This window comes from Pristiophorus japonicus, chromosome 17 (genome assembly GCF_044704955.1).
Source record: "Pristiophorus japonicus isolate sPriJap1 chromosome 17, sPriJap1.hap1, whole genome shotgun sequence".
In the NCBI taxonomy this organism is placed as follows: domain Eukaryota; kingdom Metazoa; phylum Chordata; class Chondrichthyes; family Pristiophoridae; genus Pristiophorus; species Pristiophorus japonicus.
The window spans coordinates 51,809,458-51,952,550 of NC_091993.1; the positions used below are offsets into that span (position 1 = coordinate 51,809,458).

Below are 143,093 nucleotides of genomic sequence, written 5' to 3' on the forward strand. Positions count from 1 at the left end.
CGACCTGGACCTCACTGACATCACTCTTCGCTGCTGCTGCCCTCCTGCACCAGCTCGTGCTGTACCTTGTCGTGGCATGCCTCCACACTACTTCTTTTATGGCCCCTCACACCCTCCCTCCCACACACTCACACACCCATACACCCTCCCTCCCACTCACACACACACCCCATCCCTCCCACTCACACACACACACATCCACACCCCCTCCCTCCCACTCACACACACACCCACACACCCTCCCTCCCACTCTCACACACACACACACCCTCTTTCCCACTCACACGCCCTCCCTCCCACACACACTTAGTAAGAGGAGTGGGGCCCATTAGGGACAAAAAGCAGGCTTGCGCATGGAGGCAGAGGGCATGGCTGAGGTACTAAATGAGTACTTTGCATCTGTCTTTACCAAGGAAGGGGAGGCTGCCAAAGTCATAGTGAAAGAGGAGGTAGCTGAGATATTGTACAGGATAAAAATTGATAAAGAGGAGGTACTATAAAGACTGGCTGTACTAAAAGTAGATAAGACTCCAGGACCGGATGGGATGCAACCTAGGCTGCTGAGGGAAATAAAGGTGGAAATTGCAGAAGCATATTATTTCAATCCTCCTTGGATACGAGGGTGGTGCCAGGGGACCAGGGGAAAAATTGCAAATGTTACAGCCTTGTTCAAAAGTGTGTAAGGATCACACTTGATCAGCTCCGCTGGGCGGGCCACATTGTCTGCGTGCCAGACACGAGACTCCCAATGCAAGCGCTCTACTCGGAACTCCTTCACGGCAAACGAGCCAAAGGTGGGCAGAGGAAACGTTACAAGGACACCCTCAAAGCCTCCCTGATAAAGTGCACCATCCCCACTGACAGCTGGGAGTCCCTGACCAAAGACCGCCCTAAGTGGAGGAAGTGCATCCGGGAGGGCGCTGATCACCTCGAGTCTCATTGCCGAGAGCATGCAGAAATCAAGCGCAGGCAACGGAAAGAGCGTGCGGCAAACCTGTCCCACCCTCCCTTACCCTCAATGACTATCTGTCCCACCTATGACAGAGACTGTGGTTCTCGTATTGGACTGTTCAGCCACCTAATGACTCATTTTAAGAGTGGAAGCAAGTCTTCCTCGATTCCAAGGGACTGCCTATGATGATGATGTAAGGATAAACCCAGCAAGTGCAGGCCAGTCAGCTTTACCTCGGTAGTGGGAAAGCTGTTAAATTATAATCCGGGACAAAATTAACAGTCACTTGGACAAGCATGGATTAATTAAGGGAAGCCAGCATGGATTTATTAAAGGCAAAATCGTGTTGAACTAACTTGATTGAATTTTTTGATGAGGTAACAGAAAGGGTTTATGAGGGCAGTGCGGTTGATGTAGTGTGCATGAACTTCAAAAAGGCATTTGATAAAGTACCTGCAAAGTTGATGCCCATGGGATAAAAGGATCAGTGGCAGCACGGATATGAAATTGGCCTTAGTGATGGGAAACAGAGAGTAGTGGTGAACGGTTGTTTTCCAGACTGGAGGAAGGGGATACAGTCCTCTTCCCAGGGATCGGTACTAGGACCACTGCTTTTTTTGATAGAAATTAATGATTTCTACTTGAGTGTACAGGGCACTATTTCAAAACTTGCAGATGACACAAAACTTGAAAGTATAGCGAGCAGTGAGGGATAGACTTCAACAGGACGTAGACAGGCTGGTGGAATGGGTGGAAATGAGGTAGATGAAATTTAATGCAGAAAAGTGCTAATTGATAGATGTTGGTAGAGAGAACAAGGAGGCAATATAAACGAAAAGTTGCAGTTCTAAAGCGGGTGCATGAACAGAGAGACCTGGGGATATATGAGCAGAAATATTTGAAGGTGGAAAAGCAGGTTGAGAAAGTGGTTAAAAAAGCTTGTGTGATGTAGGGCTTTATAAATAGAGGCATAGAGTAAAAAAGCAAGGAAGTTATGATGAACCTTTATAAAACATTGGTTCGGGCAAAACTGGTGTATTGTGTCCAATTCTGGGCAGGGCATTTTGGAAGGATGTGAAGGCTTTAGAGAAAGTGCAGAAAAGATTTACAAGAATGGTTCCAGGAATGAGGGACTTCAGTTACGTGGATGGACTAAAGAAGCTGGGGTTGTTCTCCTTCCAGCAGAGAAAATTGAGGGATTTGATAGAGGTGCTCAAAATCATGAGGGCTCTAGATAAGAGTAGATAGAGAAACTGTTCACATTACTGGAAGGGTTGAGAACCTGAGAACTCAGATGTAAGGTGATTGTGAGCTCCAATCAGCTCAGCTGGGCAGGTCATATAGCTCGCATGCCAGACACAAGACTCCCAAAGCAAGTGCTTTATGCGGAGCTCCTTCACGGCAAACAAGCCAAAGGTTGGCAGCGGAAACGTTACAAGGACACCCTCAAAGCCTCCCTGATAAAGTGCGATATCCCCACTGACACCTGGGAATTCCTGGCCAAAGATCGCCCTAAGTGGAGAAAGTGCATCTCGAGTCTCAACGCCGAGAGCATGCAGAAATCAAGCGCAGGCAGCGGAAAGAGCGTGCGGCAAAACAGTCCCACCCAGCCCTTCCCTCAACGACTATCTGCCCTATCTGTGACAGAGTCTGTGGCTCTAGTATTGGACTGTTCAGCCACCAAAGAACTCACTTCAGGAGTGGAAGCAAGTCATCCTCAATTCCAAGGGACCCCTATGACTGACGGGATTGTCAGAAGATCCAAAGGTGACATGAAGGAAACAAAATGATGCAGCGAGTGGTTAGGATCTGGAATGCACTGCCTGAGAGGGTAGTGGAGGTAGATTCAATCGCAGCTTTCAAAAGGGAATTGGATAAGTACCTATCTGTGAGTCCGCAGCTATGAGAGTTTTGAATTATCGCAGCTTGTACAATCTGGGAGTCATATGTGTTGTCCGGATTTAGACGGTCAGTCTATCAACTCAGATTTTTGTTTCATTTATTTCAGGAGGAAACCTGTCAGAAGAGGAGGTAGGACATGCTCTTTAATGCATAATTTGGTAAAATAACTCAGAAAAGTGTTAATGTTCAATTTGTAACCAATTGTTTGATATTTTCAGGATCAGTGATGACGGTAATGTCCTGACATTAGCAGATGCCGCCCTGGCGATCGAAAAATTTGACAGTCCTTTACTGTTCAGTGTGGAAAGAAATGATGGACACCATTAATCCTGGTAAAACTCAGAGAAAAATGATATAGATGCACAGGAGAAAGTATCCAAAAGATTTACAAGAGTTATACCAGAACTGCAGGAGTACAACCAACAGGTAAGTCTGAACCGTCTTTATCTCATTGAATCTTATAAGATTCTGAGGGAGGGCTGACAGGGTAAATTCTGAGAGGCTGTTTCTCCTCGTTAGAGAGTCTAGAACTAGGGATCATAGTTTCAGGATAAGGGGTCTGCCATTTAAGACTGAGATGAGGAGGAATTGCTTCACTCAGAGGGTTGTGAATTTTTGGAAATCTCTGCCCAAAGAGCTGTGGATGCTGACTCGATGAGTATTTTCAAGGCTGAGATAGGTAGATTTTTGGACTCCAAAGGAATCAAGCGATATTTGGATCGGGTGGGAAAGTGCAGTTTAGGTTGAAGATCAGGCCTGATCTCATTGGATGGCGGAGCAGGCGCGAGGGACTGAATAGCCTACTCCCACTTCTAATTCTTATGTTCATATGTTCACAGAACAGCAACATTTTTCTCTAGAAAAGAGAAGCCTGAACGGTGATAGAGGTCTTTAAAATTATGAAAGGATTCAATAGGGGAGATGTGGTGAAGTTGTTTCCACTTATGCTGTGGGGAGTCCAAAGCTAGGGGCCATAAATATAAGATAGTCACTAATAAATCACACAGGGAATTCAGGATGAATCTCTTTAGTTAAGAAAGTGGTTAGAATATGGAACTCGCTACCACATGAGTAGTTGAGGGGGATAGTATAGAAGCATTTAAAGGAGAGCTAGATGCGCAGCACGGGCCAGCCCACACTGCGATATGTGTGCGCTTTAGGTCCATGCAGCAGAGCAGGTCTCCAGTCGTCCTGGTTAACCATTGCCAGTGGATAAAGGCTGAGCTCTGTCAAGCCCATGTGGTGGCTAATGTGCACAGACAGGAAGCAGAGAGTTGGGATAAACGGGTCCTTTTCAGAATGGCAGGCAGCGACTAGTGGGGTGCCGCAGGGCTCAGTGCTGGGACCCCAGCTATTTACAATAAAATCAATGATTTAGATGAAGGAATTGAGTGTAATAGCTCCAAGTTTGCAGATGACACAAAGCTGGGTGGCGGTGTGAGCTGTGAGGAGGATGCTAAGGAGGGTGACTTGGACAGGTTGGGTGAGTGGGCAAACGCATGGCAGATGCAGTATAATGTGGATAAATGTGAGGTTATCCACTTTGGTGGCAAAATCACAAAGGCAGAATATTATCTGAATGGTGGCAGATTAGGAAAAGGGGAGGTGCAACAAGACCTGGGTGTCATGGTTCATCAGTCATTGAAAGTTGGCATGCAGGTACAGCAGGCGGTGAAGAAGGCAAATGGCATGTTGGTCTTCATAGCTAATGGATTTGAGTATAGGAGCAGGGAGGTCTTACTGCAGTTGTACAGGGCCTTAGTGAGGCCTCACTTGGAATATTGTGATCAGTTTTGGTCTCGTAATCTGAGTAAGGACGTTCTTGTTATTGAGGGACTGCAGCGAAGGTTCACCAGACTGATTCCAGGGATGGCAGGACTGACATATAAGAGACTGGATCAACTGGGCCTTTATTGACTGGAGTTTAGAAGGATGAGAGGAGATCTCATAGAAACATATAAAATTCTGACAGGACTGGACAGGTTAGATGCAGGAAGAATGTTCCCGATGTTGGGGAAGTCCAGAACAAGGGGACACAGTCTAAGGATAAGGGGCAGGCCATTTAGGACTGAGATGAGGAGAAACTTCTTCACTCAGAGAGTTGTTAACCTGTGGAATTCCCTGCCGCAGAGAGTTGTTGATGCCAGTTCATTGGATATATTCAAGAGGGAGTTAGAAATGGCCCTTGTGGCTAAAGGGATCGAGGGGTATGGAGAGAAAGCAGGAAAGGGGTACTCAGGGTATGATCAGCCATGATCTTATTGAGTGGTGGTGCAGGCTCGAAAGGCCTAATGACCTACTGCTGCACCTATTTTCGATGTTTCTCCAAGGCAATGAGGGATGGGCAATAAATGCTGGCCTTGCCAGCGGCGCCCACATCCTAGGAATGAATATAAAAAAACATAAGGTGAACTTAACGATAAATTGTGAGGGAACGTTTACCTCACGCTGCACTGTGGGCTGCTGAACCTGTCCTTTGCCAGGCTGTCCGCCACGAGCGAATCTCAGCAACTCTGGCGCTCGGAGCAAGACCCGCCCACACCACCACGACGAGGCTCGCGCATGCGCAGCAAGACAGGTGCGCTGGAGAGCTGCGCAGGCATCGAGAGCGCTGTGTTGCATTGTGGGCGGACGCCATTTTGAGGTAAGGAGAGAAACAGATTCCCCAATACCCGGAGAGTGAGAGTGTGTGAGAGAGAGAGAGTGTCCCCAATACCCGGGGAGTGAGACGCGCTGTGTTGCATTGTGGGCGGACGCCATTTTGAGGTAAGGAGAGAAACAGAGTTCCCAATACCCAGAGCTTGAGAGTGTGAGAGAGAGAGAATGTCCCCAATACCCGGGGAGTGAGAGAGAGTGTCCCTAATACCCGGGGAGTGGTAGCGTGTCCCCAATACCCGGGAGTGGTAGCGTGTCCCCAATACCCGGGGAGTGAGACAGAGTGTCCCTAATACCCGGGAAGTAAGAGAGAGTGTCCCCAATACCCGGGGAGTGGTAGCGTGTCCCCAATACCCGGGGAGTGAGAGAGAGTGTCCCTAATACCCGGGGAGTGGTAGCGTGTCCCCAATACCCGGGGAGTGAGACAGAGTGTCCCTAATACCCGGGAAGTAAGAGAGAGTGTCCCCAATACCCGGGGAGTGGTAGCGTGTCCCCAATACCCGGGGAGTGAGAGAGAGTGTCCCTAATACCCGGGGAGTGGTAGCGTGTCCCCAATACCCGGGGAGTGAGACAGAGTGTCCCTAATACCCGGGAAGTAAGAGAGAGTGTCCCCAATACCCGGGGAGTGAGACAAAGTGTCCCTAATACCCGGGAAGTAAGAGAGAGTGTGCCCAATACCCGGGGAGTGGTAGCGTGTCCCCAATGTCCGGGGAGTGGTAGCGTGTCCCCAATACCCGGGGAGTGAGACAAAGTGTCCCTAATACCCGGGAAGTAAGAGAGAGTGTGCCCAATGTCCGGGGAGTGGTAGCGTGTCCCCAATACCCGGGGAGTGGTAGCGTGTCCCCAATACCCGGGGAGTGGTAGCGCGTCCCCAATACCCGGGGAGTGGTAGCGTGTCCCCAATACCCGGGGAGTGGTAGCGTGTCCCCAATGCCCGGGGAGTGGTAGCGTGTCCCCAATACCCGGGGAGTGGTAGCATGTCCCCAATACCCGGGGAGTGGTAGCGTGTCCCCAATACCCGGGGAGTGGTGGCGTGTCCCCAATACCCGGGGAGTGGTGACGTGTCCCCAATACCCGTGGAGTGGGAGCGTGGCGCAATTAAGGAACAGTGGAGGACTTTTAAGGAGCTCTTTCATAGTGCTCAACAAAAATATATTCCAGTGAAAAAGAAGGGCGGTAAGAGAAGGGAAAACCAGCCGTGGATAACCAAGGAAATAAAGGAGAGTATCAAATTAAAAACCAATGCGTATAAGGTGGCCAAGGTTAGTGGGAAACTAGAAGATTGGGAAAATTTTAAATGACAGCAAAGAAAGCAATAAAGAAAGGAAAGATAGATTACGAAAGTAAGCTTGCGCAAAACATAAAAACAGATAGTAAAAGCTTTTACCGATATATTAAAAGGAAAAGAGTGACTAAAGTAAATGTTGGTCCCTTAGAAGATGAGAAGGGGGATTTAATGGAAATGTGGAAATGGCTGAGACCTTAAACAATTATTTTGCTTCGGTCTTCACAGTGGAAGACACAAAAACCATGCCAAAAATTGCTGGTCACGGGAATGTGGGATGGGAGGACCTTGAGACAATCACTATCACTAGGGGGGTAGTGCTGGAATGGCTAATGGATTTCAAGGTAGAAAAGTCCCCTGGTCCTGATGAAATGCATCCCAGGGTGTTAAAAGAGATGGCGGAAGTTATAGCAGATGCATTAGTTATAATCTACCAAAATTCTCTGAACTCTGGGGAGGTATCATCGGATTGGAAAGCAGCTAATGTAACACCTCTGTTTAAAAAAGGGGGCAGATAAAAGGCAGGTAACTATAGGCCGGTTAGTTTAACATCTGTAGTGGGAAAATGCTTGAAGCTATCATTAAGGAAGAAATAGCGGCACATCTAGCTAGGAATAGTGCAATCAAGCAGACGCATCATGGATTCATGAAGGGGAAATCATGTTTAACTAATTTACTGGAATTTTTTGAGGATATAATGAGCATGTTGGATAGAGGTGTACCAATGGATGTGGTGTATTTAGATTTCCAAAAGGCATTCGATAAGATGCCACACAAAAGGTTACTGCAGAAGATTAAGGTACGCGGAGTCAGAGGAAATGTATTAGCATGGATCGAGAATTGGCTGGCGAACAGAAAGCAGAGAGTCGGGATAAATGGGTCCTTTTCGGGTTGGAAATCGGTGGTTTGTGGTGTGCCACAGGGATCGGTGTTGGGACCACAACTGTTTACAATATACATAGATGACTTGGAAGAGGGGACAGAGTGTACTGTAACAAAATTTGCAGATGACACAAAGATTAGTGGGAAAGCGGGTTGTGTAGAGAACACAGAGGCTGCAAAGAGATTTAGATAGGTTAAGCGAATGGGCTAAGGTTTGGCAGATGGAATACAATGTCGGAAAATGTGAGGTCATTCACCTTGGGGGGGGGGGGGGGGGTGGGAAAACAATAAAAGGGAATATTATTTGAATGGGGAGAAATTACTACATGCTGCGGTGCAGAGGGACTTGGGGGGTCCTTGTGCATGAATCCCAAAAAGTTAGTTTGCAGGTGCAGCAGGTAATCAGGAACGCAAATGGAATGTTGGCCTTCATTGCGAGAAGGTTGGAGTACAAAAGCAGGGAAGTCCTGCTGCAACTGTACAGGGTATTGGTGAGGACGCACCTGGAGTACTGCGTGCAGTATTGGTCATCTTACTTAAGGAAGGATATACTAGCTTTGGACGGGGTACAGAGATGATTCACTAGGCTGATTCCGGAGATGAGGGGGTTACCTTATAGAAACATAGAAAATAGGTGCAGGAGTAAGCCATTCGGCCCTTCTAGCCTGCACCGCCATTCAATGACTTCATGGCTGAACCTGCAACTTCAGTATCCCATTCCTGCTTTCTCGCCATACCCCTTGATCCCCCTAGTAGTAAGGACTACATCTAACTCCTTTTTGAATATATTTAGTGAATTGGCCTCAACAACTTTCTGTGGTGGGGAATTCCACAGGTTCACCACTCTCTGGGTGAAGAAGTTTCTCCTCATCTCGGTCCTAAATGGCTTACCACTTAACCTTAGACTGTGACCCCTGGTTCTGGACTTCCCCAACATTGGGAACATTTTTCCTGCATCTAACCTGTCTAAACCTGTCAGAATTTTAAACGTTTCTATGAGATCCCCTCTCATTCTTCTGAACTCCAGTGAATACAAGCCCAGTTGATCCAGTCTTTCTTGATGTGTCAGTCCCGCCATCCCAGGAATCAGTCTGGTGAACCTTTGCTGCACTCACTCAATAGCAAGAATGTCCTTCCTCAAGTTTGGAGACCAAAACTGTACACAATGCTCCAGGTGTGGCCCCACCAAGGCCCTGCACAACTGTAGTAACACCTCCCTGCCCTTGTATTCAAATCCCCTCGCTACGAAGGCCAACATGCCATTTGCTTTCCTAACTGCCTGCTGTACCTGCATGCCAACCTTCAATGACTGATGTATCATGACACCCAGGTCTCGTTGCACCTCCCCTTTTCTAATCTTGTCACCGTTCAGATAATAGTCTGTCTCTCTGTTTTTACCACCAAAGTGGATAAACCTCACATTTATCCACATTATACTTCATCTGCCATGCATTTGCCCACTCACCTAACCTCTCCAAGTCACTCTGCAGCCCCATAGCATCCTCCTTGCAGCTCACACTGCCACCCAACTTAGTGTCATCCGCAAATTTGGAGATACTACATTTAATCCCCTCGTCTAAATCCTTAATGTACAATGTAAACAGCTGGGGCCCCAGCACAGAACCTTGCGGCACCCCACTAGTCACTGCCTGCCATTCTGAAAAGTACCCATTTACTCCTACTCTTTGTTCCTGTCTGCCAACCAGTTCTCAATCCACGTCAGCACACTACCCCCCCAATCCCATGTGCTTTAACTTTGCACATTAATCTCTTGTGTGGGACCTTGTTGAAAGCCTTCTGAAAGTCCAAATACACCACATCAACTGATTCTCCCTTGTCCACTCTTTTGGAAACATCCTCAAAAAATTCCGTAATACAATTGGGGAGGGCCAACAGAGGAAATGGAATACACAATAAATGATAGGTTACTGAGAAGTGTAGAGGAACAAAGGGACCATGGAGTGCAGGTCCACAGATCCCTGAAGATAGTAGGACAGGTAGATGAGGTGGTTAGGAAGGCATGCAGAATGCTTGCCTTCATTAGCCAAGGTACACAATACAAGAGCAGGGAAGTTATGCTTGAACAGTATTAATACACTAGTTAGACCACAGCTAGAGTACTGCGTGCAGTTCTGGTCACGACGTTACAGGAACTATGTGATTGCACTAGAGCGGGTACAGAGGAGATTTACGAGGAGATCCTCTCGGAATGAGTGATCACAGTATGGTTGAATTTGTAATACAGATTGAGGGTGAGGAAATTGTGTCAGAAACGAGCGTACTGTGCTTAAACAAAGGGGACTACAGTGGGATGAGGGCATAGTTGGCTTAAGTAGACTGGAAACAAAGACTAAACGGTGGTACAATTGAGGAACAGTGGAGGACTTTTAAGGAGCTCTTTCATAGTGTGCAACAAAAATATATTCCAGTGAAACAGAAGGGCTGTAAGAGAAGGGATAACCAGCCGTGGATAACCAAGGAAATAAAGGAGAGTATCAAAGACCAATGCATATAAGGTGGCCAAGGTTAGTAGGAAACGAGAGGATTGGGAAAATTTTAAGCAACAGCAAAGAATGACTAAAAAATCAATAAAGAAAGGGAAGATAGATTATGAAGGTATACTTGCGCAAAACATAAAAACAGATATTAAAAGATATATAAAACGGAAAAGAGTGACTAAAGTAAATGTTGGTCCGTTAGAAGATGAGAAGGGGGATTTAATAATGGGAAATGTTAAAATGGCTGAGACCTTAAACAATTATTTTGCTTCGGTCTTCACAGTGGAAGACACAAAAACCATGCCAAAAATTGCAGGCCACAGGAATGTGGGAAGGGAGGACCTTGAGACAATCACTATCACTAGGGGGGTAGTGCTGGACAGGCTAATGGGACTCAAGGTAGACAAGTCCCCTGGTCCTGATGAAATGCATCCCAGGGTATTAAAAGAGATGGCGGAAGTTATAGCAGATTCATTAGTTATAATCTACCAAATTCTCTGGACTCTGGGGAGGTACCAGCGGATTGGAAAGCAGCTAATGTAACGCCTCTGTTTAAAAAAGGGGGCAGGCAAAAGGCAGGTAACTATAGGCCAGTTAGTTTAACATCTGTAGTGGGGAAAATGCTTGAAACTATCATTTAAGGAAGAAATAGCGGGACATCTAGATAGGAATAGTGCAATCAAGCAGACACAGCATGGATTCATGAAGGGGAAATCATGTTTAACTAATTTACTGGAATTCTTTGAGGATATAACGAGCATGGTGGATAGAGGTGTACTGATGGATGTGGTGTATTTAGATTTTCAAAAGGCATTTGATAAGGTGCCACACAAAAGGTTACTGCAGAAGATAGAGGTACGTGGCGTGACAGGAAATGTATTAGCATGGATAGAGAATTAGCTGGCGAACAGAAAGCAGAGAGTCGGGATAAATAGGTCCTTTTCGGGTTGGAAATCGGCGGTTAGTGGTGTGCCACAGGGATCGGTTCTGGGACCACAACTGTTTACAATATACATCGATGACATGGAAGAGGGGACAGAGTGTAGTGCAACAAAATTTGAAGATGACACAAAGATTAGTGGGAAAGCGGGTTGTGTAGAGGACACAGAGAGGCTGCAAAGAGATTTAGATAGGTTAAGCTGTTAGCGTTAGTGTTTTCTTAGAAGAATCACTCAACACTCAGGGTCGGTTCCAATGCTGAAGCAGCTTTTATTACGCTCAGCGGGAAGGAAAAACTCAGGACCGTATCCAGGTTTCTCTTCACAGAACAAAGAGTTACATGTACCTTTATATGTTTCACAACAGTTACAAAACAGTTTACTGCAGTTACACAGCCCATCACGGCTGGACACAAGCCAATCACAACGATTATAGATTACATATAGGTTCTTTAACCCAATAGAATTCTCCTAATATCCAGGGAACCATATGTTCGGTTATTGTCAGCTTGGGCTGATCGATGGCTTTATAGGTTCTCTCCCTAGTTCTTTCATCTGGGAGAAATAATTGGTATATAGCCTTGTTTACAGCAAATGGTTTCCCTCTTATCTTTCTTCCTGAAATAATTGGTTTCATGGCCTTGTTCACAGGAGATGGTTTCCTTCTTATCTCTGTCTTCCCAGGCATTCCTACAGTGGGCCTCACAGGGTTATTGCTCGGTCAGTGAACGTTCAACAGTTCACAGTTTGACTACCTGATTTCCCATAATGCCTGGGCAGCCATTTTATGTGTGTGTCCATTTAAGCTTATGTGAGTTTTAAATATCCAGCAGGTGCCTAATGCCTAAGTCTATATATATTTCTACTCTCTACAACAATTCCCCCCTTTCGGTAAAGGGACTAGTCCTAGTCCCCTTTTAACCGACCGTACTGCCTTTATCTGATATTTGTGCACTGCCCGGTACTCCTTGCCTCAACGTGCTGGCCAGTCACGCGGTTTCAGGAGTCCCGGTTGCTTAGATCAAATTAACAAAGGCTAGCTCCTCCCGTCCCCTTATCAAACAGGCTTGTTTAATATCCAGGGAACGGTGATTGGTCCGTTTCCGCCGTTTGTGGCGCCTGCATACCTGGCAGGCCATCACGCCCCATGTTATTGCTAAGATTAATTGTATTCCGACCAGTGTGTGTGAAATAATTCGAATCCATGGGTGGATGTTCACATTTATTCCCCAGTCCCAGACCTTTCTCCACCAACTCTGACTTTGTCTACCTCGGTATCTTCTTTGATTTTAGTTTGTAGCTGGTGATAGAGTTTTACAGATTGACCCACTCTGAGCCTCAACTCCCGTAATACTTCGGTTAGATGTGGGATAGGGACCTGCTCTGGCTCGTCATAATCCTGCAAATGATCATGGAGCTGATCAGTTACTTCAATAACTTCGGACTTCCGGCGCCTAACCTGGGTGATATGCGCTTGCCCGATCGCGACAGGTCGTAGTGGTGTAAAGCAAAAGTTTGGCTGCGGTATAGGGCACTGCAGGTCATTATACTGGTATGAACGCTCAGTAGTAGAGACGCAGTATCTTCCCCTCCCTCCGTAGCCTGCCCTCGCGAAGTGCATGTGTGCGGGCACTATTTCTAGTACACACCCGTTGGTTCGGTTAAACCCGCACTCGTCTAGTTCCCCTCGGCCCACCGGGTGAGGGCATACTGTGATTTCCCCCCTTTGCTTGCAATCTGCTAGGGAAATCCCAGTAAGTATGTTGTTTCGACGAACGGCAGAGGTGGTGGTTAGGTAGTAGCGTATGGAGACATTTTCCCGTATTACTCCGATATTCTCTAGTTGGTATAAGGGGAACGGCCCTGAGTCCGGCGTTGCTATGGGGATCAACAGGACTATCCCTATCCCGGTAGTCCTACCCATCTGGCAATTTGGAATTGCGGGGTATACTCGGGTCAGTCCCTTCAGAGTCCAATTATCCAGTGTCCCCCTTTGGTTCGCCAACTGAGCCAAATGTGAACTGTCTATCCAATCGGGTACTTCCCCGCGTTGGATCTGGTCGAGGTTGTGGCGGATCTGTCCCACCATCCACAGACCATAAGCATGACAGAGTTGCCCCTGTCTTTGCTTTATTGTATCTTCTTGTTCTCTATCAATGAGGTGATTGATGGTTTTGGCGTGAGCTTCCAGGACTGAGATGCCATCCAACTGGATTTCGGCACCCTCCTTTCCTAGGTTGGCCTGGTCTTCCTGGTTTTGCTCCACCCTCTCCAATAACCCCTTCATCACCCCTTTAAGCTGTTCTACCCTCTCATTTAGCCCTTGTATGTCTATCGAGTTCACTACGGAGGTTCCTGTATTGAAAACGGTAGCAACATCATTTACTATTTCCCTCTTCACCCTGGGTGCTAACCCCTGTCCCCGGAACTTACTGGCACCCATGGCATCGGCAGCCTGCTGCATTACGACTTTACTTAATACATTGTACATCTTCCTTGACTGTTCGGTACAATATTCCGGCATCTGGATGCCTGAAATATTGATCAGAACAGGCACAATTTCATGTTTAACATTATCATACAATAATTCCCCTTCGTTGTACATTGCAATCCCATTTTCTGGTCCCTTAGTAGTTATGGGACAAGGCAGTTCTTCGGGCAATGTAGTGATTCTTATGGGGCGCGGTGTCGGAGGGGGTGAGAAACATACATACAATTATATTGCAGCCGCCCCCGCCTCCTCGTAATACCCACACAGCCCCATTCCCTTCTTGCGGATGACTGATTGCTGGGATTGTCCCGGAGGCGCGCAAATTATGCCGAAAGTACATTCATCAGGCCCTTTGACATCCCTCCGTTTAATGCATCTGCTCCTTATACCCGTGGAGCACTGTACACCATACTCTTATTCTTATTAGGATTCTTATTAGGATTCACTTGTAACCATGCATTAAAATAAGTCCTGTCCTTGCTCCAGTCCTTGGCTGCTGGGATGCACATTCCGTCCGTTAAATTAAACAAGACTCCATAGTTCATATAGTTGTTTATTTCCAGCGTGCTCTGCTGTCCGTCGGTGTTGCCCAGGGTACGTGCATGTCGCAGGGCTATCCATATTACGAGTAGCGCCTTTCGTATTCCCATTCCGGTAAGTATTATCTGTAATTTTAAACAGACGGCCTGGTCGTCACCAGGGGTTAAGTTTTTTTGCTCTACGAGTGTCCCTGTCACCCTGCAAAATCAGAAGGACAAGGTTATAATCGAACCATTTCGAGCTGAATCTGTAGGGCGTGCGCCCGTGTCTTTACCCACTTAAATATTACCCAAACTCCTATTATGACCAAGGCCAAAGCTATTCCTCCAAACATCGCTGTCTGCTTTACCGTTAGGTTGGGTTTGTGGACTACACCTACCCACCGTGGGGTACATTGGCTCTATTGCCAGAGGTGATGGTGCTATGGCTGCGCACTGCACTATCCGTCTAGTCCCGTTATCTCTTCCAGCCTGTTTATCTTAGCTTTTAACTCTTCAATTTGTTTTATTGAATATCTATTTCTTTATTGTATCAGGCAAGTATTATTACATAAGCTAGTTCTGTTTTTATTTTTGTTTCCTCTGTTAGGTGAGTCTTTTTTTTCCCTATTAAGAAATCCAAATTAATAATGTTCAGTATAAAACGGCTGTCAATGGAAAGGGTTAACTCCTTTCCAGGTTTGTAAGAAGACCTGATGTCATTACGTGACTTCACGTAATCATCTGAAAAAAAAAGTCTTTGTGCCTTCAAAACTGGCTTCGAAATTAGGAATCCGTTAAACAGCATAAATCATTAGAGTAAACTCCAATGTTTTCTTAACTTCTAATTCAAGTACTTGCCAAAGAATTTTTTTTTTAAATTGTTTTAAAACAAGACCACACATACAATAGCAATTTTGTTTACTGAAATTCAATTCTGTTTTTTTTTTATTTCTCTCTTTCTCCTCGTTATCTTCAAAACCCTCCTGCTTGTTTAGACTGTTCAGGACATTTTGGAAATCTTTTCAAACTGCATTGAAACTTTTTCATAATTGAAAATTCGAATCCATGTAGAGTGTTTTTTTACTTATTCCAAATTTTTTTTTCTCTTCTAATTAAACCAATATCTTTTTCACAGCAAACATCAACTAGTATTTAGTAAGTTATGTCTTTTTCCATTTAGTCTGTTACATCTTTTTTTTTCTTTCTTCAAATTAGGTTTTGTATTTTACACGGAGGGTTCGTAACTCCATAAAGTTGTTAATTTAAAATCATTTGTTTACTTTCAAAGTGGCGTCTTTATCTTTTTCTTTTTCTCCATAACTGGAATGGAGTCCAGCTTTTGAGTGCTGCCTTTCGTTATCTCAAAATGCTCCAGTTTCAAAGTCGTTACTAAAGCTTGCTGTTTTTTAACATTTTCCAAAAGTTCCTTTTACACCTTCTCAGATAGCTCGCCACTTGCCCAGGAGTTTGACCTGATCAGATTTAATTTAATCTTTCTCTTTTTTTTTTTAAATCCACCTCAGTATTTCCTGTGCCTTCTCTGAATATCTCAAAATCCCAATTCAAACGTTGTAATTTCAATCTTTATTTAAAACTTTTTTTTTAGAAGCTCTTTTTTTTTAAAGCATTCTTTATCTCATTCCGAGACTAAATTTATGTCTTTCAACCCAATCAATCATTGCATGTTTTCTTTCGGCAAGTAAGTGAGCATGTCAAATAAATATTTTGCTCAACAAACCTATTCTTTATTTGTTTATTTTCCTAGCTCCGTAACTTATCATCCGAATAAATCCACACCTGCGTTTCTAACTTAAATGTCTTAAAACTTCCCACATACAGGACAACATTACAAAGGGTTTAAAAAAAGACTTTCACTCTGTTTCTAAAATAAACAGACACTTGCATTCCTCTTCCAACCAGGCTTTCGGAACATGAAAACATAAAAAATTCATTCTGCAGTCAAAAATCACACAGACACTTCTCACTCAACGATCAGACATTTACAACAGTCTCTCTTCTTGTTTTGGCCGGCTCTATTTTTGGATCCATGACCTTTCAGGGAATTCGTAGTTTTATCTAAATAATTCCTCACATAACTAATTCCTGAGGATTCCACCCTGCTTTAATCATTTTTTCAATTAGCTTCTTTTGTTTTTCCGCCAGGTGGCGGGTAAGCGACCCTTCTGGTCCCCACTCGAGTTTACTTGTTTTCATGGCCATTCCTGGGTAGGACTACTACCGTTAGGAATCTACTCTCAGAGGTCCGCTTTCTTTCTAGCGCGACTTGTAGTAAACTGTCTCTTGGCTACTGTCAGGTCACAAGTTCTGCTGTTGCACAAACTTATACAATTCTTAAAAACGCGTTTAAAAGCAATTCCCGCAGTGCTCTACGTATCCTTAACGACTACCTACCACCGCTCAGCCTGTTGGTCCGACCCTGTTCACAGGTTTGGATTCCGTTAGCCGCTGTACACCGCTTGGTTCTATCCCGGGGTATTTCAAATTACACTACTGAGTCCGGAAGATGTCTCTCGGTATCACGATCCCACGGTCTAAGTGTGTTCCCTACGCCTACTTGGTTCCTGGCCGTCACGTGGGACAAAAGTCCTCTTAATTCAGGCTCAGGCTAGGCGTTTGAGATATTAGACCGTCTCCTCATGTCGATCAACCAGCTTCCACCTTCCGCACCCTTTATACTTAAAAATTGTTTTTTATACTCACCCGGGTTTTTTTTTCCCAAGGGCGTCCAGCGACTCCGGGAAATCCCGTCGACTACGCCATTGTTAGCGTTAGTGTTTTCTTAGAAGAATCACTCAACACTCAGGGTCGGTTCCAATGCTGAAGCAGCTTTTATTACGCTCAGCGGGAAGGAAAAACTCAGGACCGTATCCAGGTTTCTCTTCACAGAACAAAGAGTTACATGTACCTTTATATGTTTCACAACAGTTACAAAACAGTTTACTGCAGTTACACAGCCCATCACGGCTGGACACAAGCCAATCACAACGATTATAGATTACATATAGGTTCTTTAACCCAATAGAATTCTCCTAATATCCAGGGAACCATATGTTCGGTTATTGTCAGCTTGGGCTGATCGATGGCTTTATAGGTTCTCTCCCTAGTTCTTTCATCTGGGAGAAATAATTGGTATATAGCCTTGTTTACAGCAAATGGTTTCCCTCTTATCTTTCTTCCTGAAATAATTGGTTTCATGGCCTTGTTCACAGGAGATGGTTTCCTTCTTATCTCTGTCTTCCCAGGCATTCCTACAGTGGGCCTCACAGGGTTATTGCTCGGTCAGTGAACGTTCAACAGTTCACAGTTTGACTACCTGATTTCCCATAATGCCTGGGCAGCCATTTTATGTGTGTGTCCATTTAAGCTTATGTGAGTTTTAAATATCCAGCAGGTGCCTAATGCCTAAGTCTATATATATTTCTACTCTCTACAACAAAGCGAATGGGCTAAGGTTTAGCAGATGGAATACAATGTCGGAAAGTGTGAGGTCATCCACCTTGGGAGGATAAACAGTAAAAGGGAATATTATTTGAATGGGGAGAAATTACAACACGCTGCGGTGCAGAGGGACCTGGAGGTCCTTGTGCATGAAACTCTTTTTGGAGTTCACCTGCAAAAACATAAAACATTAAACGGTGCCACGCGACCTGGGTGACACTCCAGACATTTACAAGGCCCTTTTTTTTCCCCCTTTTTTTTGGGGGGGGGCACTAAAATCACAATTTTCCCCAGTGCCCCCTATAAAAGGGAAGGAGGACACTAAAAGCACCGGCAATTAAAACAAATTAAACTTAAAAACGTAAAATCAAATTAAAATTTGGTTGCCGGGCGTGATGATGCACTCCAGTCCCTCCGGTGCCCACCTCTTGCGGAAGGCCGCGAGCGTACCGGTGGACACCGCGTGCTCCATCTCCAAGGACACCCTAGACCGGATGTAAGAGCGGAAGAGAGGCAGGCAGTCAGGTTGAATGACCCCCTCGACCGCCCGCTGCCTGCATCGCAAAAAGTTAGTTTGCAGGTGCAGCAGGTAATCAGGAAGGCGAATGGAATGTTGGCCTTCGTTGCGAGAGGGATGGAGTACAAAAGCAGGGAGGTCCTGCTGCAACTGTATAGGGTATTGGTGAGGCCGCACCTGGAGTACTGCGTGCAGTTTTGGTCACCTTACTTAAGGAAGGATATACTAGCTTTGGAGGGGGTACAGAGACGATTCACTAGGCTGATTCCGGAAATGAGGGGGTTACCTTATGATAGATTGAGTAGACTGGGTCTTTACTCGTTGGAGTTCAGAAGGATGAGGGGTAATCTTATAAAAACATTTAAAATCATGAAAGGGATAGACAAGATAGAGGCAGAGAGGTTGTTTCCACTGGTCGGGGAGACTAGAACTAGGGGGCACAGCCTCAAAATACGGGGGAGCCAATTTAAAACCGAGTTGAGAAGGAATTTCTTCTCCCAGAGGGTTGTGAATCTGTGGAATTCTCTGCCCAAGGAAGCAGTTGAGGCTAGCTCATTGAATGTGTTCAAGTCACAGATAGATAGATTTTTAACCAATAAGGGAATTAAGGGTTACGGGGAGAGGGCGGGTAAGTGGAGCTGAGTCCACGGCCAGATCAGCCATGATCTTACTGAATGGCGGAGCAGGCTCGAGGGGCTAGATGGCCTACTCCTGTTCCTAATTCTTATGTTTTTATGTTCTTATGTTGCCTGGACTGAAAAATTTTAGCTATGAGGAAAGATTGGATAGGCTCGGCTTGTGTTCTTTGGAACAGAGGAGGCTGAGGAGAGACTTTATTGAGGTGTATAAAATTAAAAGGGGCCTAAGGTGGATAGAAAGGACCTATTGCCCTTAACAGAGGGGTCAACAACCAGGGGGCAGAGATGTCAAGTAATGGCGGAAGTTTAGAGGGGATTGGAGGGGAAATATTTTCACCTCGAGGGTAGTGGGGGTCTGGAACTCACTGGTAGAAGCAGGAACCCTCATCACATTTAAAAAGTACTTGGATGTGCACTTGAAGTGCCGTAACCTACAGGGCTTCGGACCAAGAGCTGGAAAGTGGGATTAGGCTGGATAACTCTCTTTCGGACACGATGGGCCGATTGACCTCCTGCTGTGCTGTAAATCTCTATGATTCCGTTATAATTTAGTATTCAGTGATTCAGCCATGCTGAAGTCCAGTGATACATTGAGCTTCCTGTACAACTTCTGTGACTAACTCCGATATTAATGATTTATTATTCACATGGCTCGGAAACTGCATCTATAACTATCTATTATGATCTTATAGTCAAATGTCTCCTCTGACTTTTGATGGCTAGAAGGCTTGCGATGTGAACCCTGGTCTTGGACGGGTGCCGTGGATGTTATCGGTTATTTATGGTGGATTTATTTTTTGAAGGGGTAGCTTACATGCGAGCATTTACAGTCCCATCAGGTTGGTAGCTTTCCTGATAGTTGGAAATGGAAGATCTATCAAAATAAAATAAAAAAATGATACACAATGGTGTCAGATCTGCTCAGTTGCGCTGACCCAGATGCCTCAAATGAAATGGATAGCGGCTGAAAATGTCATTAATACTCCAATACCAGACAGTTCCGGTTCTCCTGCCCAGCTATTCCAGAAGACAAACACTAGATTTTGACTTCAGTAATGAATCCTGGGTTTTGTCCACACTGTATGATTGCAGCATTACCTTGCCACAGCTACACTGGCTCAAGACTTCTTGGGGTGCACAAGCCCAGATCTTCAATGGGGTCCGGTGGTGGGTGGGAGGAATGTGCAGGGGAAAGAAACAGGCATATTTATCACAATAGACCAGCGCCTGATCCTGTCTCAGCAACATCTCAAAGTGCTTTACATACAACAAACTACTTTGAAAATGTCCACACACGAGACTAACCTTTTCGTTCTTATTCACATTTTACTTCAATTATCGAAGTTAAAAAATTATATCGGGGCGGATTTCCGGCTCCTCTCCCTTCCGTTTTTTGCCACGGAGCAGCAACGGTGAGGTTTTCTGGGCAGGTGGTCAGCCTCCAGCGCCCCACGGCGATCCTCGGGTCCGGTTTAGCGGCGCTGCCGCGGAGCAGCACCGCCCGGTGTGCAAAGCCCCTGGTTGCGACACCGGCTCGAGTTTGCCCAACCCGTCCGCCCCGAAGCGCACTCCACACTGACCACCTGGGAAATCAGCCAATCCAACGATGCCAACAGCGGAGAGGTAGGTAACAGACTCCTAAGGTAAGTGTGATTGATTTGTCTTTTAATTTGTTTTGCAGTGAGTGTTGTGGGGGCGTGGGTAATCCTTTGGGAATGTTTTTGTGGGCTTTTTTTAGTTTCCCCCCACCACTCTGGTGTGTCTCAGACCGTTCTATTATGATGATAGATTGAGAAGACTGGGTCTTTACTCGTAGTTCAGAAGGACGAGGGGTGATCTTACAGAAACATTTAAAATAATGAAAGGGATAGACAAGGTAGAGGCAGAGAGGTTGTTTCCACTGGTCGGGGAGACTGGAACTCGGGGGCACAGCCTCAAAATACGTGGGAGCCAATTTAAAACCGAGTTGAGAAGGAATTTCTTCTCCCAGAGGGTTGTGAATCTGTGGAATTCTCTGCCCAGGGAAGCAGTTGAGGCTAGCTCATTAAATGTATTCAAATCACAGATAGATAGATTTTTAACCAATAAGGGAATTAAGAGTTATGAGGAGCGGGCGGGTAAGTGGAGCTGAGTCCACGGCCAGATCAGCCATGATCTTGTTGAGTGGCGGAGCAGGCTCGAGGGGCGAGATGGCCTACTCCTGTTCCTAATTCTTATGTTCTTAATTGTCCCCAATACCCGGGGAGCGAGAGTGAGAGAGATTCCCACAATAACCGGGGAGCGAGAGTGAGAGAGTGTCCCCAATACCCAGGGAGCTGGAACGCGGGGAGAGGGAGCGTGTCCCCAATACCCGGGTAGCGAGTGAGAGCGTGTCCCCAATGCCCGGGGAGTGAGAGCGTGTCCCCAATGCCCGGGGAGTGAGAGCGTGTCCCCAATGCCCGGGGAGTGAGAGCGTGTCCCCAATGCCCGGGGAGTGAGAGCGTGTCCCCAATGCCCGGGGAGTGAGAGCGTGTCCCCAATGCCCGGGGAGTGAGAGCGTGTCCCCAATGCCCGGCGAGTGAGAGCGTGTCCCCAATGCCCGGGGAGTGAGAGCGTGTCCCCAATGCCCGGGGAGTGAGAGCGTGTCCCCAATGCCCGGGGAGTGAGAGCGTGTCCCCAATGCCCGGGGAGTGAGAGCGTGTCCCCAATGCCCGGGGAGTGAGGGCGTGTCCCCAATGCCCGGGGAGTGAGGGCGTGTCCCCAATGCCCGGGGAGTGAGGGCGTGTCCCCAATGCCCGGGGAGTGAGGGCGTGTCCCCAATGCCCGGGGAGTGAGGGCGTGTCCCCAATGCCCGGGGAGTGAGGGCGTGTCCCCAATGCCCGGGGAGTGAGGGCGTGTCCCCAATGCCCGGGGAGTGAGGGCGTGTCCCCAATGCCCGGGGAGTGAGGGCGTGTCCCCAATGCCCGGGGAGTGAGGGCGTGTCCCCAATGCCCGGGGAGTGAGGGCGTGTCCCCAATGCCCGGGGAGTGAGGGCGTGTCCCCAATGCCCGGGGAGTGAGGGCGTGTCCCCAATGCCCGGGGAGTGAGGGCGTGTCCCCAATGCCCGGGGAGTGAGGGCGTGTCCCCAATGCCCGGGGAGTGAGGGCGTGTCCCCAATGCCCGGGGAGTGAGGGCGTGTCCCCAATGCCCGGGGAGTGAGGGCGTGTCCCCAATGCCCGGGGAGTGAGGGCGTGTCCCCAATGCCCGGGGAGTGAGGGCGTGTCCCCAATGCCCGGGGAGTGAGGGCGTGTCCCCAATGCCCGGGGAGTGAGGGCGTGTCCCCAATGCCCGGGGAGTGAGGGCGTGTCCCCAATGCCCGGGGAGTGAGGGCGTGTCCCCAATGCCCGGGGCGTGAGGGCGTGTCCCCAATGCCCGGGGCGTGAGGGCGTGTCCCCAATGCCCGGGGCGTGAGGGCGTGTCCCCAATGCCCGGGGCGTGAGGGCGTGTCCCCAATGCCCGGGGCGTGAGGGCGTGTCCCCAATGCCCGGGGCGTGAGGGCGTGTCCCCAATGCCCGGGGCGTGAGGGCGTGTCCCCAATGCCCGGGGCGTGAGGGCGTGTCCCCAATGCCCGGGGCGTGAGGGCGTGTCCCCAATGCCCGGGGAGGGAGGGCGTGTGCGTCCCCAATGGGCGGGGAGCGAGAGCGAGAGCGTCCCCAATGGGCGGGGAGCGAGAGCGAGAGCGTCCCCAATGGGCGGGGAGCGAGAGCGAGGGCGTCCCCGATGCGCGGGGGGCGAGAGCGTCCCCGATGCGCGGGGGGCGAGAGCGTCCCCGATGCGCGGGGGGCGAGAGCGTCCCCGATGCGCGGGGGGCGAGAGCGAGAGCGTCCCCGATGGGCCGAGAGCGAGAGCGTCCCCGATGGGCGGGGAGCGAGAGCGAGAGCGTCCCCGATGGGCGGGGAGCGAGAGCGAGAGCGTCCCCGATGGGCGGGGAGCGAGAGCGAGAGCGTCCCCAATGGGCGGGGAGCGAGAGCGAGAGCGTCCCCAATGCGCGCGGAGCGAGAGCGTCCCCAATGCGCGGGGGGCGAGTGCGAGAGCGTCCCCAATGCGCGGGGGGCGAGAGCGAGAGCGTCCCCAATGCGCGGGGGGCGAGAGCGAGAGCGTCCCCAATGCGCGGGGAGCGAGAGCGTCCCCAATGCGCGGGGAGCGAGAGCGTCCCCAATGGGCGGGGAGCGAGAGCGAGAGCGTCCCCAATGGGCGGGGAGCGAGAGCGAGAGCGTCCCCAATGGGCGGGGAGCGAGAGCGAGAGCGTCCCCAATGGGCGGGGAGCGAGAGCGTCCCCAATGGGCGGGGAGCGAGAGCGTCCCCAATGGGCGGGGAGCGAGAGCGAGAGCGTCCCCAATGGGCCGAGAGCGAGAGCGTCCCCAATGGGCGCGGAGCGAGAGCGAGAGCGTCCCCAATGCGCGCGGAGCGAGAGCGTCCCCAAGCGTCCCCAATGCGCGCGGAGCGAGAGCGTCCCCAATGCGCGGGGGGCGAGAGCGAGAGCGTCCCCAATGCGCGGGGGGCGAGAGCGAGAGCGTCCCCAATGCGCGGGGGGCGAGAGCGTCCCCAATGCGCGGGGGGCGAGAGCGAGAGCGTCCCCAATGCGCGGGGAGCGAGAGCGTCCCCAATGGGCGGGGAGCGAGAGCGAGAGCGTCCCCAATGGGCGGGGAGCGAGAGCGTCCCCAATGGGCGGGGAGCGAGAGCGAGAGCGTCCCCAATGCGCGCGGAGCGAGAGCGTCCCCAATGCGCGCGGAGCGAGAGCGCCCCCAATGCGCGTGGAGCGAGAGCGCCCCCAATGCGCGCGGAGCGAGAGCGTCCCCAATGCGCGGGGAGCGAGAGCGTCCCCAGTACGCGGGGGGCGAGAGCGAGAGCGTCCCCAATACGCGGGGGGCGAGAGCGAGAGCGTCCCCAATACGCGGGGGGCGAGAGCGAGAGCGTCCCCAATGCGCGGGGAGCGAGAGCGTCCCCAATACGCGGAGAGCGAGAGCGTCCCCAATACGCGGGGGGCGAGAGCGAGAGCGTCCCCGCAATGCGCGGGGAGCGAGTGCGTCCCCAATGCGCGGGGAGCGAGAGCGTCCCCAATGCGCGGGGAGCGAGAGCGTCCCCAATGCGCGGGGAGCGCGAGCGTCCCCAGTACGCGGGGGGCGAGAGCGAGAGCGTCCCCAGTACGCGGGGGGCGAGAGCGAGAGCGTCCCCAATACGCGGGGGGCGAGAGCGAGAGCGTCCCCAATGCGCGGGGAGCGAGAGCGTCCCCAATACGCGGGGGGCGAGAGCGAGAGCGTCCCCGCAATGCGCGGGGAGCGAGAGCGTCCCCAATACGCGGGGAGCGAGAGCGTCCCCAATGCGCGGGGAGCGCGAGCGTCCCCAATGCGCGGGGAGCGCGAGCGTCCCCAATGCGCGGGGAGCGAGAGCGTCCCCAATGCGCGGGGGGCGAGAGCGAGAGCGTCCCCAATGCGCGGGGGGCGAGAGCGAGAGCGTCCCCGCAATGCGCGGGGAGCGAGAGCGTCCCCAATGCGCGGGGAGCGAGAGCGTCCCCAATACGCGGGGGGCGAGAGCGAGAGCGTCCCCAATACGCGGGGGGCGAGAGCGAGAGCGTCCCCGCAATGCGCGGGGAGCGAGAGCGTCCCCAATACGCGGGGAGCGAGAGCGTCCCCAATGCGCGGGGAGCGCGAGCGTCCCCAATGCGCGGGGGGCGAGAGCGAGAGCGTCCCCAATGCGCGGGGGGCGAGAGCGAGAGCGTCCCCAATGCGCGGGGAGCGAGAGCGTCCCCAATGCGCGGGGAGCGAGAGCGTCCCCAATGCGCGGGGAGCGAGAGCGTCCCCAATGGGCCGAGAGCGAGAGCGTCCCCAATGGGCGGGGAGCGAGAGCGAGAGCGTCCCCAATGGGCGGGGAGCGAGAGCGTCCCCAATGGGCGGGGAGCGAGAGCGTCCCCAATGGGCGGGGAGCGAGAGCGAGAGCGTCCCCAATGCGCGGGGAGCGAGAGCGTCCCCAATGCGCGGGGAGCGCGAGCGTCCCCAATGCGCGGGGAGCGCGAGCGAGAGCGTCCCCAATGCGCGGGGAGCGAGAGCGTCCCCAATGCGCGGGGGGCGAGAGCGTCCCCAATGCGCGGGGGGCGAGAGCGAGAGCGTCCCCAATGCGCGGGGAGCGAGAGCGTCCCCAATGCGCGGGGGGCGAGAGCGAGAGCGTCCCCAATGCGCGGGGGGCGAGAGCGAGAGCGTCCCCAATGCGCGGGGAGCGCGAGCGAGAGAGACTGTCACTGTTGATACTGGATTCTTTTCCCTTCAATCTGTTTCAGCGATTTCACTGACTCACGAACACTTTTAGTCTTTGCAACACAAGACCTTTGTTAGAGAATCTCCGGCCGGGACCTGTTAAGATAAAGGGAACATCCTCAATTTGAGCCTGTCCACCTCTCTCTTGACAAGTCTCGTTGCTGTGCGAAACCACAGCAGTTCTACTTTTTCAAAACAGAACACATTTGATTCGCACTAAATTCATCCAATCACTTTCTGCTTCCCCCAGAATTCATCCAATGGCAGGCCGACAGGTCCCCCAGACAGGGCGGGCACTAGGCCTAGCTTGTTTACAGTTTCGGGGCTAGTATTTCCCTATTTTATGGCTTGTTATAGCGTCTGACTCATACCTGACTTCGCTTTTCGCGTAACTCGTGTTTGACCACAACTCTGAGTAACCCCTTTTTGTGTCAACATTGCAAATATCTCAGCTTGACATTTTCTTTTAGCCATTTTCCCATGATCCTTTTCAACTGACACATTCACAACGCTTCTATTCACATTCTCATTCCCCCCTTTTATCATTCCATGATAACCCTGGTGATTATTCCAGGAGTATCGCATTCAGCTGTTCGCATTCTTGTTTCTCATACTCTTCTTATCCTCGAGTAAACTTTTAGTCTGTTGAACCAGATTCCGGGAGCTCGTGACTGTAAGAGTTTGCTCCAATTTTACCATCATTACTTTACAACAGACATTAAAGCAACCAATAATCAGACAACAGGTAAATATTATCATAACGAGAATAACTGCTCCAGGCATTAAATAAGATCCTCCAAATAACCAATCCAACCAACTATTTCCTTTCTCTGGGCCCTGCCTAAACTCATCCAGCTGCTTTTTTATGGCATCAATGGCTTGGGTGATATTGTATGATTCATCCGTGACATGTGTTATACATTTGTCCCCTATAATTGTGCACACTCTTTGTTGGGCCAGCTGATAATCCACGGCATAGCGGGTGTGCTGCGTATACAATCTTAGTTCAGACAGCTCTCTGTTGATGGCATCCAGTCCCTTCGACGTGCTATTTCCCAAAATGGTCAATCCGCAAATAAGGTAGTTCCTATTTTTGGCACTAATTACCCCCGCTGATCCCCCTTCAGATAGGGCCCCGAGGAACCCGTAGCTGAGTGATGATCCCAGCTTGATAGGATCCTCCCAATCGGCACAGAACTCCTTGCTGATGGCCCGTGTTACTATCCTTCTCTGGGTATGCCGCTTTTATATTCGCCCATTTGTCCCTCACAGGGTGCGTCCGAGGTATCTGCCGTATATAAGTCGCGGGGGGTCCACCCAGGGGTAGCCACGAACAGGGCCTCTACTGATTGGGCTAGTGGGTAACACACAGTTCGATTGCCATGCAATCGGGTATGGGTCTGATAAAATAAGTTATCCTGTAGCCCTTCTACTGCTAGGATAGCACAAGATAGCACAATTATACCTGCTAGCTTACACATGCTTAAATAATTTTAGACGATACTACACATTAATTAACAATAAGATAAGGATAGATAAGAAAACAGCTAAGTCTGCTTGTTCCTTTCTCCTGCCGTGTTCTTGGCGTTTTTCTTCCTGCCCCAAGGATGTGGTTTATTCAGCTATGGAGGAGAGGAAGTCTGGAACAGAAACAAGGGTTAGGACAACCAGTGAGATAGGCTCATTATGAAGTAATAAGTTTACAGTGGTGCAGGTGAACCCAGGCACTTCTCCCTTCAACCTTAGCTGCGGTGGGGGTAGTGAGTAACACCTGAAAGGGCCCCTCCCATCGTGGCTCTAGTCCTTTTCGAATCCATTTCTTAATCAGGATATACTTCCCTGGTGCCACGAGGGACGATTCGGGTAAAACTAGGAGGTCAAGGTGAGCCTCTCGAACCTGGTTGTGAGCTAGTCGCAGAGCCTGAGTCAGAGAAAGAACATAGGTGGTCATCAGTCGAGCTGGAATACCATATCTAGGAACAATTTCCCTCATTAACACCTTAACAACAGTTTGAGCCTTATTGTCCAGGGTAGGGTAGGCTTCAATCCATCTGCTAAACACATCTACGATTACTAACACATATTTGTAACACTGAACTTTTTGCAACTCAATGTAGTCCAATTGCAATGTCTCAAAGGGACATTCTGGTAGGGGCGTCTTACCCCAATCACAGGGGACTCCCTTCCCTGGATTATGTTGCTGGCAAACCAGGCAACAACGACTGATGTTCTGGGCGAGAGCCTGGAGTCTACTGGAAGCAATACGGTGGAGGAGGATTTCCTGGAGTGCAGAAGGGATGGTTTTCTGGACCAATATGTCGAGGAACCAACTAGGGGGGAGGCCATCTTAGACTGGGTGCTGTGTAAGGAGAGAGGATTAATTAGCAATCTCATTGTGCGAGGCCCCTTGGGGAAGAGTGACCATAATATGGTGGAATTCTGCATTAGGATGGAGAATGAAACCGTTAATTCAGAGACCATGGTCCAGAACTTAAAGAAGGGTAACTTTGAAGGTATGAGGCGTGAATTGGCCAGGATAGATTGGCGAATGATACTTAAGGGGTTGACTGTGGATGGGCAATGGCAGACATTTAGAGACCACATGGATGAACGACAACAATTGTACATTCCTGTCTGGCGTAAAAATAAAAAAGGGAAGGTGGCTCAACCGTGGCTATCAAGGGAAATCAGGGATAGTATTAAAGCCAAGGAAGTGGCATACAAATTGGCCAGAAATAGCAGCGAACCCGGGGACTGGGAGAAATTTAGAACTCAGCAGAGGAGGACAAAGGGTTTGATTAGGGCAGGGAAAATGGAGTACGAGAAGAAGCTTGCAGGGAACATTAAGGCGGATTGCAAAAGTTTCTATAGATATGTAAAGAGAAAAAGGTTAGTAAAGACAAACGTAGGTCCCCTGCAGTCAGAATCAGGGGAAGTCATAACGGGGAACAAAGAAATGGCAGACCAATTGAACAAGTACTTTGGTTCGGTATTCACTAAGGAGGACACCAACAACCTTCCAGATAGAAAAGGGGTCAGAGGGTCTAGTAAGGAGGAGGAACTGAGGGAAATCCTTATTAGTCGGGAAATTGTGTTGGGGAAATTGATGGGATTGAAGGCCGATAAATCCCCAGGGCCTGATGGACTGCATCCCAGAGTACTTAAAGAGGTGGCCTTGGAAATAGCGGATGCATTGACAGTCATTTTCCAACATTCCATTGACTCTGGATCAGTTCCTATGGAGTGGAGGGTAGCCAATGTAACCCCACTTTTTAAAAAAAGGAGAGAGAGAAAACGGGGAATTATAGACCGGTCAGCCTGACCTCAGTAGTGGGTAAAATGATGGAATCAATTATTAAGGATGTCATAGCAGTGCATTTGGAAAATGGTGACATGATAGGTCCAAGTCAGCATGGATTTGTGAAAGGGAAATCATGCTTGACAAACCTTCTGGAATTTTTTGAGGATGTTTCCAGTAAAGTGGACAAGGGAGAACCAGTTGATGTGGTATATTTGGACTTTCAGAAGGCTTTCGACAAGGTCCCACACAAGAGATTAATGTGCAAAGTTAAAGTACATGGGATTGGGGGTAGTGTGCTGACGTGGATTGAGAACTGGTTGTCAGACAGGAAGCAAAGAGTAGGAGTAAATGGGGACTTTTCAGAATGGCAGGCAGTGACTAGTGGGGTACCGCAAGGTTCTGTGCTGGGGCCCCAGCTGTTTACACTGTACATTAATGATTTAGACGAGGGGATTAAATGTAGTATCTCCAAATTTGCGGATGACACAAAGTTGGGTGGCAGTGTGAGCTGTGAGGAGGATGCTATGAGGCTGCAGAGTGACTTGGATAGGTTAGGTGAGTGGGCAAATGCATGGCAGATGAAGTATAATGTGGATAAATGTGAGGTTATCCACTTTGGTGGTAAAAACAGAGAGACAGACTATTATCTGAATGGGGACATATTAGGAAAAGGGGAGGTGCAACGAGACCTGGGTGTCATGGTACATCAGTCATTGAAGGTTGGCATGCAGGTACAGCAGGCGGTTAAGAAAGCAAATGGCATGTTGGCCTTCATAGCGAGGGGTTTTGAGTACATGGGCAGGGAGGTGTTGCTACAGTTGTACAGGGCCTTGGTGAGGCCACACCTGGAGTATTGTGTACAGTTTTGGTCTCCTAACTTGAGGAAGGACATTCTTGCTATTGAGGGAGTGCAGCGAAGATTCACCAGACTGATTCCCGGGATGGTGGGACTGACCTATCAAATAAGACTGGATCAACTGGGCTTGTATTCACTGGAGTTCAGAAGAATGAGAGGGGACCTCATAGAAACGTTTAAAATTCTGACGGGTTTAGACAGGTTAGATGCAGGAAGAATGTTCCCAATGTTGGGGAAGTCCAGAACCAGGGGTCACAGTCTAAGGATAAGGGGTAAGCCATTTAGGACCGAGATGAGAAGAAACTTCTTCACCCAGAGAGTGGTGAACCTGTGGAATTCTCTACCACAGAAAGTAGTTGAGGCCAATTCACTAAATATATTCAAAAGGGAGTTGGATGAAGTCCTTACTACTCGGGGGATCAAGGGGTATGGCGAGAAAGCAGGAAGGGGGTACTGAAGTTGCATGTTCAGCCATGAACTCATTGAATGGCGGTGCAGGCTAGAAGGGCTGAATGGCCTACTCCTGTCCGAAATCATGGTCTACCCCAAAGGCACACCTAGCGTCGGTATCGATATTGACTTTGAGGTCTTTGGCCAAGATACAGGCTCGGGTGAGGGCGAATAGTTCAGCTTGTTGGGCGGAATAGGCGGTTTCAAAGGCGGCAGATTCCAAGACCTGATTCTCCTGGTTTACTATGGCGTATCCTGAGATTCGTGTACCTTCTGGATTAATAGAAGAACTTCCGTCAACATACATAATACAGTCTGGATCTTCCATTGGTACATCAACTAAATCTTCCCTGACTGATGAGGCCTCTTGAATTAAAGATAAACAATCATGACTGGGTTCTTCCTCATCTTGGGGTGGCTCAGTAAGAAAACAGACCGGATTAATTGCAGTACAGTGCCGAAAGGTAAGGTGTTGAGTCTGCAGTTAATTCAGGAGGGCAGCTACGGAGTGTGAGGTGTTAAGGCAATGGTAGCACATCCTGCTTGCAGCAGGGCTGTCTTTAGTTCCTTAAAGGCTTGGACGTCTGCGGTTTTTATTTCAAAGCTGCCTTCCTTATTTGTATACGGGGTGAGGTGCTTAGTCATCAGGGCAACGTTAGGGATCCAGGATCTTCAGTAATTGATCATCCCCAACCACTGCCGCATCTGTTTAGCCGTGCTAGGGACTGGAAACTGGCAAATTGGTTCGTCATCCGGGGAGGTTCTCTGTACAATCAAGCTACGTAATCGGGGGACGGTTGGCCAAAGGGGTTGTTCTGGGAGAAGTTAGTGTAAGATCCTCGTCCTCTCCCCCCTTGCCCCCTTCCTCTTCCTCCTCTTTCGTGCCGACGGGAGGGACACTCTCTCCTCCAATATCCTTCTTGCCCACAATTAAAGCATCCATCTCGTCTTTCCCAGCCCCGACCTCTTCCCATACCAGGCCGGGGACAATAGGGTGGTCCGTAATTAGCAGGGCCCGGGCCATTTGGGTGTTTGGTATAACCGTATCCCTGTTTATCCACCCAACCCTGCACGCAACACTGCGGTTCCATCTGGTATCCCCTTGGGTCGGGTTTTGGTCCTTCCACCCGAGGCGGCTCTTCCTTTCTAGTCACGTATTCAGTCTTGACCCGGGTTGGGGGCGCACCTCCCCCTCTCCTTTCTTTTCCTGCCAATAATATTTAACTGCCCTTTCCATCTGGGCTTTACTGTTATCTGCCCAATTCATACTATTGGTCCGGATAGCGTGCGCAAACGAATAGGGCAGGCACTGAAGTAGGATAGCGCAGAATTGAGGAGAATTATCCCCTGCCCTGAAGGCATTATTTCCTGATTGACCTCCGTATATTTCAATAAATCTTTCCATGAATTCGTCGGCAGTTTCTTCTCGTTTGGGTTTAGTTTCTAATACTGCTGCCATACTGATGGGCTTCTGAAGGTTCTTGCTGAGAGCATTAAAGATAGCGTCTAGGCGATCCTGGGCATTATTAGGGTGAGCAGTCACTAATGCATCATGAATGGCTCGCCCCAAATTTTCTAAGAACCGGACGTGTTCAGTCGGGCTCAGGGCCTGCTGCACTAAGGACCACAAGTCTCTTGATTCTGCATTATAAACTGAAATAGCAGTTCGAAGATGATCTATAAACTTGACAGGTTCTTTTTTTCCCGATCTGGTATGGTGGCCAGAAGGGCCATAATTTTGTTCGGTTTCCAGGGCACATAGACATCTATGGTGGGGTGGTTTGCAGCTTGTTGTGCATCAGGGTTTGACATTGGTCGGACTGAGAATTTCTAGGTCGGGGGATGGTTCGGAGCTGTCTGACTGCTCGGCACCTCCGCGTCTTGATCGGCGGGAGTGTTTGCTAAGCCTTTCACAACTGGGACTGGTAGTTTGACTAGAGGATTTACGGGACTGTCTATGATGTCGAGATATAGTTCTGCCCTTCCGAGTGTGAGATCTGGTCCTCTGAACTGTGAACTGGGGATCTGAATCGCTAGCAGAGGATGAGGAGTCCGTTTGGGCTTGTTGCTTCGTTGGTGTGGGGTTACATTTATCTTTAACTCCTCCCGCCGGAGTGCAAGGTGGAGGGGGATGGGAAGGAGGCTGTGACAAAGGGTCAGAGGCTGCAGGAGGCGCCATTGGGCGCGGCTGTGTCCATTCATCAATTTCATTATCAGCCTCGGTCAATGCAAAACCAACCATTCGACTACGTAGTCTATCAGTACCCTTCTCAGAGGTCCCAGGGGAACACTTAGTACGTTTCTCGTGCGCGCACTCTTTCTTTAAGACGTCTACAGTTTTAACATGTCCTCCTTCTATCAAGGAAAGTCCTAGTTTAGTGGCGTTTTCCTGCCAGCTTGACAGAAGGGACTCATCTTTCAGCTTTTGACAGTACTGTCTCCAGTTGGCTATTAAATCCCTTTTTAACCACCGGGACCATATATTTTTTTTTACTCAACAAACCTATCCTTTGTGCATTTCCTGGCTCTAACTTATCATCCGAATATACATAATTCAATAAGGTTCACACTCTTAAACTTCCCACATACAGGACAACACTACGAAGGGTTAAAAAAACTTTCACTGTTTAAAAAAAGTGGGTGGAGCTAAAACAAACCACAACTCTCCGGTTTCCCCACACAGGCTTTCTTATCCACAGTAAAAATCATACACGCATTTCTCATTTAAAACAGACATTCACAAGAGTCTCTTTTCTTTCCTATTAATTTTTGGATCCATGACCTTTCAGGGAATTCGTAGTTTTATCTAAATTACCCATCCATGTGTCGCCGCACGTTGGATCAGGGTCCTAATTAGTCCTGATTGTCTCCACGTCGCCCCGTGGTGGTTTTAGTTATCTTACCCAGAGCCTAGTCGGACCAAGTGATATACAAGATCGACACCATACCTGGCGTAAGTACAATTTAAAATTTGCATAGTCCCGCAGCTTAATTTTACGTAATTCCCTAACCTCCCCGTTTCCCTACGCGGTTCGCGCGGTTTTTCTCTTCGTGTCGCCGCACGGTTTCCTATTTAAATCCAATCAGTGCCTAGATGGGCCAAGTGATATACAAGGTCGACGTCACACCTGACTTGGACACTTATTTCCTAAGTTTAGAAAGTGTTCGCCAGATTGACCTGGATCTCGTTCAGACACCACCTGAGAACCAGCGAGTGGCTAAACTTTCCTCAGACTTTTGAAACTGGAGCAGTATTGAAATTATACTTACTACAGTGGCCATTTTCCTCTCGTCTCGTCCAAGGTGAGTCTAGCTCTTAATTCGCAAGTTTTCGGCAGTCGTCCGTTGAGATCCCACTTCTGACACCAAATGTTGATACTGGATTCTTTTCCCTTCAATCTGTTTCAGCGAATTCACTGACACACGAACACTTTTAGTCTTAGCAACATAAGACCTTAATTAGAGATTCTCCGGCCGGGACCTGTTAAGATAAAGGGAACACCCTCGATTTGAGCCTGTCCACCTCTCTCTTGACAAGTCTCGTTCCAGCGTGAAACCACAGCAGTTATACATTTTCAAAACAGAACACATTTGATTAGCACTTAGTTCATCCAATCACTTTCTGCTTCCCCCAGAATACATCCAATGGCAGGCCGACAGGTCCCCCAGACAGGGCGGGCACTAGGCCTAGCTTGTTTACAGTTTCTGGGCTAGTATTTCCCTATTTTATGGCTTGTTATAGCGTCTGACTCATACCTGACTTCGCTTTTCGCGTAACTCGTGTTTGACCACAACTCTAAGTAACCCCTTTTTGTGTCGACATTGCAAATATCTCAGCTTGACATTTTCTTTTTGCCATTTTCCCATGATCCTTTTCAACTGACACATTCACAACTCTTCTATTCACATTCTCATCCCCAGTACCCGGGGAGTGAGAGCGTGTCCCCAATACCCGGGGAGTGAGAGCGAGCGTGTCCCCAATACCCGGGGAGTGAGAGCGAGCGTGTCCCCAATACGCGGGGAGTGAGAGTGAGCGTGTCCCCAATACGCGGGGAGTGAGAGCGAGCGTGTCCCCAATACGCGGGGAGTGAGAGCGAGCGTGTCCCCAATACGCGGGGAGTGAGAGCGAGCGTGTCCCCAATACGCGGGGAGTGAGAGCGAGCGTGTCCCCAATACGCGGGGAGTGAGAGCGAGCGTGTCCCCAATACGCGGGGAGTGAGAGCGAGCGTGTCCCCAATACGCGGGGAGTGAGAGCGAGCGTGTCCCCAATACGCGGGGAGTGAGAGCGAGCGTGTCCCCAATACGCGGGGAGTGAGAGCGAGCGTGTCCCCAATACGCGGGGAGTGAGAGCGAGCGTGTCCCCAATACGCGGGGAGTGAGAGCGAGAGTTTCCCCAATACGCGGGGAGTGAGAGCGAGAGTTTCCCCAATAAGCGGGGAGTGAGAGCGAGAGTTTCCCCAATAAGCGGGGAGTGAGAGCGAGCGTGTCCCCAATACGCGGGGAGTGAGAGCGAGCGTGTCCCCAATACGCGGGGAGTGAGAGCGAGCGTGTCCCCAATACGCGGGGAGTGAGAGCGTGTCCCCAATACGCGGGGAGTGAGAGCGAGCGTGTCCCCAATACGTGGGGAGTGAGAGCGAGAGTTTCCCCAATACGCGGGGAGTGAGAGCGAGCGTTTCCCCAATACGCGGGGAGTGAGAGCGAGAGTTTCCCCAATACGCGGGGAGTGAGAGCGTGTCCCCAATACGCGGGGAGTGAGAGCGAGCGTGTCCCCAATACGCGGGGAGTGAGAGCGAGAGTTTCCCCAATACGCGGGGAGTGAGAGCGTGTGAGAATGTAGATAGAAGGTTTGCGAATGTGTTAGTAAGGGATCATGGGAAAATGGCCAAGAGAAATTGTCCAGCTGCGATATTTGCCCTGTCGACACAAACAAAGGATTACTCAGAGTTGTGGTCAAACACGAGTTACGTGAAAAAGCAAAAGTCAGACATGAGTCAGACGAGGGGCTGCTTTATCCAGCCATGAAATAGGGAAGTGTGATGAGATTCGAAACAATAAACACATCCCTGGAGCCCGCCCTATTTGGAGAGTTGCTAGCCTGCAATTGGGTATGCTATGGGGGAAATCGACCAATGATTGTATAAACTGAGTGTCACTCAAATGTGTTCTGCTTTAACAATGTATAAGTGTTGAGTTTTTGTACTGTTACATAGCTTGTCAGGACAGAGGTGGACAAACTCGACTCGAGTGTGTTCCCCTTTATCTTAACAGGTCCCGGCCGGGAGATTCTCCAGTAAAGGTCTTATGTTGCTAAGACTAAAAGTGTTCGTGTGTCAGTGAATTCGCTGAAACAGATTGAAGGGAAAAGAATCCAGTATCAACATTTGGTGTCGGAAGTGGGATCTCAACGGACGACTGCCGAAAACTTGCGAATTAAGAGCTAGACTAGCCTTGGACGAGACGAGAGGAAAATGGCCACTGGAGTAAGTATAATTTCAATACTGCTCCAGTTTCCTCCGGTTTCAAAAGTGGTTTTGCATTGACCGAGGCTGATGATGAATTTGATGAATGGTCACTGATTCGGCGCCCAACCCCCACAGCGCCTCCCGCAGCCCCGGGCCCCTCACCACAGTCCCCTTCCCGCCAACCTCCACCCTACACTCCGGCAGTAGGAGGTGGTGATAACCGTAACCCCACACCAATGAATCGACAAGCCCAGACGGACTCTTCCTCTTCAGATAGTGACTCAAGTCCTCAGTTCACCGACCCTGTGGCTGGTAGGACCAGATCTAAGACTAAAGGACGTAACCTGATCGTTCAGACCCCTAGTCCAGAGAGGCGATGCGGGCGCTCTCGTCAGCCCCGCTCTCAGTCTGAACCTCGAGGCCCCATCAGCAACGACCCACTCATCATAGCCGAAGCTCCAGCATTATTCTACAGGCTCGGAGTGCTCTTCAGATAGAGAAACTGCCTCAGGAAATAATACTTCTGTCCAGAAAACCAAGGTAGGAACTAGGCAGTTCCCAGTTCGACCCATGCCAAATCCCAATCCAGAGCAGGTTGCGGAACACCCCACCATAGATGTATATGTACCCTGGAAGCCGAATGAAATTATGGCTATCCTGGCTACCATACCAGATCGAAAGAGAGAACCTGTCAAGTTTATCGTTCGCCTCCGACTCACCATTGGAGTTTATAATGCGGAATCAAGAGACTTGTGGTCCTTAGTGCAGCAGACCCTGAGCCCGACTGAACACATCCGGTTCTTAGAAAATTTGGGGTGAGCCACCCATGATGAATTAGTGACTGCTCACCCTAATAATGCCCAGGATCGCCTAGACGCTATCTTTAATGCTCTCAGCAAGAACCTTCAGAAGCCCATCAGTATGGCAGCAGTATTAGAAACTAAACCCAAACGAGAAGAAACTGCCGACGAATTCATGGAAAGATTTATTGAAATATAAGGAGGTCAATCAGGAAATAATGCCTTCAGGGCAGGGGATAATTCTCCTCAATTCTGCGCTATTCTACTTCAGTGCCTGCCCTATTCGATTGCTCACGCTATCCGGACAAATAATATGAATTGGGCAGATAACAGTAGAGCCCAAATGGAAAGAGCGGTAAAATATTATTGGCAGGAGAAGAAAGGAGGGGAAGGAGGAGGCGCACCCCTGACCCGGGTCAAAACCGAATATGTGACTAGAAAGGAAGAACCCCCACGGAGAGGACCCTGGTCCGACCCGAGGGGATACCAGATGGAATCACAGTACTGTGTAAAGGGATGGGTGGATAACCAAGGATACGGATATACCCAACACCCAAATGGCCCAGGGCCCTGCTAATTACGGACCGCCCTACTGTCCCCGGCCTGGTATGGGAAGAGGTCGGGGCTGGGAAAGACGAGATGGATGCTTTAATTGTGGGCAAGAAGGACATTGGAATAGAGAGTGTCCCTCCCGTTGGCACGAAAGAGGAAGATGAGGGGGGCAAGGGGGGAGAGGACGGGGATCTTACACTAACTTCTCCCAGAACAACCCCTTTGGCCAACCGTCCCCCGATTACGTAGCTTGATTGTGCAGGGACCCTCCCCGGATGATGAACCAATTTGCCAGTTTCCAGTCCCTAGCACGGCTAAACAATTGCGACAGTGGTTGGGGATGATCAATTTCTGCAGATCCTGGATCCCTAAGGTTGCCCTGATGACGAAGCACCTTGCCCCGTATGCAAATAAAGAAGGCAGCTTTGAAATAAAAACTGCAGACGTTCAAGCCTTTAAGGAACTAAAGACAGCCCTGCTGCAAGCTCCGGCTTTGGGCCGACCCCTTTATGACCGGCCCTTTCAACTGTACTGCACAAACTTGAAAGACTGTGCCACTGCTGTGTTAACTCAGAAACACGGGGATAAGCATAGTCCTGTTGCCTACTACTCTTCCAAAATAGACTCCGTTACCTTGGGGCACCCTGTATGTACTCAAATATTAACCACTATCTACAGTAGCATTCAATCCGCCGCCAACCTTACCCTCCAGCAGGATATTGTTGTATATACCTCTCACTCCGTAGCTGCCCTCCTGGGCCAACTGCAGACTCAACACCTTACCATGGTCAGGCAAAGCAGATATGAGATCTACCTACTGAATAATCGTAAGCTGACCTTTTGGCACTTACGGCCATTAATCCGGCCTGTTTTCTTACTGAGCCACCCCAAGATGAGGAAGAACCCAGTCATGATTGTTTATCTTTAATTCAGGAGGCCTCGTCGGTCAGGGAAGATTTAGTTGACGTACCAATGGAAGACCCAGACTGTATTATGTATGTTGACGGAAGTTCTTCTATTAATCCAGAAGGTGCACGAATCTCAGGATACGCCATAGTAAACCTGGAGAATCAGGTCTTGGAATCTGCCGCCTTTGAAACTGCCTATTCTGCCCAACAAGCTGAACTATTCGCCCTCACCCGAGCCTGTATCTTGGTCAAAGACCTCAAAGTCAATATCTATACCGACGCTAGGTATGCCTTTAGGGTAGCCCATGATTTCGGACAGTTATGGAAAAATAGGGGATTCCTGACCTCACAGGGAAACGAGATATCTCATAGGCAACTAGTATCAGATTTTTTGCAAGCCCTCATGCTCCCTAAATGTATTGCTATTGTCAAGTGCACTGCCCACACTACCGGAAACTCTCCGGTCGATATAGGATATCGCCATGCTGACAGAGAGGCTAAACAGGCCTCTTGCGGACAACAAATGGTGGTGCCTAGAATGATGAGTCAAACTAAAAGTCCTGCCAAGGATAAGTTAGCCTCGGAAAAACCAATGCCAACCATCCAAGATGTCATTAAAGCACAGGAGGACGCTCCTGAAAAAGATAAACTGTTGTGGAAAGATTATGGATGTACTTATGACAATGTTTCTAAACTCTGGACCACTCCCGCGGAACAGACTTGCATGTCTGACGAGTTGGCTCTATGGGTTATTGAATGTATGCATTTTGCTACTCATTGTGGAGCGAGGACAAGTGACACGCTTTTGGCCACTTGGTGGCACGCCAGATGCTAGCCCAGAACATCAGTAGTCGCTGCCTTGTTTGCCAACAGCATAATCCAGGGAAGGGAGTCCCCTGTGATTGGGGTAAGACGCCCCTACCAGAAGGCCCCTTTGAGACCTTACAGTTGGACTACATTGAGTTGCAAAAAGTTCAGTGTTACAAATATGTGTTAGTAATAGTAGATGTGTTTAGCAGATGGATTGAAGCCTATCTTACCCTGGACAATAAGGCTCAAACTGTTGTTAAGGTGTTAATGAGGGAAATTGTTCCTAGATATGGTATCCCAGCTCGACTGATGACCACCTATGTTCTTTCTCTGACTCAGGCTCTGCGACTAGCTCACAACCAGGTTTGAGAGGCTCACCTCGACCTCCCAGTTTTACCCGAATCATCTCTCGTGGCACCAGGGAAGTATGTCCTGATTAAGAAATGGATTCGAAAGGGACTAGAGCCACGATGGGAGGGCCCTTTCAGGTGTTACTCACTACCCCCACCGCAGCTAAGGTTGAAGGGAGAAGTGCCTGGGTTCACTTGCACCAGTGTAAACTGGCTACTACATAAGCCTATGTTATCAGCCGTCCTAACCCTTGTTTCTGTTCCAGACTTCCTTTCCACCATAGCTGAATAAACCACATCCTTGGGGCAGAAAGAAAAACGCCAAGAACACGGGAAAAGAAAGGACTTAGCTGTTTTTGATTTGTCCTTATCTTATTGTTAACTAATGTATAGTATCGTCTAAAATTATTTAAACATGTGTAAGCTAGCAGGTATAATTGTGCTATCCTAGCAGAATTAGAAGGGCTACAGGATAACTTACTTTATCAGACCCATACCCAATTGCATGGCAATCGAACTGTGTGTTACCCACTAGCCCAATCAGTAGAGGCCCTGTTCGTGGCCACCCCTGGGTGGACTCCCCGCGACTTATATATGGCAGATACCTCGGACGCACCCTATGAGGGACAAACGGGCGAATATAGAAAGGGTATACCGGGAAGATGTGTGGAATTAATCGACTCCATGAATCCTGAGTGCAGAGGATCCCAGGGAAAGAACGGAGCGGTATGCTCAGACATCTCAAGCTACCCGCTTTGCTTCTCAGGACAAGGATGGGGTTGTGTATATGCCCTGGTCCACGGGAACGCCACCTGTGTGCAGACGCAGTGTGCCCGTCAGCACTGTCGAGTGCGTAAGGGCCAGTTTACCTGTACCTGTAACGAGCAAAGATGCCTGAATGTGACCGCAGGAAGGCAAGTTATCTGCGGTCAGTGTAACGGAACTCATGTCAGCTCAGAAACATGGGCATACCCGTTTGATGCTTACCAATTGGTAGGATCAGGCTCAAATTCAAGGGAACCGAGCAATTAGTGGTATTAGCAACACTAACGTAAAGTGTTATAGAGCTAAGGAAGGATTTGTGTTCCTCCTTAATGGTACCTTTAAGACAGCCACACCGACCCTCCCGGTCCTCTTTGCAGGAGGAACTATAGGACCACTCACTGTCCCATGCCCCAAAAGGGGGCATACCCGGAGAAGGATAGTAACACGGGCCATCAGCAAGGAATTCTGTGCCGATTGGGAGGATCCTATCACGCTAGGATCATCACTCGGCTATGGGTTCCTTGGGACCCTGTCTGTAGGTGCATCAGCAGGGGTAATTAGTGCCAAAAATAGGAACTACCTTATTTGCGGATTGACCATTTTGGGCAATAGCACATCTAAGGGACTGGATGCCATTAACCGAGAGCTGTCTGAACTAAGATTGTATACGCAGCAAACCCGCTATGCCGTAGATTATCAGCTGGCCCAACAAGGAGGAGTGTGCACCATTATAGGGGACAAATGTATAACACATGTCACGGATGAATCACCCAGGCCATTGATGCCATAAAAAAGCAGCTGGATGAGTTTAGGCAGGGCCCAAAGAAAGGAGATGGTTGGTTAGATTGGTTACTCGGAGGATCATGGGGATCCTATTTACTTGAGAATCAAGAAGAGTATGAGAAACAAGAATGCGAACAGCTGAATGCGATACCCCTGGAATAATCACCAGGGTTATCATAGAATGATAAAAGGGGGGAATGAGAATGTAGATAGAAGGTTTGCGAATGTGTTAGTAAGGGATCATGGGGAAATGGCCAAGAGAAATTGTCCAGCTGCGATATTTGCCCTGTCGACACAAACAAAGGATTACTCAGAGTTGTGGTCAAACACGAGTTACGTGAAAAAGCAAAAGTCAGACATGAGTCAGACGAGGGGCTGCTATATCCAGCCATGAAATAGGGAAGTGTGATGAGATTCGAAACAATAAACACATCCCTGGAGCCCGCCCTATTTGGAGAGTTGCTAGCCTGCAATTGGGTATGCTATGGGGGAAATCGACCAATGATTGTATAAACTGAGTGTCACTCAAATGTGTTCTGCTTTAACAATGTATAAGTGTTGAGTTTTTGTACTGTTACGTAGCTTGTCAGGACAGAGGTGGACAAACTCGACTCGAGTGTGTTCCCCTTTATCTTAACAGGTCCCGGCCGGGAGATTCTCCAATAAAGGTCTTATGTTGCTAAGACTAAAAGTGTTCGTGTGTCAGTGAATTCGCTGAAACAGATTGAAGGCAAAAGAATCCAGTATCAATACGTGTCCCCAATACCCGGGGAGTGAGAGAGAGAGTGTGTCCCCAATCCCCGGGGAGTGAGAAAGAGAGAGAGAGAGAGTGTCCCCAATACCCGGGGAGTGAATGAGAGCGTGTCCCCAATACCCGGGGACTGAGTGAGAGCGTGTCCCCAATACCCGGGGAGTGAATGAGAGTGTGTCCCCAATACCCGGCGAGTGAAAGAAAGAGAGTCCCCAATACCCGGGGAGTGAGAGCTTGTCCCCAATACCAGGGGAGTGAGAGCTTGTCCCCAATACACGGGGAGTGAGTGAGAGTGTGTCCCCAATACCCGGGGAGTGAGGGCGTGTCCCCAATACGCGGGGAGTGAGAGCGTGTTCCCAATACCCGGGGAGTGAGAGCATGTCCCCAAGACCCGGGGAGGTGAGAGCGTGTCCCCAATATGCGGGGAGTGAGTGAGAGCGTGTCCCCAATACCCGGGGAATGCGTGAGAGCGTGTCCCCAATACCCGGGGAGTGAGAGAGTGTCCTCAATACCTGGGGAATGAGTGAGAGTGTGTCCCCAATAGTCGGGGAATGAGTGAGAGTGTGTCCCCAATACCCGGGGAGTGAGTGAAAGCGTGTCCCCAATACCCGGGGAGTGAGGGCGTGTCTCCAATACGCGGGGAGTGAGAGAGAGAGAGTGCCCCAATACCCGGGGAGTGAGAGAGTGACCCCAATACCTGGGGAGTGAGTGAGTGCGAGCGTGTCCCCAATACCCGGGGAGTGAGAGAGTGTTCTCAATACCCAGGGAGTGAGAGCGTGTCCCCAATACCCGGGGAGTGAGTGAGAGCGTGTCCCCAATACCTGGGGAGTGAGAGATTGTCCCCAATATCCGGGGAGTGAGTGAGAGTGTGTCCCCAATACCTACGGAGTGAGAGAGTGTGTCCCCAATACCCGGGGAGTGAGAGAGTGTGTCCCCAATACCCGGTGAGTGAGAGAGTCCCCAATACCCAAGAGTGAGAGAGACCGTGTCCCCAATACACTAGGAGTGAGAGAGAGAGAGTGTCCCCAATACCCGGGGAGTAATAGTATGTCCCCAATACCCGGGGAGTGAGTGAGAGCATGTCCCTAATACGCGTTGAGTGAGAGAGAGAGGCAGAGTCCCCAATACGCGGGGAGTGAATGCGTGTTCCCAATACGCGGGGAGTGAGTGCGTGTCCCCAATACGTGGGGAGTGAGAGCGTGTCCCCAATACCCGGGGAGTAAGAGCATGTCCCCAATAACCGGGGAGTGCGAGAGAGTGTGTCCCCAATACCCGGGGAGTGAGAGCGTGTCCCCAATACCCGGGGAGTGAGAGCATGTCCCCAAGACCCAGGGAGTGAGAGCGTGTCCCCAATATGCGGGGAGTGAGTGAGAGTGTGTCCCCAATAGTCGGGGAATGAGAGCGTGTCCCCAATACCCAGGGAGTGAAAGCGTGTCCCCAATACCCGGGGAGTGAGAGCGTGTCTCCAATACGCGGGGAGTGAGTGAGAGCGTGTCCCAATACCCGGGGAATGAGTGAGAGCGTGTCCCCAATTCCCGGGGAGTGAGAGTGTGTCGTCAATACCCGGGGAATGAGTGAGAGCGTGTCCCCAATAGTCGGGCAATGAGTGAGAGCGTGTCCCCAATAGTCGGGGAATGAGTGAGAGCGTGTCCCCAATACCCGGGCAGTGATTGAGAGCGTGTCCCCAATACCCGGGGAGTGAGAACGTGTACCCAATACCCGGGGAGTGAGAGTGTGAACTTGTCCCCAATACCCGGGGAGTGAGTGAGAGTGTGTCCCTGATACCCGGGGAGTGAGAGAGTGACCCCAATACCCGGGGAGTGAGTTCGTGCGAGCGTATCCCCAATACCCGGGGAGTGAGTGAGAGCGTGTCCCCAATATCCGGGGAGTGAGAGAGTGTGTCCCCAATACCCGGTGAGTGAGAGAGTCCCCAATACCCGGGAGTGAGAAAGACCGTGTCCCTAATACGCGATGAGTGAGAGAGAGAGGCAGTGTCCCCAATACGCGGGGAGTGAATGCGTGTCCCCAATACGCGGGGAGTGAGAGCGTGTCCCCAATACCCGGGGAGTGAGAGCATGTCCCCAATAACCGGGGAGTGCGAGAGAGTGTGTCCCCAATACCCGGGGAGTGAGAGCGTGTCCCCAATACCCGGGGACTGCGAGAGAGAGAGAGAGTCCCCAATACCGGGGGAGTGAGAGAGTGTCCCCAATACCCGGGGCGTGTGTGAGAGTGTGTCCCCAATACCCGGGGAGTGAGAGTGTGTCCCCAATACCCGGGGAGTGAGAGCGTGTCCCCAATACCCGGGGAGTCTGTGAGAGTGTGTCCCCAATACCCGGGGAGTGAGAGCGTGTCCCCAATACTCGGGGAGTGAGAGCATGTCCCCAAGACCCAGGGAGTGAGAGCGTGTCCCCAATATGCGGGGAGTGAGTGAGAGTGTGTCCCCAATACCCGGGGAGTGAGAGTGTGTCCTCAATACCCGGGGAGTGAGAGCGTGTCCCCAATACCCGGGGAGTGAGAGCGTGTCCCCAATACCCGGGGAGTGAGAGCGTGTCCCCAATATGCGGGGAGTGATTGAGAGTGTGTCCCCAATACCCGGGGAGTGAGAGAGTGTCCTCAATACCTGGGGAATGACCGAGAGTGTGTCCCCAATAGTCGGGGAATGAGTGAGAGCGTGTCCCCAATACCCGGGGAGTGAGCGAAAGCGTGTCCCCAATACCCGGGGAGTGAGAGCGTGTCTCCAATACGCGGGGAGTGAGTGAGAGCGTGTCCCCAATACCCGGGGAATGAGTGAGAGCGTGTCCCCACTACCCGGGGAGTGAGGGCGTGTCTCCAATACGCGGGGAGTGAGAGAGAGAGAGAGAGAGTGTCCCCAATACCCGGGGAGTGAGAGAGTGACCACAATACCTGGGGAGTGAGTGAGTGCGAGCGTGTCCCCAATACCCGGGAAGTGAGAGAGTGTTCTCAATACCCAGGGAGTGAGAGCGTGTCTCCAATACCCGGGGAGTGAGTGAGAGCGTGTCCCCAATACCTGGGGAGTGAGAGATTGTCCCCAATATCCGGGGAGTGAGTGAGAGCGTGTCCCCAATATCCGGGGAGTGAGTGAGAGTGTGTCCCCAATACCTACGGAGTGAGAGAGTGTGTCCCCAATACCCGGGGAGTGAGAGAGTGTGTCCCCAATACCCGGTGAGTGAGAGAGTCCCCAATACCCAAGAGTGAGAGAGACCGTGTCCCCAATACACTAGGAGTGAGCGAGAGAGAGTGTCCCCAATACCCGGGGAGTAATAGTGTGTCCCCAATACCCGGGGAGTGAGTGAGAGCATGTTCCTAATACGCGTTGAGTGAGAGAGAGAGGCAGTGTCCCCAATACGCGGGGAGTGAATGCGTGTCCCCAATACGCGGGGAGTGAGTGCGTGTCCCCAATACGTGGGGAGTGAGAGCGTGTCCCCAATACCCGGGGAGTGAGAGCATGTCCCCAATAACCGGGGAGTGCGAGAGAGTGTGTCCCCAATACCCGGGGAGTGAGAGCGTGTCCCCAATAAACGGGGACTGCGAGAGAGAGAGAGAGTCCCCAATACCGGGGGAGTGAGAGAGTGTGTCCCCAATACCCGGGGAGTGAGAGTGTGTCCCCAATACCCGGGGAGTGAGAGTGTGTCCCCAATACCCGGGGAGTGAATGCGTGTCCTCAATACCCGGGGAGTGAGAGCGTGTCTCCAATACGCGGAGAGTGAGTGAGAGCGTGTCCCCAATACCCGGGGAATGAGTGAGAGCGTGTCCCCAATTCCCGGGGAGTGAGAGAGTGTCCTCAACACCCGGGTAATGAGTGAGAGCGTGTCCCCAATAGTCGGGGCATGAGTGAGAGTGTGTCCCCAATACCCCGGGCAGTGATTGAGAGCGTGTCCCCAATATCCGGGGAGTGAGAACGTGTCCCCAATACCCGGGGAGTGAGAGAGTGAACTTGTCCCCAATACCCGGGGAGTGAGAGAGACCGTGTCCCCAATACCCAAGGAGTGAGAGAGAGAGAGTGTCCCCAATACCCGGGGAGTAATAGTGTGTCCCCAATACCCGGGGAGTGAGTGAGAGCGTGTCCCTAATACGCGATGAGTGATAGAGAGGCAGTGTCCCCAATACGCGGGGAGTGAATGCGTGTCCCCAATACGCGGGGAGTGAGAGCGTGTCCCCAATACCCGGGCAGTGATTGAGAGCGTGTCCCCAATACCAGGGGAGTGAGAGCGTGTACCCAATACCCGGGGAGTGAGAGAGTGAACTTGTCCCCAATACCCGGGGAGTGAGTGAGAGCGTGTCCCTGATACCCGGGGAGTGAGAGAGTGACCCCAATACCCGGGGAGTGAGTTCGTGAGAGCGTATCCTCAATACCCGGGGAGTGAGTGAGAGCGTGTCCCCAATATCCGGGGAGTGAGTGAGAGTGTGTCCCCAATACCTACGGAGTGAGTGAGTGTCCCCAATACCCGGGGAGTGAGAGAGTGTGTCCCCAATACCCGGTGAGTGAGAGAGTCCCCAATACCCGGGAGTGAGAGAGACCGTGTCCCCAATACACTAGGAGTGAGAGAGAGAGAGTGTCCCCAATACCCGGGGAGTAATAGTGTGTCCCCAATACCCGGGGAGTGAGTGAGAGCGTGTCCCTAATACGCGATGAGTGAGAGAGAGAGGCAGTGTCCCCAATACGCGGGGAGTGAATGCGTGTCCCCAATACGCGGGGAGTGAGAGCGTGTCCCCAATACCTGGGAAGTGAGAGCATGTCCCCAATAACCGGGGAGTGCGAGAGAGTGTGTCCCCAATACCCGGGGAGTGAGAGCGTGTCCCCAATACCCGGGGACTGCGAGAGAGAGAGAGAGTCCCCAATACCGGGGGAGTGAGAGAGTGTCCCCAATACCCGGGGCGTGTGTGAGAGAGTGTCCCCAATACCCGGGGAGTGAGAGTGTGTCCCCAATACCCGGGGAGTGAGAGCGTGTCCCCAATACCCGGGGAGTCTGTGAGAGTGTGTTCCCAATACCCGGGGAGTGAGAGTGTGTCCCCAATACCCGGGGAGTGAGAGCGTGTCCCCAATACCCGGGGAGTGAGAGCATGTCCCCAAGACCCAGGGAGTGAGAGCGTGTCCCCAATATGCGGGGAGTGAGAGAGAGCGTGTTCCCAATACACGGGGAGTGAGTGAGAGCGGGTCTCGATTACCCGGGGAGTGAGAGAGAGCGTGTTCCCAATACACGGGGAGTGAGAGTGTGTCCCCAATACCCGGGGCGTGAGTGAGAGCGTGTTCCCAATACCCGGGGAGTGAGAGCGTGTCTCCAATACCCGGGGAGTGAGAGCGTGTCTCCAATACCCGGGGAGTGAGAGCGTGTCTCCAATACGCGGGGAGTGAGTGAGAGCGTGTCCCCAATACCCGGGGAATGAGTGAGAGCGTGTCCCCAATTCCCGGGGAGTGAGAGAGTGTCCTCAATACCCGGGGAATGAGTGAGAGCGTGTCCCCAATAGTGCCGGAATGAGAGCGTGTACCCAATACCCGGGGAGTGAGAGAGTGAGCTTGTCCCCAATACCCGGGGAGTGAGTGAGAGCGTGTCCCCGATACCCCGGGGAGTGAGAGAGTGACCCCAATACCCGGGGAGTGAGTTAGTGAGAGCGTGTCCCCAATACCCGGGGAGTGAGTGAGAGCGTGTCCCCAATACCCGGGGAGTGAGAGAGTGACCCCAATACCCGGGGAGTGAGTGAGAGTGTGTCCCCAATACCCGGGGAGTGAGTGAGAGCGTGTCCCCATTACCCGGAGAGTGAGTGAGAGTGTCCCCAATACCCGGGGAGTGAGAGAGTGACCCCAATACCTGGGGAGTGAGTGAGTGCGAGCGTGTCCCCAATACCCGGGGAGTGAGAGAGTGTTCTCAATACCCAGGGAGTGAGAGCGTGTCTCCAATACCCGGGGAGTGAGTGAGAGCGTCTCCCCAATGCCCGGGGAGTGAGAGCGTGTTCCCAATATCTGGGGAGTGAGAGCGTGTCCCCAATACCCGGGGAGTGAGTGAGAGTGTTCCCAATACCCGGGGAGTAAGAGAGAGAGAGAGTGTCCCCAATACCCGAGGAGTGAGTGAGAGCATGTCCCCAATTCCTGGGGAGTGAGAGATTGTCCCGAATATCCGGGGAGTGAGTGAGAGCGTGTCCCCAATATCCGGGGAGTGAGTGAGAGTGTGTCCCCAATACCTACGGAGTGAGTGAGTGTCCCCAATACCCGGGGAGTGAGAGAGTGTGTCCCCAATACCCGGTGAGTGAGAGAGTCCCCAATACCCGGGAATGAGAGAGACCGTGTCCCCAATACACTAGGAGTGAGGGAGAGAGAGTGTTCCCAATACGCGGGGAGTGAATGCGTATCCCCAATACGCGGGGAGTGAGAGCGTGTCCCCAATACCCGGGGAGTGAGAGCATGTCCCCAATAACCGGGGAGTGCGAGAGAGTGTGTCCCCAATACCCGGGGAGTGAGAGCGTGTCCCCAATACCCGGGGAGTGAGAGCGTGTCCCCAATACCCGGGGAATCTGTGAGAGTGTGTCCCCAATACCCGGGGAGTGAGAGTGTGTCCCCAATACCCGGGGAGTGAGAGCGTGTCCCCAATACCCGGGGACTGCGAGAGAGAGAGAGAGTCCCCAATACCGGGGGAGTGAGAGAGTGTCCCCAATACCCGGGGGGTGTGTGAGAGTGTGTCCCCAATACCCGGGGAGTGAGAGTGTGTCCCCAATACCCGGGGAGTGAGAGCGTGTCCCCAATACCCGGGGAGTCTGTGAGAGTGTGTCCCCAATACCCGGGGAGTGAGAGTGTGTCCCCAATACCCGGGGAGTGAGAGCGTGTCCCCAAGACCCGGGGAGTGAGAGCATGTCCCCAAGACCCGGGGAGTGAGAGCGTGTCCCCAATATGTGGGGAGTGATTGAGAGCGTGTCCCCATTACCCGGGGAATGAGTGAGAGCGTGTCCCCAATACCCGGGGAGTGAGAGAGTGTCCTCAATACCTGGGGAATGAGCGAGAGTGTGACCCCAATACCCGGGGGGTGTGTGAGAGTGTGTCCCCAATACCCGGGGAGTGAGAGTGTGTCCCCAATACCCGGGGAGTGAGAGCGTGTCCCCAATACCCGGGGAGTGAGTGAGAGCGTGTTCCCAATACCCGGGGAGTGAGAGCGTGTCTCCAATACCCGGGGAGTGAGAGAGAGCGTGTTCCCAATACACGGGGAGTGAGTGAGAGCGGGTCTCGATTACCCGGGGAGTGAGAGAGAGCGTGTTCCCAATACACGGGGAGTGAGAGTGTGTCCCCAATACCCGGGGCGTGAGTGAGAGCGTGTTCCCAATACCCGGGGAGTGAGAGCGTGTCTCCAATACCCGGGGAGTGAGAGCGTGTCTCCAATACCCGGGGAGTGAGAGCGTGTCTCCAATACGCGGGGAGTGAGTGAGAGCGTGTCCCCAATACCCGGGGAATGAGTGAGAGCGTGTCCCCAATTCCCGGGGAGTGAGAGAGTGTCCTCAATACCCGGGGAATGAGTGAGAGCGTGTCCCCAATAGTGCCGGAATGAGAGCGTGTACCCAATACCCGGGGAGTGAGAGAGTGAGCTTGTCCCCAATACCCGGGGAGTGAGTGAGAGCGTGTCCCCGATACCCCGGGGAGTGAGAGAGTGACCCCAATACCTGGGGAGTGAGTTAGTGAGACCGTGTCCCCAATACCCGGGGAGTGAGTGAGAGCGTGTCCCCAATACCCGGGGAGTGAGAGAGTGACCCCAATACCCGGGGAGTGAGTGAGAGTGTGTCCCCAATACCCGGGGAGTGAGTGAGAGCGTGTCCCCATTACCCGGAGAGTGAGTGAGAGTGTCCCCAATACCCGGGGAGTGAGAGAGTGACCCCAATACCTGGGGAGTGAGTGAGTGCGAGCGTGTCCCCAATACCCGGGGAGTGAGAGAGTGTTCTCAATACCCAGGGAGTGAGAGCGTGTCTCCAATACCCGGGGAGTGAGTGAGAGCGTCTCCCCAATGCCCGGGGAGTGAGAGCGTGTTCCCAATATCTGGGGAGTGAGAGCGTGTCCCCAATACCCGGGGAGTGAGTGAGAGTGTTCCCAATACCCGGGGAGTAAGAGAGAGAGAGAGTGTCCCCAATACCCGAGGAGTGAGTGAGAGCATGTCCCCAATTCCTGGGGAGTGAGAGATTGTCCCGAATATCCGGGGAGTGAGTGAGAGCGTGTCCCCAATATCCGGGGAGTGAGTGAGAGTGTGTCCCCAATACCTACGGAGTGAGTGAGTGTCCCCAATACCCGGGGAGTGAGAGAGTGTGTCCCCAATACCCGGTGAGTGAGAGAGTCCCCAATACCCGGGAATGAGAGAGACCGTGTCCCCAATACACTAGGAGTGAGGGAGAGAGAGTGTTCCCAATACCCGGGGAGTAATAGTGTGTCCCCAATACCCGGGGAGTGAGTGAGAGCATGTCCCTAATACGCGATGAGTGAGAGAGAGAGTCAGTGTCCCCAATACGCGGTGAGTGAATGCGTATCCCCAATACGCGGGGAGTGAGAGCGTGTCCCCAATACCCGGGGAGTGAGAGCATGTCCCCAATAACCGGGGAGTGCGAGAGAGTGTGTCCCCAATACCCGGGGAGTGAGAGCGTGTCCCCAATACCCGGGGAGTGAGAGCGTGTCCCCAATACCCGGGGAGTCTGTGAGAGTGTGTCCCCAATACCCGGGGAGTGAGAGTGTGTCCCCAATACCCGGGGAGTGAGAGCGTGTCCCCAATACCCGGGGACTGCGAGAGAGAGAGAGAGTCCCCAATACCGGGGGAGTGAGAGAGTGTCCCCAATTACCGGGGGGTGTGTGAGAGTGTGTCCCCAATACCCGGGGAGTGAGAGTGTGTCCCCAATACCCGGGGAGTGAGAGCGTGTCCCCAATACCCGGGGAATCTGTGAGAGTGTGTCCCCAATACCCGGGGAGTGAGAGTGTGTCCCCAATACCCGGGGAGTGAGAGCGTGTCCCCAATACCCGGGGAGTGAGAGCATGTCCCCAAGACCCGGGGAGTGAGAGCGTGTCCCCAATATGTGGGGAGTGATTGAGAGCGTGTCCCCATTACCCGGGGAATGAGTGAGAGCGTGTCCCCAATACCCGGGGAGTGAGAGAGTGTCCTCAATACCTGGGGAATGAGCGAGAGTGTGACCCCAATACCCGGGGAGTGAGTTAGTGAGAGCGTGTCCCCAATACCCGGGGAGTGAGTGAATGCGTGTCCCCAATACTCGAAGAGTGAGAGCGTGTCTCCAATGCGCGGGGAGTGAGTGAGAGCGTGTCCCCAATACCCGGGGAATGAGTGAGAGCGAGTCCCCAATTCCCGGGGAGTGAGAGAGTGTCCTCAACACCCAGAGAGTGAGAGCTTGTCCCCAATACCCGGAGAGTGAGAGCGTGTCCCCAATACCCGTAGAGTGAGAGCGTGTCCCCAATACCCGGGGAGTGCGAGAGTGTCCCCAATACCCGGGGAGTGAGTGAGAGTGTGTCCCCAATACGCGTGGCGTGAGTGAGAGCGTGTCCCCAATACCCGGGGAGTGAGAGCGTGTCCCCAATACCCGGGGCGTGAGTGAGAGCGTGTCCCCAATACCCGGGGAGTGAGTGAGAGCGTGTCCCCAATACCCGGGGAGTGAGTGAGAGTGTGTCCCCAATACACGGGGAGTGAGAGCGTGTCCCCAATACGCGGGGAGTGAGAGCGTGTCCCCAATACCCGGGGCGTGAGTGAGAGAGTGTCCCCAATACCAGGGGCGTGAGTGAGAGCGTGTCCCCAATACCCGGGGCGTGAGTGAGAGCGTGTCCCCAATACCTGGGGAGTGAGAGCGTGTCCCCAATACGCGGGGAGTGAGAGCGTGTCCACAATACCCGGGGCGTGAGTGAGAGCGTGTCCCCAATACGCGGGGAGTGAGTGAGAGCGTGTCCCCAATACCCGGGGAGTGAGTAAGAGCGTGTCCCCAATACCTGGGGAGTGAGAGCGTGTACCCAATACCCGGGGAGTGAGAGAGTGAGCTTGTCCCCAATACCCGGGGAGTGAGTGAGAGCATGTCCCCGATACCCGAGGAGTGAGAGAGTGACCCCAATACCCGGGGAGTGAGTTAGTGAGAGCGTGTCCCCAATACCCGGGGAGTGAGTGAGAGTGTCCCCAATACCCGGGGAGTGAGTGAGAGCGTGTCCCCAATACCCGGGGAGTGAGTGAGAGCGTGTCCCCAATACCCGGAGAGTGAGTAAGTGTGTCCCCAATACCCGGGGAGTGAGAGCGTGTCCCCAATACCCGGGGAGTGAGAGAGTATTCCCAATACCCAGGGAGTGAGAGCGTGTCTCCAATACCCGGGGAGTGAGTGAGAGCGTCTCCCCAATACCCGGGGAGTGCGAGAGAGAGAGAGATTCCCCAATACCCGGGCAGTGCGAGAGTGTCCCCAATACCCGGGGAGTGAGTGAGAGTGTGTCCCCAATACGCGGGGAGTGAGAGTGTGTTCCCAATAACCGGGGAATGAGATTGTGTCCCCAATACGCGGTGAGTGAGAGCGTGTCCCCAATACGCGGGGAGTGAGAGCGTGTCCCCAATACGCGGGGAGTGAGAGCGTGTCCCCAATATCCGGGGAGTGAGAGAGAAAGAGCGTGTCCCCAATATGTGGGGAGTGAGAGTGAAAGAGCGTGTCCCCAATACGCGGGGAGTGAGAGTGTGTCCCCAATACGCGGGGAGTGAGAGCGTGTCCCCAATACGCGGGGAGTGAGAGCGTGTCCCCAATACCCGGAGAGTGAGTGAGAATGTGTCCCCAATACCCGGGGAGTGAGAGCGTGTCCCCAATACCCGGAGAGTGAGAGCGTGTCCCCAATAGCCAGAGAGTGAGAGAGTGTCCCCAATACCCGGAGAGTGAGAGCGTGTCCCCAATACGCGGGGAGTGAGAGCGTGTCCCCAATACCCGGAGAGTGAGTGAGAGCGTGTCCCCAATACCCGGAGAGTGAGAGCGTGTCCCCAATACCCGGAGAGTGAGAGCGTGTCCCCAATACCCGGAGAGTGAGAGCGTGTCCCCAATACCCGGGGAGTGCGAGAGTGACCCCAATACCCGGGGAGTGAGTTAGTGAGAGCGTGTCCCCAATACCCGGGGAGTGAGTGAGAGCGTGTCCCCAATACCCGGGGAGTGAGTGAGAGTGTCCCCAATACCCGGGGAGTGAGTGAGAGCGTGTCCCCAATACCCGGGGAGTGAGTGGGAGCGTGTCCCCAATACCCGGGGAGTGAGAGCATGTCCCCAATAACCGGGGAGTGCGAGAGAGTGTGTCCCCAATACCCGGGGAGTGAGAGCGTGTCCCCAATACGCGGGGAGTGCGAGAGTGACCCCAATACCCGGGGAGTGAGTGAGAGCGTGTCCCCAATACCCGGGGAGTGCGAGAGAGTGTGTCCCCAATACCCGGGGAGTGAGAGCGTGTCCCCAATACCCGGGGACTGCGAGAGAGAGAGAGAGTCCCCAATACCGGGGGAGTGAGGGAGTCTCCCCAATACCCGGGGCGTGTGTGAGAGTGTGTCCCCAATACCCGGGGACTGAGAGAGAGTGTCCCCAATACCCGGGGAGTGAGAGAGTGACCCCAATACCCGGGGAGTGAGTGAGTGAGAGCATGTCCCCAATAGCCGGGGAGTGAGTGAGAGCGTGTCCCCAATACCCGGGGAGTGAGTGTGAGAGTGTCACCAATACCCGGGGAGTGAGTGAGAGCGTGATCCCAATACCCGGGGAGTGAGAGAGAGAGAGAGTGTCCCCAATATGGCGGGGAGTGAGTGCGTCTCCCCAATAACCGGAGAGTGAGAGCGTGTCCCCAATACCTGGAGAGTGAGAGCGTGTCCCCAATACCCGGGGAGTGAGAGAGTGTCCCCAATACGCGTGGCGTGAGTGATAGCGTGTCCCCAATATCCGGGGAGTGAGTGAGAGCGTGTTCCCAATACCCGGGGAGTGAGTGAGAGCGTGTTCCCAATACCCGGGGAGTGAGAGCGTGTCTCCAATACCCGGGGAGTGAGAGAGAGCGTGTTCCCAATACACGGGGAGTGAGTGAGAGCGGGTCTCCAATACCCGGGGAGTGAGAGAGAGCGTGTTCCCAATACACGGGGAGTGAGAGTGTGTCCCCAATACCCGGGGCGTGAGTGAGAGCGTGTCTCCAATACCCGGGGAGTGAGAGCGTGTCTCCAATACGCGGGGAGTGAGTGAGAGCGTGTCCCCAATACCCGGGGAATGAGTGAGAGCGTGTCCCCAATTCCCGGGGAGTGAGAGAGTGTCCTCAATACCCGGGGAATGAGTGAGAGCGTGTCCCCAATAGTGCCGGAATGAGAGCGTGTACCCAATACCCGGGGAGTGAGAGAGTGAGCTTGTCCCCAATACCCGGGGAGTGAGTGAGAGCGTGTCTCCGATACCCGGGGAGTGAGAGAGTGACCCCAATACCCGGGGAGTGAGTTAGTGAGAGCGTGTCCCCAATACCCGGGGAGTGAGTGAGAGCGTGTCCCCAATACCCGGGGAGTGAGAGAGTGACCCCAATACCCGGGGAGTGAGTGAGAGTGTGTCCCCAATACCCGGGGAGCGAGTAAGAGCGTGTCCCCAATACCCGGAGAGTGAGAGAGTGACCCCAATACCTGGGGAGTGAGTGAGTGCGAGCGTGTCCCCAATACCCGGGGAGTGAGAGAGTGTTCTCAATACCCAGGGAGTGAGAGCGTGTCTCCAATACCCGGGGAGTGAGTGAGAGCGTCTCCCCAATGCCCGGGGAGTGAGAGCGTGTTCCCAATATCTGGGGAGTGAGAGCGTGTCCCCAATACCCGGGGAGTGAGTGAGAGTGTTCCCAATACCCGGGGAGGAAGAGAGAGAGAGAGTGTCCCCAATACCCGAGGAGTGAGTGAGAGCATGTCCCCAATTCCTGGGGAGTGAGAGATTGTCCCGAATATCCGGGGAGTGAGTGAGAGTGTGTCCCCAATATCCGGGGAGTGAGTGAGAGTGTGTCCCCAATACCTACGGAGTGAGTGAGTGTCCCCAATACCCGGGGAGTGAGAGAGTGTGTCCCCAATACCCGGTGAGTGAGAGAGTCCCCAATACCCGGGGAGTGAATGAGAGCGTGTCCCTAATACGCGATAAGTGAGAGAGAGAGGCAGTGCCCCCAATACGCGGTGAGTGAATGCGTATCCCCAATACGCGGGGAGTGAGAGCGTGTCCCCAATACCCGGGGAGTGAGAGCATGTCCCCAATAACCGGGGAGTGCGAGAGAGTGTGTCCCCAATACCCGGGGAGTGAGAGCGTGTCCCCAATACCCGGGGAGTGAGAGTGTGTCCCCAATACCCGGGGAGTGAGAGCGTGTCCCCAATACCCGGGGAGTGAGAGCATGTCCCCAAGACCCGGGGAGTGAGAGCGTGTCCCCAATATGTGGGGAGTGATTGAGAGTGTGTCCCCAATACCCGGGGAGTGAGAGAGTGTCCTCAATACCTGGGGAATGAGCGAGAGTGTGTCCCCAGTAATCGGGGAATGAGTGAGAGTGTGTCCCAATACCCGGGGAGTGAGTGAATGCGTGTCCCCAATACCCGGGGAGTGAGAGCGTGTCTCCAATACGCGGGGAGTGAGTGAGAGCGTGTCCCCAATACCCGGGGAATGAGTGAGAGCGAGTCCCCAATTCCCGGGGAGTGAAAGAGTGTCCTCAACACCCGGAGAGTGAGAGCGTGTCCCCAATACCCGGAGAGTGAGAGCGTGTCCCCAATACCCGGAGAGTGAGAGCGTGTCCCCAATACCCGGGGAGTGCGAGAGTGTCCCCAATACCCGGGGAGTGAGTGAGAGTGTGTCCCCAATACGCGTGGCGTGAGTGAGAGCGTGTCCCCAATACCCGGGGAGTGAGAGCGTGTCCCCAATACCCGGGGCGTGAGTGAGAGCGTGTCCCCAATACCCGGGGAGTGAGTTAGTGAGAGCGTGTCCCCAATACCCGGGGAGTGAGTGAGAGCGTGTCCCCAATACCCGGGGAGTGAGTGAGAGTGTCCCCAATACCCGGGGAGTGAGTGAGAGCGTGTCCCCAATACCCGGGGAGTGAGTGGGAGCGTGTCCCCAATACCCGGGGAGTGAGAGCATGTCCCCAATAACCGGGGAGTGCGAGAGAGTGTGTCCCCAATACCCGGGGAGTGAGAGCGTGTCCCCAATACCCGGGGACTGCGAGAGAGAGAGAGAGTCCCCAATACCGGGGGAGTGAGGGAGTCTCCCCAATACCCGGGGCGTGTGTGAGAGTGTGTCCCCAATACCCGGGGAGTGAGAGTGTGTCCCCAATACCCAGGGAGTGAGTGAGAGGGTGTCCCCAATACCCGGGGAGTGAGTGAGAGTGTGTTCCCAATACCTGGGGACTGAGAGAGAGTGTCCCCAATACCCGGGGAGTGAGAGAGTGACCCCAATACCCGGGGAGTGAGAGCATGTCCCCAATAGCCGGGGAGTGAGTGAGAGCGTGTCCCCAATACCCGGGGAGTGAGTGTGAGAGTGTCACCAATACCCGGGGAGTGAGTGAGAGCGTGATCCCAATACCCGGGGAGTGAGAGAGAGAGAGAGAGTGTCCCCAATATGGCGGGGAGTGAGTGCGTCTCCCCAATAACCGGGGAGTGAGAGCATGTCCCCAATACCTGGAGAGTGAGAGCGTGTCCCCAATACCCGGGGAGTGAGAGAGTGTCCCCAATACGCGTGGCGTGAGTGATAGCGTGTCCCCAATATCCGGGGAGTGAGTGAGAGCGTGTTCCCAATACCCGGGGAGTGAGTGAGAGCGTGTTCCCAATACCCGGGGAGTGAGAGCGTGTCTCCAATACCCGGGGAGTGAGAGAGTATTCCCAATACACGGGGAGTGAGTGAGAGCGGGTCTCCAATACCCGGGGAGTGAGAGAGAGCGTGTTCCCAATACACGGGGAGTGAGAGTGTGTCCCCAATACCCGGGGCGTGAGTGAGAGCGTGTTCCCAATACCCGGGGAGTGAGAGCGTGTCTCCAATACCCGGGGAGTGAGAGCGTGTCTCCAATACCCGGGGAGTGAGAGCGTGTCTCCAATACGCGGGGAGTGAGTGAGAGCGTGTCCCCAATACCCGGGGAATGAGTGAGAGCGTGTCCCCAATTCCCGGGGAGTGAGAGAGTGTCCTCAATACCCGAGCAATGAGTGAGAGCGTGTCCCCAATAGTGCCGGAATGAGAGCGTGTACCCAATACCCGGGGAGTGAGAGAGTGAGCTTGTCCCCAATACCCGGGGAGTCAGTGAGAGCGTGTCCCCGATACCCGGGGAGTGAGAGAGTGACCCCAATACCCGGGGAGTGAGTGAGTGAGAGCATGTCCCCAATAGCCGGGGAGTGAGTGAGAGCGTGTCCCCAATACCCGGGGAGTGAGTGTGAGAGTGTCACCAATACCCGGGGAGTGAGTGAGAGCGTGATCCCAATACCCGGGGAGTGAGAGAGAGAGAGAGAGTGTCCCCAATATGGCGGGGAGTGAGTGCGTCTCCCCAATAACCGGGGAGTGAGAGCATGTCCCCAATACCTGGAGAGTGAGAGCGTGTCCCCAATACCCGGGGAGTGAGAGAGTGTCCCCAATACGCGTGGCGTGAGTGATAGCGTGTCCCCAATATCCGGGGAGTGAGTGAGAGCGTGTTCCCAATACCCGGGGAGTGAGTGAGAGCGTGTTCCCAATACCCGGGGAGTGAGAGCGTGTCTCCAATACCCGGGGAGTGAGAGAGTATTCCCAATACACGGGGAGTGAGTGAGAGCGGGTCTCCAATACCCGGGGAGTGAGAGAGAGCGTGTTCCCAATACACGGGGAGTGAGAGTGTGTCCCCAATACCCGGGGCGTGAGTGAGAGCGTGTTCCCAATACCCGGGGAGTGAGAGCGTGTCTCCAATACCCGGGGAGTGAGAGCGTGTCTCCAATACCCGGGGAGTGAGAGCGTGTCTCCAATACGCGGGGAGTGAGTGAGAGCGTGTCCCCAATACCCGGGGAATGAGTGAGAGCGTGTCCCCAATTCCCGGGGAGTGAGAGAGTGTCCTCAATACCCGAGCAATGAGTGAGAGCGTGTCCCCAATAGTGCCGGAATGAGAGCGTGTACCCAATACCCGGGGAGTGAGAGAGTGAGCTTGTCCCCAATACCCGGGGAGTCAGTGAGAGCGTGTCCCCGATACCCGGGGAGTGAGAGAGTGACCCCAATACCCGGGGAGTGAGTTAGTGAGAGCGTGTCCCCAATACCCGGGGAGTGAGTGAGAGCGTGTCCCCAATACCCGGGGAGTGAGAGAGTGACCCCAATACCCGGGGAGTGAGTGAGAGTGTGTCCCCAATACCCGGGGAGTGAGTAAGAGCGTGTCCCCAATACCCGGAGAGTGAGAGAGTGACCCCAATACCTGGGGAGTGAGTGAGTGCGAGCGTGTCCCCAATACCCGGGGAGTGAGAGAGTGTTCTCAATACCCAGGGAGTGAGAGCGTGTCTCCAATACCCGGGGAGTGAGTGAGAGCGTCTCCCCAATGCCCGGGGAGTGAGAGCGTGTTCCCAATATCTGGGGAGTGAGAGCGTGTCCCCAATACCCGGGGAGTGAGTGAGAGTGTTCCCAATACCCGGGGAGTAAGAGAGAGAGAGAGTGTCCCCAATACCCGAGGAGTGAGTGAGAGCATGTCCCCAATTCCTGGGGAGTGAGAGATTGTCCCGAATATCCGGGGAGTGAGTGAGAGCGTGTCCCCAATATCCGGGGAGTGAGTGAGAGTGTGTCCCCAATACCTACGGAGTGAGTGAGTGTCCCCAATACCCGGGGAGTGAGAGAGTGTGTCCCCAATACCCGGTGAGTGAGAGAGTCCCCAATACCCGGGGAGTGAATGAGAGCGTGTCCCTAATACGCGATGAGTGAGAGAGAGAGGCAGTGCCCCCAATACGCGGTGAGTGAATGCGTATCCCCAATACGCGGGGAGTGAGAGCGTGTCCCCAATACCCGGGGAGTGAGAGCATGTCCCCAATAACCGGGGAGTGCGAGAGAGTGTGTCCCCAATACCCGGGGAGTGAGAGCGTGTCCCCAATACCCGGGGAGTGAGAGTGTGTCCCCAATACCCGGGGAGTGAGAGCGTGTCCCCAATACCCGGGGAGTGAGAGCATGTCCCCAATACCCGGGGAGTGAGAGCGTGTCCCCAATACCCGGGGAGTGAGAGCATGTCCCCAAGACCCGGGGAGTGAGAGCGTGTCCCCAATATGTGGGGAGTGATTGAGAGTGTGTCCCCAATACCCGGTGAGTGAAAGAGTCCCCAATACCCGGGAATGAGAGAGACCGTGTCCCCAATACACTAGGAGTGAGGGAGAGAGAGTGTTCCCAATACCCGGGGAGTAATAGTGTGTCCCCAATACCCGGGGAGTGAGTGAGAGCATGTCCCTAATACGCGATGAGTGAGAGAGAGAGTCAGTGTCCCCAATACGCGGTGAGTGAATGCGTATCCCCAATACGCGGGGAGTGAGAGCGTGTCCCCAATACCCGGGGAGTGAGAGCATGTCCCCAATAACCGGGGAGTGCGAGAGAGTGTGTCCCCAATACCCGGGGAGTGAGAGCGTGTCCCCAATACCCGGGGAGTGAGAGCGTGTCCCCAATACCCGGGGAGTCTGTGAGAGTGTGTCCCCAATACCCGGGGAGTGAGAGTGTGTCCCCAATACCCGGGGAGTGAGAGCGTGTCCCCAATACCCGGGGACTGCGAGAGAGAGAGAGAGTCCCCAATACCGGGGGAGTGAGAGAGTGTCCCCAATACCCGGGGGGTGTGTGAGAGTGTGTCCCCAATACCCGGGGAGTGAGAGTGTGTCCCCAATACCCGGGGAGTGAGAGCGTGTCCCCAATACCCGGGGAGTCTGTGAGAGTGTGTCCCCAATACCCGGGGAGTGAGAGTGTGTCCCCAATACCCGGGGAGTGAGAGCGTGTCCCCAATACCCGGGGAGTGAGAGCATGTCCCCAAGACCCGGGGAGTGAGAGCGTGTCCCCAATATGTGGGGAGTGATTGAGAGCGTGTCCCCATTACCCGGGGAATGAGTGAGAGCGTGTCCCCAATACCCGGGGAGTGAGAGAGTGTCCTCAATACCTGGGGAATGAGCGAGAGTGTGACCCCAATACCCGGGGAGTGAGTTAGTGAGAGCGTGTCCCCAATACCCGGGGAGTGAGTGAATGCGTGTCCCCAATACTCGAAGAGTGAGAGCGTGTCTCCAATGCGCGGGGAGTGAGTGAGAGCGTGTCCCCAATACCCGGGGAATGAGTGAGAGCGAGTCCCCAATTCCCGGGGAGTGAGAGAGTGTCCTCAACACCCAGAGAGTGAGAGCTTGTCCCCAATACCCGGAGAGTGAGAGCGTGTCCCCAATACCCGTAGAGTGAGAGCGTGTCCCCAATACCCGGGGAGTGCGAGAGTGTCCCCAATACCCGGGGAGTGAGTGAGAGTGTGTCCCCAATACGCGTGGCGTGAGTGAGAGCGTGTCCTCAATACCCGGGGAGTGAGAGCGTGTCCCCAATACCCGGGGCGTGAGTGAGAGCGTGTCCCCAATACCCGGGGAGTGAGTGAGAGCGTGTCCCCAATACCCGGGGAGTGAGTGAGAGTGTGTCCCCAATACACGGGGAGTGAGAGCGTGTCCCCAATACGCGGGGAGTGAGAGCGTGTCCCCAATACCCGGGGCGTGAGTGAGAGAGTGTCCCCAATACCAGGGGCGTGAGTGAGAGCGTGTCCCCAATACCCGGGGCGTGAGTGAGAGCGTGTCCCCAATACCTGGGGAGTGAGAGCGTGTCCCCAATACGCGGGGAGTGAGAGCGTGTCCACAATACCCGGGGCGTGAGTGAGAGCGTGTCGCCAATACGCGGGGAGTGAGTGAGAGCGTGTCCCCAATACCCGGGGAGTGAGTAAGAGCGTGTCCCCAATACCTGGGGAGTGAGAGCGTGTACCCAATACCCGGGGAGTGAGAGAGTGAGCTTGTCCCCAATACCCGGGGAGTGAGTGAGAGCATGTCCCCGATACCCGAGGAGTGAGAGAGTGACCCCAATACCCGGGGAGTGAGTTAGTGAGAGCGTGTCCCCAATACCCGGGGAGTGAGTGAGAGCGTGTCCCCAATACCCGGGGAGTGAGTGAGAGTGTCCCCAATACCCGGGGAGTGAGTGAGAGCGTGTCCCCAATACCCGGGGAGTGAGTGAGAGCGTGTCCCCAATACCCGGAGAGTGAGTAAGTGTGTCCCCAATACCCGGGGAGTGAGAGCGTGTCCCCAATACCCGGGGAGTGAGAGAGTATTCCCAATACCCAGGGAGTGAGAGCGTGTCTCCAATACCCGGGGAGTGAGTGAGAGCGTCTCCCCAATACCCGGGGAGTGCGAGAGAGAGAGAGATTCCCCAATACCCGGGCAGTGCGAGAGTGTCCCCAATACCCGGGGAGTGAGTGAGAGTGTGTCCCCAATACGCGGGGAGTGAGAGTGTGTTCCCAATAACCGGGGAATGAGATTGTGTCCCCAATACGCGGTGAGTGAGAGCGTGTCCCCAATACGCGGGGAGTGAGAGCGTGTCCCCAATACGCGGGGAGTGAGAGCGTGTCCCCAATATCCGGGGAGTGAGAGAGAAAGAGCGTGTCCCCAATATGTGGGGAGTGAGAGTGAAAGAGCGTGTCCCCAATACGCGGGGAGTGAGAGTGTGTCCCCAATACGCGGGGAGTGAGAGCGTGTCCCCAATACGCGGGGAGTGAGAGCGTGTCCCCAATACCCGGAGAGTGAGTGAGAATGTGTCCCCAATACCCGGGGAGTGAGAGCGTGTCCCCAATACCCGGAGAGTGAGAGCGTGTCCCCAATAGCCAGAGAGTGAGAGAGTGTCCCCAATACCCGGAGAGTGAGAGCGTGTCCCCAATACGCGGGGAGTGAGAGCGTGTCCCCAATACCCGGAGAGTGAGTGAGAGCGTGTCCCCAATACCCGGAGAGTGAGAGCGTGTCCCCAATACCCGGAGAGTGAGAGCGTGTCCCCAATACCCGGAGAGTGAGAGCGTGTCCCCAATACCCGGGGAGTGCGAGAGTGACCCCAATACCCGGGGAGTGAGTTAGTGAGAGCGTGTCCCCAATACCCGGGGAGTGAGTGAGAGCGTGTCCCCAATACCCGGGGAGTGAGTGAGAGTGTCCCCAATACCCGGGGAGTGAGTGAGAGCGTGTCCCCAATACCCGGGGAGTGAGTGGGAGCGTGTCCCCAATACCCGGGGAGTGAGAGCATGTCCCCAATAACCGGGGAGTGCGAGAGAGTGTGTCCCCAATACCCGGGGAGTGAGAGCGTGTCCCCAATACGCGGGGAGTGCGAGAGTGACCCCAATACCCGGGGAGTGAGTGAGAGCGTGTCCCCAATACCCGGGGAGTGCGAGAGAGTGTGTCCCCAATACCCGGGGAGTGAGAGCGTGTCCCCAATACCCGGGGACTGCGAGAGAGAGAGAGAGTCCCCAATACCGGGGGAGTGAGGGAGTCTCCCCAATACCCGGGGCGTGTGTGAGAGTGTGTCCCCAATACCCGGGGACTGAGAGAGAGTGTCCCCAATACCCGGGGAGTGAGAGAGTGACCCCAATACCCGGGGAGTGAGTGAGTGAGAGCATGTCCCCAATAGCCGGGGAGTGAGTGAGAGCGTGTCCCCAATACCCGGGGAGTGAGTGTGAGAGTGTCACCAATACCCGGGGAGTGAGTGAGAGCGTGATCCCAATACCCGGGGAGTGAGAGAGAGAGAGAGTGTCCCCAATATGGCGGGGAGTGAGTGCGTCTCCCCAATAACCGGAGAGTGAGAGCGTGTCCCCAATACCTGGAGAGTGAGAGCGTGTCCCCAATACCCGGGGAGTGAGAGAGTGTCCCCAATACGCGTGGCGTGAGTGATAGCGTGTCCCCAATATCCGGGGAGTGAGTGAGAGCGTGTTCCCAATACCCGGGGAGTGAGTGAGAGCGTGTTCCCAATACCCGGGGAGTGAGAGCGTGTCTCCAATACCCGGGGAGTGAGAGAGAGCGTGTTCCCAATACACGGGGAGTGAGTGAGAGCGGGTCTCCAATACCCGGGGAGTGAGAGAGAGCGTGTTCCCAATACACGGGGAGTGAGAGTGTGTCCCCAATACCCGGGGCGTGAGTGAGAGCGTGTCTCCAATACCCGGGGAGTGAGAGCGTGTCTCCAATACGCGGGGAGTGAGTGAGAGCGTGTCCCCAATACCCGGGGAATGAGTGAGAGCGTGTCCCCAATTCCCGGGGAGTGAGAGAGTGTCCTCAATACCCGGGGAATGAGTGAGAGCGTGTCCCCAATAGTGCCGGAATGAGAGCGTGTACCCAATACCCGGGGAGTGAGAGAGTGAGCTTGTCCCCAATACCCGGGGAGTGAGTGAGAGCGTGTCCCCGATACCCGGGGAGTGAGAGAGTGACCCCAATACCCGGGGAGTGAGTTAGTGAGAGCGTGTCCCCAATACCCGGGGAGTGAGTGAGAGCGTGTCCCCAATACCCGGGGAGTGAGAGAGTGACCCCAATACCCGGGGAGTGAGTGAGAGTGTGTCCCCAATACCCGGGGAGCGAGTAAGAGCGTGTCCCCAATACCCGGAGAGTGAGAGAGTGACCCCAATACCTGGGGAGTGAGTGAGTGCGAGCGTGTCCCCAATACCCGGGGAGTGAGAGAGTGTTCTCAATACCCAGGGAGTGAGAGCGTGTCTCCAATACCCGGGGAGTGAGTGAGAGCGTCTCCCCAATGCCCGGGGAGTGAGAGCGTGTTCCCAATATCTGGGGAGTGAGAGCGTGTCCCCAATACCCGGGGAGTGAGTGAGAGTGTTCCCAATACCCGGGGAGGAAGAGAGAGAGAGAGCGTCCCCAATACCCGAGGAGTGAGTGAGAGCATGTCCCCAATTCCTGGGGAGTGAGAGATTGTCCCGAATATCCGGGGAGTGAGTGAGAGTGTGTCCCCAATATCCGGGGAGTGAGTGAGAGTGTGTCCCCAATACCTACGGAGTGAGTGAGTGTCCCCAATACCCGGGGAGTGAGAGAGTGTGTCCCCAATACCCGGTGAGTGAGAGAGTCCCCAATACCCGGGGAGTGAGTGAGAGCGTGTCCCTAATACGCGATGAGTGAGAGAGAGAGGCAGTGCCCCCAATACGCGGTGAGTGAATGCGTATCCCCAATACGCGGGGAGTGAGAGCGTGTCCCCAATACCCGGGGAGTGAGAGCATGTCCCCAATAACCGGGGAGTGCGAGAGAGTGTGTCCCCAATACCCGGGGAGTGAGAGTGTGTCCCCAATACCCGGGGAGTGAGAGCGTGTCCCCAATACCCGGGGAGTGAGAGCATGTCCCCAATACCCGGGGAGTGAGAGCGTGTCCCCAATACCCGGGGAGTGAGAGCATGTCCCCAAGACCCGGGGAGTGAGAGCGTGTCCCCAATATGTGGGGAGTGATTGAGAGTGTGTCCCCAATACCCGGGGAGTGAGAGAGTGTCCTCAATACCTGGGGAATGAGCGAGAGTGTGTCCCCAGTAGTCGGGGAATGAGTGAGAGTGTGTCCCCAATACCCGGGGAGTGAGTGAATGCGTGTCCCCAATACCCGGGGAGTGAGAGCGTGTCTCCAATACGCGGGGAGTGAGTGAGAGCGTGTCCCCAATACCCGGGGAATGAGTGAGAGCGAGTCCCCAATTCCCGGGGAGTGAAAGAGTGTCCTCAACACCCGGAGAGTGAGAGTGTGTCCCCAATACCCGGAGAGTGAGAGCGTGTCCCCAATACCCGGAGAGTGAGAGCGTGTCCCCAATACCCGGGAGTGCGAGAGTGTCCCCAATACCCGGGGAGTGAGTGAGAGTGTGTCCCCAATACGCGTGGCGTGAGTGAGAGCGTGTCCCCAATACCCGGGGAGTGAGAGCGTGTCCCCAATACCCGGGGTGTGAGTGAGAGCGTGTCCCCAATACCCGGGGCGTGAGTGAGAGCGTGTCCCCAATACCCGGGGAGTGAGTGAGAGCGTGTCCCCAATACCCGGGGAGTGAGTGAGAGTGTGTCCCCAATACCCGGGGAGTGAGAGCGTGTCCCCAATACGCGGGGAGTGAGAGAGTGTCCCCAATACGCGTGGCGTGAGTGAGAGCGTGTCCCCAATACCCGGGGCGTGAGTGAGAGCGTGTCCCCAATACCCGGGGCGTGAGTGAGAGAGTGTCCCCAATACCAGGGGCGTGAGTGAGAGCGTGTCCACAATACCCGGGGCGTGAGTGAGAGCGTGTCCCCAATACGCGGGGAGTGAGTGAGAGCGTGTCCCCAATACCCGGGGAGTGAGTAAGAGCGTGTCCCCAATACCTGGGGAGTGAGAGCGTGTACCCAATACCCGGGGAGTGAGAGAGTGAGCGTGTCCCCAATACCCGGGGAGTGAGTGAGAGCGTGTCCCCGATACCCGAGGAGTGAGAAAGTGACCCCAATACCCGGGGAGTGAGTTAGTGAGAGCGTGTCCCCAATACCCGGGGAGTGAGTGAGAGCGTGTCCCCAATACCCGGGGAGTGAGTGAGAGTGTCCCCAATACCCGGGGAGTGAGTGAGAGCGTGTCCCCAATACCCGGGGAGTGAGTGAGAGCGTGTCCCCAATACCCGGAGAGTGAGTAAGTGTGTCCCCAATACCCGGGGAGTGAGAGCGTGTCCCCAATACCCGGGGAGTGAGAGAGTATTCCCAATACCCAGGGAGTGAGAGCGTGTCTCCAATACCCGGGGAGTGAGTGAGAGCGTCTCCCCAATACCCGGGGAGTGCGAGAGAGAGCGAGTCCCCAATACCCGGGGAGTGCGAGAGTGTCCCCAATACCCGGGGAGTGAGTGAGAGTGTGTCCCCAATACGCGGGGAGTGAGAGTGTGTTCCCAATAACCGGGGAATGAGATTGTGTCCCCAATACGCGGTGAGTGAGAGCGTGTCCCCAATACGCGGGGAGTGAGAGCGTGTCCCCAATACGCGGGGAGTGAGAGCGTGTCCCTAATACCCGGAGAGTGAGAGCGTGTCCCCAATACCCGGAGAGTGAGAGCGTGTCCCCAATACCCGGAGAGTGAGAGCGTGTCCCCAATACCCGGAGAGTGAGAGCGTGTCCCCAATACCCGGGGCGTGCGAGAGTGTCCCCAATACCCGGGGAGTGAGTGAGAGTGTGTCCCCAATACGCGTGGCGTAAGTGAGAGCGTGTCCCCAATACCCGGGGAGTGAGAGCGTGTCCCCAATACCCGGGGCGTGAGTGAGAGCGTGTCCCCAATACCCGGGGCGTGAGTGAAAGCGTGTCCCCAATACCCGGGGAGTGAGTGAGAGCGTGTCCTCAATACCCGGGGAGTGAGTGAGAGTGTGTCCCCAATACCCGGGAAGTGAGAGCGTGTCCCCAATACGCGGGGAGTGAGAGAGTGTCCCCAATACGCGTGGCGTGAGTGAGAGCGTGTCGTGTCCCCAATACCCGGGGCGTGAGTGAGAGAGTGTCCCTAATACCAGGGGCGTGAGTGAGAGCGTGTCCACAATACCCGGGGCGTGAGTGAGAGCGTGTCCCCAATACGCGGGGAGTGAGTGAGAGCGTGTCCCCAATACCCGGGGAGTGAGTAAGAGCGTGTCCCCAATATCTGGGGAGTGAGAGCGTGTACCCAATACCCGGGGAGTGAGAGAGTGAGCTTGTCCCCAATACCCGGGGAGTGAGTGAGAGCGTGTCCCCGATACCCGGGGAGTGAGAGAGTGACCCCAATACCCGGGGAGTGAGTTAGTGAGAGCGTGTCCCCAATACCCGGGGAGTGAGTGAGAGCGTGTCCCCAATACCCGGGGAGTGAGTGAGAGTGTGTCCCCAATACCCGGGGAGTGAGAGCGTGTCCCCAATACGCGGGGAGTGAGAGAGTGTCCCCAATACGCGTGGCGTGAGTGAGAGCGTGTCCCCAATACCCGGGGCGTGAGTGAGAGCGTGTCCCCAATACCCGGGGCGTGAGTGAGAGAGTGTCCCCAATACCAGGGGCGTGAGTGAGAGCGTGTCCACAATACCCGGGGCGTGAGTGAGAGCGTGTCCCCAATACGCGGGGAGTGAGTGAGAGCGTGTCCCCAATACCCGGGGAGTGAGTAAGAGCGTGTCCCCAATACCTGGGGAGTGAGAGCGTGTACCCAATACCCGGGGAGTGAGAGAGTGAGCGTGTCCCCAATACCCGGGGAGTGAGTGAGAGCGTGTCCCCGATACCCGAGGAGTGAGAAAGTGACCCCAATACCCGGGGAGTGAGTTAGTGAGAGCGTGTCCCCAATACCCGGGGAGTGAGTGAGAGCGTGTCCCCAATACCCGGGGAGTGAGTGAGAGTGTCCCCAATACCCGGGGAGTGAGTGAGAGCGTGTCCCCAATACCCGGGGAGTGAGTGAGAGCGTGTCCCCAATACCCGGAGAGCGAGTAAGTGTGTCCCCAATACCCGGGGAGTGAGAGCGTGTCCCCAATACCCGGGGAGTGAGAGAGTATTCCCAATACCCAGGGAGTGAGAGCGTGTCTCCAATACCCGGGGAGTGAGTGAGAGCGTCTCCCCAATACCCGGGGAGTGCGAGAGAGAGCGAGTCCCCAATACCCGGGGAGTGCGAGAGTGTCCCCAATACCCGGGGAGTGAGTGAGAGTGTGTCCCCAATACGCGGGGAGTGAGAGTGTGTTCCCAATAACCGGGGAATGAGATTGTGTCCCCAATACGCGGTGAGTGAGAGCGTGTCCCCAATACGCGGGGAGTGAGAGCGTGTCCCCAATACGCGGGGAGTGAGAGCGTGTCCCTAATACCCGGAGAGTGAGAGCGTGTCCCCAATACCCGGGGAGTGAGAGAGAAAGAGCGTGTCCCCAATATGTGGGGAGTGAGAGTGAAAGAGCGTGTCCCCAATACGCGGGGAGTGAGAGCGTGTCCCCAATACGCGGGGAGTGAGAGCGTGTCCCCAATACCCGGAGAGTGAGTGAGAATGTGTTCCCAATACCCGGGGAGTGAGAGCGTGTCCCCAATACCCGGAGAGTGAGAGCGTGTCCCCAATAGCCGGAGAGTGAGAGCGTGTCCCCAATACCCGGAGAGTGAGAGCGTGTCCCCAATACGCGGGGAGTGAGAGCGTGACCCCAATACCCGGAGAGTGAGTGAGAGTGTGTCCCCAATACCCGGGGAGTGAGAGCGTGTCCCCAATACCCGGAGAGTGAGAGCGTGTCCCCAATACCCGGAGAGTGAGAGCGTGTCCCCAATACCCGGAGAGTGAGAGCGTGTCCCCAATACCCGGGGCGTGCGAGAGTGTCCCCAATACCCGGGGAGTGAGTGAGAGTGTGTCCCCAATACGCGTGGCGTAAGTGAGAGCGTGTCCCCAATACCCGGGGAGTGAGAGCGTGTCCCCAATACCCGGGGCGTGAGTGAGAGCGTGTCCCCAATACCCGGGGCGTGAGTGAAAGCGTGTCCCCAATACCCGGGGAGTGAGTGAGAGCGTGTCCCCAATACCCGGGGAGTGAGTGAGAGTGTGTCCCCAATACCCGGGAAGTGAGAGCGTGTCCCCAATACGCGGGGAGTGAGAGAGTGTCCCCAATACGCGTGGCGTGAGTGAGAGCGTGTCCCCAATACCCGGGGCGTGAGTGAGAGCGTGTCCCCAATACCCGGGGCGTGAGTGAGAGAGTGTCCCTAATACCAGGGGCGTGAGTGAGAGCGTGTCCACAATACCCGGGGCGTGAGTGAGAGCGTGTCCCCAATACGCGGGGAGTGAGTGAGAGCGTGTCCCCAATACCCGGGGAGTGAGTGAGAGCGTGTCCCCAATATCTGGGGAGTGAGAGCGTGTACCCAATACCCGGGGAGTGAGAGAGTGAGCTTGTCCCCAATACCCGGGGAGTGAGTGAGAGCGTGTCCCCGATACCCGGGGAGTGAGAGAGTGACCCCAATACCCGGGGAGTGAGTTAGTGAGAGCGTGTCCCCAATACCCGGGGAGTGAGTGAGAGCGTGTCCCCAATACCCGGGAAGTGAGTGAGAGTGTCCCCAATACCCGGGGAGTGAGTGAGAGCGTGTCCCCAATACCCGGGGAGTGAGTGAGAGCGTGTCCCCAATACCCGGAGAGTGAGTAAGTGTGTCCCCAGTACCCGGGGAGTGAGAGCGTGTCCCCAATACCCGGGGAGTGAGAGAGTATTCCCAATACCCAGGGAGTGAGAGCGTGTCTCCAATACCCGGGGAGTGAGTGAGAGCGTCTCCCCAATACCCGGGGAGTGAGAGCGTGTCTCCAATACCCGGGGAGTGAGTGAGAGCGTCTCCCCAATACCCGGGGAGTGCGAGAGAGAGAGAGTCCCCAATACCCGGGGAGTGCGAGAGTGTCCCCAATACCCGGGGAGTGAGAGCGTGTCCCCAATACGCGGGGAGTGAGAGCGTGTCCCCAATACCCGGAGAGTGAGTGAGAATGTGTCCCCAATACCCGGGGAGTGAGAGCGTGTCCCCAATACCCGGAGAGTGAGAGCGTGTCCCCAATACCCGGAGAGTGAGAGCGTGTCCCCAATACCCGGAGAGTGAGAGCGTGTCCCCAATACGCGGGGAGTGAGAGCGTGTCCCCAATACCCGGAGAGTGAGTGAGAGTGTGTCCCCAATACCCGGGGAGTGAGAGCGTGTCCCCAATACCCGGAGAGTGAGAGCGTGTCCCCAATACCCGGAGAGTGAGAGCGTGTCCCCGATACCCGGTGAGTGAGAGCGTGTCCCCAATACGTGGGAAGTGAGAGTGTGTCCCCAATACGCGTGGCGTGAGTGAGAGCATGTCCCCAATACCCGGGGAGTGAGAGAGTGTCCCCAATACCTGGGGAGTGAGTGAGAGTGTGTCCTCAATACCCGGGGAGTGAGTGAGAGCGTGTCCCCAATACCCGGGGCGTGAGTGAAAGCGTGTCCCCAATACCCGGGGAGTGAGTGAGAGCGTGTCCTCAATACCCGGGGAGTGAGTGAGAGTGTGTCCCCAATACCCGGGAAGTGAGAGCGTGTCCCCAATACGCGGGGAGTGAGAGAGTGTCCCCAATACGCGTGGCGTGAGTGAGAGCGTGTCGTGTCCCCAATACCCGGGGCGTGAGTGAGAGAGTGTCCCTAATACCAGGGGCGTGAGTGAGAGCGTGTCCACAATACCCGGGGCGTGAGTGAGAGCGTGTCCCCAATACGCGGGGAGTGAGTGAGAGCGTGTCCCCAATACCCGGGGAGTGAGTAAGAGCGTGTCCCCAATATCTGGGGAGTGAGAGCGTGTACCCAATACCCGGGGAGTGAGAGAGTGAGCTTGTCCCCAATACCCGGGGAGTGAGTGAGAGCGTGTCCCCGATACCCGGGGAGTGAGAGAGTGACCCCAATACCCGGGGAGTGAGTTAGTGAGAGCGTGTCCCCAATACCCGGGGAGTGAGTGAGAGCGTGTCCCCAATACCCGGGGAGTGAGTGAGAGTGTGTCCCCAATACCCGGGGAGTGAGAGCGTGTCCCCAATACGCGGGGAGTGAGAGAGTGTCCCCAATACGCGTGGCGTGAGTGAGAGCGTGTCCCCAATACCCGGGGCGTGAGTGAGAGCGTGTCCCCAATACCCGGGGCGTGAGTGAGAGAGTGTCCCCAATACCAGGGGCGTGAGTGAGAGCGTGTCCACAATACCCGGGGCGTGAGTGAGAGCGTGTCCCCAATACGCGGGGAGTGAGTGAGAGCGTGTCCCCAATACCCGGGGAGTGAGTAAGAGCGTGTCCCCAATACCTGGGGAGTGAGAGCGTGTACCCAATACCCGGGGAGTGAGAGAGTGAGCGTGTCCCCAATACCCGGGGAGTGAGTGAGAGCGTGTCCCCGATACCCGAGGAGTGAGAAAGTGACCCCAATACCCGGGGAGTGAGTTAGTGAGAGCGTGTCCCCAATACCCGGGGAGTGAGTGAGAGCGTGTCCCCAATACCCGGGGAGTGAGTGAGAGTGTCCCCAATACCCGGGGAGTGAGTGAGAGCGTGTCCCCAATACCCGGGGAGTGAGTGAGAGCGTGTCCCCAATACCCGGAGAGCGAGTAAGTGTGTCCCCAATACCCGGGGAGTGAGAGCGTGTCCCCAATACCCGGGGAGTGAGAGAGTATTCCCAATACCCAGGGAGTGAGAGCGTGTCTCCAATACCCGGGGAGTGAGTGAGAGCGTCTCCCCAATACCCGGGGAGTGCGAGAGAGAGCGAGTCCCCAATACCCGGGGAGTGCGAGAGTGTCCCCAATACCCGGGGAGTGAGTGAGAGTGTGTCCCCAATACGCGGGGAGTGAGAGTGTGTTCCCAATAACCGGGGAATGAGATTGTGTCCCCAATACGCGGTGAGTGAGAGCGTGTCCCCAATACGCGGGGAGTGAGAGCGTGTCCCCAATACGCGGGGAGTGAGAGCGTGTCCCTAATACCCGGAGAGTGAGAGCGTGTCCCCAATACCCGGGGAGTGAGAGAGAAAGAGCGTGTCCCCAATATGTGGGGAGTGAGAGTGAAAGAGCGTGTCCCCAATACGCGGGGAGTGAGAGCGTGTCCCCAATACGCGGGGAGTGAGAGCGTGTCCCCAATACCCGGAGAGTGAGTGAGAATGTGTTCCCAATACCCGGGGAGTGAGAGCGTGTCCCCAATACCCGGAGAGTGAGAGCGTGTCCCCAATAGCCGGAGAGTGAGAGCGTGTCCCCAATACCCGGAGAGTGAGAGCGTGTCCCCAATACGCGGGGAGTGAGAGCGTGACCCCAATACCCGGAGAGTGAGTGAGAGTGTGTCCCCAATACCCGGGGAGTGAGAGCGTGTCCCCAATACCCGGAGAGTGAGAGCGTGTCCCCAATACCCGGAGAGTGAGAGCGTGTCCCCAATACCCGGAGAGTGAGAGCGTGTCCCCAATACCCGGGGCGTGCGAGAGTGTCCCCAATACCCGGGGAGTGAGTGAGAGTGTGTCCCCAATACGCGTGGCGTAAGTGAGAGCGTGTCCCCAATACCCGGGGAGTGAGAGCGTGTCCCCAATACCCGGGGCGTGAGTGAGAGCGTGTCCCCAATACCCGGGGCGTGAGTGAAAGCGTGTCCCCAATACCCGGGGAGTGAGTGAGAGCGTGTCCCCAATACCCGGGGAGTGAGTGAGAGTGTGTCCCCAATACCCGGGAAGTGAGAGCGTGTCCCCAATACGCGGGGAGTGAGAGAGTGTCCCCAATACGCGTGGCGTGAGTGAGAGCGTGTCCCCAATACCCGGGGCGTGAGTGAGAGCGTGTCCCCAATACCCGGGGCGTGAGTGAGAGAGTGTCCCTAATACCAGGGGCGTGAGTGAGAGCGTGTCCACAATACCCGGGGCGTGAGTGAGAGCGTGTCCCCAATACGCGGGGAGTGAGTGAGAGCGTGTCCCCAATACCCGGGGAGTGAGTGAGAGCGTGTCCCCAATATCTGGGGAGTGAGAGCGTGTACCCAATACCCGGGGAGTGAGAGAGTGAGCTTGTCCCCAATACCCGGGGAGTGAGTGAGAGCGTGTCCCCGATACCCGGGGAGTGAGAGAGTGACCCCAATACCCGGGGAGTGAGTTAGTGAGAGCGTGTCCCCAATACCCGGGGAGTGAGTGAGAGCGTGTCCCCAATACCCGGGAAGTGAGTGAGAGTGTCCCCAATACCCGGGGAGTGAGTGAGAGCGTGTCCCCAATACCCGGGGAGTGAGTGAGAGCGTGTCCCCAATACCCGGAGAGTGAGTAAGTGTGTCCCCAGTACCCGGGGAGTGAGAGCGTGTCCCCAATACCCGGGGAGTGAGAGAGTATTCCCAATACCCAGGGAGTGAGAGCGTGTCTCCAATACCCGGGGAGTGAGTGAGAGCGTCTCCCCAATACCCGGGGAGTGAGAGCGTGTCTCCAATACCCGGTGAGTGAGTGAGAGCGTCTCCCCAATACCCGGGGAGTGCGAGAGAGAGAGAGTCCCCAATACCCGGGGAGTGCGAGAGTGTCCCCAATACCCGGGGAGTGAGAGCGTGTCCCCAATACGCGGGGAGTGAGAGCGTGTCCCCAATACCCGGAGAGTGAGTGAGAATGTGTCCCCAATACCCGGGGAGTGAGAGCGTGTCCCCAATACCCGGAGAGTGAGAGCGTGTCCCCAATACCCGGAGAGTGAGAGCGTGTCCCCAATACCCGGAGAGTGAGAGCGTGTTCCCAATACGCGGGGAGTGAGAGCGTGTCCCCAATACCCGGAGAGTGAGTGAGAGTGTGTCCCCAATACCCGGGGAGTGAGAGCGTGTCCCCAATACCCGGAGAGTGAGAGCGTGTCCCCAATACCCGGAGAGTGAGAGCGTGTCCCCGATACCCGGTGAGTGAGAGCGTGTCCCCAATACGTGGGAAGTGAGAGTGTGTCCCCAATACGCGTGGCGTGAGTGAGAGCATGTCCCCAATACCCGGGGAGTGAGAGAGTGTCCCCAATACCCGGGGAGTGAGTGAGAGTGTGTCCCCAATACGCGTGGCGTGAGAGAGAGCGTGTCCCCAATACCCGGGGAGTGAGAGCGTGTCCCCAATACCCGGGGCGTGAGTAAGAGCGTGTCCCCAATACCCGGGGCGTGAGTGAGAGCGTGTCCCTAATACCCGGGGAGTGAGTCAGAGTGTGTCCCCAATACCCGGGGAGTGAGAGCGTGTCCCCAATACGCGGGGCGTGAGAGAGAAAGAGCGTGTCCCCAATACGCGGGGAATGAGAGAGTGTCCCCAATACGCGTGGCGTGAGTGATAGCGTGTCCCCAATCCCCAATACCCAGGGCGTGAGTGAGAGTGTGTCCCCAATACCCGGGGCGTGAGTGAGAGAGTGTCCCCAATACCCGGGGCATGAGTGAGAGCGTGTCCCCAATACCCGGGGCGTGAGTGAGAGCGTGTCCCCAATACGCGGGGAGTGAGTGAGAGCGTGTCCCCAATAGCCGGGGAGTGAGTGAGAGCGTGTCCCCAATACCCGGGGAGTGAGTGAGAGCGTGTCCCCAATACCCGGCGAGTGAGAGCGTGTACCCAATACCCGGGGAGTGAGAGAGTGTTCTCAATACCCAGGGAGTGAGAGCATGTCTCCAATACCCGGGGAGTGAGTGAGAGCGTGTCCCCAATACCCGGGGAGTGCGAGAGAGAGAGAGTGTCCCCAATACCCGGGGAGTGAGTGAGAGCGTGTCCCAAATACGCGGGGAGTGAGAGCGTGTCCCCAATACCCGGGGAGTGAGTGATAGTGTGTCCCCAATACGCGGGGAGTGAGAGTGTGTTCCCAATAACCAGGGAATGAGATTGTGTCCCCAATACGCGGTGAGTGAGAGCGTGTCCCCAATACCCGGAGAGTGAGAGCGTGTCCCCAATACCCGGGGAGTGAGAGAGAAAGAGCGTGTCCCCAATACGTGGGGAGTGAGAATGAAAGAGCGTGTCCCCAATACGCGGGGAGTGAGAGTGTGTCCCCAATATGCGGGGAGTGAGAGCGTGTCCCCAATACGCGGGGAGTGAGAGCGTGTCCCCAATACCCGGAGAGTGAGTGAGAATGTGTCCCCAATACCCGGGGAGTGAGAGCGTGTCCCCAATACCCGGAGAGTGAGAGCGTGTCCCCAATAGCCGGAGAGTGAGAGCGTGTCCGCAATACCCGGAGAGTGAGAGCGTGTCCCCAATACCCGGAGAGTGAGTGAGAGTGTGTCCCCAATACCCGGGGAGTGAGAGCGTGTCCCCAATACCCGGGGAGTGAGAGCGTGTCCCCAATACCCGGAGAGTGAGAGCGTGTCCCCAATACCCGGAGAGTGAGAGCGTGTCCCCAATACCCGGGGAGTGAGAGCGTGTCCCCAATACCCGGGGAGTGAGTGAGAGTGTGTCCCCAATACACGTGGCGTGAGTGAGAGCGTGTCCCCAATACCCGGGGAGTGAGAGCGTGTCCCCAATACCCGGGGCGTGAGTGAGAGCGTGTCCCCAATACCCGGGGAGTGAGTGAGAGCGTGTCCCCAATACCCGGGGAGTGAGTGAGAGCGTGTCCCCAATACCCGGCGAGTGAGAGCGTGTACCCAATACCCGGGGAGTGAGAGAGTGTTCTCAATACCCAGGGAGTGAGAGCATGTCTCCAATACCCGGGGAGTGAGTGAGAGCGTGTCCCCAATACCCGGGGAGTGCGAGAGAGAGAGAGTGTCCCCAATACCCCGGGAGTGAGTGAGAGCGTGTCCCAAATACGCGGGGAGTGAGAGCGTGTCCCCAATACCCAGGGAGTGAGTGATAGTGTGTCCCCAATACGCGGGGAGTGAGAGTGTGTTCCCAATAACCAGGGAATGAGATTGTGTCCCCAATACGCGGTGAGTGAGAGCGTGTCCCCAATACCCGGAGAGTGAGAGCGTGTCCCCAATACCCGGGGAGTGAGAGAGAAAGAGCATGTCCCCAATACGTGGGGAGTGAGAATGAAAGAGCGTGTCCCCAATACGCGGGGAGTGAGAGTGTGTCCCCAATATGCGGGGAGTGAGAGCGTGTCCCCAATACGCGGGGAGTGAGAGCGTGTCCCCAATACCTGGAGAGTGAGTGAGAATGTGTCCCCAATACCCGGGGAGTGAGAGCGTGTCCCCAATAGCCGGAGAGTGAGAGCGTGTCCGCAATACCCGGAGAGTGAGAGCGTGTCCCCAATACGCGGGGAGTGAGAGCGTGTCCCCAATACCCGGAGAGTGAGTGAGAGTGTGTCCCCAATACCCGGGGAGTGAGAGCGTGTCCCCAATACCCGGAGAGTGAGAGCGTGTCCCCAATACCCGGAGAGTGAGAGCGTGTCCCCAATACCCGGAGAGTGAGAGCGTGTCCCCAATACCCGGGGAGTGAGAGCGTGTCCCCAATACCCGGGGAGTGAGTGAGAGTGTGTCCCCAATACGCGTGGCGTGAGTGAGAGCGTGTCCCCAATACCCGGGGAGTGAGAGCGTGTCCCCAATACCCGGGGCGTGAGTGAGAGCGTGTCCCCAATACCCGGGGCGTGAGTGAGAGCGTGTCCCCAATACCCGGGGAGTGAGTGAGAGCATGTCCCCAATACGCGGGGAGTGAGAGAGTGTCCCCAATACGCGTGGCGTGAGTGAGAGCGTGTCCCCAATACCCAGGGCGTGAGTGAGAGCGTGTCCCCAATACCCGGGGCGTCAGTGAGAGAGTGTCCCCAATACCCGGGGCGTGAGTGAGAGCGTGTCCACAATACCCGGGGCGTGAGTGAGAGCGTGTCCCCAATACGCGGGGAGTGAGTGAGAGCGTGTCCCCAATACCCGGGGAGTGAGTAAGAGCGTGTCCCCAATACCTGGGGAGTGAGAGCGTGTACCCAATACCCGGGGAGTGAGAGAGTGAGCTTGTCCCCAATACCCGGGGAGTGAGTGAGAGCGTGTCCCCGATACCCGGGGAGTGAGAGAGTGACCCCAATACCCGGGGAGTGAGTTAGTGAGAGCGTGTCCCCAATACCCGGGGAGTGAGTGAGAGCGTGTCCCCAATACCCGGGGAGTGAGTGAGAGTGTCCCCAATACCCGGGGAGTGAGTGAGAGCGTGTCCCCAATACCCGGGGAGTGAGTGAGAGCGTGTCCCCAATACCCGGAGAGTGAGTAAGTGTGTCCCCAATACCCGGGGAGTGAGAGCGTGTCCCCAATACCCGGGGAGTGAGAGAGTATTCCCAATACCCAGGGAGTGAGAGCGTGTCTCCAATACCCGGGGAGTGAGTGAGAGCGTCTTCCCAATACCCGGGGAGTGCGAGAGTGAGAGAGTCCCCAATACCCGGGGAGTGCGAGAGTGTCCCCAATACCCGGGGAGTGAGTGAGAGTGTGTCCCCAATACGCGGGGAGTGAGAGTGTGTTCCCAATAACCGGGGAATGAGATTGTGTCCCCAATACGCGGGGAGTGAGAGCGTGTCCCCAATACGCGGGGAGTGAGAGCGTGTCCCCAATACGCGGGGAGTGAGAGCGTGTCCCCAATACCCGGAGAGTGAGTGACAATATGTCCCCAATACCCGGGGAGTGAGAGCGTGTCCCCAATACCCGGAGAGTGAGAGCGTGTCCCCAATACCCGGAGAGTGAGAGCGTGTCCCCAATACCCGGAGAGTGAGAGCGTGTCCCCAATACGCGGGGAGTGAGAGCGTGTCCCCAATACCCGGAGAGTGAGTGAGAGTGTGTCCCCAATACCCGGGGAGTGAGAGCGTGTCCCCAATACCCGGAGAGTGAGAGCGTGTCCCCAATACCCGGAGAGTGAGAGCGTGTCCCCAATACCCGGAGAGTGAGAGCGTGTCCCCAATACGTGGGAAGTGAGAGTATGTCCCCAATATGCGTGGCGTGAGTGAGAGCGTGTCCCCAATACCCGGGGCGTGAGTGAGAGTGTGTCCCCAATACCCGGGGCGTGAGTGAGAGAGTGTCCCCAATACCCGGGGCGTGAGTGAGAGCGTGTCCCCAATACCCGGGGAGTGAGTGAGAGCGTGTCCCCAATACCCGGAGAGTGAGAGAGTGACCCCAATACCTGGGGAGTGAGTGAGTGCGAGCGTGTCCCCAATACCCGGGGAGTGAGAGAGTGTTCTCAATACCCAGGGAGTGAGAACGTGTCTCCAATACCCGGGGAGTGAGTGAGAGCGTCTCCCCAATGCCCGGGGAGTGAGAGCGTGTTCCCAATATCTGGGGAGTGAGAGCGTGTCCCCAATACCCGGGGAGTGAGTGAGAGTGTTCCCAATACCCGGGGAGTAAGAGAGAGAGAGAGTGTCCCCAATACCCGAGGAGTGAGTGAGAGCATGTCCCCAATTCCTGGGGAGTGAGAGATTGTCCCGAATATCCGGGGAGTGAGTGAGAGCGTGTCCCCAATATCCGGGGAGTGAGTGAGAGTGTGTCCCCAATACCTACGGAGTGAGTGAGTGTCCCCAATACCCGGGGAGTGAGAGAGTGTGTCCCCAATACCCGGTGAGTGAGAGAGTCCCCAATACCCGGGAGTGAGAGAGACCGTGTCCCCAATACACTAGGAGTGAGGGAGAGAGAGTGTCCCCAATACCCGGGGAGTAATAGTGTGTCCCCAATACCCGGGGAGTGAGTGAGAGCGTGTCCCTAATACGCGATGAGTGAGAGAGAGAGGCAGTGCCCCCAATACGCGGTGAGTGAATGCGTATCCCCAATACGCGGGGAGTGAGAGCGTGTCCCCAATACCCGGGGAGTGAGAGCATGTCCCCAATAACCGGGGAGTGCGAGAGAGTGTGTCCCCAATACCCGGGGAGTGAGAGCGTGTCCCCAATACCCGGGGAGTGAGAGTGTGTCCCCAATACCCGGGGAGTGAGAGCGTGTCCCCAATACCCGGGGAGTGAGAGCATGTCCCCAAGACCCGGGGAGTGAGAGCGTGTCCCCAATATGTGGGGAGTGATTGAGAGTGTGTCCCCAATACCCGGGGAGTGAGAGAGTGTCCTCAATACCTGGGGAATGAGCGAGAGTGTGTCCCCAGTAGTCGGGGAATGAGTGAGAGTGTGTCCCCAATACCCGGGGAGTGAGTGAATGCGTGTCCCCAATACCTGGGGAGTGAGAGCGTGTCTCCAATACGCGGGGAGTGAGTGAGAGCGTGTCCCCAATACCCGGGGAATGAGTGAGAGCGAGTCCCCAATTCCCGGGGAGTGAAAGAGTGTCCTCAACACCCGGAGAGTGAGAGCGTGTCCCCAATACCCGGAGAGTGAGAGCGTGTCCCCAATACCCGGAGAGTGAGAGCGTGTCCCCAATACCCGGGGAGTGCGAGAGTGTCCCCAATACCCGGGGAGTGAGTGAGAGTGTGTCCCCAATACGCGTGGCGTAAGTGAGAGCGTGTCCCCAATACCCGGGGAGTGAGAGCGTGTCCCCAATACCCGGGGCGTGAGTGAGAGCGTGTCCCCAATACCCGGGGCGTGAGTGAGAGCGTGTCCCCAATACCCGGGGAGTGAGTGAGAGCGTGTCCCCAATACCCGGGGAGTGAGTGAGAGTGTGTCCCCAATACCCGGGGAGTGAGAGCGTGTACCCAATACGCGGGGAGTGAGAGAGTGTCCCCAATACGCGTGGCGTGAGTGAGAGCGTGTCCCCAATACCCGGGGCGTGAGTGAGAGCGTGTCCCCAATACCCGGGGCGTGAGTGAGAGAGTGTCCCCAATACCAGGGGCGTGAGTGAGAGCGTGTCCACAATACCCGGGGCGTGAGTGAGAGCGTGTCCCCAATACGCGGGGAGTGAGTGAGAGCGTGTCCCCAATACCCGGGGAGTGAGTAAGAGCGTGTCCCCAATACCTGGGGAGTGAGAGCGTGTACCCAATACCCGGGGAGTGAGAGAGTGAGCTTGTCCCCAATACCCGGGGAGTGAGTGAGAGCGTGTCCCCGATACCCGAGGAGTGAGAAAGTGACCCCAATACCTGGGGAGTGAGTTAGTGAGAGCGTGTCCCCAATACCCGGGGAGTGAGTGAGAGCGTGTCCCCAATACCCGGGGAGTGAGTGAGAGTGTCCCCAATACCCGGGGAGTGAGTGAGAGCGTGTCCCCAATACCCGGGGAGTGAGTGAGAGCGTGTCCCCAATACCCGGAGAGTGAGTAAGTGTGTCCCCAATACCCGGGGAGTGAGAGCGTGTCCCCAATACCCGGGGAGTGAGAGAGTATTCCCAATACCCAGGGAGTGAGAGCGTGTCTCCAATACCCGGGGAGTGAGTGAGAGCGTCTCCCCAATACCCGGGGAGTGCGAGAGAGAGCGAGTCCCCAATACCCGGGGAGTGCGAGAGTGTCCCCAATACCCGGGGAGTGAGTGAGAGTGTGTCCCCAATACGCGGGGAGTGAGAGTGTGTTCCCAATAACCGGGGAATGAGATTGTGTCCCCAATACCCGGAGAGTGAGAGCGTGTCCCCAATACCCGGAGAGTGAGAGCGTGTCCCCAATACCCGGGGAGTGAGAGCGTGTCCCCAATACCCGGAGAGTGAGTGAGAGTGTGTCCCCAATACGCGTGGCGTGAGTGAGAGCGTGTCCCCAATACCCGGGGAGTGAGTGAGAGCGTGTCCCCAATACCCGGGGAGTGAGTGAGAGTGTGTCCCCAATACCCGGGGAGTGAGAGCGTGTCCCCAATACGCGGGGAGTGAGAGAGTGTCCCCAATACGCGTGGCGTGAGTGAGAGCGTGTCCCCAATACCCGGGGCGTGAGTGAGAGCGTGTCCCCAATACCCGGGGCGTGAGTGAGAGAGTGTCCCCAATACCAGGGGCGTGAGTGAGAGCGTGTCCACAATACCCGGGGCGTGAGTGAGAGCGTGTCCCCAATACGCGGGGAGTGAGTGAGAGCGTGTCCCCAATACCCGGGGAGTGAGTAAGAGCGTGTCCCCAATACCTGGGGAGTGAGAGCGTGTACCCAATACCCGGGGAGTGAGAGAGTGAGCTTGTCCCCAATACCCGGGGAGTGAGTGAGAGCGTGTCCCCGATACCCGAGGAGTGAGAAAGTGACCCCAATACCCGGGGAGTGAGTTAGTGAGAGCGTGTCCCCAATACCCGGGGAGTGAGTGAGAGCGTGTCCCCAATACCCGGGGAGTGAGTGAGAGTGTCCCCAATACCCGGGGAGTGAGTGAGAGCGTGTCCCCAATACCCGGGGAGTGAGTGAGAGCGTGTCCCCAATACCCGGAGAGTGAGTAAGTGTGTCCCCAATACCCGGGGAGTGAGAGCGTGTCCCCAATACCCGGGGAGTGAGAGAGTATTCCCAATACCCAGGGAGTGAGAGCGTGTCTCCAATACCCGGGGAGTGAGTGAGAGCGTCTCCCCAATACCCGGGGAGTGCGAGAGAGAGCGAGTCCCCAATACCCGGGGAGTGCGAGAGTGTCCCCAATACCCGGGGCGTGAGTGAGAGCGTGTCCCCAATACCCGGGGAGTGAGTGAGAGCGTGTCCCCAATACCCGGAGAGTGAGAGAGTGACCCCAATACCTGGGGAGTGAGTGAGTGCGAGCGTGTCCCCAATACCCGGGGAGTGAGAGAGTGTTCTCAATACCCAGGGAGTGAGAACGTGTCTCCAATACCCGGGGAGTGAGTGAGAGCGTCTCCCCAATGCCCGGGGAGTGAGAGCGTGTTCCCAATATCTGGGGAGTGAGAGCGTGTCCCCAATACCCGGGGAGTGAGTGAGAGTGTTCCCAATACCCGGGGAGTAAGAGAGAGAGAGAGTGTCCCCAATACCCGAGGAGTGAGTGAGAGCATGTCCCCAATTCCTGGGGAGTGAGAGATTGTCCCGAATATCCGGGGAGTGAGTGAGAGCGTGTCCCCAATATCCGGGGAGTGAGTGAGAGTGTGTCCCCAATACCTACGGAGTGAGTGAGTGTCCCCAATACCCGGGGAGTGAGAGAGTGTGTCCCCAATACCCGGTGAGTGAGAGAGTCCCCAATACCCGGGAGTGAGAGAGACCGTGTCCCCAATACACTAGGAGTGAGGGAGAGAGAGTGTCCCCAATACCCGGGGAGTAATAGTGTGTCCCCAATACCCGGGGAGTGAGTGAGAGCGTGTCCCTAATACGCGATGAGTGAGAGAGAGAGGCAGTGCCCCCAATACGCGGTGAGTGAATGCGTATCCCCAATACGCGGGGAGTGAGAGCGTGTCCCCAATACCCGGGGAGTGAGAGCATGTCCCCAATAACCGGGGAGTGCGAGAGAGTGTGTCCCCAATACCCGGGGAGTGAGAGCGTGTCCCCAATACCCGGGGAGTGAGAGTGTGTCCCCAATACCCGGGGAGTGAGAGCGTGTCCCCAATACCCGGGGAGTGAGAGCATGTCCCCAAGACCCGGGGAGTGAGAGCGTGTCCCCAATATGTGGGGAGTGATTGAGAGTGTGTCCCCAATACCCGGGGAGTGAGAGAGTGTCCTCAATACCTGGGGAATGAGCGAGAGTGTGTCCCCAGTAGTCGGGGAATGAGTGAGAGTGTGTCCCCAATACCCGGGGAGTGAGTGAATGCGTGTCCCCAATACCTGGGGAGTGAGAGCGTGTCTCCAATACGCGGGGAGTGAGTGAGAGCGTGTCCCCAATACCCGGGGAATGAGTGAGAGCGAGTCCCCAATTCCCGGGGAGTGAAAGAGTGTCCTCAACACCCGGAGAGTGAGAGCGTGTCCCCAATACCCGGAGAGTGAGAGCGTGTCCCCAATACCCGGAGAGTGAGAGCGTGTCCCCAATACCCGGGGAGTGCGAGAGTGTCCCCAATACCCGGGGAGTGAGTGAGAGTGTGTCCCCAATACGCGTGGCGTAAGTGAGAGCGTGTCCCCAATACCCGGGGAGTGAGTGAGAGCGTGTCCCCAATACCCGGGGAGTGAGTGAGAGTGTGTCCCCAATACCCGGGGAGTGAGAGCGTGTACCCAATACGCGGGGAGTGAGAGAGTGTCCCCAATACGCGTGGCGTGAGTGAGAGCGTGTCCCCAATACCCGGGGCGTGAGTGAGAGCGTGTCCCCAATACCCGGGGCGTGAGTGAGAGAGTGTCCCCAATACCAGGGGCGTGAGTGAGAGCGTGTCCACAATACCCGGGGCGTGAGTGAGAGCGTGTCCCCAATACGCGGGGAGTGAGTGAGAGCGTGTCCCCAATACCCGGGGAGTGAGTAAGAGCGTGTCCCCAATACCTGGGGAGTGAGAGCGTGTACCCAATACCCGGGGAGTGAGAGAGTGAGCTTGTCCCCAATACCCGGGGAGTGAGTGAGAGCGTGTCCCCGATACCCGAGGAGTGAGAAAGTGACCCCAATACCCGGGGAGTGAGTTAGTGAGAGCGTGTCCCCAATACCCGGGGATTGAGTGAGAGCGTGTCCCCAATACCCGGGGAGTGAGTGAGAGTGTCCCCAATACCCGGGGAGTGAGTGAGAGCATGTCCCCAATACCCGGGGAGTGAGTGAGAGCGTGTCCCCAATACCCGGAGAGTGAGTAAGTGTGTCCCCAATACCCGGGGAGTGAGAGCGTGTCCCCAATACCCGGGGAGTGAGAGAGTATTCCCAATACCCAGGGAGTGAGAGCGTGTCTCCAATACCCGGGGAGTGAGTGAGAGCGTCTCCCCAATACCCGGGGAGTGCGAGAGAGAGCGAGTCCCCAATACCCGGGGAGTGCGAGAGTGTCCCCAATACCCGGGGAGTGAGTGAGAGTGTGTCCCCAATACGCGGGGAGTGAGAGTGTGTTCCCAATAACCGGGGAATGAGATTGTGTCCCCAATACCCGGAGAGTGAGAGCGTGTCCCCAATACCCGGAGAGTGAGAGCGTGTCCCCAATACCCGGGGAGTGAGAGCGTGTCCCCAATACCCGGAGAGTGAGTGAGAGTGTGTCCCCAATACGCGTGGCGTGAGTGAGAGCGTGTCCCCAATACCCGGGGAGTGAGTGAGAGCGTGTCCCCAATACCCGGGGAGTGAGTGAGAGTGTGTCCCCAATACCCGGGGAGTGAGAGCGTGTCCCCAATACGCGGGGAGTGAGAGAGTGTCCCCAATACGCGTGGCGTGAGTGAGAGCGTGTCCCCAATACCCGGGGCGTGAGTGAGAGCGTGTCCCCAATACCCGGGGCGTGAGTGAGAGAGTGTCCCCAATACCAGGGGCGTGAGTGAGAGCGTGTCCACAATACCCGGGGCGTGAGTGAGAGCGTGTCCCCAATACGCGGGGAGTGAGTGAGAGCGTGTCCCCAATACCCGGGGAGTGAGTAAGAGCGTGTCCCCAATACCTGGGGAGTGAGAGCGTGTACCCAATACCCGGGGAGTGAGAGAGTGAGCTTGTCCCCAATACCCGGGGAGTGAGTGAGAGCGTGTCCCCGATACCCGAGGAGTGAGAAAGTGACCCCAATACCCGGGGAGTGAGTTAGTGAGAGCGTGTCCCCAATACCCGGGGAGTGAGTGAGAGCGTGTCCCCAATACCCGGGGAGTGAGTGAGAGTGTCCCCAATACCCGGGGAGTGATTGAGAGCGTGTCCCCAATACCCGGGGAGTGAGTGAGAGCGTGTCCCCAATACCCGGAGAGTGAGTAAGTGTGTCCCCAATACCCGGGGAGTGAGAGCGTGTCCCCAATACCCGGGGAGTGAGAGAGTATTCCCAATACCCAGGGAGTGAGAGCGTGTCTCCAATACCCGGGGAGTGAGTGAGAGCGTCTCCCCAATACCCGGGGAGTGCGAGAGAGAGCGAGTCCCCAATACCCGGGGAGTGCGAGAGTGTCCCCAATACCCGGGGAGTGAGTGAGAGTGTGTCCCCAATACGCGGGGAGTGAGAGTGTGTTCCCAATAACCGGGGAATGAGATTGTGTCCCCAATACCCGGAGAGTGAGAGCGTGTCCCCAATACCCGGAGAGTGAGAGCGTGTCCCCAATACCCGGGGAGTGAGAGCGTGTCCCCAATACCCGGGGAGTGAGTGAGAGTGTGTCCCCAATACGCGTGGCGTGAGTGAGAGCGTGTCCCCAATACCCGGGGAGTGAGAGCGTGTCCCCAATACCCGGGGCGTGAGTGAGAGCGTGTCCCCAATACCCGGGGCGTGAGTGAGAGCGTGTCCCCAATACCCGGGGAGTGAGTGAGAGCATGTCCCCAATACGCGGGGAGTGAGAGAGTGTCCCCAATACGCGTGGCGTGAGTGAGAGCGTGTCCCCAATACCCGGGGCGTGAGTGAGAGCGTGTCCCCAATACCCGGGGCGTGAGTGAGAGAGTGTCCCCAATACCAGGGGCGTGAGTGAGAGCGTGTCCACAATACCCGGGGCGTGAGTGAGAGCGTGTCCCCAATACGCGGGGAGTGAGTGAGAGCGTGTCCCCAATACCCGGGGAGTGAGTAAGAGCGTGTCCCCAATACCTGGGGAGTGAGAGCGTGTACCCAATACCCGGGGAGTGAGAGAGTGAGCTTGTCCCCAATACCCGGGGAGTGAGTGAGAGTATGTCCCCGATACCCGGGGAGTGAGAGAGTGACCCCAATACCCGGGGAGTGAGTTAGTGAGAGCGTGTCCCCAATACCCGGGGAGTGAGTGAGAGCGTGTCCCCAATACCCGGGGAGTGAGTGAGAGTGTCCCCAATACCCGGGGAGTGAGTTAGAGCGTGTCCCCAATACCCGGGGAGTGAGTGAGAGCGTGTCCCCAATACCCGGAGAGTGAGTAAGTGTGTCCCCAATACCCGGGGAGTGAGAGCGTGTCCCCAATACCCGGGGAGTGAGAGAGTATTCCCAATACCCAGGGAGTGAGAGCGTGTCTCCAATACCCGGGGAGTGAGTGAGAGCGTCTCCCCAATACCCGGGGAGTGCGAGAGAGAGAGAGTCCCCAATACCCGGGGAGTGCGAGAGTGTCCCCAATACCCGGGGAGTGAGTGAGAGTGTGTCCCCAATACGCGGGGAGTGAGAGTGTGTTCCCAATAACCGGGGAATGAGATTGTGTCCCCAATACGCGGGGAGTGAGAGCGTGTCCCCAATACGCGGGGAGTAAGAGCGTGTCCCCAATATGCGGGGAGTGAGAGCGTGTCCCCAATACCCGGAGAGTGAGTGACAATGTGTCCCCAATACCCGGGGAGTGAGAGCGTGTCCCCAATACCCGGAGAGTGAGAGCGTGTCCCCAATACCCGGAGAGTGAGAGCGTGTCCCCAATACCCGGAGAGTGAGAGCGTGTCCCCAATACGCGGGGAGTGAGAGCGTGTCCCCAATACCCGGAGAGTGAGTGAGAGTGTGTCCCCAATACCCGGGGAGTGAGAGCGTGTCCCCAATACCCGGAGAGTGAGAGCGTGTCCCCAATACCCGGAGAGTGAGAGCGTGTCCCCAATACCCGGAGAGTGAGAGCGTGTCCCCAATACGTGGGAAGTGAGAGTATGTCCCCAATATGCGTGGCGTGAGTGAGAGCGTGTCCCCAGTACCCGGGGCGTGAGTGAGAGTGTGTCCCCAATACCCGGGGCGTGAGTGAGAGAGTGTCCCCAATACCCGGGGCGTGAGTGAGAGCGTGTCCCCAATACCCGGGGAGTGAGTGAGAGCGTGTCCCCAATACCCGGAGAGTGAGAGAGTGACCCCAATACCTGGGGAGTGAGTGAGTGCGAGCGTGTCCCCAATACCCGGGGAGTGAGAGAGTGTTCTCAATACCCAGGGAGTGAGAGCGTGTCTCCAATACCCGGGGAGTGAGTGAGAGCGTCTCCCCAATGCCCGGGGAGTGAGAGCGTGTTCCCAATATCTGGGGAGTGAGAGCGTGTCCCCAATACCCGGGGAGTGAGTGAGAGTGTTCCCAATACCCGGGGAGTAAGAGAGAGAGAGAGTGTCCCCAATACCCGAGGAGTGAGTGAGAGCATGTCCCCAATTCCTGGGGAGTGAGAGATTGTCCCGAATATCCGGGGAGTGAGTGAGAGTGTGTCCCCAATACCTACGGAGTGAGTGAGTGTCCCCAATACCCGGGGAGTGAGAGAGTGTGTCCCCAATACCCGGTGAGTGAGAGAGTCCCCAATACCCGGGGAGTGAATGAGAGCGTGTCCCTAATACGCGATGAGTGAGAGAGAGAGGCAGTGCCCCCAATACGCGGTGAGTGAATGCGTATCCCCAATACGCGGGGAGTGAGAGCGTGTCCCCAATACCCGGGGAGTGAGAGCATGTCCCCAATAACCGGGGAGTGCGAGAGAGTGTGTCCCCAATACCCGGGGAGTGAGAGCGTGTCCCCAATACCCGGGGAGTGAGAGTGTGTCCCCAATACCCGGGGAGTGAGAGCGTGTCCCCAATACCCGGGGAGTGAGAGCATGTCCCCAAGACCCGGGGAGTGAGAGCGTGTCCCCAATATGTGGGGAGTGATTGAGAGTGTGTCCCCAATACCCGGGGAGTGAGAGAGTGTCCTCAATACCTGGGGAATGAGCGAGAGTGTGTCCCCAGTAGTCGGGGAATGAGTGAGAGTGTGTCCCCAATACCCGGGGAGTGAGTGAATGCGTGTCCCCAATACCCGGGGAGTGAGAGCGTGTCTCCAATACGCGGGGAGTGAGTGAGAGCGTGTCCCCAATACCCGGGGAATGAGTGAGAGCGAGTCCCCAATTCCCGGGGAGTGAAAGAGTGTCCTCAACACCCGGAGAGTGAGAGCGTGTCCCCAATACCCGGAGAGTGAGAGCGTGTCCCCAATACCCGGAGAGTGAGAGCGTGTCCCCAATACCCGGGGAGTGCGAGAGTGTCCCCAATACCCGGGGAGTGAGTGAGAGTGTGTCCCCAATACGCGTGGCGTGAGTGAGAGCGTGTCCCCAATACCCGGGGAGTGAGAGCGTGTCCCCAATACCCGGGGCGTGAGTGAGAGCGTGTCCCCAATACCCGGGGCGTGAGTGAGAGCGTGTCCCCAATACCCGGGGAGTGAGTGAGAGTGTGTCCCCAATACGCGGGGAGTGAGAGTGTGTTCCCAATAACCGGGGAATGAGATTGTGTCCCCAATACCCGGAGAGTGAGAGCGTGTCCCCAATACCCGAAGAGTGAGAGCGTGTCCCCAATACGCGGGGAGTGAGAGCCTGTCCCCAATACCCGGAGAGTGAGTGAGAGTGTGTCCCCAATACCCAGGGAGTGAGAGCGTGTCCCCAATACCCGGAGAGTGAGAGCGTGTCCCCAATACCCGGAGAGTGAGAGCGTGTCCCCAATACCCGGAGAGTGAGAGCGTGTCCCCAATACGCGGGGAGCGAGAGCGTGTCCCCAATACCCGGAGAGTGAGAGAGTGTCCCCAATACCCGGGGAGTGAGTGAGAGTGTGTCCCCAATACGCGTGGCGTGAGTGAGAGCATGTCCCCAATACCCGGGGAGTGAGAGAGTGTCCCCAATACCCGGGGAGTGAGTGAGAGTGTGTCCCCAATACGCGTGGCGTGAGAGAGAGCGTGTCCCCAATACCCGGGGAGTGAGAGCGTGTCCCCAATACGCGGGGAGTGAGAGAGAAAGAGCGTGTCCCCAATACGCGGGGAGTGAGAGAGTGTCCCCAATACGCGTGGCGTGAGTGATAGCGTGTCCCCAATACCCAGGGCGTGAGTGAGAGTGTGTCCCCAATACCCGGGGCGTGAGTGACAGAGTGTCCCCAATACCCGGGGCGTGAGTGAGAGCGTGTCCCCAATACCCGGGGCGTGAGTGAGAGCGTGTCCCCAATACGCGGGGAGTGAGTGAGAGCGTGTCCCCAATACCCGGGGAGTGAGTGAGAGCGTGTCCCCAATACCCGGGGAGTGAGTGAGAGCGTGTCCCCAATACCCGGCGAGTGAGAGCGTGTACCCAATACCCAGGGAGTGAGAGAGTGTTCTCAATACCCAGGGAGTGAGAGCATGTCTCCAATACCCGGGGAGTGAGTGAGAGCGTGTCCCCAATACCCGGGGAGTGCGAGAGAGAGAGAGTGTCCCCAATACCCGGGGAGTGAGTGAGAGCGTGTCCCAAATACGCGGGGAGTGAGAGCGTGTCCCCAATACCCGGGGAGTGAGTGATAGTGTGTCCCCAATACGCGGGGAGTGAGAGTGTGTTCCCAATAACCAGGGAATGAGATTGTGTCCCCAATACGCGATGAGTGAGAGCGTGTCCCCAATACCCGGAGAGTGAGAGCGTGTCCCCAATACCCGGGGAGTGAGAGAGAAAGAGCGTGTCCCCAATACGTGGGGAGTGAGAATGAAAGAGCGTGTCCCCAATACGCGGGGAGTGAGAGTGTGTCCCCAATATGCGGGGAGTGAGAGCGTGTCCCCAATACGCGGGGAGTGAGAGCGTGTCCCCAATACCCGGAGAGTGAGTGAGAATGTGTCCCCAATACCCGGAGAGTGAGAGCGTGTCCCCAATAGCCGGAGAGTGAGAGCGTGTCCGCAATACCCGGAGAGTGAGAGCGTGTCCCCAATACCCGGAGAGTGAGTGAGAGTGTGTCCCCAATACCCGGGGAGTGAGAGCGTGTCCCCAATACCCGGAGAGTGAGAGCGTGTCCCCAATACCCGGAGAGTGAGAGCGTGTCCCCAATACCCGGAGAGTGAGAGCGTGTCCCCAATACCCGGGGAGTGAGAGCGTGTCCCCAATACCCGGGGAGTGAGTGAGAGTGTGTCCCCAATACGCGTGGCGTGAGTGAGAGCGTGTCCCCAATACCCGGGGAGTGAGAGCGTGTCCCCAATACCCGGGGTGTGAGTGAGAGCGTGTCCCCAATACCCGGGGCGTGAGTGAGAGCGTGTCCCCAATACCCGGGGAGTGAGTGAGAGCATGTCCCCAATACGCGGGGAGTGAGAGAGTGTCCCCAATACGCGTGGCGTGAGTGAGAGCGTGTCCCCAATACCCAGGGCGTGAGTGAGAGCGTGTCCCCAATACCCGGGGCGTGAGTGAGAGAGTGTCCCCAATACCCGGGGCGTGAGTGAGAGCGTGTCCACAATACCCGGGGCGTGAGTGAGAGCGTGTCCCCAATACGCGGGAAGTGAGTGAGAGCGTGTCCCCAATACCCGGGGAGTGAGTAAGAGCGTGTCCCCAATACCTGGGGAGTGAGAGCGTGTACCCAATACCCGGGGAGTGAGAGAGTGAGCTTGTCCCCAATACCCGGGGAGTGAGTGAGAGCGTGTCCCCGATACCCGGGGAGTGAGAGAGTGACCCCAATACCCGGGGAGTGAGTTAGTGAGAGCGTGTCCCCAATACCCGGGGAGTGAGTGAGAGCGTGTCCCCAATACCCGGGGAGTGAGTGAGAGTGTGCCCAATACCCGGAGAGTGAGAGCGTGTCCCCAATACCCGGGGAGTGAGAGCGTGTCCCCAATACCCGGGGAGTGAGTGAGAGTGTGTCCCCAATACGCGTGGCGTGAGTGAGAGCGTGTCCCCAATACCCGGGGAGTGAGAGCGTGTCCCCAATACCCGGGGTGTGAGTGAGAGCGTGTCCCCAATACCCGGGGCGTGAGTGAGAGCGTGTCCCCAATACCCGGGGAGTGAGTGAGAGCATGTCCCCAATACGCGGGGAGTGAGAGAGTGTCCCCAATACGCGTGGCGTGAGTGAGAGCGTGTCCCCAATACCCAGGGCGTGAGTGAGAGCGTGTCCCCAATACCCGGGGCGTGAGTGAGAGAGTGTCCCCAATACCCGGGGCGTGAGTGAGAGCGTGTCCACAATACCCGGGGCGTGAGTGAGAGCGTGTCCCCAATACGCGGGAAGTGAGTGAGAGCGTGTCCCCAATACCCGGGGAGTGAGTAAGAGCGTGTCCCCAATACCTGGGGAGTGAGAGCGTGTACCCAATACCCGGGGAGTGAGAGAGTGAGCTTGTCCCCAATACCCGGGGAGTGAGTGAGAGCGTGTCCCCGATACCCGGGGAGTGAGAGAGTGACCCCAATACCCGGGGAGTGAGTTAGTGAGAGCGTGTCCCCAATACCCGGGGAGTGAGTGAGAGCGTGTCCCCAATACCCGGGGAGTGAGTGAGAGTGTGCCCAATACCCGGGGAGTGAGTGAGAGCGTGTCCCCAATACCCGGGGAGTGAGTGAGAGCGTGTCCCCAATACCCGGAGAGTGAGTAAGTGTGTCCCCAATACCCGGGGAGTGAGAGCGTGTCCCCAATACCCGGAGAGTGAGAGCGTGTCTCCAATACCCGGGGAGTGAGTGAGAGCGTCTCCCCAATACCCGGGGAGTGCGAGAGAGAGAGAGTCCCCAATACCCGGGGAGTGCGAGAGTGTCCCCAATACCCGGGGAGTGAGTGAGAATGTGTCCCCAATACCCGGGGAGTGAGAGCGTGTCCCCAATACCCGGAGAGTGAGAGCGTGTCCCCAATACCCGGAGAGTGAGAGCGTGTCCCCAATACCCGGAGAGTGAGAGCGTGTCCCCAATACGCGGGGAGTGAGAGCGTGTCCCCAATACCCGGAGAGTGAGTGAGAGTGTGTCCCCAATACCCGGGGAGTGAGAGCGTGTCCCCAATACCCGGAGAGTGAGAGCGTGTCCCCAATACCCGGAGAGTGAGAGCGTGTCCCCAATACCCGGAGAGTGAGAGCGTGTCCCCAATACGTGGGAAGTGAGAGTATGTCCCCAATATGCGTGGCGTGAGTGAGAGCGTGTCCCCAATACCCGGGGCGTGAGTGAGAGTGTGTCCCCAATACCCGGGGCGTGAGTGAGAGAGTGTCCCCAATACCCGGGGCGTGAGTGAGAGCGTGTCCCCAATACCCGGGGCGTGAGTGAGAGCGTGTCCCCAATACGCGGGGAGTGAGTGAGAGCGTGTCCCCAATACCTGGGGAGTGAGTGAGAGCGTGTCCCCAATACCCGGGGAGTTAGTGAGAGCGTGTCCCCAATACCCGGCGAGTGAGAGCGTGTACCCAATACCCGGGGAGTGAGAGAGTGTTCTCAATACCCAGGGAGTGAGAGCATGTCTCCAATACCCGGGGAGTGAGTGAGAGCGTGTCCCCAATACCCGGGGAGTGCGAGAGAGAGAGAGTGTCCCCAATACCCGGGGAGTTAGAGAGTGTCCCCAATACCCGGGGAGTGAGTGAGAGCGTGTCCCAAATACGCGGGGAGTAAGAGCGTGTCCCCAATACCCGGGGAGTGAGTGAGAGTGTGTCCCCAATACGCGGGGAGTGAGAGTGTAATCCCAATAACCAGGGAATGAGATTGTGTCCCCAATACGCGGTGAGTAAGAGCGTGTACCCAATACCCGGAGAGTGAGAGCGTGTCCCCAATACCCGGGGAGTGAGAGAGAAAGAGCGTGTCCCCAATACGTGGGGAGTGAGAGTGAAAGAGCGTGTCCCCAATACGCGGGGAAAGAGAGTGTGTCCCCAATACGCGTGGCGTGAGTGAGACCGTGTCCCCAATACCCGGGGAGTGAGAGCGTGTCCCCAATACCCGGGGAGTGTGAGAGAAAGAGCGTGTCCCCAATACGCGGGGAGTGGGAGAGTGTCCCCAATACGCGTGGCGTGAGTGATAGCGTGTCCCCAATATCCGGGGCGTGAGTGAGAGCGTGTTCCCAATACCCGGGGAGTGAGTGAGAGCGTGTCCCCAATACCCGGGGAGTGACTGAGAGCGTGTCCCCAATACCCGGGGCGTGAGTGAGCGTGTCCCCAATACCCGGGGCGTGAGTGAGTGCGTGTCCCCAATACCCGGGGAGTGAGTGAGAGCGTGTCCCCAATACCCGGAGAGTGAGAGAGAGAGAGTGTCCCCAATACCCGGGGCGTGAGAGAGTGTCCCCAATACCCGGGGAGTGAGTGAGAGCGAGTCCCCAATACCCGGGGAGTGAGAGCGTGTTCCCAATACCCGGGGAGTGAGGGCGTGTCCCCAATACCCGGGGAGTGAGAGCGTGTCCCCAATATCCGGGGAGTGAGTGAGAGCGTGTCCCCAATACCCGGGGAGTGAGTGAGAGTGTGTCCCCAATACCCGGGGAGTGAGAGAGAGAGAGAGAGTGTCCCCAATAAGCGTGGAGTGCGATCGTCTCCCCAATACGCAGGGAGTGAGAGCGTGTCCCCAATACGCGGGGAGTGAGTGCGTGTCCCCAATACGTGGGGAGTGAGAGCATGTCCCCAATACCCGGGGAGTGAGAGCGTGTCCCCAATACCCGGGGAGTGAGAGAGAAAGAGCGTGTCCCCAATACGCGGGGAGTGAGAGAGAAAGAGCGTGTTCCCAATACGCGGGGAGTGAGAGAGAGCGTGTTATAAATACCCGGGGTGTGAGTGAAAGCGTGTCCCCAATACCCGGGGAGTGAGTGAGAGCGTGTCCCCACTACCCGGGGAGTGAGTGAGAGCGTGTCCCCAATACCCGGGGAGTGAGTGAGAGCGTGTCCCCAATACCCGGGGAGTGAGAGCGTGTACCCAATACCCGGGGAGTGAGTGAAAGCGTATCCCCAATACCCGGGGAGTGAGAGCGTGTACCCAATACCCGGGGAGTGAGAGTGTCCCCAATATGGAGCGGAGTGTGTGCGTGTCCCCAATACCCGGGGAGTGAGAGCATGTCACCAATACGCGGGGAGTGAGAGCGTGTCCCCAATACCCGGGGAGTGAGAGCGTGTCCCCAATACGCGGGGTGTGAGAGAGTGTCCCCAATACGCGGGGAGTGAGAGCATGTCCCCAATACGCGGGGAGTGAGAGCATGTGCCCAATACGCGGGGAGTGAGAGAGTGTCCCTAATACGCGGGGAGTGAGAGCTTGTCCCCAATACGCGGGGAGTGAGAGCGTGTCCCCAATACCCGGGGAGTGAGAGCGTGTCCCCAATACCCGGGGAGTGAGAGCTTGTCCCCAATACCCGAGGTGTGAGAGTGTGTCCCCAATACCCGGGGAGTGAGAGAGAAAGAGCCTGTCCCCAATACGCAGGGAGTGAGAGAGAAAGAGCGTGTCCCCAATACGCGGGGAGTGAGAGCATGTGCCCAATACGCGGGGAGTGAGAGAGTGTCCCCAATACGCGTGGCGTGTGTGAGAGCGTGCCCCCAATACACGGGGAGTGAGTGAAAGCGTGTCCCCAATACCCGGGGAGTGAGTGAGAGCGTGCCCCCAATACCCGGGGAGTGAGAGAGTGTCCCCAATACCCGGGGAGTGAGAGCGTGTCCCCAAATCCCGGGGAGTGAAAGCGTGTCCCCAATACCCGGGGAGTGAGAGCGTGTCCCCAATACCCGGGGAATGAGAGCGTGTCCTCAATACCCGGTGCCCGGCGAGAGAGCGTGTCCCCAATACCCGGTGCCCGGCGAGAGAGCGTGTCCCCAATACCCGGTGAGTGAGAGCTTGTCCCCAATACCCGGGGAGAAGGAGAGCGTGTCCCCAATACCCGGGGAATGAGTGAGAGCGTGTCCCCAATACCCGGGGAGTGAGTGAGAGCTTGTCCCCAATACCCGGGGAGTGAGTGAGAGCTTGTCCCCAATACCCGGGGAGTGAGTGAGAGCTTGTCCCCAATACCCGGGGAGTGAGTGAGAGCTTGTCCCCAATACCCGTGGAGTGAGTGAGAGCTTGTCCCCAATACCCGGGGAGTGAGTGAGAGCTTGTCCCCAATACCCGGGGAGTGAGAGCTTGTCCCCAATACCCGGGGAATGAGAGCTTGTCCCCAATACCCGGGGAGTGAGAGCGTGTCCCCAATACCCGGGGAGTGAGTGAGAGCTTGTCCCCAATACCCGCGGAGTGAGTGAGAGCATGTTCCCAATACCCGGGGAGTGAGTGAGAGCTTGTCCCCAATACCCGGGGAGTGAGAGCTTGTCCCCAATACCCGGGGAGTGAAAGCGTGTCCCCAATACCCAGGGAGTGAGAGTGTGTTCCCAATACCCGGGGAGTGAGAGCGTGTCCCCAATACGCGGGGAGTGAGCGCGTGTTCCCAATACCCGGGGAGTGAGGGCGTGTCCCCAATACCCGGGGAGTGAGCGCGTGTCCCCAATACCCGGGGAGTGAGAGCGTGTCCCCAATACCTGGGGAGTGAGAGCGTGTTCCCAATACCCGGGGAGTGAGAGCGTGTTCCCAATACCCGGGGAGTGAGAGCGTGTTCCTAATACCCGGGGAGTGAGAGCGTGTCCCCAATACCCGGGGAGTGAGCGCGTGTCCCCAATACCCGGGGAGTGAAAGCGTGTTCCCAATACCCGGGGAGTGAGAGCGTGTTCCCAATACCCGGGGAGTGAGCGCGTGTCCCCAATACCCAGGGAGTGAGAGCGTGTCCCCAATACCCGGGGAGTGAAAGCGTGTCCGGATACCCAGGGAGTGAGAACGTGTCCCCAATACCAGGGGAATGAAAGCGTGTCCCCAATACCCGGTGCCCGCCGAGAGAGCGTGTGTGTCCGGTGCCCGGAGGGTGGTGTGAAAACTGTCCCCAGTAGAAGGGGGATGTCCCTCCATTCCACCAACCTGTCTGTCCTCTTGAAGTCTATCTCTATCTTCATCACTGTTTATTATACTTCCAAGTTTTGTATCATCTGCAAATTTTGAAACCGTGCCCTTTTCGCACCAAGTCCAAGTCATTAATAAATATCATCATAAGCAGTCCCTCGAAATTGAGGAAGACTTGATTGCACTGTAAAAGTGAGTTCAATATATATATATATATATATGAAACAACATTGGTGCTCGTACTGAACCGTAGGGAACTCCACTGTATTCCTCCCTCCAGTCCATAAAACAGCCATTCACCACAACTCTCTGCTTTCTATCCCTCAGCCAATCTTGTATCCATGCTCCCCTTTTATCCCTTGGGCTTCAATGTTGCTCACAGAACTAATATGTGGCACTTTATCAAACGCCTTTTGAAAGTCCACATACATTGCCCACATCCATGCTCTCTATTACCTCGTCAGTAAACTCAATCCTGTTAGTCAAACACGATTTGCCCTTAACAGGTCCGTGCTGGCTCTCCTTTATTAGTCCGTGCTTGTCCAAGTGGCTGTTAATTTATTCCCGGATTTATGGGCTCAATTTTCCACATGGGTGATTTTTGGCGCAGTTGAAGAGGTACTCACGATTTTTTAGTGGCCCAAATGCGGCAAAAAAGAATCCAAGTTTCACCGGAATTAACTTTGCATTTGGAGCAGCGCAGATTGGCCTTCAGCTTTGAGGGTGGAGCTTAAGGCCTGCGGCAAAAACTGATGTTGCTAGGGTAACGAGGGATGCTCAGAAGGGCTCAGGTTAGAAACTGAAAAAGGGCTGAGATTGGGCTGAAAACTGCTGTGGGGAGGCAGCGGGCCAATGTGTGCAGGTTCCTTTCGTCCCGGGATGGCAACGGGCCGGCCCACACCGATCCCGGCTCAAAATGACCCACTCCTCACCTACCCTGCCCTATCTTCAGCCTCCCAGTCTGCTCCCCTACCCCTAGCCCTGGCCGAAGGGCTTGCCGGTGCGTTCTCCCGCCCCTAGTCCAGGCTGAGTGGTCTCCTCCGTCCCAGTCAAAGGCTTCCCCCCACTCCCTCTCCCTCCCCCCCCCACCTCTCTCTTTCCCCCCCCCCCCCTTACCTTTCCTGCTGTCCGGGCATCTGCTGCACTTACCTGTGCCGATTTCTTTAACTGTCTGGAAGGGTTTTCTCGAGTGACCACATTCGCTGGCCTAAGTAGAAATGGAGTAACTATTAGCTGGCCAAAGTTGCCTAAATGGCCAGAATTGGCGTAGGTGGCTGGTTACGCTGGTGAAAATTGATTGGGGAAACTGGGGATTTTTAAGTTAGGCCAGAAAAAGCAGCCTACTCCAAAAAAAAACAGAGCAAATACTGGGGAAAATTGAGCCCATTGTTAATAAAAGTTTCTCCACACCCGATGTTAAACTGACTGCCTGTCAGTGCCAGCTTTATTCTCCTTCCCTTTTTGAATGAGGATGTAACATTTGCAACCCTCCAGTTCTCTGGCACCACCCCTGTATCTAAGGAGGATTGGAAGATTGTGGCCAGCACCTCTGCAATTTCTACCCTTGCTTCCCTCCGATACTGAGGCTGCATCCCATCCGGGCCGGGAGACTTGTCCACTTTAATTATCGCCAGCCTTCCTAGTGCCTCCTCTTTATCTACTTTTCTCTCATGCCGTATTGCAGCAAGCTCCTCATTTACCACAGCAGACAGCTCCAAATTCCATTCAATCCAGAACTAACCGCAGGAATCTTGTGTTTCTTTAGGTTTGGGAAACATAGCGGGGCATATATACCCAGCAACATGGAAGTGCTGAAAGAATCTGAGATATTAATTGATGAACAGACAGAGTCGTGTGAGATGCCTGGGCCCAGCCAGCTTCCCCTGGGTGTCCCAGGGGGCCATGCCTTTTGGTGCATGACATGTGGGAAGGGGTTCCGGTGGCGCTGCCTGCTGGATGCCCACCTGCGGGTGCACACTGGCGAGAGGCCCTTCGAGTGCCTCCTGTGTATGAAGCGATTCAGCAAGTCCAACGAGCTGCGAGTCCACCAGCGTGTCCACACTGGTGAGAAGCCTTTCGAGTGCATTGTGTGCAAGAAGCGCTTTTACCGCTCCAGCCACCTGAACCGGCACCAGCAGTTCCACACGGGGGAGAGGAAGTTCGAATGCCACGTCTGCACAAAGCGCTTTTTCACCTCCAGCCACCTGACACGGCACCACCGCATCCACACCGGAGACAAGCCCTTCGAGTGCCCCGAGTGTGGCAAGCGCTTCAACAGCCCCAGTGACCTGATGGTGCACCAGCGGGTTCACAGTGGTGAGAAGCCGTACCAGTGCGTGGACTGCAAGAAGCGATTCAACCGACCCGGTGATCTGACTGTTCACCGGCGTATCCACACTGGCGAGAAGCGGCTGGACTGCCCCGAGTGCAAGAAGCAGTTCAGCCGGCCCAGTGAGCTGGTGGTCCATCAGCGAGTTCACTCCGGCGAGAAACCCTTTGAGTGTGCTGTGTGCAAGAAACACTTTTACACCTCGAGTCATTTGATTCAGCATCAGGGAATCCACACGGGTGAGAAGCCCTTTGAGTGCACTTTGTGCCAGAAGCGCTTTTACCGCTCCAGTAACCTGACTCGGCACCAGCGAGGAGAAGGACACAACGAGAAAGGTAAAGCACATCAAGGTCATTCTGCACTGATGACCTGATTGGGATGGTTCAAAGGATGCAGATATGTCTCCACAATTTTATCACTGCTGCTTATTTTATTATTTCTCAGGATGTGGACAATGCTGGCCACTTTTATTGCCTGTTTCCACGCCCCCCCCCCCCCATCACCTTCCCATTGCTCTGATAAAATAGGGGAAAGGGATAGACCGAGTAATTACAGGCCAGACAGCCTAACCTCAAATGTGGATTAATCAAGGCCAGTCAGCATGGATTTGTTAACGGAAGGTTGTGTCTGACTAATTTGATTGAATTTTTTGAAGAGGTAACAAGGAGGGTGGATGAGTGTAGTGCGTATGATGTAGTGTGTATGGATTTTAGCAAAGCTTTTGATAAGGTCCCACATGGCAGACTGGTCACGAAAGTAAAAGCCCATGGGATCTAGGGCAAAGTGGCAAGTTGGATCCAAAATTGGCTCAGAGGCAGGAAGCAAAGGATAATGGTTGATGGGTGTTTTTGTGACTGTAAGGCTGTTTCCAGTGGGGTTCCGCAGAGCTTGATATTAGGTCCCTTAATTTTTGTGGTACATATCAATGATTTAGACTTGAATGTAAGGGGTATGATTAAGAAGTTTGCAGATGATACAAAAATTGGCCGTGTAGTTGATAATGAAGAAGAAAGCTGCAGACTGCAGGAAGATATCAATCAACTGGTCAGGTGGGCAGAGCAGTGGCAAATGGAATTGAATCCGGAGAAGTGTGAGGTCTCTTTTAGGCAGTCCCTCTGAGTCAAGGATGACTTGCTTCCACACTGAATTCTGAGGTGACTGATAAGACCAATGTGGGATCTACAGTCCCTGTCACAGGTGGGGTAGATGGTGTTTGAAGCGATGGGTGAGTGGGGTGCTTCGATTGTCGTGCGCTCCTTCCGCTGTTTGCACTGGGCTTCCACGTGCTCATGGCGAAGAGACTCGAGGCGTTCGGAGCCTTCCCAGATGCTTCTGCTCCACTTTCAGTGGTCTAAGGCCAGGGATTCCCAGGTGCTGGTGGGAATGTTGCACTTTTTCAAGGAGGCTTTGAGGGTGTCCTTGAAGCGTTTCCTCTGCTAACCTGGGATTCGCTTGCCGTGTCGGAGCTCTGAGTAGAGCGCTTGTTTTGGGAGTCTAGAGTCGGGAATAAGACAATGTGGCCCGCCCATCGAAGTGTGGTCAGTGCTTCGATTCTGGTGATGTTGGCCTGAGCGAGAACACTGACGTCAGTGCACCTATCCTCCAGTAGATATGCAGAGGCATCATTGGTGGTACTTCTCCAGCGCTTTGAGGTGCCTGCTGTACATAGTCCATCTCTCTGAAGCATGCAGGAGAGTGGGTATCACTACTGCCCTGTAGACCATGAGCGTGGTGCTTGGTTTGAGATCCTGGTCTTCAAACACTCACTTCCTCAGGTGACCGAAGACTGCACTGGCACTCTGAAGACGGTGTTGGACTTTGCCATTGATGTCTGCCCTTGTTGACAGTAGGCTCCCGAGTTATGGAAAGTGGTCCACATTGTCTTAGGTCTCATCATGGATCTTGATAATTTGTCTTACGGATGTTTAATGTAAGGCCCATCACTCATATGCTGTGAGGTAATGCATTTAGGGAGGGCTAACAAGGCACGGGAATACAGATTAAATGGTAGGACACTGAGAAGTGTAGAGGAACAAAGGGACCTTGGAGTTCATATCCACAGATCCCTGAAGGTAGCAGGCCAGGTAGATAAGGTGGTTAAGAAGGCATACGGAATGCTTGCCTTAATTAGCCTAGATTTATAGATTAGGGGCATAGATTTGTAGTAATTGTTCGGAGGTTTAGAGGGGAAGCGAGGGGAAATGTTTTCACCCACAGAGTGGCAGGGGTCTGGAACTCACTGCCTGAAAGAGGCAGAAACTCTCACCACAATTAAAAGGTTTTTGGATGTGCACTTGAAGTGCCATGAACTATAAGGCTACAGACTAAGAGCCGAAATGTGGGATTAGGCTGGATAGCTCTTTGTCGGCCGGCCCGGATGCAATATACCAAAATGGCCTCCTTCCGTGCTGTAAATTTCTATGATTCTATTGCGAGTGGGCTTGTCAGACTTTTACTACCATATTATATTTATGGGTTGGTGAGCTCGGCTTTTTTTTAAACACGTAAGGCTTGGCTCAGTTTGTATTGTACCTTCTCCGAACAGCCTCCAATGCAAGTATATCCATCCTGAAATACAGAGACCAAAACTGTACGCAGTACTCCAGGTGTGGCCTCACCAATACCCTGTACAGTTGTAGCAGAACTTCTCTGCTTTTATACTCTATCCCCCTTGCAATAAAGGCCAACATTCCATTTGCCTTCCTGATCACTTGCTGTACCTGCATACTATCTTTTTGTGTTTCATGCACAAGGACCCCAAGACCCTCTGTACTGCAGCACTTTGCAATTTTACTCCATTTAAATTATAATTTGCTTTTCAATTTTTTTCTGCCAAAGTGAATAACCTCACGTTTTACCATCTGCCAAATTTTTACCCACTCACTTAGCCTGTCTATATCCCTTTGCAGATTTTTTGTGTCCTCCTCACAATTTGCTTTCCCACCCATTGTTGTATCATCAGCAAACTTGGCTACATTACATTCTTGTCCCTTCATCCAAGTCATTAATATAGATTGTAAATAGTTGAGGCCCCAGCACCGATCCCTGCGGCACCCCACTAGTCACTGTTGCCAACTGGAAAATGGCCCATTTATCCCGACTCTCTGTTTTCTGTTAGTTAGCCAAACCTCTATCCATGCTAATATATTACCCCCAACCCCGTGAACTTTTATCTTCTGCAGTAACTTTTTATGTGGCACCTTATCGAATGTCTACTAGAAATTCAAATATACCACATCCACTGGTTCCCCTTTATCCACCCTGCTCATTATATCAAACAACTCCAGCAAATTTATCAAACATGATTTCCCTTTCATAAAACCATGCTGACTCTGCTTGATTGAATTATGCTTTTCCAAATGTCTTGCTACTACTTCCTTAATAACGGACTCCAGCATTTTCCCAATGACAGATGTTTGGCTAACTGGTTTGTAGTTTCCTGCTTTTTGTCTCCCTCCTTTTTTAAATAGGGGCGTTACATTTGCGGTTTTCCGCTCCGCTGGGACCTCCCCAGAATCCAGGGAATTTTGGTAGATTACAACCAATGGATCCACTATCTCTGCAGCCGCCACTTTTAAGACCCTAGGATGCAAGCCATCAGGTCCAGGGGACTTGTCTGTCTTTAGTCCCATTATTTTACCGAGTACTACTACTTTACTGATAGTGATTGTATTACCTCCTCCCTGTAGCCCCTTGATTATCCACTATTGGGATGTTTTTAGTGTCATCTTCCGTGAAGACCAATGCAAAATATTTGTTCAAAGTCTCTGCCATTTACCTGTTCCCCATTATTAATTCCCCAGTCTCATCCTCTAGGGGACCAATATTTACTTTAGCCACTCTTTTCCTTTTTATGTACCTGTAGAAACTCTTACTATCTTTATATTTTGTGCTAGTTTACTTTCATAATCCTATCTTCCCTCTTTTTTTTTAGTCGTTCTTTGCTGGCTTTTAAAAGTTTCCCAATCCTCGGGCCTCCCACTAGTCTTGGCCACATTGTATGCCCTTGTTTTCAATTTGATACCATCCATTATTTCCATAGTTAGCCACGGATGGTTATCCCTTCTCTGTCTTTCCTTCTCATTGGGATATATTTTTGTTGAGAGTTATGAACTATCTCCTTAAATGTCTGCCACTGCTCATCAACCGTCCCACACTTTAATCTATTTTCCCAGTCCACTTGAGCCATACCTTTTGTAGTCTCCTATATTTAAGCTTAGTTTGCGATCCAATTTTCTCACCCTCCAACTGAATTTGAAATTCAACCATGTTCTGGTCACTCATTCCTCGAGGATCCTTTACTAGGAGATCATTTATTAATCCTGTCTCATTACACAGTACCAGATCTAAGATAGCCAGCTCCCTGGTAGGTTCCGCAATGTACTGTTCAAGGAAAGTATCCCGGGTACACTCTTATGAACTCCTCAAGGCTACCCTGGCCAATTTACCCTGGTCAATTTGCTTTTCCAATCAATATGAAGATTAAAATCGCCCATGATTATTGCTGTTCCTTTTTTACAAGCCTCCATTATTTCTTGATTTATACTCCATCCAACAATGTAGCTACTATTAGGGGGCGAGCAGCATGTGGTGGCCCGGCCCAGAAATCAGCACGGTCCCAGCCTGCAAGACCATCAGGCCAGGGCCACTGCAGGGAGCAACATGTGGTGACATACCACTGCAGGGAGCAACATGTGGTGACATACCATTGCAGGGAGCAGCGCGCAAAGCCAGGTCGCTGATTGCAGTGCGGGCAGCCACAGCAGGAGTGGCAAAAAAGTGGCAAGAGTTTGTAGGGGGAAGTGATCGGGGCCCAGGAGAGGCATGAATCTGGGGCCCAGAAGAGGCGAGGGCCCAGGGGCAGCACGGGCCAGCCCACACTGCAATATGTGTGCGCGCTCGGTCTGTGCAGCAGAGCAGGTCTCCAGTCAGTCTTGGGTAATCCTTATCACTAACCTAGTTCTGTCAAGCCCATGTGGTGGCTGGTGTGCAACGGCCACCACACGTTAAAAAAATCCAAGCACAGGCATCTTCCACCCTTCAGGATGTAGTTCGGCATCTGGAATATTAGGTCTTTCATTAAAACACCTGTGAACTCATCCCTTTTTGGTGTGGAAGCAAGTCATCCTCACTTCGAGGGACTGCCTATGATGATGATGGTTAGGGGGCCTATAGACGACGCCCACCAGCGGCTTTTTCCCCTTATTCCTTATGTCCACCCAAACTGATTCAACATTGTGATCTTCTGAGCCAATAACGTTTCTCACTAATGCACTGATCTCATCCTTTATTAACAGAGGTACTCCACCTCCTTTTCCTTTCTGTCTGTCCTTCCGAATTGTCAAGTAACCCAGAATATTTAGTTCCCAGCCTTGGTCACCTTGCAACCATGTCTCTAATGGCTATCAGATCACACCTATTTGTATCTATTTGTGCCGTCAACTCATCTATTTTGTTCCGAATGTTGAGTGCATTCAGATAAAGAGCTTTTAAATTTGTTTCTTTACCATTTTTTCCTGCTTTGACCCCACTTTTTGATTCACTTTTATGTTTATACATTCTGTTCCTTCCTGTCACGCTCTGGTTTTTATTTCCCCCAGTGCTACCCCTGCCTTATTGCCTTCTCTTTATTCTTTGACTTTTTATATTTCTGCTTACCTGAATGCCCCCCCGCCCCCCAATAATTAGTTTAAAGCTCTCTCTACAGCCCTAATTATTCAATTCGCCAGGATCCTAGTCCCAGCCTGGTTCAAGTGGAGCCCGTCCCAACGGAACAGCTCCCTCTTACCCCAGTACTGGTGCCAGTGTCCCACAAATATTCCTTCCTCTTGAGTTGGACGGTTGTCAGTTCGAGTGCCAGTCCAGGACTTGAACACATAGTCCAGACTGATACCCCAGTGTTGGTATCGAGGCCCACTCAACATTGAGACTGCCTAAACATTTCACATTGGACGCTTACAGCCAGCAGCCAGGAAAACCTTTGTCCCATCTGGGCCGGATTTTAACACAGGCCCCAGATATGAAAGTATGATATCTGACAACACAGGAATGATTTTACTGGTGGTTGTTACTGGACTAGTAATCCTTCACCACTTCATCAACACCTTCACTGAAGCGTACAAGAATATGGGCCTCACACTAAACATCCGTAAGGCAAAGGTTCTCCACTAACCTGCTCCCGCCACACACTACTGTCCCCCGATTATCAAGATATATGACAAGGCCTTGGACAAGGCGGACCATTTTCCATACCTCAGGAGTCTACTGTCAACAAGGGCAGACGTCGCTGATGTCCAACACCACCTTCAGTGTGCCAGTGCAGTCTTCGGTCAGCCTGAGGAAGAGGGTGTTTGAAGACCAGGACCTCAAACCCGGCACCAAGCTCATGGTCTACAGAGCACTGGTGATGCCTGCCCTCCTGTATGCTTCAGCAAGATGGACTATGTACAGCAGGCAGCAAAAGCACTGGAAAAGTACCACCAATGATGCCTCCGCAAGATCCTGCAAATCCATTGGCAGAGTAGGCACACCAACAGCGTGTTCTCGCTCAGGCCAACATCCCTAACATCGAAGCACTGACCACACTCGATCAGCTCCGATGGACGGGCCACATCGTCCGCATGCCCGATAGTCCCAAAGCAAGTACTCTGCTCCGAGCTCCGACACGGCAAGTGAGACCCAGGTGGGCAGAGGAAATGCTTCAAGGACACCCTCAAAGCCTCCTTGAAAAAGTGCAATATCCCTACCGACACCTCGGAATCCCTGGCCTAAGACCGCTCAAAATGGAGGAGCAGCATCCGGGAAGGCGCCAAACACCTTGAGTCTCTTCACCCGGAGCATGCGGAAGCCAAGCACAAACAGTGGAAGGAGCGCACGACAACCCAGGCACCCCACCCACCCATCCCTCTAACTACCATCTGCCCCACCTGTGACCGAGACTGTGGGTCCCGCATTGGACTCATCAGTCACCTCAGAACTCATATTAGTGTGGAAGCAAGTCACCCTCGACTCCAAGGGACTGCCTAAGAAGAAGAGGGATACTCCAGAGATCTGGACTAATGATCCAGAGACACGAGTTCAAATCCCACCACGGCAAGTGTGGAATTTAAATTTAGTTAATTAAATAAATCTGGAATTATAAAGTTAGTATCAGTAAATGACTGGGTTGTTATAAAAAATAATATGGTTCCTTTCGGGAAGGAAATCTGCCGTCTGATCTATGTGACTCCAGGCCCACGGCAATGTGGTTGACTCAGTCCTGTAAGTTGTACCAAACCGCTACATATAGGTATTACCACATGGACTACAGCGGTTGAAGGAGGCAGATCACCACCACCTTCTCAAGGGCAATTAGGAATGGACAATAGATCTTGCCAGCGACGCCCACATCCCATGATCAAATTTTAAAAATCACTGACCGAGTTCCTCCTGTCAGGCTGAATTTGATCTCAGGAAGAGAGGTGAAAGGCCAGGTAGGACCTGTAACAGCAGGAAATAATGTTTTCTAAACAGGAAGTCTGCACTGATCATTTTTAATGTGTTTTTATTTCAGGAATGAGGCATAGAATGGGTTTTTAACAGATGCATCAGTCATGATCTTAGAAGATCAGTCATGATCTCACTGAATGGCGGAGCAGGTTCAATGTGCCAAATGGCCTACTCCTGCTCCTATTTCTTAAATTCTTGGATAAAATGATAACATTTGTCAGATGTAACAGATGTTATGGGACTTTAGGAGATTTAAATCGGGATACTTTGAAAATGTTTATGGTTGAGAATGGCCCTGACCTTGGATAGAATTGGTGATCTCAGTCAGCCCAGCCCTGACCACTCAGTGTCAGACATGAATGCTGCCTCCCTCAGTTTACCTCCTTTCTTTTCTGGAGCTGCTTGCATTCCAACATCTTCAGCTTTCAAATCTGATGCCGAGTTTTTTAATGTTTTATTGCATCTTAATAAACTTCTTGTGTGGCACAAAAACATATTAAAAATGATCAGTGCAGACTTCCTGTTCAGAAAACATTATTTCCTGCCGTCACAGGTCCTACACTGCCGCTGCTATTCACACATTCCTCTGTTTCTTTGTCTTTCTGTTTTTTTCTGTTTTTGTATTTGGCAATGCGACTTTTCCTCTGTTGAGTCAGAGGACATGGTGAAAGTAATAAAAGTTCACAAAGGAAGTGGATGTGAAAGTTGCACTAAAAGAGGAGGGGGAAGCTTTGGGCAAGGTAGTAATAGAGAAGATTAGCATTACTGAATGTTGGTAAGTCACCTGGTCCAGATGGAATGCATCCGAGGTTGCTGAAAGAAGCAAAGGTAGAAATAGCAGAGGCATTGGCCACAATCTTATCCAATCCTCATTGGATACAGGAGTAGTGCCGGAGGACTGGAGGGTTGCTCATGTTATACCACGATTCAAGACAGGCGAGAGGGATAAACCAGGAAACTACAGCCCAGTCAGCCAAACATCGGTGGTGGGGAAGTTACTGGAAACCATTATCAGAGACAAAATAAACTTTTATTTTGGGTTAATCAAGGAGAATCAACATGGATTTGTTAAAGGCAAATCGTGTCTGACGAACGAGATTGAATTATTTGAGGTAAGAGAGAAGGTTGATCAAGGTAGTGCAGTACATAGGGACTTTCGGACGCTATTGGACAAAGTGCCACACAGGAGGTTTATGAAGATGGAAGGCCGTGGTATTGAGGGGAAAAAGGTGGTATGGATACGGAATTGTCCCAGTGACAGGAAGCAGAGGATGGTGGTGGACTGATGTTGCTCAGACTGGGAGCTGGTTTGCAGAGCTGGTCCCCAAGGATCAGTTATGGGTCCATTACTCTTCACATATTATACATGACCTAGACTCTGGTGTAGGGAGTAGCATTATAGTGTTGGCTGATGGTACGAAACTTGGCAAAGCAGTGGATAGTTATTTACTTCAGGATTACCGAGAGGATGGTGAAATGGGCAGAGGCACGATACGGAGAAATGTGAAGTGATGCACTTTGGGAGGACTAATATGGAAAGACAGTATACGATAAATGGCACGATTTTGAAAAGTGTAGATGAGCAGTGAGACCTTGGTGTTCAGTCACACAAACCCTTAAAGGTGGCAGGGCAAGTTGATAAGGTGGTTAAAAAGCATATGGGTTGCTTTGGTTTATAAATAGAGGAATAGAATATAATATAAAAGCAAACAGATCACTGGCTAGGCCTCAGCTGGAGTATTGTGAACCATACTAGGCCCCACACCTCAGGAAAGATGTAAAGGCCTTAGAGAGGGTACAGAGCGTTATCGGGGCCTGAGAAGGTGCTGGAAGCTGATTCCATAAATAACTTTAAATGGGAGTTGGACGGGTGCTTGGGGATGTGGAACTGACAGGGTTACCGACAAAAAGCGGGGTGTGGGACTGAGCACGACGGGTCTATCACAGAGCCGGCACAGGCACGGCGGGCTGAATGGCCTCCTGTGCTGTAAGTGTCTATGGTTCTACTTGTCTGTCTGTCTTCATTGAAGAGTATGAGCCCACAGCCTTGCCTGTCTATTCCTTCCATTGGTGCTGACTGACCTGCTGTGTGTTTCCAGCTTTTCTATATGCTAATGTATTGCCTTTGTTTGTTCAGGTCTGCTGAATGGGACATGTGCAAATAAGGTGAAGAGAAGAGCCAGGAAGGAAGTAGTGAAAGAAAGCGAATCTTCTGAGGCACCCGTCCCTAGCCAGCGTGTATCTGATGTGAAGGACGGGCGAGGGTTTCGTTGTAATGTATGTGGGAAAAGGTTTCGCTGGCCAAGCCTCCTGGATACACACCTGCGTATTCACACTGGAGAGAAACCGTTTGAATGCACCTTCTGCACAAAGCATTTCTGCACCTCCAATGGGCTGCGGGTCCACCAGCAAACACACACGGAGTAGGAGGCAGCTGTCAAACGGCATGGCAGCCATACATTGACCCCGGGGGAACCACTGATTGCTGGTGCTCCTTGCATGCAATTGTCTTTTTTGTGACTTGGTTTCAGCAGATCACCAGATAATTAGATGAAAGCTTTTTGAGCTCATAATTCACCCACCCAAAATGACCCTACTGTCTCTCCAACCACAACCCCCTTCTGTTGATTATTTCTAAAATGATTCCAAGGTATTTGGTGCCTCTACTCCATCCAATAGTTCAATGTTGATCACTTTATGTGAAATCTACAATTATGTATAACATAGTTTATCACTGTAATTACATTTTGCTAGTTTGGACCATGTCCATTTTGATCTACTCTTGCAATTTAATTTAAAGTAATATTCCACATTTCCTTTTACCACTCTTTCTTACCTCCATATAGCTCCATAAGATTGCCTTTCAGATGCCTCCAGTTTAGGCGACAAAGTTTCCCCATAACTCGGCCCTGATGCTAGTCTTAGTCATGAGTTTGTGCACTGCCTCCAGCACTTGTGTCTGCCGTGTATCTCAGCGACCAAAGCTCAACACTACAATTTGATCGGCCTTCTTTTCAATCGTATTCTACTGTTCTAGCGATGTTGTTAATATGCCGTTTTCTGTGTTTCCCATGTCTTTTAATAATGAATAGTGGAGTGGAATAGAAATTGATGTTTGATAAAATTGATGGAATGTAATATACTGTGAGCTGGAATGGAAAGAATGAGGGAATAAATCAATGATGGATTATCAGGAATTATGTAACAATAGGGACAGGCGTGCGCCTTTCAGCCCCTCGAGCATAAGAACATAAGAAATAGGAACAGGAGTGAGCCATATGGCCCCTCGAGCCTGCTCCGCCATTTAATATGGCTGGTCTGGTCATGAACTCAGCTTCACTTCCTCGCCCGCACCCCTTATCTCCCTATCTTTAAAGAAACTGTCTATTTCTGTCTTAAATGTATTCAATGTCCCAGCCTCCACAGCTCTCTGAGGCAGCGAATTCCACAGATTTACAACCCTCAGAGAAGAAATTCCTCCTCATCTCAGTTTTAAATGGGCGGCCCATTATTCTAAGATTATGCCCCCTAGTTCTAGTTTCCCCATCAGTGGAAACATCCTCTCTGCATCCACCTTGTCAAGCCCCCTCATAACCTTATACTTTTCGATAAGATCATCTCTCATTCTTCTGAATTCCAATGAGTAGAGGCCCAACCTACTCAACCTTTCTTCATAAGTCAACCCCCTCATCCCCGGAATCAACCTTGTGAACCTTCTCTGAACTGCCTCCAAAGCAAGTATATCCTTTCATAAATATGGAAACCAAAACTGTTCCATTCAGTTAGGTCATGTCCGTATCTTAACTCCATTTACCTGCTGTTGCTCCATATATCTATCTATCTCAGTTTTAATTTCAATTGACCCTCACCCCCCCCCCCCCCCAGCATCCACAGCATTTTTGGGGGAGAATGTTCCAGATTTCCACTACCCTTTGTGTAAAAAAAAATGTGCTTCGTAATTTCACAACTAAATGGCAGGCACTAACGCTAAGATTGCCCTCTCCTGGATGAATGATGGAATGTAAATAAATAATGCGTTAGAATAAATTATAGAATAATTTGAGGATTAAATCAAATAGACTACCAATGGATTTGAATAAAGAATAGAATGGAATTAAATATATGGAGTGGAATGAAGGAGGAAAAGGAATGAATGAAGAGAATAGATGGTGAAATGTAATTGATTGTTGGATTGAATGAATGAAATGAGCAATATCGCTGAATGTATAACGGAATGATTTTTGTTCTTGGATCGTGGGCTGCAGTGACCTGACCCTTCACTCCAAGTCCAGCGGGTACATATGACGCTCAGCTGGTGAGCCATTCATCGGCAGATCTGGCTGAACCACATTAAGCTTAGTCAGGTGCTGCTCTCTACAAAAACTGATCACTACTCCAGTGATATCCTCGAATGCAAAGATGGACCCCCAGTATATTTTCTCCACTACCAATCATGTCCTTAACCCCTTTCCCCTGCCTCCTCCACTCTCGCTTCCAACAAGTGTGAGGAGCTCATGGACGACTTTGTCACTAAGATTGAGTCCATCTGTTCAGCTCTACCTCAACTCTCACTCTGACCTCACACCTTTTTCTAGTTTCTCTCCCATCTCCTTTCCCAGCTCAACTTATCCCCGAGTCCTACCTACTGCTCCCTTGACACTATTCTCACTAAACCTCTGACCACCCAACTTCCCTTCCTAGTCCCGATGCTAGCTGATAACTAAACGTTTCCTCTCCTCAGGTACTGTCCCCCTCCCTTTCAAATCTGCTGTCATCACCATCTCCTCAAAAAAACTTTACACTTTGATCACACCATTTTCCAAAGCTTCTCCTCAGTTGTGCAGCTCGGTGGGATTGCCTTTGCCTGGTTGTATTCCTATTTATCCAGTCATAGCCAGAGAATCACCAGCAATGGCTTCTCGTTCCTCTGGAGACCCCCAGGAATCTATCCTTGGCCCCCTCCTATTTCTCATCTGCATGCTGCCCCTCGGTGACATCATCTAAAAACACAATGTCAGGTTCCAGCTCTACACTGATGACACCCAGCTCGATCTCATTCCCACCACCTCATCACCAACACCTCAACCCTTCCATTGTCTCTGTTAAAAAAACGACTTGTCCGAAATCCAGATTTACTCTGTATCTAACTCGTGCTATTCCTGTCCTGGATGTGTTTGGGAGCTAGTAAGGGAAGACAGTAGTGTATCTACTGTCTGCAATGGCTTCTCCCACAATGTACCAAATATTCCCTGAAACCTGCAAGACATTTCTGCAGAGCATTCTCTGGAACATTCCGCAGAGCTCTGCAGAACATTCTGTAGATATAGCTATGAAACATCCTGTCATGTATCCTACATGTTTATTGCTTGTACTATTACAAGGTGTGTCACCAGAGGACAGTGCAGTGGGAGACTTGTAGGTTACCTATACAGATGTGCCAGGCCTAGTATAAAAGGCAGGCCACCATGTGTGATCCTCACTCTGGCGTTACATTAAATGGACTAAGGTCACTACAGTTCAAGTACAACACATTGTCTCGTGGAGTCATTATCAGAACAATTGGCGATGAGATTACGGACTTTCACGCAAAAATGGCTAACTTTGGTACGTTGCAGCAGTTCGTCGAAGATTGGGACGCCTTTGTGGAGAGGCTCGACCATTTCTTCACAGCAAACGGCAGGCGACAATCCGGCCACACTGGCTGATAAGCGCTGAGCTATCCTGCTAACCAGTTGTGGGCCCACTGTCTATGGCCTCATCAGGGACTTGCTGGCACCAGCGAAGACAACGACCAAGACGTATGAGGAGCTTGTAACACTAATCCAAGAACAACTCAAGCCCAAAGAGAGCATCCTCACAGCCAGACACCGGTTTTATACCCACCGATGTAGAATGTGAATCTCCTCGGGAGAGATACCAGACCCCCGAGTCCCTTAACTCAGAGTCCATCAAGGGGGGCTTATCGAGTAGCACTATGCTGGTGTGTGAGGACATCACAGGGCTCACCGGTGCCGTTTTAAATACTATGTGTGTAAAGGCTGCAGCACAAAGGGCCATCTCCAGCGAATGTAAAAGAAATATGATTCACTATGTTGATGAAGAGTCTGCAGGTGGCCATGAATCCAGCGCGGATTATGAAGCGATAGAGAGGCAGCTCAGCCCCACGATGAGGTATATAGCATGTTTACCTGCACCACCGAATGTTCCCCGTTGAGGATGGAAGTTGAGATAAATGGCGTTCCAGTCTTCATGGAAGTGGACACGGGGGTGAGCCAGTCAGTAATGAATCAAGAAGCCTTTGAGAGGCTATGGCACAATGAGGCTGAACGACCCAAGTTGGTCCCAGTTCAGACAAAGCTGCGCACCTACACCAATGAACTTATCCCAGTCGTTGGTAGTGCGAATGTAAAGGTACTCCATGATGGCACAGTGCACAAGTTACCTCTGTGGATTGTTGCAGGTGATGAACCAACGCTATTCGGAAGAAGGTGGAATGAGAAGATCCATTGGAGCTGGGAAGATTTCATCCCTCCAGTGATCGATGTCCCTGCACTCGGAGGCAAAGCAAGCCCTCACCTGAGGTTGGATCCGGCACCAGAGAGCAGACCAACACAGCACCTGAGGCAGAGATTAATCAGCACCACTACATGGAGAGGATCCAGGGGAGACGACCCGAACGCACCTTCCAGGCTCCAGTGGCAGGACTCCGGAAGAAGAAAATCGGATCCAAAGGCGACTTCCCAGCTTCGGTGGCATAACCCGGGGAGAAGAGGATCACAACAGCCGACATTGTGGATGGAAGAAAGATGGCGCCCAAACCACGAGGTGAAGCGCTGAAGTAAAAGATGGCGGCGGCCAGATCACGAGGTGCAACGCTGATGAAGCAACACGTGGTACTCAGCGAAGAAGAGGATTGGGGTAAAGATAGCAAGGCTCCCTTAAAGGAGGCCAGCAACCCACCACACTTAAAAGGACAGTTCCACATTCTCAATCAATGTAATAGCAACTGTGAGTTAGATGTAAAATGTGTAATTGATGATCAGAGTTGTGCTCGTGCAATAAGCAAAGAAATGTCATGTGATTGCGATCGGAGCTACAGTTTATTTACAATGAGTAATGAAATGCGCGATGTAGGATTTCAACTGCATTCAGTTAATGCAACGGGCAAACACCCATCGGGAGCACACAGGTCCAGCGAGCTACCCAATGCTGTAGCCTGCGTACCTGGGACCAGAGTAATGCACCATGGAGTGTGGCCACAAGCAGCTACATAGACAAGCTGCAGAGCAAGCGATCTCAGGAGGGCAGTGGCACTGGTATCAATACTCTGCCCCTGATCGGCTCCAACTCTCGGGCATCCGATGGCACCAACCGCCACCCCGGGAACGTAGGGTTACCTGCAATGGTTCTCCCAAATGGGACCGGGACCAGCCAGGATCCCAAACCAAATAACGCCCAGGCAAGCGAATCAGCAGTACCCTGTGCACTGCTAGACGACTGCTCTTCAGGGAGCAGCAGCGAGTTTGGAACAGCCACTGATTCGAAGCCCCCAAAATAGATTCTATACTTTCCTTTCACCCTATCCCATGTTGTAAGATGTACTCACCTATATGTTGTGACAAGGTTTTAACGTGTAAAGGAGAGGACAGGGAGGTCACAAGGCACCTGTGAACCTGCCCGACGCTAGGAGCAACGGCAGAAGCCCCGCGAGCAGGCAACTTGAGCCAACCGGGTTCCAACTGCCAGCACTGGGCACTGCGCCACCACCAGACTACCTGGATACCAGCCAGCAGCTCTGGCACTAGTTAGAAACATAGAAAAATAGGTACAGCAGTAGGCCATTCTGGCTTTCAAGCCTGCACCGCCATTCAATAAGATCATGGCTGATCTTTCCTTCAGTACCCATTTCCTGCTTTCTCTCCATACCCCTTGATCCCTTTAGCCGTAAGGGCCATATCTAACTCCCTCTTGAATATATCCAGTGAACTGGCATCAACAACTCTCTGCAGCAGGGAATTCCACAGGCTAACAACTCTGAGTGAAGAAGTTTCTCCTCATCTCAGTCCTAAATGCCCTACCCCTTATCCTAAGGCTATGTCCCCTGGTTCTGAACTTCCCCAACATTGGGAACATTCTTCCCGCATCTAACCTGTCCAGTCCCGTCAGTATCTTTTATGTTTCTATGAGATCCCCTCTCATCCTTCTAAACTCCAGTGAATAAAGGCCCAGTTGATCCAGTCTCTCATATGACAGCCCAGCCATCCCGGGAATCAGTCTGGTGAACCTTCGCTGCACTCCCTCAATAACAAGAACGTCCTTCCTCAGATTAGGAGACCAAAACTGAACACAATATTCGAGGTGAGGCCTCACCAAGGCCCTGTACAACTGCAGTAAGACCTCCCTGCTCCTATATTCAAATCCCCTAGCTATGAAGGCCAACATACCATTTGCCTTCTTTACCGCCTGCTGTACCTGCGTGCCCACTTTCAGTGACTGATGAACCATGACACCCAGGTCTCGTTGCACCTCCCCTTTTCCTAGTCTGCTGCCATTCAGATAATATTCTGCCTTCATGTTTTTTCCCCCAAAATGGATAACCTCACATTTATCCACACTCTGGGCAAATGCATGGCAGATGCAGTACTCACCTAACCTGTCCAAGTCACCTTAGCGTCCTCCTCACAGCTCACACCGCCACCCAGTTTAGTGTCATCTGCAAACTTGGAGATATTACACTCTATTCCTTCGTCCAAATCGTTAATGTATATTGTAAATAGCTGGGTTCCCAGCACTGAACCTGCGGTATCCTACTTGTCACTGCCTGCCATTCTGGAAAGGACCCGTTTATTCCTACTCTTTGCTTCCTGTCTGCCAACCAGTTCTCTAACCACGTCAATACATTACTCCAAATACCATGTGCTTTAATTTTGCACACCAGTCTTTGTGTGGGACCTTGTCAAAAGCCTTTTGAAGGTCCAAATACACCACATCCACTGGTTCTCCCTTGTCCACTCTACTAGTTAAATCCTCAAAAATTTCTACAAGATTTGTCCAGCATGATTTCCCTTTCATAAATCAATGCTGACTTGGACCGATCCTGTCACTGCTTTCCAAATGAGCTGCTATTACATCTTTAATAATTGATTCCAACATTTTCCCCACTACTGATGTCAGGCTAACCGGTCTATAAATCCCTGATTTCTCTCCCTCCTTTTTTAAAAAGTGGGGTTACATGAGCTACCCTCCAGTCCATAAGAACTAATCCAGAGTCTATAGAATGTTGGAAAATGACCACCAACGCATCCACTATTTCTAGGGCCACTTCCTTAAGTACTCTGGGATGCAGACTATCAGGCCCTTTGGATTTATCGGCCTTCAATCCCATCAATTTCTCTAACACAATTTCCTGACTAGTAAAGATTTCCTTCAGTTCCTCCTTCTCGCTAGATCCTCTGTCCCCTATTATTTTCGGAGGTTATTCGTTTCTTCCTTCGTGAAGACAGAACCAAAGTATTTGTTCAATTGGTCTGCCTTGTTCCCCATTATAAATTCACCTGATTCTGAATGCAAGGGACCTACATTAGTCTTCACTAATCTTTTTCTCTTCACATATCTATAGAAGCTTTTGCAGTCAGTTTTTATGTTCCCTGCAAGCTTACTCTCGTACTCTATTTTCCCCCTCCTAATTAAACCCTTAGTCCTCCTCTGCTGGATTCTAAATTTCTCCCAGTCCTCCGGTTTGCTGCTTTTTCTGGCCAATTTATATGCCTCTTCCTTGGATTTAACACTATCCCTAATTTCCCTTGTTAGCCACGGTTGAGCCACCTTACCCTTTTTATTTTTACGCCTGACAGGGATGTACAATTGTTGTTGTTCATCCATGTGATCTTTAAATGTTTGCCATTGCCTATCCACCGTCAGCCCTTTAAATATAATTCACCAGTCTATCCAAGCCAATTCACATCTCATACCATCGAAGTTACCTTTCTTTAAGTTCAGGAATTAGTCTCTGAATTAACTGTGTCACCCTCCATCTTAATAAAGAATTCTACCATATTATGGTCACTCTTCCCCAAGGGGTCTCGCATGACAAGATTGCTAATTAATCCTCTCTCATTACACAAGATCCAGTCTAGGATGGCCTGCTCTCTAGTTGCTTCCTCGACATATTGCTCCCTTATACACTCCAGGAAATCCTCCTCCACAGTACTACTACCAGTTTGGTTAGCCCAATCTACATGTAGATTAAAGTCACCCATGATAACTGCTGTACCCTTATTGCACGCGTCCCTAATTTTCTGTTTGATGCTATCCCCAACCTCCCTACTACTGCTTTGTGGTCTGTACACAACTCCCACTAACGTTTTCTTCCCTTTGGTGTTTCGCAGCTCTTCCCATATAGATTCCACATCATCCACACTAATGTCCTTCCTTACTATTGCGTTAATCTCCTCTTTAACCAGTAACGCTACCCCACCTCGTTTTCCTTCCTGAATATTGAATATGCCTGGATGTTGAGCTCCCAGCCTTGGTTATCCTGGAGCCATGTCTTCGTAATCCCAATTACCTCATATCCGTTAACAGCTATCTGCGCAGTTAATTCATCCACCTGATTACGAATGCTCCTTGCATTGAGACTCAGAGCCTTCAGGGTTATTTTTTTAACACTCGTCCTTTTAAAATTATGTTGTAATGTGGCCCTTTTTGATTTTTGCCCTCCACTCTTGTTTTTCTCCTTCCTACCTTTTGCTTCTGCCCCCTTTTTACTTCCCTCTGCCTCCCTGCGAAGATTCCAATCCCCCTGCCATATTAGTTTAAATCCTCTCCAACAGCACTAGCAAACACTCCCCCTAGGACATCGGTTCCGGTCCTGCTCAGGTGCAGACCGTCTGATTTGTACTGGTTCCAATGTCCCAGGAATTTGAATCCTCTCCCTTGTACCACTCCTCAAGCCACATATTCATCTGAACTATCCTGCTATTCCTACTCTATCAAGTGGCACTGGTAGCAATCCTGAGATTACTACCTTTTATTTTAACTCCTACCTCCCTAAATTCAGCTTTTAGGACCTCATCCCATTTTTTACCTATATGGTTGATACCTATATGCACCACGACAGCTGGCTGTTCACACTCCCCCTCCAGAATGCCCTGAGGCAGCTGAGACATCCTTGACCCTTGCACCAGGGAGGCAACATACCATCCTGGAGTCTCGTTTGCAGCCGCAGAAACATCTATCTGTTCCCCTTACAATAGAATCCCCTATTACTATAGCTCTCCCACTCTTTTTCCTGCCCTCCTGTGCAGCAGAGCCACCCACGGTGCCATGAACTTGGCTGCTGCTGCCTTCCCCTGATGGGCCATCTCCCCCAACAGTATCCAAGACGGTGTATCTGCTTTGGAGGGAGATGACCGCAGGGACCCCTGCACTACCTTTCCTTGCTCTTCCTGTTGGTCACCCATTCCCTATCTGCCTGTGTAACCTTTACCTGTGGTGTAACCAACTCACTAATGAATACTTTGCATCTGTGTTCACAAAAGAGAGGTGCAATGCAGACTTTGCAATGAGGGAGGAGAAGTGTGAAATATTAGACAAGATAAATATATTAAGAGAGTTAGTATTAAGGAACTTAGCAGCTTTGAAAGTGGATGAATCCCCAGGCCTGGATGAAATGTATCCCAGACTGTTAGAAGCAAAAGAGGAAATAGCAGAGGATCTGACCATCATTTTCTAATCCTCTCTGGCTACAGGTGTGGTGCCAGAGGACTGGAGGACTGCTAATGTTGTACCTTTGTTTAAAAAGGGAGAAATGGATAGACCGAGTAATTGCAGGCCAGTCAGCCTAACCTTGATGGTGGGAAAATTAATGGAAAAAATCCTGAGGGACAGGCTAAATCTTCATTTGGACAGTCAGCATAGATTTGTTCAGGAAACATCGTGTCTGACTAAATTGAATTTTTTGAGGAGGTAACCAGGAGGGTCGATGAAGGCATTGCTTATGATGTAATGTATATGGATTATCAAAGCTTTTGATAAGGTCCCACATGGCAGACTGGTTACAAAAGTAAAAGCCCATGGGATCCAGGGGAAAGTGGCAAGTTGGATCCAAAATTGGCTCAGAGGCAGGAAGCAAAGGGTAATGGTCGATGGGTGTTTTTGTGACTGGAAGGCTGTATCCAATAGGGTTCCGCAGGGCTCAGTGCTGGGTCCCTTGCTTTTTGTGGTATATATCAATGACTTGGACTTGAATGTTGGGGGTATGATTAAGAAGTTTGCAGATGACTTTAAAATAGGCTGTGTGGTTGATAATGAAGAAGAAAGCTGCGGACTGCAGGAAGATATCAATGTTCTGGTCAGGTGGGCAGAACAGTGGCAAATGGAATTCAATCCGGGTAAGTGTGAGTAATGCATTTGGGGAGGTCTAACAATGCAAGGGAATACACATTAAATGATACAACACTGAAAAGTGTAAAGGAACAAAGGGACCTTGGAGTGCAGATCCACAGATCCCTGAAGGTAGCAGGACAGGTAGATAAGGTGGTTACGAAGGCATATGGGATACGTGCCTTTACTATTCGAGGCATGGAATACAAGAGCAAGGAGGTTAAGCTTGAACTATATAAAACATTGGTTAGACCGCAGCTGGAGTACTGCGTGCAGTTCTGGTCACAACATTACAGGAAGGATGTGATTGCACTGGATAGGGTGCAGAGGAGATTTACAAGCATGTTGCCTGGACTGGAGAATGTTGGCTATGAGGAAAGATTGGAGATGCTGGGTCTGTTTTCTTTGGAACAGAGGAGGCTGAGGAGAGACCTGATTATGAGGGGCCTGGATAGAGTGGATAAAACTTTGAGGGGTCTGGATAGAGTGGATGTCAAGGACCTGTTTCCCTGGGCAGAGGGGTCAACAACCAGGGGGCATAGATTTAAAGTAATTGGGGGAGGTATAGAGGAGATATGAGGGGACATTTCTTTATCCAGAGGGCGGTGGGTATCTGGAACTCGCAGCCTGAAAGGGTGGTGGAGGCAGAAAGCCTCAACACATTTAAAAAATACTTGGATGTGCACTTAAAGTGGGTACAGACCCAGTGCTGGAAAGTGGGGTTAGGCTGGATAGCTCTTGGTCGGCCGGGATGGACACAATGGGCCGAAATGGCCTCCTTCCGTGCTGTAACTTTCTATGATTCTGTGCCATTTGCCTTCCTAATTGCATGCTGTACCTGCATGCAAACCCTCTGTTTATTGTACTAGGACACCTAAATCTCTCTGAACACCAACATGTAATAGTTTCTCACCATTTAAAAAATATTCTGTGTTTTCTATTCTTCCTGCCAAAGTGAATAACCTCATATTTTCCCACATTATACTCCATCTGCCACATTATTACCCATTCACTTAACCTGTCTATATCCCTTTGCAGTTTACTTGCCCACCTAGCTTTAATATTGTCAGCAAACTTGGATACATTGCACTTGGTCCCTTCATCTAAATCATTAATATAGATTGTGAATAGCTGGGGCTCAAGCACTGATCCTTGCGGCACCCCACTAGTGACAGCCTGCCAACCAGAAATAGTCTGTTTATCCCTACACTCCATTTTCTGTCTGTTAACCAGTCTTCAATCAATGCTAATACATTGCCTCCAATCCCATGAGCCCTTATCTTGTGCAACAATCATTTTTTTTAGCACCTTATCGAATGCCTTTTTGAAATCCAAATATACTGCATCCCTTTTATCTACCCCGCAGGTTACAACCTCAAAAAACTCTAATAAATTTGTTAAACACGATTTCACTTTCATAAAACCATGTCTCTCTGCCTAATCATATTATGATTTTCTAAGTGCCCTGATACCACTTCATTAATAATGGATTCTAGCATTTTCTTGATGACTGATGTCAGGCTAACTGGTCTGTACTTCCCTATTTTCTGTCTCCCTCCTTTCTTGAATAGCGGGGTTGCATTTGTTACCTTTCAATCCGCTGGCACTGTTCTAGAATCTAGGGAAGTTTGGAAGATCAAAACCAATACATCCACGATTTCTTTAGTAACCTCTTTCAAAATCCGAGGGCTCAATTTTGCCCGAAGCCTTTTTTTTTTGCATATTGTCAGAGTTGTACCCATTTTTCTAGGCCAGAACTACTCCAAAAATAAATGTGCCAAGTTTCCCCGTTCTATTTTTCAAAATTGGCGCCACGCAGCCTTTAGCTTCGGGGGGTGGAAACTAATGTCTGCACCGAAAAAAACAATGCCGCATGCGCGGAGTAAAAAGAGGTTTTTGAGGTGATTGCTCTGGGCGCGCATGCCCAGGACAACTCCCAGTCTGCATTCAGCCATTCTTAAAGAGCCAGTTTGTGAAAACATTTAATTCTCATCGGAAGAATGAGAGCTACAATACAAGATGCAACACGGCTCAAGGACCAAGAATTTCTCACAGGATGAAGTGGAGGCACTGGTTACTGTGATTGAGGCCAGATGGCAAGAGCTGGACACCAGCTGAGGTCACACAAAAGTTCCACCCAAAGAAATGAGGAAACGCTGGAACCAACTTGCAGAAGATTACTGTGCAATGGTGACCACCCCGAGGTCTGGAGGCCAGTGCAAAAAGAAGTGGCAGGACCTTGGTCAAGTAGTTAGTGTAAGTAATATTTTCATTTATTCACTGGAATTGCAGTTGTAAATGTGACCATCTGTATATGTCCCACCCAGCAGAAAGACACCCTCTCTAAAAAGTTATATTTTCATCTTTGTAGAGGAAGGTGGCACACAACAAAAAGGAACGAAATTGAACAGGAGGAGGCCCGGCAAATCTGCACCCACTGACACCCTTAGAAGACAGGGTCACTGCTTTGATGGGTCCTGCCTGGAGAAAAGCAACCACCACTGCACAAGCTGGGCCCACACGCGAGGGAGAGGGTAAGTCCTGCAAATTCCACAGTCTGGCTTTGCTAAATGTTAAGTACTGCACGGGCTATCCATGCTTCAGTTCATGCAATGTCTCAGTCAGCTACGCTTTGGTTGATGCAATGTGCTATCATTCATCGTGGTCCTTCAAATCCGCCCGCTGCCTGCACTGTGTGATCCTACTCACGCCACCCACCCTGCCCCCTCCTCTGCTGCTAACCATTTGTCTGTTCTGTTATATTTTGCAGAACTTGAGGCCAACCCTGACGATGCAGAGCTTCAGACGAGGACGAGCCTGAAGAGAACATAAGAACATAAGAATTAGGAACAGGAGGCCATCTAGCCCCTCGAGCCTGCTCCGCCATTCAACAAGATCATGGCTGATCTGGCCGTGGACTCAGCTCCACTTACCCGCCCGCTCCCCATAACCCTTAATTCCCTTATTGGTTAAAAATCTATCTATCTGTGATTTGAATACATTCAATGAGCTTGCCTTAACTGCTTCCTTTGGCATAGAATTCCACAGATTCACAACCTCTGGGAGAAGAAATTCCTTCTCAACTCGGTTTTGAATTGGCTCCCCCGTATTTTGAGGCTGTGCCCCCTAGTTCTAGTCTCCCCGACCAGTGGAAACAACCTCTCTGCCTCTATCTTGTCTATCCCTTTCATTATTTTAAATGTTTCTATCAGATCACCCTTCATCCTTCTGAACTCCAACGAGTAAAGACCCAGTCTACTCAATCTACCATCATAAGGTAACCCCCTCATCTCCGGAATCAGTCTAGTGAATTGTCTCTGTACCCCCTCCAAAGCTAGTATATCCTTCCTTAAATAAGGTGATCAAAACTGCACGCAGTACTCCAGGTGCAGCCTCACTAATACCCTGTACAATTGCAGCAGGACCTCCCTGCTTTTGTACTCCATCCCTCTCGCAATGAAGGCCAACATTCCATTCCCCTTCCTGATTACCTGCTGCACCTGCAAACTAACTTTTTGGGATTCATGCACAAGGACCCCCAGGTCCCTCTGCACTGCAGCATGTTGTAATTTCTCCCCATTCAAATAATATTCCCTTTTACTGTTTTTTTTTCCCAAGGTGGATGACCTCACATTTTCCGACATTGTATTCCATCTGCCAAACCTTAGCCCATTCGTTTAACCTATCTAAATCTCTTTGCAGCCTCTCTGTGTCCTCTACACAACCCGCTTTCCCACTAATCTTTGTGTCATCGGCAAATTTTGTTGCACTATACTCTGTCCCCTCTTCCAGGTCATCTATGTATATTGTAAACAGTTGTGGTCCCAGCACTGATCCCTGTGGCACACCACTAAACACCGATTTCCAACCCGAAAAGGACCCATTTATCCCAACTCTCTGCTTTCTTTTAGCCAGCCAATTCTCGATCCATTCTAATACATTTCCTTTGACTCTGCATACCTTTATCTTCTGCAGTAACCTTTTGTGTGGCACCTTATCGAATTCCTTTTGGAAATCTAAATACACCACATCCATCGGTACACCTCTATCCACCATGCTCGTTTTCTCCTCAAAGAATTCCAGTAAATTAGTTAAACATGATTTCCCCTTCATGAATTCATGTTGCATCTGCTTGATTGCACTATTCCTATCTAGATGTCCCGCTATTTCTTCCTTAATGATAGCTTCAAGCATTTTCCCCACTACAGATGTTAAACTAACCGGCCTATAGTTACCTGCCTTTTGTCTGCCCCCTTTTTTAAACAGAGGCATTACATTAGCTGCTTTCCGATCCGCTGGTACCTCCCCAGAGTCCAGAGAATTTTGGTAGATTATAACGAATACATCTGCTATAACTTCCGCCATCTCTTTTAACACTCTGGGATGCATTTCATCAGGACCAGGGGACTTGTCTACCTTGAGTCCCATTAGCCTGTCCAGCACTACCTCCCTAGTGATTGTGATTGTCTCAAGGTCCTCCCTTCCCACATTCCCGTGACCAGCAATTTTTGGCATGGTTTTTGTATCTTCCACTGTGAGATCATCTTCCAATCCCATCTTCCAGACCAAGAGCATGGGGGTGTGCGGGAGGGGCAGGGGGATGGGATGGATGAAGTCCCCACTGTTGTACTCACTCTGGAGGAGGTGCAGGTGCCGCCCATTGATGTGCTAGCCCCTTCCCTGATTGGTACAAGTGTTGTTGGGGGACTCCATGGTTTCCCACACTTCAGAGGCGGCGGGTCCCAGTGGGATGCAGCGAGCCACACCCAGGGCCCCACTGTCCAAGGCTGCGGGTCCCAATGGGGTGCAGCGAGGCACACCTAGGGTGAGCTCGACAGCACTCTCCTGAGGTGCAGGATCTAACAGATGTGGTTCAGATGATGGCAATGAGTGCAGAGAGCATTGACCTTACCCGATCACTCCTGGACACCATTAGTGGGGAGGGTGATGAGGTATCGGGACTGTCAGGAGAAGTAACAACACACTCACGAGAAAAGGGAACGCTGTCCTGGAACATGAGGGAGGGAAAGTTGGACGTCGTTGAGACACTGTCAGGGCACATGACGGAGGGAATTTTAGAGTTAGCTGCTGCAATAAGGGAACACGCCCAGACCCCGCACCCATTGACAGAATCAACTGCCACACCCACTCCAATCCCCAGACCAGTCTCTGAAGAGGCCCAAGCCGGGCCTTCCACGTTACTGCCTGCCCCCTCACTCCTCCACCACTCCCTCAAGAAGTGCACATTACCAGAGATATTCGAAAGAATAAGCTTGGTACCAACCCGAGAAACGCTGTATAACCGCCTGCGGGCTGGGGTGGAGTCACCAAGACCAAGCGCGGTCTTAGAATAAGGTGGAGGAGAGATGGGTGCAGCCTTTCTTTGCTGTTGTTATTACTGTTGTAACTGTACTCAAATTAAAAGTTTTTTGTAAATTATGTACATTTACGTTTATAAGTAAGTGATAAAGTTTGTAAGTGATCTTAGAGTTTGTAAGTGATCTTAAGTGAAAACTTTAGTGTTTGATCAAAGAATATGTTTATTAAAGTGAAGATAAGTACAAATATTTGTTAAACTTTTGAATAAAATATATTTTAAATTATAGCTGAATCATCTTCATTATTTGTTCATTATTAACACAACTTTTGAAGTAAACAAGAATAATTTCCATCATTTGTTCCATTAACACAACACAACATTATGGAACAGCTCCAAACAGTAAACGTGGTCCGTGTGGAATAGTTGTCGCTGAGATCTTTGGGCAGCAAATCGTTTACAGATGAGCTGCTGGCACAAGGCTCAAGCAATCGTTAAAGGGGCATGATGGCCTGCCCACCTCTGCCGTCATGCTCCGGGTTCAGATAGTCGCATGGCTTCCTCATCCTCGTCTTCCTCCTGCTCATCCTCTGCATCTTCATCATCATTATTGTTATGTCTTGAATAAAGAGTCAGACTAGATACTGTAAGCTCAAAGTAAGTGTGACCGTAGTCCTTTATTGCAGATCTCAGAGTGCCTCTTCAGCCTGTGAGGCCTCCTTATATACAGGTGCTCCCAAGGGATTGTGGGATCCCTTGGGGTTCCAGGGGATAAGCCCGTTGGGTGGTTAGACATGGTCATTACAGATTTACATACATAAGAACACTCCGTCGCCCCCCCCCCCCCCCTCAAAAGCCAATAGTGTAACTACAATGTGAGTCGATCTGGGGCCTTCCTTTCCCTGGTTGATCGTCTCAGTGCAAATGCTGGTGTTGGTGAGTCATTTGTTGGATCTTCGCTGGGCTGCTGCGCAGCTGGCCTTGCTGGACTGCTGGAGGTGGTGAGCCTTGCTGGGCTGCTGCAGGTGATAGGTTCTGCTTCGTGGTCAACCGCTGGGTCGGTTGCCACTTGTGTGTGTGTTGGAGGGTCGAAAAAGGTAGAGTCTATTGTCAGTTGTTCTGGATAGTCAGTAAATCTGAGTTTGGTTTGATCCAAGTGTTTTCTGCAGGCGAGTCCATTTGCGAGTTTGACTACAAACATCCTACTCCCCTCTTTGGCCAAAACAGTGCCAGCAATTCATTTGGGACTTTGTCCATAGTTCAACAAAAATACAGGATCATTTACTTCAATTTCACGTGACACATTTGTGCGATAATATGTATTCTGTTGAAGCTGCCTGCTCTCTACCTGTTCATGTAGATCATGGTGGACTAACGAGAGCCTTGTCTTAAGTGCCCTTTTCATGAGCAGTTCAGCGGGAGGGACCCCGGTGAGCGAGTGGGGTTTTGTGCGGTAACTAAGCAGGACTCGGGATAAGCGAGTCTGCAGTTGAGCCTTCAGTTACCCTTTTCAAGCTCTGCTTGATTGTTTGAACTGCTCGTTCTGCCTGACCGTTGGATGCTGGCTTAAACGGGCAGATGTGACATGTTTGACCCCATTGCGAGTCATGAATTCCTTGAATTTGTCACTGGTAAAGCACGGCCCGTTGTCACTAACAAGGATATCAGGCAGGCCGTGCGTGGCAAACATGGCCCGTAGACTTTCAATGGTGGCAGCGGACGTGCTTGCCGACATTATCACACATTCAATCCATTTGGAGTACGCATCAACAACCACTAAAAACATTTTTCCCAAGAATAGGCCTGCATAGTCGACATGAACCCTAGACCACGGTTTGGAAGGCCAAGACCATAAACTTAGTGGCGCCTCGAGGTGCATTGTTTAACTGGGAACATGTATTACATTTGTGCACATAGGACTCTAAGTATGCATCAATACCAGGCCACCACACTTGGGATCTGGCTATTGCTTTTATCATTACAATGCCTGGGTGGGTACTGTGGAGATCACTAATGAAAGTGTCCCTGCCCTTTTTTGGCACAACGACCCGATTACCCCATAGGAGGCAGTCTGCCTGGATAGACATTTCATCTTTCCGAGCTGGTACGTCTTTATTTCTTCCTGCATCTCGAACGGGACAATATACCAGCTCCCGTGGAGCACACATTTTTTTCCTAAGTACAGTAAGGGGTCCTGGCTCGTCCAGGTTCTAATCTGTCCAGCAGTAACAGGTGATTGCTCACTCTTGAATACTTCCATTACTATAACTAATTCTCCACCCCGGTGGTGGGCAATGGCAGCCTACTGTGAGCACCGGTACAGTTTTCTGTGCCTGGCCTGTGGCAGATGGTGTAGTTATATGCGGACAACGTGAGCGCCCATCCCTGGATGTGGGCCGATGCATTCATATTTATCCCCTTATTTTCAGAAAAGAGGCATATAAGCGGCTTATGGTCGGTTTCCAATTCAAATTTGAGCCCCAAAAAATATTGATACATTTTCTTTACCCCATAAACACACACTAACGCTTCTTTTTCGATCAAACTATAGGTCCTCTCGGCCTTAGACAGATTTCTGGATGCATAAGCAACCGGTTGCAATTTTCCAAATTCATTAGCTTGTTGCAATACACACCCGACCCCGTACGACGACGCATCACATGCTAGTACCAAACGTTTACATGGATCGTACAACACAAGCAATTTGTTGAACATAACAGCTTCCTAGCTTTCTTAAAGGCATTTTCTTGGCTTTTACCCCATATCCATTCATCTCCCTTACACAGTAAAGAGTGCAGGGGTTCTAACAATGTGCTAAGACCCAGTAAGAAGTTACCAAAATAGTTCAGGAGTCCTAGCAACGACTACAGCTCCGTCATGTTTTGTGGTCTCGCTGTGTTCTTGATTGCCTCCGTTTTCGAATCGGTGGGCCTGATGCCGTCCGCCGCGATTCTTCTCCCCTGAAACTCCACTTCAGGCACCAGGAAAACACACTTCAAGCATTTTAGCCTGAGCCCCACACGATTAAGCCGACTAAGAACCTCCTCCAGGTTCTACAGGTGCTCGAACATGTCCCGACCTGTAACCAAGATGTCGTCCTGGAAGACCTCGGTGTGCGGGACCGATTTCAGCAAGCTTTCCATGTTCCTCTGGAATATCACCGCGGCCGATCGAATCCCAAACGGGCACCTGTTGTAAATGAAAAGACCTTTGTGCAGGTGAGGCCTTTTGAAGATTCTTCCAGCTCCTGCGTCATGTAGGCCGAGGTCAAGTTCAGCTTCGTGAACGTTTTCCCTCCTGCCAGCGTCGCAAATAGGTCGTCTGCCTTTGGTAGTGGGTATTGATCCTGCAGCGAGAAACAATTGATAGAATCTGTGGTGATTACAAAGTAATTGACGGTGCCGTTTCCCTTGAGGACTGGAACAATTGGACTGGCCCACTCATTGAATTAGATTGGAGAAATGATGCCCTCTTGTTGCAGCCTGTCCAGCTCGATCTCCACCCTCTCTCTCATCTTGTAAGGTACCGCTCTTGCCTTGTGATGGATGGGTCGCGCCCCTGGAATCAAATGGATCTTCAGTTTTGCTCCTTGGAACGTCCTGATGCCTGATTCGAACAGCGAGGGGAACTTGCTTAGGACCTGGGCACATGAGGTGTCGTCGACAGATGAAAGCGCTCGGACATCGTCCCAATTCAAGTGTATCTTTCCAGCCATCTCCTGCCGAACAGCATGGGGCCATCACCCAGTACCACCCAGAGTGACAAATCGTGCACCGCTCCATCGTAGGAGACCTTTACGGTAGCACTGCCAATTACGGGAATTTGTGTACGTTCTAAGTTTGGGCCGAATGGGAATCAGGACTGGCCTTGAAGCCTTGTTGCACCACAACTTATCGAAAGTCTTTTTACTCATTATGGACTGGCTTGCACCCGTGTCCAGCTCCATGGACACCGGGAGTCCATTTAATTCAACCTTCAGCATTATCGGGGGACACTTTATGGTAAATGTGTGCACCCCATATACCTCTGCCTCCTCGGTCTGAGGCTCTGGTTCGTCATGATCCACCGTGGATCTGCCCTCTTCTCAACATGGTGGTTTGCAGCTCACCTGCACATACGTTGGAGGTGTCCCATTGTTCCACAGCCTTTGCAAACGTATCCTTTGAAGCGGCATGAATAGAATCGATGATCACCCCCGCAGCGCCAACAAGGTGTTAATTGCCTTGTATTCACCACCCTTGATGGCGGACTCAGTCATCTGTGGACGTACAGCTACAGGTGTGTAAGTCCTGCCATGTATATTCCGATTCGAAAACAATGTTACTTTGTTCACAGTACTTGCAGCAGCACTAGTGTGTAGGGAAATTTGTTTGGTATTGTCACTGGTGGAGATAAACGCCTGAGCTATCGCTATGGCTTTACTCAAGGTTGGGGTCAAAAGTTTGCGAAATATTACTTCATGGCCAATGCCAAGTACAAAGAAGTCCCTGAGCATATGTTCCAAGTGTCCTTCAAATTCGCAATGTCCTGCAAGGCGCCTGAGCTCGGTGACGTAACTCGCCACTTCTTGGCCTTCAGATCTCTTGTACATGTAGAACTGATACCTCACCATCAGAACACTTTCCTTTGGGTTTAGATGCTCCTGGACCAGTGTGCACAACTCATCGTATGACTTGTCTGTGGGTTTTATTGGAGCGAGCAGGTTTTTCATGAGGCCATACGTTGATGCCCCGCAAACAGTGAGTAGGATTGCCCTTTGTTTGGCAACATTCGCTTCTCCTTCCAGCTTGTTAGCCTTGATATATTGGTCAAGTCGCTCCATGACGGTTTCCCAATCATCTCCCTCCAAATATTTCTCCAGGATGCCCACACTTCTCTGCATTATTGCATTGGGGTTTGTTATCTATATCTCGCCGCCAGTTGTTATGTCTTGAATAAAGAGTCAGACTAGATACTGCAACCTCAAAGTAAGTGTGACCGTAGTCCTTTATAGCAGATCTCAGAGTGCCTCTCCAGCCTCTGAGGCCTCCTTATATACAGGTGCTCCCAAGGGATTGTGGGATCCCTTGGGACTCCAGGGGATAAGCCCTCTGGTGGTTAGACATGGTAATTACAGGTTTAAATAAATAACAATTATCAGCCACTCTCACCTCAGGTGGATCTTCTACTACTAGCTGCTGCTGCCTCATGATGACTAAGTTATGCAGCATGCGGCACACAGTGAATTGACTGACAATCTCAGGGGTGTATTGCAAGTAGCCTCCAGAATGGTCCAGGCATCGGAAATGCTGTTTCAAGATGCCAATGGTCCTCTCTATGATGCCAAGCATCGCAATGTGTGACATGTATTCACGGTTAGCTTCCGTCTGGGTTACGCATAGGGGAGTCATGAGCCAGGTGGCGAGGCCGTACCCTTTGTCTTCGAGCAGCCAGTTCTGCCCTTCTGGCTACTGCTGAAACATGGCAGATATAGCGCTCTCGGGTAGGATGAATGCATCATGGGTGCTCCCAGGGTAATTTGCTTCGACTAACATGATGAGATGCATGTCGTCACAGACGAACTGCACACTAATGGAGTGGAAGCCTTTTCTGTTCCTGTACATCTTGGAATCCTCCAAAGATGCTCCAAGGTAATGTGGGTACAATCACTGTAGCCCTGTACCTTTGGGAAGCCAGCAATCCTGCATTGCCTGGAAGGTCATGGGGAACTTTATGTAGCCTGGAATGATCCAGACACATAGAATGAAAGTGTAGCTGTAACCTTCACTTCAACTGACAAAGCAGTCCTCCTGACACTTCTAGGTTGCAGCTCTGCTTTTATTAACTCACAGATCTCAGTTACAACTTCTTTGTGGAAATGCAACCTTCTGACACAGTCTGCATCACTCAGGTGCAGGTATGAATGCTTGCCTCAATGTACCCGACGTGGGTAAGGCCTCCTGCCCATCACCCTACCGGCTCTGAGGTTCGTCATGCGATGACATCAAATCAATTGTCTCCTCTGCAGCACCATCATGCAAAAGGCTTGCACAAGGTATGGCATTGTCAGTATTGCCCCCATGCTTAAATTTTACCTTTGCAAAAAGCTCAAAATGGCAGGCAGGCAGGACAAGGTTCTTTGTTCTCTCTCCCCCCAGGTCTGAGCAGGCGCAGTGATCAAGAATACCTCACCTCCCCCGCCAACCGCCTGGGCTACATTTGATGTGTAGTGCTGACTTCTAATGCCTTCCGATCGCCTTCCATGTTCCCCCACCTCCCCCCTGGCTTCTTTTGTAGCCGAGCACCTGTGTCCGGGCACTGGACTGATTCTGCCGGCCGACGCTCCGACCCTCCGACCCCGTTTGCAGACCTTCGGTGGTGGAGTGTCAATTGAAAAAATATGAAAACTGACAGAATTCCATCAAACTTCCATTTACTGCGTTATAAGGTAAAAACATTTAATCTTTATTATGCATATTTAAGTCTTCTTGATTCCCTCCAAAACTTCGCTGAAAAACAATAGCGTCTTTCTGCGCCGATTTTTCAATGTGCTTTTTCTTAACTCACCAGAAGGTTTGTCGGGACTGGTCACATACGCCGACCTAGGAGAATTTTGGGGGGGCAAACTTCCATAATTGACGAAAACTGGTGCAGACATCAGGTTACACCCCCTATGAGGATGTAACGAACAGGGTGGATAAGGGGGAACCAGTGGATGTGGTGTATTTGGATTTCCAGAAGGCATTCAATAAGGTGCTACATAAAAGGTTACTGCACAAGATAAAAGTTCATGGGGTTGTGGGTAATATGGATAGAGAATTGGCTAACTAACAGAAAACAGAGAGTCGGGTTAAATGGGTCATTTTACGGTTGGCAAACTGACTAGTGGGGTGCCGCAGGGATCGGTGTTGAATCCTCAACTATTTACAATCAAATTAATGACTTGGATGAAGGGACCGAGTGTAATGTAGTCAAGTTTGCTGATGATACAAAGATTGGAGGGAAAACAAATTATGAGGAGGACACAAAAAATCTGCAACGGGTTAGGGCTAAGTGAGTGAGCAAAAATTTGGCAGAAGCAGTATAATGTGGGAAAATGTGAGGTTATTCATTTTGGCAGAAAAAATAGAAAAGCAAATTATAATTTAAATGGAGAAAAATTGCAAAGTGCTGCAGTACAGAGGGACCTGGGGGTCCTTGTGCATGAAATACAACAAGTTAGTATGCAGGTACAGCAAGTGATCAGGAAGGCAAATGGAATGTTGGCCTTTATTGCAAAGGGGGATAGAGTATAAAAGCAGGAAAGTCCTGCTACAACTGTACAGGGTATTGGTGAGGCCACACCTAGAATACTGCATACAGTATTGGTCTCTGTATTTCAGGAAGGATATACTTGCATTGGAAGCTGTTCAGAGAAGGTTTACTAGGTTGATTCCGGAGATGAGGGGGTTGAATTATGAAGGTAGGTTGAGCCTATACTCATTGGAGTTCAGAAGAATGAGAGGTGATCTTATTGAAACATATAAGATAATGAGAGGGCTCGCCAAGTTGGATGCGGAGAGGATATTTCCACATAGAGTAAACTAAAACTAGGGGACATAGTCTCAGAATAAGGGGCTGCCCATTTAAAACTGAGATGAGGAGGAATTTCTTCTCTCAGAGGGTTGTAAATCTATGGAATTCTCTGCCCCAAAGAGTTGTCGAGGCTGGATCATTGAATATATTTAAGGCGGAGATAGACAGATTTTTGAGCAATCAGGGAGTAAAGGGTTATGGGGAGTGTTATGTATGCAACACCTTGTAACCAGCATTCTACCGCCACCAGAGGGCACATCTGTTGCAGTCCCAAGGGATCCCAGCATCCCTTGGGAACACTGCATATAAGCAGGCCTCCATGCTGTGCTGAATCTGGAGTCTGAATAAAGAGACTAAGATCACACTTACTCAAGTCTACAGTACTCAGTCACGTTGCTTTACTTGAGACATAACAACTGGCGATGAGTAATAGATAACAAAACATCACATGAAAATGCAGAGAACTGTTAGTAACCTGGAGAAGTTCTCAGAAGGTGATGATTAGGAAGCCTTTGTGGAGCGACTCGACCAATACTTCATGGCCAATGAGCTGGAAGGGAATGTGAATGCTGCCAAATGAAGGGCGATCCTCCTCACCGTCTGTGGGACAACAACCTATGGCCTCATGAAGAATCTTCTTGCTCCGGTGAAATCAACAACCAAATCATATGAAGAACTGTGTACGCTGGTCCGGGAGCACTTGAATCCGAAGGAGAGCATTTTGATGGCAAGGTATCGATTTTACACATGTCAACGGTCTGAAGGCCAGGAAGTTGTGAGCTAAGGCGCCTTGCAGGACATTGCTAATTCGATGGATTCCTGGAGCAACTGCTAAGAGACTTCTTTGTTCTTGGCATTGGCCATGAGGTTATCCTTTGCAAACTATTGTCTGTTGAAACACCGAACCTGAGCAAAGCCATAACGATAGCCCAGGTATTCATGTCCACCAGCGATAACACCAAACAAATTTTGCAGCCTAAAGATGCATCGGCAAGTACTGTACACAAAGTAACGTCGTTTTCAGGCTAGAATGCATTTGGTAGAACGTACACGCCTGCAGCTGCACGACCTCAGATGACACACAGTCCGTCATCAAGCATGAATGCGAGGCATTTAACACCTTGTTGGCACTGCGAAGGTGATCATCGAGCCCATCAATGCCGCTTCAAACATTATGCGTGCAAAGGCTGTGGAACAATGGGACACCTCCAGCAAACGTGCAGACGAGCTGCAAATCCTGCAGACCACCACATTGCAGAGGAAGACTGATCCATGGTGGATCAAACTGAACTAGAGACTCGAATCGAGGAGGCAGAAGTATACAGGGTACACACCTTCACCATGAAATGTCCACCGATCATGTTAAAAGTTGAACTGAATGAAATTCCAGTATCCATGGAATTGGACACGGGTGCGAGTCAGTCTATCATGAGCAAAAAGGCCTTTGAGCGGCTTTGGTGCAACAAGGCACAAAGGCCCAAGCTGAGCTCTATTCATACCAAGCTGAGAACTTACATTAAAGAGCTGATCCCTGTAATTGGCAGCGCAGCAGTAAAAGAGCACGAACTCCCACTATGGATTGTACCAAGAGATGGCCCCACACCGTTCAGCAGAAGCTGGCTGGGAAAAGTCCGCTGGAACTGGGACGACATCTGAGCGCTTTCGTCCATTGACGACGCCTCATGTGCCCAGGTTTTGATCAAGTTCCCGTCGTTATTTGAGCCAGGCATCGGTAATTTCTCTGGGGCGAAGGTGCAGATCCACTTGGTTCCCGGTACACGACCCATCCACCACAAAACACATGAGGTGCCATATATGATGCGAAAGTGGAGATTGAGCTGGACAGGCTGCAACGAGAGGGCATCATCGCGCCGGTTGAGTTCAATGAGTGGGCCAGTCCGATTGTTCTGATCGAATCCCAAACGGCCATCTATTGTAGATGAACAGTCCTGCGTCATGTAGGTTCTCAAGGGCGATGGCACAGTCAGAATTTGTGGAGACTATAAATTAACGATTAACCGTTTTTCGCTGCAGGACCAGTACCCGCTACCCAAGGCAGATGACCTATTTGCAATGCTGGCAGGAGGGAAGACGTTCACCAAGTTGGACCTGACCTCGGCCTACATGATGCAGGAGCTGGCAGAATCTTCAAAAGGCCTCACCTGCATCAACACGCACAAAGGTCTGTTCATCTACAATAGATGCCCGTTTGGGATTCGATCGGCCGCGGCTATTTTTCAAAGGAACATGGAGAGTCTGCTAAAGTCGGTTTCGCGGACCCTGGTTTTCCAGGATGACATATTATCACAGGTCGGGACACCATCGAACACTTGCAGAACCTGGAAGAGGTTCTAAGTTAGCTAGATCATGTGGAACTCAGGTTGAAATGCTCAAAGTGTGTTTTCCTGGCGCCAGAGGTCAAGTTCTTGGGGAGAAGAATCGCGGCAGACGGCATCAGACCCACCGACGCTAAGACGGAAGCCATCAAGGACTCACTGAGACCACAGAACGTGACAGAGCTGCGGTCATTCCTGGGACTCCGCAATTATTTTGGTAATTTCCTACCCGGGTTAAGCACCTTGCTAGAACCCCTACACATGTTGCTACGCAAGGGAGATGACTGGGTATGGGGGAAATCACAAGAGACTGCTTTTGAGAAAGCCAGAAATCTGTTATGGTCCAACAAACTGATTGTTCTGTATGACCCAACATTTTGCGATGCGTCTTTGTACGGGGTCGGGTGTGTGTTACAACAAGCAAACAAATCAGGAACATTGCAACCAGTCGCTTATGCATCCAGGGGTTTGTCCAAGGCCAAAAGGGCCTTCAGCATGATTGAAAAAAATGCACCAGTGTCTGTTTGGGCTCAAGTTCGAGTTAGAAACTGACCATAAACCGCTCATATCGCTATTCTCAGAGAGCAAAGTATTAATACCAATGCCTCTGCTCGCATCCAAAGATGGGCACTCATGCTGTCTGCATATAACTATGTCATTTGCCACAGGCCAGGCATAGAGAACTGCGCTGATGCTCTCAGTCATCTACCATTGCCCACCACCGGGGTGGAAATGGCACATCTTGGTGATGAATGCATTTGAAAATGAAAAGTCACCCGTTACGGCCCGCCATATCAGGACCTGGACCAGCCAGGATCCATTACTGTCCCTTGTAAAAAAAACTGTGTCCTCCATGGGAGCTGGTCCAGCGTCCCAGCGGAGATGCATGAAGAGATCAAGCCGTTCCAGTGGCGCAAAAACGAAATGTCCATACTGGCGAACTTTCTTTTGTGGGATAATCGTGTGATATTGCCTAAGAAAGGCAGGGAAATGTTCATACGCGATCTACACAGTACCCACCCAGGCATAGTAATGATGAAAGCTATAGCCAGATCCCATGTGTGGTGGCCCGGCATCGACTCAGATTTGGAGTCTTGCATGCGCAAATGCAACACTTGCTCTCAACTGAGCAATGCACCCAGGGAGGTATCACTAAATTTGTGGTCATGGCCCTCCAAACCAGAGTCCAGGATCCATGTTGACTTCGCTGGCCCATTTCTAGGCAAAATGTTTTTGGTTGTTGTGGATGCATATTCGAAATGGATTGAATGTGTAATAATGTCTGTAAGCATGTCTACTGCCACCATCGAAAGCCTACGAGCCATGTTTGCCATGCATGGCCTGTCTGATGTCCTTGTCAGCGACAATGGGCCGTGCTTCACCAGCGCTGAATTCAAGAATTCATGATCCGCAATGAGATCAAGCACGTCACATCTGCCCCGTTCAAGCCCGCATCTAACGGCCAGACAGAACGGACAGTTCAGACCATCAAGCAAAGCTTGAAATGTGTGTCGGAAGGCTCCCTGCAGACCCGCCTGTCCCGAGTCCTGCTCAGCTACCGCACAAGACCCCACTCGCTCACCGGGGTTTCCCCCTGCCGAAATGCTCATGAAAAGGGCACTCAAAACAAGGCTCTCTCTAGTCCACCCTGATCTCCATGATCATGTCGAGGGCAGGCGGTATCAACAAAGCATGTACCATGATCACACAAATTTGTCATGCAATATTGAAGTCAATGACCTGGTATTTGTACTCAACTATGGACATGATCCCAAATGGCTTGCTGACATTGTCGTAGCCAAAGAAGGGAGTAGGGTGCTTGAGGTCAAACTTGCAAATGGACTAACTTACAGAAAACATTTGGACCAAACCAAACTGAGATCACAGACAGCCACGAGCAACCTGAAGACCAACTTCAACCTTCCGATACACACACAAGTGGCAACCGACACTCAACCAACCAACTCACCTGCACCTGTGTTTGTACCGAGACGATCGACTAGGGAGTGGAAAGCCCCAGATTGTCCCACCCTGTAAATAAGTGTACTATTGGCTTTGGGGGTGGGGGGGGGGGGGAGAGTGATGTTATGTATGCAACACCTTGTAACCAGCATTCTACCGCCACCAGAGGGTGCATCTGTTGGAGTCCCTAGGGATCCCAGCATCCCTTGGGAGCACTGCATATAAGCAGGCCTCCCATGCTGTGCTGGCACTTGTGCATCTGAATAAAGAGACTAAGGTCACACTTACTCAAGTCTACAGTACTCAGTCACATTGCTTTATTTGAGACATAACAGGGAGTGTGCAAGGAAGTGGAGCTGAGTCCATGACCAGATCAGCCATGATCTTATTAAATGGCGGAACAGGCTCAAGAGAGCAGGTGGCCTACTTCTGTTCCTATTTCTTATGTTCTTATATTCGCAAAAAAAAACTAACCTAAAAAATCATAACTGAGTTACGCTGATGCACATTCCTTGGGGAAACTTTAATTTTTTATCTTACACCTAGAAAACAGCCAAAACCACTGGGGAAAATTGAGGCCCGAGGATGCAGGCCATCAGGTCCAGGGGATTTGTCGGCTTTTAATCCCGTTAGTTTCTCTAGTACCTTTTCTCTACTGATATTAATTACTTTAAGTTCCTCAATTAGCCCCTTGGCTCCCCACTATTTTTGGTTTCTCTCTATTTACCCTATCAGTTCCCCTTAATATCTCGAAAACTTTGATCAAATTTCCCCTTAACCTTCTAAATTGCAGGGAATACAATCCTAGTTGTGTAATCTATGGAACATTCTATAAAACATTGTACATGCACTTAAAGAGCCTTGACCGACAAGGCAGCAGACTTAGTGCTGCAAGGTGGGATTAGGTGGGTAGCTCTTCTCCGAGCGACAGAAACACGATGGGCCAAATGGCCTCCTATGTAGTAATTTTCTATGATTCTATAATTCTATGATAATCTATAGGCCTTTCCATTAAAAATTCTACAGAACATTCCATAGTACTTTTTATGGATCCATCTATGAAATAGTTTGTATAGCATTCTATAGAACTTTCGACATGGCATTTGATGAATTCTTTTATGGATTATTCATAGAGCATTCCATCAAATCTCCTGAATGTTCCATAAAAAATTCTACACACAATTCTAAGGAACAGAGAGAGCAATTCACTCGCAGCAGAGCAGGGACTTAAAGTAGTCCCAGGACCTCCTTAATATTTTCTTCCACACTTGCACCAGCAGTTCTGCATCCGCAAAATGTCAGTAAAATAGAAACAGCCCAAAGAAACAAACACACTAGAAACTTCCAGCTATTCCTTTAAGTCAGACACCAACTCCATCCTCCCCCGCCCTTACCCTCTCCTCTCCCCAGCCAGTGTCATGGGTTGAATCAGACTATTTGCATTCTCAGCATTCGATTTGACTCTGAGCAGAGTTTCTATCCTCATATCTTGGATACAAGCCCCATGCTAGAGATTTAAGCACATAATCTGGGCTGACACTTCATAAAGCACAGTGCAGCATTCGCTCTATCAGTGGGGTCATCTTTCAGATGAGACATTAAAACTCTCAGGTGGACAAGCTGCACTACTGCCCTGACACTACTGCAAGAGCAGTTCTGCCAATGTCTTGGCCAACATTTTAAAAGAGAAACGAGGCAGTCAGTTTTTTTTTAGTTCCACCAATTGTGCATATTCAGCTTTCTCTCCACACTACAGAATTGTTTTTATTCATTCTTGGGATGTGAGCATTACTGGCAAGGCCAGAATTTATTGCCAATAGAAGGTGGTGGTGAGCCGCTGTCTGGAATCGCTGCAGTCCGTGTGGTGAAGATAGCCCCACAATGCTATTATGGAGGGAGTTCCAGGTTTTTGACCCAGCAATGATGAAGGAACAGCTATATATTTCCAAGTCAGGAATTCAATGATGGTAATACCGTTGAATGTCAAGGAGTGTTGCTTTGGCTCTCGCTTGTTGGAGATGGTCATTGCCTGGCACTTGAGGGGAGCGAATGTTACTTGCCACTTATCAGCCCAAGCTTAAATACTGTCCAGGTCTTGCTGCATTATCTGAGGAGTTGCAAATGGAACTGGACACTGTGCAGTCATCAGCGAACAATCAACTTCTGACCTTATGATGGAGCAAAGGTCATTGATGAAGCAGCTGAAGATGGTTGGGCCTTGGACACTGCCCTGAGGAACTCCTGCAGCGATGTCCTGGGGCTGAGATAATTGTCATTGTTGGAGGTCAATCATCTTCATTAGTACTAGTTATGACTCCAGCCAGTGGAGAGTTTTCCCCCATTCCCATTGACTTCATATTTACTAGAGCTCCTTGATGCCAACTCTGTCAAATACTGCCTTGATATTTTGGGCAGTCACTTCCGGAATTCAACAACAGTGAGCAAGTTATTGGTGAGTAAGTGCCGCTTGATAGCACTATCGACAACAACTTCCATCACTTTGCTGATGATTGAGAGTAGACTGATGGGGCGGTAATTGGCCGAATTGGATTTGATCTACTTTTTGTGGGCAGAACATACTTGGGCAATTTTCCACATTGTCGGATAGATGCCAGTGCTGTAGCTGTACTGCAACAGCTTGGCTAGAGGCGCGGCTAGTTCTGGAACACAAGTCTTCAGCACAACAGTCGGGATGTTGTCAGGGCCCATATTCTTTGCTGTATTCAGTCGCTCAGCTGTTTCTTGATATCACACGGAGTGAATCAAATTGGCTTCTGTGATGTTGGGAACCTCAGGAGGAGGTCGATATGGATCATCACTTGGCACTTCTGGCTGAAGATGGTTGCGAACACTTCAGCCTTGGCTTTTGGACTCGTGTGCAGGGTTCCCCAATTATTGAGGATGGGGATATTCATGGAGCCTCCTCCTCCCGTTAGTTGTGTAATTGTCCACCACCATTCACTATTGGATGTAGCAGGACTACAGAACTTTGATTTGATCCATTGATTGTGGGATCACTTAGCTCTGTCTGTGGCATGCTGCTTCCAATGCTTAGCATGCATATAGTCCTGTGTCACAGCTTCCCCAGGTTGGTATCTCATTTTTAGGTATGCCTGGTGCTGCTCCTGGCATGCTCTTCTATACTTAGCATTGAACCAGGGTTGGTCCCCTGGCTTGCTGGTAATGGTAGAGTGAGGGATATGTCGGGCCATGAGGTCACAGATTGTGGTGGAATTCAATTCTGCTGCTGCTGATGGCCTACAACTCTTTATGGATGCCCAGTTTTGAGCTGCTAGATCCGTTCTGAATCTATCCCATCTAGCACGGTGGTAGTGCCACATAACACGATGGAGGGTGTCCTCAGTGTGAAACATAGAAATTTACATTTACAGCGCAGAAGGAGGCTATTTCGGCCCATCGTGTCTGCGCTGGCTGACAAAGAGCCACATGGCCATCAGTCAGCAGCCCTGAAGGTTACATATAAACCTAAGCAATAGTGGAAGGGTAAATAGCACTCAGCCCAACCAGTCCGCCTCACACAACTGCGACACCCCGTGCACCGAAACATTCTACATTCCACGCCAACCGGAGCCATTTGATCTCCTGGGAGGTGCAAAAACCAGATTAAAACCCAGGCCAATTTAGGGGGAAAAAATCTGGGAAAATTCCTCTCCGATCCATCCAGGCGATCGAAACTAGTCCAGGAGATCACCCTGGCCATATTCGATTCCCTGCAGTACTTACAATTATATCTCTGCTGGCCAATGAGACATTATCCAGTCTAATCCCAATTACCAACTCTAGGTCCGTTATGGCACTTTAAGTGCCCATCCAACTATTGCTTAAAAGTGGTGAGGGTTTCTGCATCCACCACTCTTCCAGGCAGTGAGTTCCAGATCCCTATAACCCTCTGCATAAAGAAGCCCCCCCCCTCAAATATCCTCTAAACCTTCCACCAACCACATTAAAACTATGCCCCCTCATAATAGACCCCTCCACTAATGGAAATAGACCTTACTATCCACTATGTCCAGGCCCCTCAATATTTTGTACACCTCAATGAGGTCTCCTCTCAACCTCCTATCCATTGTTCCAATGAGAACAAACCCAGCCTATCCAATCTGTCCTCATAACGCTAAGATTCTCCATTCCATGCAGCATCCTAGTAAATCTCCTCTGCACCCTCTCTACTGCAATCACGTCCTTCCTATAATAAAGCAACCAGAACTGCGTGCAGTACTCCAGCTGTGACCTAACCAAAGTATTATACAATTTATGCATAACCTCCCTTTCTTATATTCTATGCCTCGGCCAATAAAGGCAAGCATTCCGTATGCCTTCTTAACCACCTTATCCACCTGGTCTTCTTCTTTCAGGGATCTGTGGACTCCAAGGTCCCTTTGTTCATCTACACTATTAAGTGGCCTATGGCTTAATGTGTATACCCTTTCCTTATTAGACCTCCCAAAGTGCATTACTTCTCTGAATTAAATTCCATTTGCCACTGATCTGCCCACCTGACCAGTAGATTGATATCTTCCTGCAGCCCGTGACTTTCCTCTTCATTATCAACCACACAGCCAAACTTAATCATACTCCCGATATTCAAATCTAAATCGTTGATATATAAGCAAGGGACCCAGTACTGAGCCCTGCGGAACCCCACCGGAAACATCCTTGCAGTCACAAAAACATCCATCAATCATTACCCTTTGATTCCTACCTCTAAGCCAATTTTGGATCCAACTTGCTTCTTTACCCTGGATCCCATGGGGTTTTATCTTCGTGACCAGTCTACCATGTGGGATCTTATCAAAAGCTTTACTAAAGTCCATATATACTACATCGTACACACTACCCTCATTGACCCTCTTGGTTACCTCCTCAAAAAATTAAATCAGGTTAGTCAAACACAATCTTCCCTTAACAAATCCGTGCTTGCTGTCACTAATTAATCCTTGCCTTTCTAAATGTAGATTTATCCTGTCTTTCAGGATTTTTTCAAGTATTTTCCCACCACTGAGGTTAGGCTGACAGGCCTGTAATTACTCGGCCTATCCCTTTCTCCCTTAAACAAGGGTACGACATTAGCAGTCCTCCAATCCTCTGGTACCCTGCCCAAATCCAAAGAGGACTTGAAAATGATGATCAAGGCCTCTGCTATTTCCTCTTTTATTTTGCTGAACAGCCTGAGATGCATTTCATCCAGGCCTGGAGACTTACGTACTTTCAAAGCTGCTAAACCCCTTAATACTTCCTCTCTCACTATATTTATTTCATCCAGAATATCACAGTCCTCCTCGATAGCAGTATCTGCATTACCCCTTTCCTTTGTGAAAACAGATGCAAAGTATTCGTTAAGAACCTTACCAACATCTTCCGCCTCCACACAAAGATTACCCTCATGGTCTCTAATAGGCCCTACCTTTTCTTTAGTTATCCTCTTAATATATTTATAGAACATCTTAGGGTTTTCCTTAATTTTACTAGCCAAGAATTTTTCGTGCTCTCTCTTAGCATTCCTAATATCCTTTTTAATTTTGCCTCTTAACTTTCTATATTCCTCTAAAGATTCTGTAGTATTTAGCCATTGGTATATGACATAAGCATCCCTTTTTTTCTTTATCCTTCCCTGTAAGTCCCTAGACATCCAGGGGGCTCTAGAATTATTTTTACCACCCTTTTTCTTTAAGGGCACATATTTGGTCTGAGTCTTCCAGATTGCCTCCCACTGTTCCGACACTGATTTACCCACAAGTAGCTGTTTCCAGTCCACCATGGCCAAATCACTCCTTAATTAGTAAAATTAGCTTTCCTTGTCTTGATGCATAACCAACTTGAATCTGACTGAATTATGGTCACTGGCATCCGAGTGCTCTCCCACTGATACCCCTTCAACCTGCCCAGCTTTATTCCCCAAAACTAAATCCAAAACCGCCTCCTCTCATGTTGGGCTTGCCACATACTGACTAAAAACACATTTCAAGAATTCCGCACTCTCCATACCCTTCACACTATATTTGTCCCAATTAATATTTGGACAGTTAAAATCCCCTACTATTACTACCCTGTGGTTTTTGGACTTCACAGCAATTTGCCTACATGTTTGCTCCTCTATCTCCCTCCCACTGTTTGGGGGCTTTATAACGCCCAGCAATGTGATCGTCCCTTTTTTATTTTTCAATTCAACCCATATGGCCTTATTTGATGATCCTCTAACATATCATCCCTCCTCACCGCTGTAACAGTTTCTTTAATCAGTGCTGCAATGCGCCCCTCCCCTTTTTACCCCCCTCTCTGTCTTGTCTAAAAATCTTGTAACCAGGAATATTGATCTGTCAAATCTGCCCCTCTTTCAGCCATGTTTCTATAATGGCTATAATGTCATACCCCCAGGTATCTACTATATTCTTAGCTCATTTGCCTTATTTGCTATACTCCTTGCATTGAAGAATATACTATTTAGCACAGGACAACCTCCTTGATTGTCCCTGTTTCCTCTGTCTTACAGATTCGCTTTCTAAATTCTTGCTATCCATTTTCTGCTTTACTTCCTTCCCTATTGAATTTGTTCTCAGGTTCCCATTCCCCTGCCAAACTAGTTTAAACGCTCTCCAACAGCACTAGCAAAACTCCCCGTGAGGATATTGATCCCGGCGCTGTTGAGGTGCAACCCGTCCGGTTTGTGCAGGTCCCATCTCCCCAGAAGCGGTCCCAATGCCTCAAGAAGATGAGACTTCATCTCTACAAGCACTGTGCAGTGGTCACTCTTACAAATACTGTCATGGACAGATGCATCAGTGACAGGTAGATTGGTGAGAACAAGGTCAAGTAGATTTTTTGCAGCTAAATCCTTCAGGGTTTGACCAGCTCGCTCAGTCGTGGTGCTACTGAGCCAGTCTTGCCTCACCCAGAAAACATTCAGTGCTTCTTCCAAGTGGTGCTCCACATGAAGGAGTACTGATTCATCAGCTGAGGGAGGAAATTGTTGATGCTGTGGTCATGATCTTCAAAACTGTCAATTCAAGAATTGTCCCGTTGGATAGTAAACTGCAGTATTTAAGGAGGATAAAGGAAGATAAGGCAGATAAAAGGAGGTCTGAGAGTGGGAGAGCTGAGTTGAGCAAGATTGAAGAAGGATAAAAGGGGGTCTGAGAGCAGGGAGCAGCAAAACACAGGCAGAAACTCAAAGGTGAAGTCACAGAACAGCAGGTACGTGATTAGTTAGTGAGTATTAAGGGTTTTTTTTTCTCTCTAAAGACAGTGGTTTAAAGTAGGACTGGGAAACCATATGAAAAACTTTAGTTAATAATCTAATAAATAAATAAAGGCATGGCAGGACAGCTCAGTCCCGTGGAATGCACATATTGAAGTACTGCATGCTTCTCGTGGCCTAGATGACCACATGTGCAGGAAGTATCGCCAGCTAGAGCAGCTCGAGCTCCACGTTTCAGATGCCACTGCAGTGGATTTCTGGAGGTGGTCACCCCGCAGCTTAAGAGTGTACAGACAGAGAGAGAATGGGTGACCAGCAGTCAGACAAGGAGGACCAGGCAGGAAGGGAGGTCCCCGGTTTTCAGTTCTGGATACTGGTGGTGCCTCTGGGGAGTGCACACAGAGCTAAATGCATGGCACCATGGGTGACTCATCTGCATAGGGGGTTAGGAAGAGGAGTGGAAGAGCAATAGTGGTAGGGGATTCTATAGTCAGGGGAAGAGACAGGCATTTCTGCGACCGCAGATGTGACTCCAGGATGGTATGTTGCTCCCTGGTGCCTGGGTGAAGGATGCCTCTGAACGGCTGCAAGACATTCTGAGGAGAGAGGGTGAACAGCCAGAGGTCATGGTCCATATCAGTAACAATCAATAGGTAGAAAAAGGGTTGAGGTCCTGCAGGCAGATTTTAGGGATCTATGAAAGAGATTAAAAAGCAGGACATCAAAGGTAGTAATCTCCAGATTACCCCCCCCCCCCACCCCGGTGCCACATGCTAGTTAGTACAGAAATAGGAGGATAGAGCAGATGAAGTTTGGAAGAGAGTCCGTGAGTTCGGAAGAGTGTTCGGGAGCGACTCCGTGAGCTTGGGAGAGAGAGTCCAAGAGCTACCAGAAAATTGTGGGTTCATTGCCACAAGACTGGGAGCGCTGCACAGTCAGAGGTCGGCAAGGAGTGAGAGGCCCAGAGGTCGGCGAGCAGCAGGAGGATAAACCCCGCCTGATTGATAAATATCTCTCTTTCTCTTTTATAACAGATAAGTCTAAGTAGAGGGATGACAGCGCAGCTCAGTCCTGTGAAGTGCACATCCTGCATCATGTGGGAAGTCCTGGATGCTTCGCGCAGCCTAGACAACCATGTGTGCAGGATGTGTCTCCAGATTCAACTAATCAAGCTCCGCGATTCGGAGCCTCAGAGGCGGCTGGCGTCAATACGGTTCATCCGCGAGGCTGAGAGCTACGTGGATAGCACGTTTCAGGAGGTGGTCATCCCGCAGCTTAAAAGTGTGCAAGCAGAGGGGAAGTGGATGGTCACTGGATGAATGAGGAATGCTAGGCAGGTAGTGCAGAAGTCCCCCCGCCTCCCCCCCCCCCCCGCCCGAATCTATCTCGCTTTCTAACTGATATTCCCTTCTGTACACCGGTGCCTTTGGGGAGTGCAGCCAGAGCCAAGTCCAAGGTACTACGGGTGTCTCAGTTGCAGAGGGGGAAGGGACAAAGAATAAAAGAACTTTAGTGGTAGAGGATTCTATTGTTAGGGGAATAGAGAGGCGTTTCTGTGGTAGTAGACGTGACTCCAGAATGGTATGGTGCTTCCCTGGTGCCAGAGTTAAGGATGTCACAGAGCAGACACAGGGCATTCTGGGGGGAGAGGATGAACAGCTGGAGATCGTAGTCCATATTGGGACCAATGACGTAGGTAGAAAGAGGGATGAGGTCCTGCAGGCAGAATTTAGGGAGCTCGGAGAAAAATTAAAGGGTAGGACCTCAAAGGTAGTAATCTCTGGGTTACTACCGGTGCCACGTGCTAATGAGTACAAGAATAGAATGATAGAGAGGATGAACACATGGCTGGAGAGTTGGTGCAGCCTTTAAATTCCTGAGGCATTGGGACCGCTTCTGGGGAAAATAGGACCTGTACAAACCGGACGGGTTGCACCTCAACAGCGGTGGGACCATATCCTCGCGGGGAGTTTTGCAAGTGCTGTCGGGGAGAGTTTAAACTAGCTTGGCAGGGGGATGGGAACCTGAGAATAAATTCAATAGGGAAGGATGTAAAGCTAAAATTGGAAAACAAGAATGTAGAAAGTGAATCTGTAAGACAGAGGAAACAAGGGTTAGTTAGTAGTAATCAAGGAGGTCTTCCTGTGCTAAATGGGATATACTTCAATGCAAGGAGCATAGTGAATAAGGCGGATGAGCTGAGAGCACAGATAGATGTTTGGGAGTATGACATTATAGCCATTACAGAGACATGGCTGAAAGAGGGGCAGGTTTGGCAGCTTAATATTCCTTGTTACAGGATTTTTAGATAGGACAGAGTGGGGGGTAAAAAGAGCGGGGGGGGGGGGGTGGTCGAGGTATTGATTAAAGATACTATTACAGATGTGAGGAGGAATCATCAAATGAGGCCTTATGGGTCGAACTCAAAAATAAAAAAGGGGCGATCACACTGCTGGGCGTGTATTATAGACCCCCAAACAGTGGGAGGGAGAGAGAAGAGCAAATATGTCGGCAAATTGCTGTGAAGTCCAAAAACCATAGTGTAGTAATAGTAGGGGATTTCAACTATCCTAATATTGATTGGGAGAAATATGGGGCTAGAACCTCCATTATTTTGCCATGCATAATGCCCACTTATCATCCATTTCACCGCTGAAATGATGTGTAATGCCCATATATTGGCCATTTTGGCACAAAATGGAAACTGACGGGAATTTTTTGGAAACTTATCGCCAAGTGTTACTTTCCCCATGTGCTTAACGCCGGGGGAAAATATTACCACCCGTCCACTTTTTTTGGGCAGAATCATCAGAATGGGCGAAATCAATGACCATAATATCGCCCAGCGTTACTTTCCGCATGGAATTAACACCGAGATTCAATAATACCGCCCGCCCATTTTTTTTTGTTGTAAAGACCACATTTGGCTAAATTAACGCCCAAGAGATCGCCCATCACTTTCACCACCTCGCACACATATCGCCCACAATATCACTCGTCCAAAAAACCGCCCAGAAAAAGTGGAACTGTTCTGAACTAAAGCCAGAGGCGTGGCTGCCATTTCTAATATCGCAGGTCGCTTCATTCAGAAGCTGCTTCAACTTTGGGGGAGTTTGCATTGACTCTGGAGTTCTTCTCAGGTGAAGTGACCATCTCAACAGACATATTTTCAGACTTTGGTCTATTGGGGGTTTACTCTAGGTGTATTTTAGTGAGGAAATTATTGCTTCTGATCAATCGCTATTATA

General features: G+C 52.1%; 1 protein-coding gene across 2 annotated transcripts; it reads left to right on the forward strand.

Moving 5' to 3' along the window:
- The first annotated feature begins 5,517 nt into the window (after positions 1-5,517).
- On the forward strand, positions 5,518-108,791 carry LOC139227735 (zinc finger protein 235-like). 2 transcript variants are annotated; one of them, XM_070858719.1, is made up of 3 exons: positions 5,518-5,620; positions 95,025-95,923; positions 105,214-108,791. In XM_070858719.1, the coding sequence occupies exons 2-3, from the start codon at positions 95,062-95,064 to the stop codon at positions 105,501-105,503; spliced, it is 1,152 nt and encodes a 383-aa protein (XP_070714820.1). In that variant the 5' UTR covers positions 5,518-5,620; positions 95,025-95,061; the 3' UTR covers positions 105,504-108,791. The 2 variants fall into 2 exon arrangements, with proteins under 2 accessions (XP_070714820.1, XP_070714819.1); XM_070858718.1 differs by lacking the exon at positions 5,518-5,620 and adding an exon at positions 20,176-20,381.
- Positions 108,792-143,093: the final 34,302 nt, after the last annotated feature.

What these genes read in the sequence shown, in the direction of transcription:
- LOC139227735 (XM_070858719.1), top strand. Translation starts at nt 95,062, where the DNA reads ATGGAAGTGCTGAAAGAATCTGAGATATTAATTGATGAACAGACAGAG. An exon ending in AGAAGGACACAACGAGAAAG is followed by an intron (nt 95,924 to 105,213) that starts GTAAAGCACATC and finishes TTGTTTGTTCAG; the next exon opens with GTCTGCTGAATGGGACATGT.